The 121,896-nt window shown below is 41.9% G+C and overlaps 1 protein-coding gene across 6 annotated transcripts; it reads left to right on the top strand.

The window, feature by feature from the left end:
• The first annotated feature begins 3,219 nt into the window (after positions 1 to 3,219).
• On the top strand, positions 3,220 to 118,643 carry fam149a (family with sequence similarity 149 member A). Of its 6 annotated transcripts, none has more exons than XM_043689735.2 (16): positions 3,221 to 4,647; positions 67,999 to 68,112; positions 69,588 to 69,723; positions 73,416 to 73,558; positions 77,330 to 77,455; positions 77,817 to 77,996; positions 83,985 to 84,181; positions 85,787 to 85,944; positions 91,586 to 91,689; positions 99,538 to 99,765; positions 101,186 to 101,290; positions 102,802 to 102,895; positions 103,384 to 103,509; positions 106,969 to 107,047; positions 115,406 to 115,552; positions 116,667 to 118,643. In XM_043689735.2, the coding sequence occupies exons 1-16, from the start codon at positions 4,124 to 4,126 to the stop codon at positions 116,744 to 116,746; spliced, it is 2,541 nt and encodes an 846-aa protein (XP_043545670.2). In that variant the 5' UTR covers positions 3,221 to 4,123; the 3' UTR covers positions 116,747 to 118,643. The 6 variants fall into 6 exon arrangements, 5 of the variants coding, with proteins under 5 accessions (XP_087844715.1, XP_043545670.2, XP_043545681.2 ...); XM_043689746.2 differs by having other exon boundaries at positions 3,222 to 4,647; positions 68,002 to 68,112; XM_043689755.2 differs by lacking the exon at positions 3,221 to 4,647 and adding an exon at positions 53,324 to 53,809 and having other exon boundaries at positions 68,002 to 68,112.
• The last annotated feature ends 3,253 nt before the right edge of the window (positions 118,644 to 121,896 follow it).

Genomic DNA, 121,896 nt, shown 5'->3' with positions numbered 1-121,896 from the left:
AGCATCCAGGGAACAGGAGAATCGACGTTTCGGGCATAAGCCCTTCTTCAGGAATGACAGGAGAATCGACGTTTCGGGCATAAGCCCTTCTTCAGGAATGATTCCTGAAGAAGGGCTTATGCCCGAAACGTCGATTCTCCTGTTCACTGGAGGCTGCCTGACCTGCTGCGCTTTTCCAGCAACACATTTCCAGCAGTAGCAGTATTTTGTTGAGACTGAAAGAAGCAGTCTATATCACTCTGGAGCAAAGTAACTCAAGCCTGGGACAGTTGTTATTCTTTCCCACTATTTGTTAAATGCTGTTGCTTTTAACTAGTGACATGCAACAGAACAATTAGTTTGTTAATCGTGTGTCTTTGGCAAAGAACTGAGAATTTCCCAGGAAGGACTTGCAAAAACAGGAAGTCTTGGAAAAGGAATCACCTTATCTAAGCCTTGAACTGGAGCTAGTGAATTGTGCTTCCCCAGTTTTTTCCTCCACTAATAACACCAATGGTGTGTGTGTGGGTGGTTGTAGGAATTTTAATAGGGGTTTGAATTTTATCTAATAGAGTCATATGTTCCTAGTTCATAGATATTCACTTATGGTTAGAATTTACTTATTTGTAATAAATAACTGCTCTTGTTAAATATAGGAATGCACTCTCTCTTTCCTGTTAACCTGATTAGACAGGTAAATGGATTGTTCCTGTACTTTGATTAAATATTTGACTTTTGTGCCATCCATGGGATTAGTGGAATTTAAGAATCAGCACACTTTCCTAAATGGGTCATAACAACAAGAGCTACAGTGGTTCAAGGAGGCAGCTCACCAATACTTTCTCATTGACAATTATGGATAGAAACAAATACTGGCCCAACTACAATTCACATCTTTTGAACAATTTAAAAACAAGATTTACAATCATTTACCAAATGGACTTTTAGATTAAATAATCCAAGGGAACATGATAATTGTAGCATTCTTTTTTTTTAAAAAAATTAACGGATATAAACATTGCTGGTAGGGCCAGCACTTCTTAATTGTCCTTGAGTTGGTAATGCTGATTCACAAACAACCTGAGCTGTTACAAACTTTTCTTTAGGATTAGTTGTTACTCAGATTGATTAGGGTGAATTTTAAAACTCAAACACAGATGGCATGTGGTCAGGTAAAATGCCAAAAATATCAAAATAGGAAACACTTGCAGGTTTGGAGACTGGATAATGTACAAGTTGACAATTTAAATAGGAGGCTGGGAGCCTCTGATTTAATGTGTTTATCTACAGCTAGCCCAAGTTCAGAAGAAGTGTCACGGACTTGAAAGGTTAACTTTGTTTTCTCTTCACAGATGCTGCCAGACCTGCTGAATTTCTCCAGCAACTTCTACTACTAAAATATTTTTGGAACCCTATACCCAACATGACATCCAATTTGCTTATATAAATGGGACTACTTCCTGAGTCAGGCAATTGTCTTGGCTGCCGAGTAGAAGATGAGAAAAATGTTACAGGACTGGGGGCTGGTTGGTGTTTCTGTAATCCTATGTAATCCCTGCCAGTACATCCTCTTCCACTGATTCTGAAAAGTTTGCTATCAATCCAATCACATGGTCCTCAACAGAAGTAATTAATAATTTCATCAAAATTAGACACTTTTAATGTACTATTTATGATAGAGATTGACTCCAAGGTGCTAAGCTAAAAGCAGCATGATTCGCTTACAATCAAACTGCTAAATGAAGACTCCATAATTAAAGAAAGCAAATTATTCCAGTTGCTATTCATCCATCTCATCTTCCATTGTGCCTTTTCTTTGCAGGTGATAGTATCCCTGTCTGAAATGAAATACCCTGAAAGATGAGCAGTTTCTTTAGTTCAGTTCCCTCAGCTAAAGGTCACACTGTAAACCTCCACTGTGTTCTATTTCAAGCCCAGTTATCACAGTGAAGCTGTTGCTAGACGATAAAAGTGTAAAATTGTTAATTACCGCATTTATTTTTTTATTACATGAAATGAGTGAATGTTTGTTATGGTTATTCATTTGAGAAATAGTGAGGTTATATCTCCCAATTGTCAAATCACATTCTAAGGGAAAGGGAATAATTTAATATTGGATTGAGGACAGAATGGTTGGGGACAGGAGGGGCTGGCAAACAACCCTCCACAGCATGGTTTCTGTTTCACAGAATTCTACTGACTCTTCCTGCCGACAAGGTTCCCCATGGGAGACTGAGTGGCAAGGTTAGATCTCATAGAATACAGGGAGAACTAGCCATTTGGATACAGAACTGGCTCAAAGGTAGAAGACAGAGGGTGGTGGTGGATGGTTGTTTTTCAGACTGGAGGCCTGTGACCAGTGGAGTGCCACAAGGATCGGTGCTGGGTCCTCTACTTTTTGTCATTTACATAAATGATTTGGATGCGAGCATAAGAGGTACAGTTAGTAAGTTTGCAGATGACACCAAACTTGGAGGTGTAGTGGACAGCAAAGAGGGTTACCTCAGATTACAACAGGATCTGGACCAGATGGGCCAATGGGCTGAGAAGTGGCAGATGGAGTTTAATTCAGATGCAAGGTGTTGCATTTTAGGAAAGCAAATCTTAGCAGGACTTATACACTTAATGGTAAGGTCCTAGGGAGTGTTGCTGAACAAAGAGACCTTGGAGTGCAGGTTCATAGCTCCTTGAAAGTGGAGTCGCAGGTAGATAGGATAGTGAAGAAGGCGTTTGGGATGCTTTCCTTTATTGGTCAGAGTATTGAGTACAGAAGTTGGGAGGTCATGTACAGGACATTGGTTAGGCCACTGTTGGAATATTGCATGCAATTCTGGTCTTCTTCCTATCAGAAAGATGTTGTGAAACTTGAAAGGGTTCAGAAAAGATTTACAAGGATGTTGCCAGGGTTGGAGGATTTGAGCTATAGAGAGAGGCTGAACAGGCTGGGACTGTTTTCTCTGGAGCATTGGAGGCTGAGGGGTGACCTTATAGAGGTTTACAAAATCATGAGGGGCATGGATAGGATAAATAGGCAAAGTCGTTTCCCTGGGGTCGGGGAGTCCAGAACTAGAGGGCATAGGTTTAGGGTATGAGGGGAAAGATAGAGAAGAGACCCAAGGGGCAACTTTTTCACACAGAGAGTGGTACGTGTATGGAATGAGCTGCCAGAGGAAGTGGTGGAGGCTGGTACAATTGCAACATTTAAGAGGCATTTGGATGGGTATATGAATAGGAAGGGCTTGGAGGGATATGGGCCAGATGCTGGCAGGTGGAACTAGATTGGGTTGGGTTATCTGGTCAGCATGGACAGGTTGGACCGAAGGGTCTGTTTCCATGTTGTACATCTCTATGACCTCACAGGTGTAATCCACGTTAATGCAACCCAGGGCCCATTCCAACTGCCCGATTGTAGCTCTTCAGCGGCTCCACCCCTTCCCTGAACTCAACCCACTGGAGAGGCCACAATCCAGCAAGCTGCACAGCGTGATGTTCATCGGGCTTCTGCCTGGTGAGCAGATGAGTGGCTCTGCCTTGTGAGTACAGATTCCAAGAGAGGATTTAAAAGGTCAGTGCAATGAGAAGTCAACACTGGAACATGCATTCAATGCCTATATCAAATCTTCATAGTTTGAGAATGGAGAAATCTGTTTCCTTACATGTTAAATAAGAACCACCCTTCAGTCATTGGTAATGGACCAACCAGCAGTAAGGGTTTTGTTTTGCGTAGCAACCTGTGCTGCTGCTGTCACCTGACAAGTCTGCTGGCCAGCCAACTCTTGTTTTTGATAGCAATCTTTTGTTCTTGTCCTCCGAAGAGAATTATTACTATACAAGCAGCCGAGCAAGCTGCGGAGTTGCAGTTATTTCTTCGTCAGCAATATAACAGCAGACCAATAGGCAAGCTGACAAACAAGACTCTGGTTTCTTCAATCACACAGCGTGTCGTATCGGCAACGGCGGCAGTTCATGGGAGAGAAATGGATAGCCTGGGAGAATATCTGCAAGACCGAGTTCTAAAGAAAACTTATTTTCTTCTTAATGGGGAAGTCAGATCGTGTCAAATTTCTTAACTGCCTGTAGTTACTGTTGCTTGGAGTCCTGCGGCTGAAGAAGCTGGTGTGCTTTAATTGACTTTAACAAAAAAATGAAGCTTGCAGTGCTGGATCTGGGAACCATATTTGCAAACATTTTCAAGACTTCCGCCTCTCCTGTTGTCCCGCCAGCGGGTTCCTCCAACAGTGGACCATCAGTATCTTCAGCTAAAGCAACGCCTCTCACTTCTTCCTTGTTCAATGTCTCCGGGAAAGCCTCTGGACTTTCTGCAAGTGGCTCTGCTCCAGGCAGCCCTGCCACCGTCAAAAACAGCAGCACCTCTCTCCCAGCCTCGGCCACTGTGCCCAAGTCCGCCGGGCTGAGTACAGGGAGTGCAAATCAGATAGCAGCCCGGCCACTTCCGACCTCCAACCTGGCCGCTTTAAATGCAGTAAAACCCGTGCCAGCTCAGACCGGATCAAACAACAGCATCATTTCTGGCTCGGGAAGGTCCTCGGCATCCGTTGAGGATAGCGTTACGTGGAAACTGTCGAACAAGCAACATCCCATCACATTGCCCAACATCGGCGAGGAGGGGCTCACAGATACTGATTCAATAGAAAGTAGCAATGGAAAGTAAGGAGATTGCATTCTGATGGGGGAAGGGAGATTTTTTTTTTGTTAACTTTTCATTTTTAAAACGTAGATTTACTTTGACGAAGCCTGCTTTGCAGACGCTCCAAATTTCATGACCTATTCCCACTTGTTTCCCCACATCCAATGATCCCTTAAGCTCCATGACGCCGCCTTGGAGTCGTTTAGCTTTGATAGCTGTCTGTGGTAGTTGACGCCACAAGCTCACCCAACTCTGAGTGAAGAAATTTCTCCTCCTCTCAATCCTTTATAGTTTACCACGGAACCTTCAACCGGAGCTCATGGTTCTGGACTCCTTCCGGACCTTTCCTCCGTCGACCCTGTCCAGTCCTGACAGAATTTCACAGGTTTCTGTGAGATCCCCAAAGTTTTTAATGCCTCGCATTGGGCACGGTACTCCAGCGAGGCTAGATTTTTTTTTAACTGAAGGTTCACCATCACCACCTTGATTTTATATTCTCCCTTTTTTTAAAAAAAGAGAATCCCATGTGCCTCACTAACTACATCCTTAATCTGTCCTGTAACCATTAATGCTTTGTACGTGTACAAATCGAGGTGTTTCTCCCTCTGCACCCCCTTTAGGATTTATTTCACAGATAAGAGAAACCAGTGGATGTGGTGCATTTTGATTTTATCAAAATTTTTGTTAAGGACTCGCATAAGAGGGTGGCGTATATTGGGGGAAATATACTGCCATGGGTTATGAATTGGTTGACAAACCAGAAACACAGTAGGAATATTTTTTTCCTAATGGCGTAAAGAATACTGGGTGACTGGAGAAATTTTGGTTAAGAAGATGAAGGAGGCATATGTCAGGTATAATCAGGAGAAATCAAGTGAATCCTTAGAATATAAACGCAGTGGGAGTATACTTAATAGGGAAGTCAGGAGGGCAAAAAGGAGACATGAGACAGCTTTGGCAAATAGAATTAAGGAGAATCCAAAGGGTTTTTGCAAATACATTAAAACAAAAGGGTAACTAAGGAGAGAACAGTGCCTCTCAAAGATCAGCAAGGCACGCAGCCAGTGTGTGAGGCTGCAGGAGATGGGGAGATACTAAATGAGTATTTTCCTTCCATCTTGACATGGAGAATGACATGGAAGATATAGAATGTGGAAAAATAGATGGTGACATCTTGAACAATGTCCATATTACAGAGGAGGAGTTGCTGGATGTCTTGAAATGCAAAATCCCCATGAGCTGATCAGGTATACCCTAGAGCTCTGTGGGAAGCTAGGGAACTGATGGGCTCCTTGTTGAGATATTTGTATCATTTGATAGTCACAGGTGAGGTGCTGGAAGACTGGAGGTTGGCTAATGTGGTGCCACTATTTAAGAAAGGGGATAAGGAAAAGCCAGGGAGCTATAGACCATTGAGCCTGGTGTCAGTGGTGGGCAAGTTGTTGTAGGGAATCCTGAGGGACAGGATGTATATGTATTTGGAAAGGCAAGGGCTGATTAGGGATCGTCAACATGGTTTTGTGTGTGGGAAATCATGCCTCATGAACTTGAGTGAGGTTTTTGAAGAAAAAGCAAAGAGGATTGATGAAGACAGCAATGGACGTGCTCTATATGAACTTCAGTAAGGCATTTGACAAGGTTCCTTGGGGAGACTGGTTAGCAAGATTAGATCTCATGGAATACAGGGAGAAGTAGCCACTTGGATACAGAACTGACTCAAAGGTGGAAGACAGAGGGAGTTGGTGGAGGGTTGCTTTTCAGACTGGAGGCCTGTGACCAGTGATGTGCCACAAGGATCGGTGCTGGGTCATTTATATAAATGACTTGGATGTGAGCATAAGAAGTATAGTTAGCAAGTTTGCAGATGAAACCAAAATTAGAGGTGTAGTGGACGGTGAAGAGGGTTACCTCTGAGTACAATGGGATTTTAACCAGATGGGCTAAAGGGCTGAGGAATGGCAAAATGGAATTTAATTTAGATAAATGCAAGGTGTTGTATTTTGGAAAAGTAAATCAAAGCAGGCCTTAATGGGAAGGTCCAAGGGAGTGTTGCTGAACAGCGAGACCTAGGCATGTTGCACGTTCATAATTCCTTGAAAGTAGAGTCACCGGTATTTGGATAGCGAAGAAGGCATTTGGAATGCTTTCCTTTATTGGTCAGAGCATTAAGTGTAGGAGTTGGGAGGTCATGTTGTGGCTGTACAGGACATTGGTTAGGCCACTGTTGGAATATTGCATGCAATTCTGGTCTCCTTCCTATTGGAAAGATGTTGTGAAACTTGAAAGGGTTCAGAAAAGATTTACAAGGATATTGCCAGGGTTGGAGGATTTGAGCAATAGGGAGAGGTTGAATAGGTTAGGGCTGTTTTCCCTGGAGCATCGGAGGCTGAGAGGTGACCTTTATGGAGGTTTATAAAATCCTGAGGGGCATGGATAGGATAAATAGACAAAGTTTGTTTCCCTGGGTTGGAGCAGTCCAGAACTAGAGGATGTAGGTTCAGAGTGAGAGGGGAAAGATATAAAAAGGACCTAAGGAGCAACTTTTTCATGCAGAATGTGGTGCATGTATGGAATAAGCTGCCAGAGGAAGTGGTGGAGGGTAGTACAATTACAGCGTTTAAATAGCATCTGGCTGGGTATATGAATGAGGGGTCGAGAGATATGGGCCAAGTGTTAGCAAATGGGACTAAATTAGGTTAGGATATTTAATTAGCATGGACGAGTTGGACTGAAGGGACTGTTTCCGTGCTGTACATCTCTGCATGACCCTTTGACTAGTGGTGTAATGTAGGGAGTCAGTGCTGGTCCTCAGCTATCCATGATATATATAAACTCAGCCTGAGGAAACCAAATACAATATTTCCAAGTTTGTTCATGACCCTAGACTAAGTGGGATTGTGATGATGATGATGCAAGGAGGCTTCAGGACAACCTAGGCATGTTGCATGTGAGAACACATCGCAGATGCAGTATAATGTGGATAACTGTGAAGTTTTACACTTTGGTGTGAAACACTGAAAGAAGAATATTATTTAAATGTTGATACGTTGGGAAGTGTGGATATACAGAGGGATCTGTATATTCTTGTAGACCAGTTAGGAAGGCAAGTGGCATATTGGGCTTCAGTGCAAAAGGATTTTAGTTCTGAAGCAGGGATGTCTTACTAGTTATACAGGCCCTTGGGAAGATCACACCTGGAGTGTTGTGTGCAGTTTTGATTTCCCTGGCAAAGGGTGGATGCACTGGCCATAGAGGGAGCGCAGTGGATGTTCACTCAGATGATACGGGGCTTGGCAAGGCTGTCATATGAGGAGAGATTGGTTTAACTGGGCCTGTGTTCAGTAGGGTTAAAAGGATTAAAGGGGTTTTTGATTAGAATATATAACATTCTAACAGGTCTGGACAGACTAGATGCAGGGAAGATGCCTTCCCTGGCTGGGGAATCTGAAGGTAGGGGTCATAGTCTTACGATAACATGGCCAATCCAGCTAACCTGCACATCTTTGGAGTGCTGGGAGGAAACTGCAGCACCCAGAGGAAACTCACTTGGACACAGGGAGACTGTGCAAACTCCACAGCCAGTTGCTCAGGGCTGGAATCAGACCAGGGTCCCTGGTGCTGTGAGGCAGTAATGCTAACCACTGTGTCGCCTCAAAACCTTTTTCTTGATCTTTGCTGATTGTGTGGCCTGGTTGTTTCCTATACTTTATCAATAACGCCCTGCATTTCTGACCATGCCCTCTTGCTTTTTTGTCTTCCCATCAATTATCCTGTTTCTGTACATCAATGATTCTTCAGCATTTCCCCGTTTGCTTTTTACTAACAGCACTTCAAACTGAAAAACTTAAAAAACTGAAACTGACTCACCCCTTCACAGTGCTTCTAAGTTATTTTTTGTGTTCTGTAGTTTTTGGGATTGTGCTGTACACCAAATCTAGATCTAGGGGAGGTAATGGCCCAGTGGTATTATCGCTGGACTGTTAATTCAGAGATGCAAGTAATGGTTTGGGGACTTGGATTCAAATCCTGCCAAGACATATGGTGGAATTTGAATCTACTAAACATCTGGAAATAAGAGTCTCATGATGACTGTGAATCCATTCTCAATTATTGGAAAAAAAACCCTTCTGATTCACTAATATCCTTTTAGGGAAGGAAACTGCTGTCCTTGGCTGGTCTGACCTACATGCGACTCCAGACCCAGGTTGCTGTCAACAGCTCTCGGCAATTAGGGTTGGGTAATAAATGCTGACTTAGACAATAACGCCCTCACCCTGTGAATGGATTTAAAAAAAGAGATTATTAATACAGTGGTGCCTCGATTACCTGAACGAGATGGGCGGGCACTATTTCATTCGGATAATTGAATATTGGGATAATCGATTTTACCTTAAAGAAGGGAATCTAACGCTATGATCTACCGGAGAATTTGTTTAAATCTATAATTTTAATGAGTCTGCTATTTAAACAAACGTAATTTGCAGAATGCAAAGATTAAACTGAGAAGGACTTACCATCACATAAATACGGTGTCTGAAATCTCAGCATTAAACAAGGTCCCGGACAGCTTCTACAATTGCAAGAGCGTTTGTCAGTTTCCGGGAGCTCACTGTCGCGATAGAAAGACAGAAGCATTGCCTCATGCCTTTATGTTCTCAGCCATTTTTTTCATGAACAGCTGAGTAAAGTGATGGGAATACCCTGTACTATTGTTAAGTTATTTTTCCCTGAGGTTCTTTACACACTTGATGCAACTACAGCACACCAACTTCTGTGAACAAGCAAAATTTTATTAAGCACAATACACTACAAGCTTCGGAGAAACCTTGAACACTCTTCGCCATGGTTGCGAAGCGTGTCCAGGGAAGCTGTCTCTGAACAAAGGAAACAGTCTTTCCTTTATAAAAAATCTTTACATCACAGTCAGTAATACTCACAAGACAACCCCCAGTCACACTCTCACAGTCACATGCCACTCAACATAATGCAGTGACCACATCATCTCCAAAATCAATGTAATGCAAATCATCTTTTAATGGCCAGATCCGCCGTGAATTGTATTTTTTAACTACAGGGAGTAGTCAAATTCCGACTGTAATGTTCTTATTGATTTCTGAATAGGGAATGCAAATGTAAATAGGCTTTTGAATGGTGAGGAAATGGCCATGTAAATGGATCTGAATAATAAGAGATGATGTAATTTCTTACAATCTATTTGTAAGTCAGAGGCATCCCACCCTAGCCTTGGGACATCCAATTTCCTGCAGGTCAGCAGAGCAAGTTAACTCTTTAATATCACACTGTAAAACACATACTTTTGCAAAGGGCTGTGTAACTAACCCTTAGCTAAAAAAAATCCAGTCGCTGTTGCTTGAGTTTCTTTGTTTTTGCCAGCATTTTCACATGTTCTTCGGTACAGGTAAATTGAATATACTTACCTTTTTGATGTAACAATTTTTCAGGACTTTGAAATCTTCTTTGGATAATTTGAAATTTGGTTAATCGAGGTTCCTCTGTACACTTTTTTTTTAAAAAAAGCAATGGCCTAATACCTGAGGAGCCACACTATATTCTTTCACAATGTGAAAAATTATTCATGACTATACTCTGTTTCAATAGTTACAATTTTCCTAGTCTTAAGTTGGAGTAAGTTTTTGTTCATCTACTATTAGATGTTGGGCAGGCAGTTTGGTAATTTTAGATTCAGTGGACAGGTTGAGGAAGGTGCTTGAATGGAAAGTTAGGTGTTACTAGTTTACAGTGAAACCTGACTTTGTGTTTCCAGATGTTTTGCAGTATGTGGATGAAAAGTACAGAGAATGTCCATCATTGGGGTACAAAGAATTGATTTACGTCATAAATGAGCCATGGACAGATGATCCCCTGCAGAAGCAAATAAATGTCAGTGGTGTGAACTTAGGTGAGGGTGGTGATGAATTTTGCTCATTGTGCTGCTGCTCCCATCACCTTTTAAGAAACTCCAAGTATCCTCTGACCCTTATGATAGCAAAGGAGAAATAGAAATGGGATTAGGAGAACCTTTTTCTGTCTTATCTGATGTTTGTGGTACTCTGAGCAGTCACTGAATTTATGGTATATTGATCCATATTATAATGGGCTACCTCTGGGATCATCAGAGGTGAGGGTGTCGAAGCAGGAAGAGAAACTATTGCAGGTCGTTCTCTGGTTATGACGAGATGGAAAAGAATGGAACAGAGTGAGAGTGGTCTCACTTGACTGACTGGTAATGGAGAAGTACCTGAGGAGATTGTGTAGAAAATAGGAGTTGGCATAGGTTAACCATCTCAAGCTGGAGACAAACTGAGCAGGATGTGGAGGAATAGTTTATCTTTGTTACAGTCAAACATAATGTCACTTCTGTCTTTGATAAAGGCTGCTTCAGTATTGTGGGAGGGGCACAAAACTGACAGAAGATTCAAGTAGGAAGTTCTGGGAATACAGGGCGCAGCTTTGGAAGGTTCACATTCCATGACTTTGGATATTTTGTGATTCAGATGAATATTTCTGCTCCCATTTTTATGGGATGAATGGACATAAGGTATGTCATGAATGTTAGTATATATAAATAACAGGCAGATAACAGATAAGAGGATGTTCCTTGTCAACCAATACTTAAACTAAAAGCAAAAAACACTGGAAATACTCAAGATCTCAGGTGATATCAGTGGCGAGAAACAATTAGCATTTCAGGTCTATGGCACATCATGTTTTTGAAAGCAAAAATATTATGCACGGTGGCAAATGGACTAATTGCTTCCAGTGAGATTGCTTCACAATTTTGCTGATGTTACTTCTGCTGTCTTGTGAATTTTGCTTTCATATGATCAAGTAAGAATGATCAAGTCTTTAAATCTACCTCCTTCTGACGAAAGCTGGAATCACCTCCTGTTGATGGGCCCTAATGCACATGAATTCAGTGACAGCCAATTACAACTGAAGAGGCAAGGGCCCAGGCCAGTAATATAGTGGGGATAGACAAAGTCAGTAGTTCTGCTGTTATCTGGAATTGAATAGCAATTGGACAGCCATGTACATCCTGTACATGATCTACAGTTTGCAGATGGCTAGTGTATAATTCCCCCTGTTCAGATTTGCAAACCATTCCTGATCTCTTTAGATCTGCACACAAAATATAACCTCTCCTTGAATGTTGTCAAACTGGAGTTCATGTCAACCCACATCTAAGGCAGAATTTTACAGCCCCTGTTGGAGGAAGGATTTGTAGGCAGGTCCCCATCAACTTTCCTGGGTGTATTTTCTGCATCTTTCCTGCCTGCCTCGACCTGTCTGAAAATTTAAGAGGGAGTCAAGATCCAGTCTTGGGTGTCTAACAGTTGAGTCCCTTAATTGGTCAAATGCAGGCAATAATAGGTCGCTACTCACCGAGCCTCAATTTTAAAGCTGGTGAGAAAAGATCAGGCTGGGGATGATGGGGTGTTAGCGCAGAGGAAAAAAAAATCTCCAGAAAGGATAAAACCGAGGGGTTGAAGTCTTTAAGTTGATGGGATAAATATAGAAAAGATGGTGAGACAGTATATGAGGCCATAAACATGAGATATTCATTAGTACATCTAATGGTAAATTCAGGAGAAATTTCCTTATGTAGTGGTTGGAATGGAAATTGCCATCATAAGGAGTAGTTGAGGTAGTTAGAATAGATGTATTCAAGGGAAAGCTGGAAGCATGAGGGAGAAAGGAATAGTGGGAGCATTGAATAAGGGTGCTAGGAGCATCAGGGATTAGTTGCATGACATGGACTTGTTGGTTGAGTGGTCTTTGCTGTATTCTAAATACTGTCTAATATAGCCTAAGTAGAAATAAGCTCCCCATTGATGGACTTCTTGATGAAGGTATATAGAGCATCCATACTTATGCTTTAGTTGGTAGTCTATTGCAGAGTGTGATAAATATTTCCCAATATCCACATTAATTCCCCACATGTATTCAGAATGACATTTCCAAGTTCTCCCATTGTCTTGCTGCATGTCATTCCCTTGGAAACTCTAATTCGTTATGAAAGATGATTAGTGCTCAAAAGTATACTGCAGCCAAATGCTTATATTTTTGATCCAGTGTGCAATGGGCTGTGGCACAGTTTTGTTCCCTTTGAGTTAAATGCAGTCTGCTTGATGTCATTTCCTATCACAAAAGTGAAAATGATTACATGATAATTTCTATCTCATGATCTACTCAATATGAAACTAATAGGAAACAGAAGCTGATATGATTGCATTAGAAGTCTGTACAATACAGTAAGTGCTTAGTTATCATTGCCAACTGTTCATTGCTATGCTGTAGCTGACTGGGATGCAAGCTTGGGCTTTCCCGTCTTTGTAATGTACTCCATAAACTTCCCAGTTATTAACATTCCTCCCAATTTTCAGCACTTGAAAATCCTTGATTTTAATTATCCTACCATTGATGGCTATGCCTTTGTTTGGCTAGGCCCTACACTCTGGAATTCTGTGAAATCTCTCTGCCTCTCTTCCCTCTTTCCTCCTTCGAGATGTTCCTTAAAAACCATATCTTTGACCTATCAGCCACAGAATGTCCTTATCTGTCTGTGTCAAAAGTTGTTTGTATTGCTCCAGTGAAGGACATTGAAACCTTGTACGATGTTAAATGTTTTATAGTAAAACCATTCTTCCACTTTAAAGTGCCATATATATAAGGTATATGGCGGTCATATGTGAATAGAACACTCAAGTGACAGACTGTGACAATCCACTAAAATATATGTCAATCAGAAAAGCCATGCATTGACTAATTTTCTCATTCCATGACTCTGCAGAGCTCATTTTGCAAAAAATAAAATCTCCTTGACAAAAATAATGATTAGAATTAGTGGTGGTGCTTATGCTGTATATTTTTGGTGATGTTTTAAATACAAATGTTTATGCAAGTTATAATTAAAGTATTGCAAGAGGAAAATGGCATCTAAATTGAGAAAAGCTTCTAAAGTACAGGAGACCTTAGACAATTTAGGTGCTGCCATTTGGAAAGAAATTAATTAAAATGGCAAACCAAGCCAATCTTTATATCGTATAACATTTCTTCTCTGAAATGAAATATATAACGCTCTGCTATTCAAAGACTTGAAAACTTGAGCTCAAGGTTAAGACTGAAGTTTTCAATATTTAATTGTCTCAGTCCAATTTAAGCTCAGAGTGCAAGTAACTAATTAAAAAAATGTTAATTCAAGAACAGCTGGGTGTAGGTTTTCATTCCTTCGTCTCGACTTCAATATTTGTTGGCTTTTATTCTATTCTGTCTATTGTGCTTTTTGGAGCACTGATATGTTGTGTGGTCCTTCTACTGTTGAAATAAACGGTATGCTTCAAGTTGTAAAATTAAATGTGACAAATTTCCCTTGGTGATTGCAAGGTGAAAGAACACCTTGGATTATTTTGTGAATATTTATCAGTTAGTTGAAATAGGAGATACTTCGTACGTAACTGAAGCATGACTTTTTTTTCTCTCAGAATTTTAGCCATTGATGTCATTGCTGCAGTTTAAGATATCTTTACTGTTTTAGTGCAGTATTAGTACTGATAAAAGATCACTGTCTGGCTTCCATGAGGAAACTCAGCCACTAGGAGCACTTGTTTAAAAAAAAAGTGGGCTTGTTGCATACAATTTTTCAATCATTTATTTAAATACGTCAAAATCAAACCCATCTGGCCCCTGAATTTACAATATGCCACTTTGAAGCGAGGGACCTGTATCATGGTGTCAGTGTACAAAGGTGGTCTTGTGCTTTGAATGCCCAATTGGAAAGCTTTATCTAAATGTAACACCACCTCCACAAGGGCAATTGGGAATGGGCAGTAAAGGCTGGCCTAACGAGTGACATCCATATCCTGTGAATTAATAATGGGGTGAGGATCGTGTCCATGACTGAACTTATCTACTTTTCCCCTTGTTTAAATTGATGGTTTGGTGGATGGGTTCCATTTTGGGCATGCAGTTGTTCACTTAATTTGTTTCCTCTGATGCAAGCAAGTGATGATATGCTTAGGGGTTGATGGCACAACTTTATTTCCGTGTCCAATGTCATCTGTGTGTTGAGAACAATATCAAAAAAATAAGGTGAAGGATGACTATGCTGGGGCATGGGACGTTCTTTGATAGATTAGCATAAAACTCAGATATGGATAAAGTTCACACCACTTTGCCCTCTAATAGCCCTCAGCTCAAACCTAAAATCAGGGTAACAGTGTCAACACTCAGTCACTGCCATTTAGAAATGATATGTTGTCATAAACATTATTGATGTCAATGTTTATGTTTTTTAAAAAAATTATTTCATGGGACATGGCATCACTGGCTAGGTCAGCATTTGTTGCCCATCCCTAGTGGGCCTTGAGAATGGTAGTGAGCTGCCGCCTGTGCTGTAGGTTGACTCACAATGCTCTTAGGGAATTCTTGAATTTTGACCCAGCAACATTGAAGGAACAGTGATCTATTTCCAAGTCAGGATTTACTGTAAGAAAGATGATACATCTGATGTATGGCAATTAAATCAAAACACTACACAGAACATAGTGACTTGGTCAGAAGCACCATCTTCCCGTGACTATTCCCAAGTCATGCTGTGAGTACTGTTGCTTCAATCAATGTGTAATGTCCATCAAAATTCAAAATGCTAAGACTACCATTTCTTATAGATATTTTTCATCAACTGGTTCTCATGTGTCATGGTACACCTCTGAAGTAATTGGGACTTGAACCTAGGCCTTCTGGCCCAGTAGCAGGGACGCTACCACTGTCAAAAAAGCCTCCAAATTAGTGTGCAGTTTTTGTTTTTAAGAGGAAAAGGGATGAGTGCAACAGATAGTGAGGGTGCCAGAACAAGCATTAAAGGGTGTGCTAATGAGACTAGAGGAGAGGTATATATGTCTATAAGATATTAACAACAAGTGTTAATTGAAGAAAATAGGTCAGTTTTGCTGAGAGCAAATACATGCAAACAAAACATGGGGGTAACTGGTGATGGATGTAATCATAGGGAGGACAGTGTTCAAGCTCTGAAGATGTTGAACTTAATAGAGTCCTGAGGGGTGCAATATGCCTACGTGGACAATGAGATGATATTCCTTAAGCTTGCATTGGACTTCACTGGACCATTGCAGCAGGCCTAGGGTGGAAATTTTAGCATGAGAGTCAGATGGTTTATTGAAATTGAAAGCAAATGGAAGGTTTGGGTCATTCTTATGAACAGGCACCTGTAGCTGTGTTAGAGGGGATCCATGAACTCACTTCCTTCTGTTTTTTTCTCTCGACCATCCCCCCCCCCCTGCTGCCCAACCCAAAAATAAACAGAAAAGCTCTCTCCCAGGGTCACTTAAAATTGTATTGTTTTAGCTACCGTCTGGCAGCCTTTAGCCATCTGTTTGACCATCGTGCATCCATGACCGCTGATGTTCTCAAGTACCTCCAAGCCACTTTTTAATATCTTTGACAGAAGGAAAGCCTTTATTTTCTCTCTCTTGCATGCAATCAGAATTTTTACAGGAGAGAAGGAGGCCATTTGAGCCATCGGGACTGTACCAACTCCTGAAAGAGCTAATCCTACTCTCCGGCCCTATCTCTGTAGCCCTCTAACTTCTTCTTGTGAAATTGATATCTTTTGAAGCCTCCATATGGAATCCATCTCCACTACTCTCATAGAGAGCACATTCAGGATGCTCACAACTTTGAGTAAAGAAATTTCTCTTTAGCTCACTTCTAGCTCTCTTGCTGTCAATCTTGAAATTGTGACCCTTAGTTATTGACATATTAACTAGTGGAAATAGAATATCCTTCCTTACCCTTTCATCTTGGTTTCCCCAGCGCCTACCTCTCTTTTATCAGTGTAAATGACGCAAGTTTCACCATATCTAGTGCTGAGATTTTCTTCTCCTTTTTGCTCTGAGTTTGAATTAAACGTTTTCTGAGATTCACTCTTGGGACCCTTGACTCCATTTCCAATAATTTTCTGACCTGATTCATTTGACTCCTATGCGAGAAGTCATTGTAACTGGTTCTTTCCAGGTACAGGTGGCTCTTTTTACAAACCCAATAGTACCACTCAATTCTTAATTTAAAAAAAAAATGCATCCTTCACCATTCTTGCAAACTATCTCTAATTTAATTTTGCATTTTCCAACTTTATGCCTCTCTTGCAGCTCCATGTTTGAACCTCATCAATCGTGTTCATGTGTTGGTCGTAGTTCTCTTCATTAGTTTTAGGTTAAGTATTTTGGATTGTATCTGTTAAATAAAAAAGCTGTTTGTGCAAAATATTTTTAATTTGGGTAACTTCTATCTACCTGTACCTCCACACACATCATCTATTGCATCCTCTGCACCCGATGTGGCCTCCTCTGTATTGGGGAGACAGGCCGCCTACTTGCGGAGCGTTTCAGAGAACACCTCTGGGACACCCGGACCAACCAACCCAACCACCCCGTGGCTCAACACTTCAACTCCCCCTCCCACTCCACCAAGGATATGCAGGTCTTTGAACTCCTCCATCGCCAGACCACAACAACACAATGGTTGGAGGAAGAGCGCCTCATCTTCCACCTAGGAACCCTCCAACCACAAGGGATGAACTCGGATTTTACCAGTTTCCTCATTTCCCCTCCCCCCCACCTTGTCTCAGTCAAATCCATCGAACTCAGCACCGCCTTCCTAACCTGCAATCTTCTTCCTGGCCTCTCCGCCCCCACCCCAGTCTGACCTCTTTCCACCTATCGCATTTCCGACGCCCCTCCCCCAAGTCCCTCCTCCCTACCTTTTATCTTAGCCTGCTGGACAAACTTTCCTCATTCCTGAAGAAGGGCTTATGCCCGAAACGTCGATTCTCCTGTTCCCTGGATGCTGCCTGACCTGCTGCGCTTTTCCAGCAACACATTTTCAGCTCTAACTTCTATCTATAAATGCATGAGTTTGTGGGAAAAAAAGAAATTGCACTAACAAATAATTTTGTTCATATTTGTTCACTATGGTATGGTTGCGTATACTTTCCATACCTGTATCAAATGTGCAATTAGTTGTCTCTTTGGAATCAGAACTTGTTGTAATAATAATTGAGCACATTGCCCTTTCACACTTTAATTAGTTAATGAATAGAAACTTGGATTCTGAGATGCAAATGATGCTATTCTTCAATTCTGCCATTAGGTGGCTCAGGATTCAATACTATCTTTAATTCAGTGGTGCTGAATCCTTATATGGGCATCTAAAGTTAATTATTAGATGTAACAATATTGTTACAATGTACACGAGTGAAAAAAACTGATTTATAATTCATAAAATATAAGTATTTATGTATTCACTGTGCTGGAGATATCTTTATCTGATAACCATATGATCTAATCCAAAATTAAATGTTTACATAATGCTTTGAGATGCATTGCAATATCTAAAACAGTAGATGTGGAGGAGCCAGTGTTGAACTGGGCTGGACAAAGTTTAAAAATCCAAGGAGCAGGAGAATCGCCGTTTCGGGCATAAGCCCTTCTCCTGCTCCTTGGATGCTGCCTGACCTGCTGCGCTTTTCCAGCAACACATTTTTCAGCTCTGATCTCCAGCATCTGCAGTCCTCACTTTCTCAAAGTTTAAAAATCCCAAATCACCAGGTTATAGTCATAGAGTCATAGGGATGTACAGCAGGGAAACAGACCTTTGGTCCAACCTGTCCATGCCGACCAGATATTCCAACCCAATCTAGTCCCAGCTGCCAGCACCCGGCCTATAGCCCTCCAAACCCTTCCTATTTATATACCCATGCCCTCAAGCTATCCCCACTACCCTGGGGAAAAGACCTTGGCTGTTCACCCTATCCATGCCACTCATGATTTTATAAACCTCTAAAAGGTTGCCCATCAGCCTCTGATGCTCCGGGGAAAACAGCCCCAGCCTATTCAGCTTCTCCCTATAGCGAAAAACCCTCCAACCTTGGCAACATCCTTGTAAATCTTTCCTGAATACTTTCAAGTTTCACAACATCCTTTCTATAACAGGGAGACCAGAAATGCTCGCAGTTTCTAAAAGTGGCCTAAGCAACATCCTGTATAGTCGCAACATGACCTCCCAACTCATATACTCCGTGCACCGACCAATAAAGGCAAGCACGCCAAACACCACATTCACTATCCTATCTACCTGTGACCCCACTTTCAAGGAGCTATGAACCTGCACTCCAAGGTCTGATTAGTTGGCAACATTCCCAAGACCTTGCCGTTAAGTGTATAAGTCGTACCCTGATTTGCCTTTCCAAAATGCAACACCTCTCATTTTATCTCAGTTAAACTCCATCTGCCTCTCCTCAGCCTATCTGATCAACATCCAGTTATACTTCGGGAATCTTTACCATATACAAGGTTTCTGAAATGTACCTTAGTATCTAACAGAAGTGATTAATAATTATGACAAATGTTTACACTCTTTTTAATATTGGTGCTCATAAGTAACTGAACCAATGCACTTAACATATTTTAAAAATTTTAGAATTGCAATGGACAAACTTTGCTCAATAGATTAAATGGGCTGAATGAATTTATGAAAGCTAAGTTTTATATAACTCTTTAATTCCAAGAAGTTGTCAAGTAAAATTTACAGGTATTTATCAATTTCTTTGTTAAAATCTGGAGAGCTGTTTAATTTGCAGCAGATTCTGAGGTTAGATTTTCAATTTTTCGTCTGGGGCTTGTTTATAGATTTGCTGTAGAAACCAAATTGTTTTCCAATTGAATTCATTAAGTGACTATAAATGGGTGGTTGATTTCCCCCATGCTGGAATTATATGTGGACGTGAAGCTGAAAATCTACCATTGAAGTGAAAGGAAAGTCATTGTTGCTTGCTACATCGTCTTATGTTAATTGTCTTTGCATCAGGAGCAATAAATAATGTTAATATCCCACTGAAACCAATTCAAAGAGTTAATGTGAAGTTATCAAACATTTGTGCTGGATCAATATTTCAGCTGACATTAAAAAGGGACGATTTTCAGCAGTATGTTCGGGTGCCAAAGAATCTGAGGTACAAGATGAGGTCTTCTCCAAACCCCAAGAGATTCTGTTGGTAAAAGAGTTAAAGCATGTGCTAGGAGTAGTCATCAAGAGGAGAAAGTGAGGACTACAGATGCTGGAGATCAGAGTCAAAACATATGGAGCTGGAAAAGCAGGTCAGGCAGCATCCTACGAGGAGGAGCGTCGACGTTTCGGGCATAAGCTCTTCATCAGGAATATTCCCGATTTATACCTGAAACGTTGTAGTCATCTAGAGACTTGTTGAAGGATTGATAGTCACTAGAAACCCTGCCATAGTTCATTCAGGAAAAGTTACAATTATTTCTTAGTATATCTAGTCTAGGAATCCAGGTTCAAGTCCCACCTGCCACAGACATGACAATAATGTGTTTGAATTGGTTGTTTAAAATTATCTAGGGTAATTTGGTGGCTAGTACTTATCCAAACACCACCTCACATCAACCAAGTATATGCAAGTAAACAGCTCATTAATGTCAATTTCAAGAGTTAGTTAATGGAATACTCATCATAAAGCAGTGTGAGTCCATATAGGGAAGACCTGGAACGTAGTTTGTGCTGTGGCTTAGTGGCAAATAACATTCGGGCCGAGCAAAGACCATCTTCAACAAGTAAGAATGTAATCATCCCACCTTGACATTCCCAGTGCAGGAACCCACACCACCAACATCCTCGGGCAGTGGTCTCCAGGTAGTTCAGGATGGGATCACGTCATGAATTTAAGTGCAACCCTGGATCTGTGACTAAGAAAATATAGAAGACAGTTTCTTTTTCATGTTAAGCAAGTAGAGAACTCAGTGTATATTAATTTTGACCTCTACTCACCAAGTCTGTGAGACTTGTGACTGCATATTGTCTGTGGGTGCCTTGAAGACCGGGTTATAATTTGAAACTGAGAGTCAGACTGGTTCTGTGAGGTGGGTGTGATATTTGAACTTCATCTTCATTTGATATGTGGAGTCAAAGGTAAGCTTTTACTTTAGAAGTATGGAATGATAGGAATGAGCATTTTTCTGTTTAAGTCCCCAGAAATCACTGTCCCTTGATCTGACTTGCAGCTCAAATCATTTTGCATAGTAATTATTTCAAGATCAACTCCAACAGTTTGTAAATCAATATGATAGAATTTAGTAGTGAAAAAACCAATGTCTACTTGAAAGAATGGATTTGAGACAAACACAACCGTTTGTTCCATCACACCTCATTCCTGAAATCGCCTGTTGAATTCCTTTGCTAACTTCCTCGGATGCACAGAGGTTTTATGAGTGGAACCATTTTTCTTTATCTCTTGATTCTTCTTTCCTGCCCCACCTAGTGTTTTCCTAAGACTCCGTGTTGCTGTGTTATCTTTTAATTTGGAGGGCCATAGCCCCAGTTTGCATTTAAATACATTCTCAGTCCTGATCATATGTGCTAAGTCTCTGTCCTCTCCTTGCAGTTCACTTTTGTTTTGACATTCTGTCGATAAGGAAACTAAAGTTGAGTAACCATGTATTCACTGACTACTCAGTGATAACTTGATTTAATAAAAATGATTTCAGGCATTAAATCCAAAACTTTTGCGAGACCTTTCCTTAATTTAATCACATCTCATTAGCATGGAGGATTAGTTTGCTATAAACAGCATCGAGTAAGATCTTAAACTGTGCTGAAGGGTTTTGCTCAAAATCAGGTTTACAACCTTAACAACTGCTTTCATTATGCAAGAGACTGCAACTTTACTCAGTAATGCCAGCTGGTGGGTTACCAAGTGGTAATTGACAAAAGAAGGGAAACCAAGATCATTTCTGCAAATTGCAACAAGGCCGGAGTTGTACCAAGCATGGCTGGTGTACTATCAGTTGTGATGAAAATCATTTTCTCGATTGGAATCTTTTTGTCAAGCACATAACTTTTGAAATTGCTGTAGATATGCCTACACTTGTTCTATCTTTAACGGTGAGAAGATCCTCTTTAATTGTTATGGTCTTTTAAAAAACATTCTTAAATTTACTAAAACACTCAACTAAGTCTCTGTCTATCATGTCAGTAGATTCATTGACCTGCAGTGAGAAGCATTCGCAGTCCTTGAGGACCTGCTGTAGTTGCTGAAAGTCTTCTTCAGACAAAGATGCCACTCATCTCATTCTTGTGGAAGTCCCAAGTGACATGCTCTGGATTAGGTTGTAAACTTGCTCACTGAGCTGGTAGATTTGCTCTCAGACTTTTTGTCACCATGCTACGTAACATCATCAGTAAGCCTCGGGTGAAGCACTGGTGTTCTGTCCCGCTTGCTATTTCTGTGTCTTATTCTGTTGTGGTGGGTGATATCACTTCCGGTTCTTTTTCTGGGAGGTTGTATAGATGTTTCTCCTCAGCTTCTCGTAGATCCTGAATGCTGCAGTGTGTCTTGGCTCATTTAAATAATGTCCTGTTGCAGCTCAGTTTGAGAGTGTTGGGGTAGTTGCTCCTGTAGTTGAGTACCTGGTCTGTGTGCATCGCTTTCCTGTAGATGCATGAATTTTATATACAGAGGTTAGAACGAACAGCCCTTCCCATGATCCAGCCCAAGCTTTGGGTCCACTATGTGGATAATACTTGTCATCATGAAACGGAACATTTAGAAGAAGCCCACAAACATATAAACAACATCCTTACCGGTATAAAGTTCACCAAAGAGGAAGAGAACAAAAACAGACTCCCCTTCCTAGACGTCACAGTATAATGGAAAGCCAATGGAGAGCTACAGACCAGCATCAACAGGAAAGCCACGCACACTGACCAGATACTCAACTACAGGAGCAACCATCCCAACACGCACAACGGAGCTGCATCAGGACATTATTTAAAATAAGCCACAACACACTGCAGCATCCAGGATCTATGAAAAGCAAGGAAAAAACACCTTTACAAACTATTCAGGAACAACAGATAACCAATAACCGCAGTCTGCCAATTCCTACACAACAGACCTAAGCAAGAAGACATAACGCACCCAGTGAGACTAGCCACCCTGCCATACATCAAAGACATCGCAGAGATGACAACCAGACTACTCCAGCCCCTAGGCATCATGGCAGCCTACAAACCTACCACCATACTGCAACAGCTCCTGATGAATTTAAAAAGGACCCCACACCAATAACCAGAAGAACAAAATGTCATATATAAAATACCGTGCAAGGACTGCAACAAACGTTACATTGGACAGACTGGCAGGAAACTAGCCACCAGGATACATGAGCACCAATTAGCCACTAAAAGACATGACTGACTATCACGAGTATCCATCAACACAGACGAAGAGGGACACCAGTTCGACTGGGACAGGCTAAACAAAGAGACACATGGGAATTCCGAGAGGTCTGGCATTCAAACCGGAACTACATTAACAAACGTTTTGATTTGGACCCCATTTACCAACCTCTTAGAAAAAGAACCAGAAATGATATCACCCACCACAACAGAATAGTACAGAGAAATGGCAAACGGACAGAACACCAATCTTTACAGGAGGCTCATTGATGATGTTACCCAGCATGGTGACAAAACGTCTGAGAACAAATCTACCAGCTCAGCGCACAAACTTGCAACCTGATCCACAAGTTTAGCTACAAATCTTCTCTGAAATCGTATGCTCTGGATTATTATTGTTGTTTCTTCTTTGTTCTTAAAGTCTTTTGAATTAGGTGTCAACGGCCAGTCATTGCTTCTTTAATTACTTCACCATCTGTGACTTATTTCTTGTGTTTTGCCCGAAGGCAATAAATGTGGACTGATCCTTCAGTGTGGGCCTTAACATTTGCAATTGGCTTAGAAAAACGAGGTTTCAAAAAAAAAACCATCAGCTTGTCAGCTTCCATTGCTCAAAGCATACTGTTCAAAGAAAAACTGTTCTTGAACTTACAGTAGATCATTGGGTGGCATTGTTCCAAATTCCCTGTTACTCAGTGATTTACTCTGGTGACACAGGACTCTGCTCATTTACAGGTATGAACAAAAATTCATTTTCTCCATTCTACTTGGAAACTGTACAGTTTTTATTCCTTTTTAGATGATCCAGGTTCACAGCTTTATTATTACTTCACCTCAGTTCATAACATCACATTATCACTGGCCATGTTGCGGAAAGGCCTTTGGGACATCCAGAGAATTGCTGGCTCCTTTCAAGGTGGTAAAACAATGACTGCAGATGCTGGAAACCAGATTCTGGATTAGTGATGCTGGAAGAGCACAGCAGTTCAGGCAGCATCCAAGGAGCAGCAAAATCAACATTTCGGGCAAAAGCCCTTCATCAGGAATAAAGGCAGAGAGCCCGAAGTGGGGAGAGATAAGCTAGAGGAGGGTGGGGGTGGGGAGAAAGTAGCATAGAGTACAATAGGTGAGTGGGGGAGGGGATGAAGGTGATAGGTCAGGGAGGAGGGTTGAGTGGATAGGTGGAAAAGAAGATAGGCAGGTAGGACAAGTCATGGGGACAATGCTGAGCTGGAAGTTTGGAACTAGGGTGAGGTGGGGGAAGGGGAAATGAGGAAACTGTTGAAGTCCACATTGAAGCCCTGGGGTTGAAGTGTTCCAAGGCGGAAGATGAGGCATTCTTCCTCCAAGCGTCTGGTGGTGAGGGAGCAGCGGTGAAGGAGGCCCAGACCTCCATGTCTTCGGCAGAGTGGGAGGGGGAGTTGAAATGTTGGGCCACAGGGCGGTGTGGTTGATTGGTGGGGGTGTCCCGGAGATGTTCCCTAAAGTGCTCTGTTAGGAGGCGTCCAGTCTCCCCAATGTAGAGGAGACTGCATCGGGAGCAACGGATGCAATAAATGATATTAGTGGATGTGCAGGTAAAACTTTGGATGTGGAAGGATCCTTTAGGGCCTTGGATGGAGGTGAGGGAGGAGGTGTGGGCGCAGGTTTTGTAGTTCCTGCGGTGTCAGGGGAAGGTGCCAGGATGGGAGGGTGGGTTGTAGGGGGGCATGGACCTGACCAGGTAGTCACGGAGAGAACGGTCTTTGCGGAAGGTGGAAAGGGGTGGGGAGGGAAATATGTCCCTGGTGGTGGGGTCTTTTTGGAGGTGGCGGAAATGTCGGCAGATGATTTGGTTTATGCGAAGGTTGGTAGGGTGGAAGGTGAGCACCAGGGGTGTTCTGTCCTTGTTACGGTTGGAGGGGTGGGGTCTGAGGGCGGAGGTGCAGGATGTGGATGAGATGCGTTGGAGGACATCTTTAACCACTGGGAAGGGAAATTGCAGTCTCTAAAGAAGGAGGCCATCTGGTGTGTTCTGTGGTGGAACTGGTCCTCCTGGGAGCAGATCCGGCGGAGACAGAGGAATTGGGAATACGGGATGGTATTTTTGCAAGAGGTAGCTGTGGGAGTCGGTGGGTTTGTAGAAAATGTCAGTGTCAAGTCGGTCATCATTAATGGAGATGGAGAGGTCCAGGAATGGTAGGGAGGTGTCAGAGATGGTCCAGGTAAATTTAAGATCTGGGTGGAATGTGTTGGTGAAGTTGATGAATTGCTGAATCTCCTCGCGGGAGCATGAGGTGGCGCCAGTGCAGTCATCAATGTAGCGGAGGAAGAGGTGGGGAGTGGTGCCGGTGTAATTACGGAAGATCAACTGTTCTATGTAGCCAACAAAGAGACAGGCATAGTTGGGGCCCATATGTGTGCCCATAGCTACCCCTTTGGTCTGGAGGAAGTGGGAGGATTCGAAGGACAAATTGTTAAGGGTGAGGACCAGTTCGGCCAAACGAATGAGAGTGTCGGTGGAAGGGTACTGTTGGGGACGTCGGGAAAAGGAAAAAAATGGAGGGCTTGGAGGCCCTGGTCATTTCAAGGCCTATCACCCTCACCTTATCACCCTCACCTTAACCTCCTTCCACCTATCGCATTTCCAATGCCCCTCCCCCAAGTCCCTCCTCCCTACCTTTTATCTTAGCCTGCTGGACACACTTTCCTCATTCCTGAAGAAGGGCTCATGCCCGAACGTCGATTCTCCTGCTCCTTTGATGCTGCCTGACCTGCTGCGCTTTTCCAGCAACACACTTTCAGCTCCGATCTGCAGCATCTGCAGTCCTCACTTTCTTCTTTCAAGGGGAGGCATGGGAGGTCACTTGAGTCATCTCGGTTTGTTTCTAGGGTCCCTGGTCACCTTATGTTGTTCAGGTATTGGATGTGAGGGCCGTATTGCCCATAATTTTTATTTATCCTGTGTTAATTTACTAGATAAGCAGCTGAAGAAAAATAACTGCAGGTCTTCAGAGAACAGGCAGAGAAGTAGAAATAGCTGACCTGCTCTTGCAGAGACACTGAGCATGGGCTGAGTAGCTTTCTACATTCCTTATATTGTAATATACTGGCTTTACATGAGTTCCTGTAACAAGCTGACAGAACCTGTAGGAGCACGCTATCTTCTCTAACCATCCAGCTTTCCGAAGTAGAAGCCATGCAGTAGCGTGTGTGCAGTGGGAGACTCTGTAGTCAACTCGTTCGTTATTTACATGTTGCAGACCATTATCCTGGGGATTATCGTTGACCAGAAACTGAATTGTACCAGCCATGTGATTGTTGTGGCTATGAGAGGAGGTCAGATGCTGGGAATTTTGTGCCAAGTAAGTCACTCACTCACTGTCGCCCAAAAGCCTGTACACCATCTAAAAAGCATAAGGTAGGAATGTGATGCAGTACTCTACAGTTGTCTGAGTTATTTGGGAATCTTGGCAACATTCACAATAGAGAAGCCTTCTTGAGTGGCACTATTTCTGTCACCTTAATCATTCACACCCTCCACCAACAGTTCATGCTGGCATTTGTGTTTCCAGCTAAACAAGGCACTATTACAACTTGTCAAAGCTGCTTTTGACAGCACCTTCCAAACCAATGGCTTTCATCACGGAGAAAAAACAAGGGGAGCAGCTGCATGGAAACTGCCACCTGCAAGCTCCTTTCAGTTCACACACCATTCTGACTTGGAACAACATCACTGCTCCTTCACTGTCATTGTAATAGGATCTCCATACTCCATATTGCTGCTAGGAAGGGAGCCCTATCACCTTTTACATAGACTGCAGCAGCTCAAGAAGCAATGTAAAGCCAACTTCTCAAAGCTGAGGATGGGCAGCTTATGCTTGCCTTCAACTATGCAACTTGTTCTTCCTTGAGTTAATGGCACTAGAGACTGGCAAATTAATGTTAGACAAATTTGTATTGTGTTAGGAAGAAGACAGAATTCTAAACAGAACAGGTTTTTAAACTTTATGAATTATGACTGTAAGACATTTCAAGCCGCTTGAAGGCACTAAGGTTGTGATCAATCCATAAGCCACTATTAGAGTACTGTGTACTGTTTTGGATTTTCCATTATGGAAAAAAACAGTGGAATAGATGCAATATAGATTAAAATCTTCGAGGAGAAAGTGAGGTCTGCAGATGCTGGAGATCAGAGCTGAAAATGTGTTGCTGGAAAAGTGCAGCAGGTCAGGCAGCATCCAAGGAACAGGAGAATCGATGTTTCGGGCATAAGTCCTTCTTCAGGAATGAGGAAAGTGTGTCCAGCAGGCTAAGATAAAAGGTAGGGAGGAGGGACTTGGGGGAGGGGCGTTGGAAATGCGATAGGTGGAAGGAGGTCAAGGTGAGGGTGATAGGCCAGAGTGGGGTGGGGGCGGAGAGGCCAGGAAGAAGATTGCAGGTTAGGAAGGCGGTGCTGAGTTCGAGGGATTTGACTGAGACAAGGTGGGGGGAGGGCAAATGAGGAAACTGGAGTAATCTGAGTTCATCCCTTGTGGTTGGAGGGTTCCTAGGCGGAAGATGAGGCGCTTTTCCTCCAACCATCGTGTTGCTATGGTCTGGCGATGGAGGAGTCCAAGGACCTGCATGTCCTTGGTGGAGTGGGAGGGGGAGTTGAAGTGTTGAGCCACGGGGCGGTTGGGTTGGTTGGTCCGGGTGTCCCAGAGGTGTTCTCTGAAACTTTCCGCAAGTAGGCGGCCTGTCTCCCCAATATAGAGGTGGTCACATCGGGTGCAGCGGATGCAATAAATGATGTGTGTGGAGGTGCAGGTGAATTTGTGGCAGATATTGAAGGATCCCTTGGGGCCTTGGAGGGAAGTGAGGGGGGAGGTGTGGGCGCAAGTTTTGCATTTCTTGCAATTGCAGGGGAAGGTGCCGGGAGTGGAGGTTGGGTTGGTGGGGGGTGTGGACATGATGAGGGAGTTGCAGAGGGAGTGGTCTTTCCGGAACGCTGATAGGGGAGGGGAGGGAAATATATCCTTGGTGGTGGGGTCTGTTTGGAGGTGGCGGAAATGACAAAGGATGATACGATGTATCTGGAGGTTGGTGGGGTGGTAGGTGAGGACCAGTGGGGTTCTGTCCTGGTGGCGATTGTAGGGGCGGGATTCAAGGGCGGAGGAGCGGGAAGTGGAGGAGATGTGGTGGAGGGCATCGTTGATCACGTCTGAGGGGAAATTGCGGTCTTTGAAGAAGGAGGCCATCTGGGTTGTTCGGTGTTGGAATTGATCCTCCTGGGAGCAGATGCGGCGGAAGCAAAGGAATTGGGAATATGGGATGGCGTTTTTACAGGGGGCAGGGTGGGAGGAGGTGTAATCTAGGTAGCTGTGGGAGTCAGTCGGTTTATAGTAAATGTCCGTGTTGATTCGGTCGCCCGAGATAGAAATGGAGAGGTCTAGGAAGGGGAGGGAGGAGTCTGAGATGGTCCAGGTAAATTTGAGGTCGGGGTGGAAGGTGTTAGTAAAGTGGATGAACTGTTCAACCTCCTCGTGGGAGCACGAGGTAGCGCCGATACAGTCATCGATGTAGCGGAGGAAAAGGTGGGGTGTGGTGCCAGTGTAGCTGCATAAGATGGACTGTTCCACATATCCGACGAAGAGGCAGGTATAGCTGGGGCCCATGTGGGTGCACATGGCTACTCCTTTGGTTTGGAGGAAGTGGGAGGATTGGAAAGAGAAGTTATTCAGGGTGAGGACCAATTCAGTCAGTGGAAGGAGGGTGTCAGTGGAAGGGTACTGGTTGGTTCGGCGGGAAAGGAAGAAGTGGAGGGCTTTGAGTCCTTCGTGATGGGGGATGGAGGTGTATGGGGACTGGATGTCCATGGTGAAGATAAGGCCGGGGAAGCGAAAATCATGGAGGAGGTGGAGGGCGTGGGTGGTGTCCCGAACGTAGGTGGGGAGTTCTTGGACTAAGCGGGACAGGACAGTGTCGAGGTATGCAGAGATGAGTTCGGTGGGGCAGGAGCAGGCTGAGACAATGGGTTCGCCGGGGCAGTCAGGTTTGTGGATTTTGGGCACGAGGTAGAAACGGGCAGTGTGGGGTTGTGGGACTATGAGGTTGGAGGTGGTGGATGGGAGATCCCCTGAGGTGATAAGGTTATGGATGGTCTGGGAGATGATGGTTTGGTGGTGGGAGGTGGGGTCATGGTGAAGGGGGCAGTAGGAGGAGGTGTCTGCGAGCTGACGTTTAGCCTCAGCAATGTAAAGATTGGTGTGCCAAACTACCACCGCGCCTCCCTTGTCTGCCGGTTTGATAGTGAGGTTGGGGTTGGAGTGGAGGGCTGCACCTTGCGAGGGTGAGAGATTGGAGTGGGTAAGAGGGGTGGACAGGTTGAGGCGCTTAATGTCGTGGTGGCAGTTGGCTATGAAGAGATCGAGGGCGGGTAAGAGGCCAGCACGGGGTGTCCAGGTGGATGGGGTGTGTTGGAGGCAGGAGAAGGGGTCATCAGAGGGTGGGCGAGAATTCTGGTTGAAGAAGTGGGCGTGGAGGTGAAGGTGGCAGAAGAATTGTTCGATGTCTCACCGTGTGTTGAACTCGTTAATCCGGGAACGTAGGGAGATGAAGGTGAGGCCTCTGCTGAGGACTGATCTTTCATCCTCAGAGAGGGGGAGGTCTGGAGGATCTGCAGTCCTCACTTTCTCCTGGGGTCAGGGAGTCCAGAACTAGAAGATATAGGTTTAGGGTGAGAGGGAGGTACATGTATGGAATGAGCTGCCAGAGGAAGTGGTGGAGGCTGGTACAATTGCAACATTTAAGAGGCATTTGGATGTGTATATGAATAGGAAGAGTTTGGAGGGATATGGGCCGGATGCTGGCAGGTGGAACTAGATTGGGTTGGGATATCTGATCGGCATGGATGGGTTGGACCGAATGGTCAGTTTCCATGCTGTACATCTCTATGACTCTATGAGATGTGATTACTTCAGCAAGTGAATTATTTTCTGTTGGCTTTCAGCCTTGCTATATTGGGGATTTCACTGATCGTATGTACAGCCACAGTCCTTTTGTTTCAGCAGGGAAAACCTGTTGGAAGGTCAGAGAAGACAATATCAAATGGAGTAGGGACTAAAATGCTGTCCTGTTTCATCCCATTCATCCAAAGAAACCCAAACATATAAATAGAAAGCAGGAGTTTTCAGCAATGCTTCGCCTGAGGCCCACTGAAGATATTACCTAGTAGGGTGACAAAACATCTGGAAATGAATCTTTCAGCTCTGCAAGCAAATCTACATCCATCATTAAGCACAGGCAGAGAGAAAGATCTGTCTCAATTGGGTATAACTTGGGTAATGCTCTACCCAAAGGGTCATTTGTTTTTTCCCTGTCAGTGAGTACTTCCATCTTCTAAGGAATTCAAAAGGACATCTTTGATAGTGGGGATGTCCGAATGTCCCTTTGATACCATCATATGTTGTGCAAAGATTCTGAATTTCAATTTCTATTTCCTTGTATGAATTGTTTTACTGCTTTGTTGGCCCGGTAACTTACTGTCTTCAACATAAATGCCTTGGCTTGAGTAAGATTGTCACGTGCCCTAGGATTAGGCGATGGATGCTCAGCCAGGTGAGTTGCATTCTTAACCTCAATGACAGGACTTATATTTCAAAATGGACCTTGAGTTAATCTTTATTCTTGATCCTTCCTTTGACAAATGTACATTGCAGTTTTATAAATGGTTGACCTCTGACACTTTTCATGCTATATCCCTGTTACTGCAGAATTGAAAAATATTTTTATAATACTTTTGACAGATGTGGAGGTGGTGCAAAGACAATAGTTGGTATAAAGACATAGTGTAAAAGACAAAGCAATGGTTAATGGTGGTGAAAGAGATATTAAATGAATCTTAATTAAAGTGTGGAAGAGAATGTGGTATCTCTACTGAGAAAAGAGTAAATGAGACACAAACAACACTTTGAGACTTACTTCAAGGCTGTAAAGTGAATCAGCACAAAACGAGGTGTTCCATCAGCTATGATGTCGAGGTTCCAATGTAGGTCAATGTCAGAGGTCACATGACACCAGTTTATCGTCCAACAGGTTTAGTTGAAATCAAAGCTTTCACAGTGCTGCTCCTTCAAGGTTGCATTGTGCTTTCTTTTTGAAGCATTGCAGTAGAGGCAGGACAGAAATGGGAGCAATGTTGTTTATTATAATGGCAATCAACTGGAAGGTCAGGGATATCTCTAGGGACAGAACGGAAAACCTGTCGATGAACCATAACACAACCTTGCTTTCTGCTTAGGCACTTCGTGATTGGGGGTGGCATGGTGGCTTAGTGGTTAGCACTGCTGCCTCACAGCGCCAGGGACCCGAATTCAATTCCCACCTTGGGCGACTGTCTGTGTGGAGTTTGCACATACTCCCAGTGTCTGTGTGAGTTTCCTCCGGGTGCTCTGGTTTCCTCCCACAGTCTAAAGGTGTGCAGGTCAGGTGAATTGGTCATGCTAAATTGCCCACAGTGTTAGGTGCATTAGTCAGGGGTAAATATAGGGTAGGGGAATGGGTCTGGGTGCATTACTCTTCAGAAGGTGAGTGTGGACTTGTTGGGCCGAAGGGCCTGTTTCCATGCTGTAGGGAATCTAATCTTCAGAACTTGGCTACATGATGTCTGTTCTACATTGTTCTTACATTCACTGTACCCTCACCCTCCCAACAGCCTTGCCTTGTTTGTTCTTTAGAGGTTTTATCTTTAAGACCCTGCATATCGAAATCTGATTGCTTTGAAGTGATGTTAAGCAGTTTCAACATAAGACCTAACTAAAATTTGATTATGCTGAAAATAATGTAAATTGATCATGAATAAGTTTGTTAATTTGTTTATTAACCTTGATTTACTGGCAGTATCAGTTAGAGAATTAATGCATTCCATCATCAGAGGAATCATTTTAACTAATGCAGGATGATCCATCTTCATTCAGGATCCTTCCTTCATACAGAAGACCTAACTGTCTGGTTTGAGCAGAGTTGGTGTAAAGAGCAACAAAGACAGACAGCTCATGCGCTCCTCTTTAACCTTTTAGCGTTTTAGTAGTTGAGCTGTTCCATCATAAATTAATGCTCATCTTTTGGTTGACCGGGAAAAATAAAGTGTCGTCTCGCCATTTTAAGTGGTTTCTTTTGCAAACCTGAAAGTATTATGATGAATCTTAAGATTTTAGTTTCTATTTGTAAAAGTAAATATTGACCTATTATTAGAGATCTTGCGGACATTATATAATTTCAATTCCACACTTTAAATTTACAGCAATACTGCTAGTAAATAACCTCCAACAAGCAGGACTTTTGCCATAATTAGTGGTTGTGGGTGCCTGTCACAGCTATTCTTTTATTTCTTCCATGAAATCTTTGGTTTATCCAAGATTTTCCCTTGCCACTTTTTACATTGACAAAGTATATTTTGTGTTATGGTTAGCTTGCTTTGCTTTTTACATAAGGTTTCACAACATAAGAGCCAGTTAATGTTTATACGTGATTGTATTTGCTTGGCTGTATTAATGAAGCTGATAAACTGCTGTTCAACAACCAAATAAGGAAAATTTAAAAACATTTTTCTGCATCTTAAGGTTAGTGGCACACAATAAGTTATCTTTAATAGGTGTCATCAGCCCTGACTACCTGGCTGAAGTGATCAATTCGTCATGTGTGACCCTAGATAGTTATAAAGTGACTTAACATTGGGAGTATCACAATTTGACCGAATACTGCTTCACTTGACATTCCCACATGCTGTCTTTCCTGGATAGCAACCAATGGCCGAAATCCAGGTTATTTCGTCCCATCCCAAGATGGTGGAACTCAGTTTGTAGCACTATTGTCCTGGCTAAAATCAAGGGACTCACTACAGTTTAGAGCTCAACTTTAGAATCTTTATAGTCAGGTTTTGTACTTGGATGCTGCCTGACCTGCTGTGCTTTTCCAGCAACACATGTTCCACACTGTGCAATACACCTACCTAATGAGGTGTTTGGGAAACCTACAGCAAAGCTCCTGCTATGCCCAGATCAACTGTGTGCTGTCAAGGATCCATTCCAGTTGTTCTGTCCTGCAGGCCTTTTGGATAATGGGATTGGATTCTGTCCATAGTAGACAATCACTACAGTGCATTATATAAGACAATCTATTAATGTATAATTTAAAAGATGCAAAGTCTAGATTTAAAGGACTGGGACTTTGAACTCTTTATCAGTTGCATAATTAGAATGTTTTTTGGAGGTTTTTGGTTCAGAGGTCACTTGATCAATGAAAGTAATTCAAAATCTACATCGTTTTAAAATTTAAAACATTCTCATAGCATTTACATAAAAACAATGATTTTCCTAATTTAAAATTTCAGACAAAGCAAGTGCAAAGAAAACCATCAAGTTGCAGGTCGATAGGATAGTGAAGAAGGTGTTTGTTTGGTATGCTTTCCTTTCTTGATCAGAGTATTGAATACAGGAATTGGGAGGTCATTTTGGGACTGTACAGGACATTAGTTAGGCCACTTTTGGAATATGGTGTGCAGTTCTTGTCTCCTTCCTATTGGAACGATATTGTGAAACTTGTAAAAGATTTACAAGGATGTTGCCAGGGTTGGAGGTTTGAGCTATAGGGAGAGGCTGAATAGCCTGGGGCTGTTTTCCCTGGAGCATCGGAGGCTGAGGGGTGACCTTATAGAGGCTTATTATATGAGGAGCATGGATGGGATAAATAGACAAGGTTTTTTCCCCTGGGGTGGGGCAGTCCAGAACTAGAGGGCATAGGTTTAGGGTGAGAGGGGAAAGATATAAAAGGAAACTTAAGGAACAACTTTTTCACGCAGATGGTGGTATGTGTATTGCATGAGCTGCGAGAGGAAGTGTTGGAGGCTGGTACAATTACAGCATTTAAAAGGCATCTGGATGGGTATTTGAATAAGCAGGGTTTAGAGGGATGTGGACCAAGTGCTGGCAAATGAGACTAGATTAGGTTAGGATAACTTTTAGGCATGGACGAGTTGGACCGAAGGGTCTGTTTCCGTGCTGTAGATATCTATGACTCTAAAGTGCACAAATTCCAAGCTTGCTTTCAGTCTATTTATAACTCCACTACAATCCAATGCTGCATCCATTCGAAGCAGGAACCTAGCTAATGGCTGGTTTGCAGAACTGACTGATTCTGGAGACTATCAATTGTTGAGGCATGTTCTTTCAAAAGAGTGTGACCCAAGAAAAGAAAAGTTGAAATTTGAACTCTTTGGGTTTCCTGAACCAAGTCCATCATTTCCATGATTGTTGCTAGAATGTTTATACAGACGAAGAGGTTCTCCAACCTACTGAAAGTGATGCCAACAATGTGAATCTGAAAGTCCCATCCCTGAACACAGTTCTCATTATTTTTGACTGTGGAATGGTTTCAAGTTTTGAAGAGTGTGGTGCTGGAAAAGTACTGCTGGTCAGGAGCATCTGAGGAGCAGCAGAATTGACATTTCGAGCATAAGGTCTTCATCAGGAATGAGGGAGTGGCCCAAGGGGGCTGAGAGATAAATAGCGGGTGGGGGCGGTGTCGGGGGGAAGCTAGCTGAGGATGTGATGGGTCGATTAACTCCCCCCACCTTATCCCAGATCCAACCTTCCAACTTGGCACTGCTTTCTTGATCAGTCCATCTTCCTTCCCACCTATTCGCTCCACTCTCCTCTCTTATCTATCACCATCTCCCCCAACTGCTTCTACCCATCACATCCTCAGCAACCTTCCCCTATCCCCTCACCTCACCACTCCCCCCAATTTATCTCTCAGCCCCCTTGGGCCACCCCCTCATTCCTGATGAAAAGCTTATGCTCGAAACGTCGATTCTCCTGTTCCTTGGATGCTGCCTGACTGGCTGTGCTTTTCCAGCACAACACTCTTCAACTCTGATATCAGCATCAGCAGTCCTCACTTTCTCCCTGGTTTCAATTTTACACATCCTTGGTTCACAGTAGTAGCAGCACATGTTCAAGTACAGCTGCCTTCAGACTGATCTGACTTTCTGCTGGTAGATGTTCTAAACTAGACCTATGCACTTCAGACGTGATGGGAGAAGGTCAAAACTTCTCAGAGCACTTTGAAGAGGTAGGCACCCTTTTTAGAGAAGAATTACAATCTAATTATACTTGAATCTGATCAGTTCGCATAAGGGCATAGAAATTTGAAATTCATAGGATCTGGCTTGTTTAATTCAGATTTGAATTTCTTCACTTTTTTTGCCAAATGTTCTGAGTTCTTCAATACAAAGCAGTGAAAACTCAGGCAGCGGAATCACTTTATGCCGACATTATCAGATCAGGGTATTTTTAGGGAGGTGCTGTTCTATACCATGGCATTCAATTTACAATGGAGATTTTCTATAATTTCCATTGGGCATTTATTCACCAAAAGTCTGAATGCGAGCCACTTGCCTGGAGCACTGGGTTCACGTGTCCCTTGGTTTGAACAGCATTATGGGTGAGGTTCTCATTTAATTTTACAACTAAGAATCAGTAAAGCTGTGTAGTTAGTGCCCTTGGCTGGTCAATAATTTTTTTTTTAAACTACCAAATATCTAAAACTGTCAAATGCCTGCAATTGTCTGATTGCATTAGTGAGTAGGTTTTGTCAGAAGATCAGACATGGTTCCTGTAAATTTAGTCTCCGCTTGAGCCAGAGGTAATATAATATGGACAATAAAGTGAATATTTTGTCAGTGTTTAATTATATACATGTGTTTATACTGAAAGGACAGTGTTTTTGTTTTTCCGTAGTTTTGGTTGTCAATTGAAATAGTGAACAAATCAATTTTTTAAAATAAATGATTGTTGAGGGATTCAGTTTTTTTTTTGAAAGCAAATAACTTGATACTTATGAGTAGCGTGATCAGCCATGATACTGAATGGTGAAGGAGTTTCAGGGCTGAATGGATGCTCCTCGATTTTAATATTTCATTCCAAGTGGTGTTGACATAACTGCTGATTCTAGCAGTATTGGATGGATTGCAGGTGAATTGGAGCCAACAGCTGGGTACAAATAGAGATTCAGATAACAACAATTAGCTGATTGATCTGTGGACTAATGACCAGCTATTGATGATGACCAGGGTCTTCTGCCTGTCAGCAGCTATGAGATTGATGGCTAAGCAGCTGAGCAACTTTGAGCTGTCAACAAGATAGAGGTTATCAGAGAGTCATTGAGATGTACAGCATGGAAACAGACCCTTCAGTCCAACCCGTCCATGCTGACCAGATATCCCAACCCAATCTAGTCCCACCTGCCAGCATCTGGCCCATATCCCTCCAAACCCTTCCTATTCATATACCCATCCAAATGCCTCTTAAATGTTGCAATTTGTACCAGCCTCCACCACATCCTCTGGCATCTCATTCCATACACATACCACACTCTGCGTGAAAAAGTTGCCCATTAGGTCTCTTTTATATCTTTCCCCTCTCACCCTAAACCTATGCCCCCTAGTTCTGGACTCCCAAACCCCAGGGAAAAGACTTTGTCTATTTATCCTATCCATGCCCCTCATAATTTTGTAAACCTCTATAAAGGTCACCCCTCAGCCTACGACGCTCGATGGAAAACAACCCCAGTCTGTTCAGCCTCTCCCAGTAGCTCAGATCCTCCAACCCTGGCAACATCCTTGTAAATCTTTTCTGAACCCTTTCAAGTTTCACAACATCTTTCCGATAGGAAGGAGACCAGAATTGCATGCAATATTCCAACAGTGGCCTAACCAATGTCCTGTAAAGCCGTAACATGACCTCCCAACTCCTGTACTCAATACTCTGACCAATAAAGGAAAGCATACCAAATGCCTTCTTCACTATCCTATCTACCCGCGAGTCCACTTTCAAGGAGCTATGAACCTGCACTCCAAGGTCTCTTTGTTCAGCAAAACTCCCTAGGACCTTACCATGAAGTGTACAAGTCCTGCTAAGATTTGCTTTCCCAAAATGCAGCACCTCACATTTATCTGAATTAAACTCCATCTGCCACATCTCAGCCCATTGGCCCATATGGTCCAGATCCTGTTGTAATCTGAGGTAACCCTCTTGGCTGTCCACTACACCTCCAATTTTGGTGTCATCTGCAAATTTACTAACTGTATCTCTTATGCTCGCATCCAAATCATGTATGTAAATGACAAAAAGTAGATGACCCAGCACTGATCCTTGTGGCACTCCACTGGTCTCAGGCCTCCAGTCTGAAAAACAACCCTCCACCACCACCCTCTGTCTTTTACCTTTGAGCCAGTTCTGTATCCAAATGGCTAGTTCTCCCTTTATTCCATGAGATCTAACCTGGGTAATCAGTCTCCCATGGGGAACCTTGTCGAATGCCTAACTGAAGTCCATATAGATCACATCTACTGCTCTGCCCTCATCAATCTTCTTTGTTTCTTCTTCAAAAAACTCAATCAAGTTTGTGAGACATGATTTCCCACGCACAAAGCCATGTTGACTATCGCGAATCAGTCCTTGCCTTTGCAAATACATGTACATCCTGTCCTTCAGGATTCCATCCAACAACTTGCCCACCACTGAGGTCAGATTCACCGGTCTATAGTTCCCTGGCTTGTCTTTACTGCCCTTCTTAAACAGTGGCACCACATTTGCCAACCTCAGTCTTTCGGCACCTCACCTGTGACTATCGATGATACAAATAGCTCAGCAAAAGGCCCAGCAATCACTTCTCTAGCTTCCCACAGAGTTCTCGTGTACACCTGATCAGGTCCTGGGGATTTATCCACTTTAACTGTTTCAAGACATCCAGCACTTCTCCCTCTGTAATCTGGACATTTTGCAAGATGTCACCATCTATTTCCCTACAGTCTATATCTTCCATATCCTTTTCTACAGTAAATACTCCAAAAGTTCAGGAGATGTCTCTGAAGAAAACCAGTTTTTTTCCTTCTGTTGCTGTAAGATGTGATTTTATTAATGAAGAAATCAGAAGCCTTTAGAAGTTTGAACCTTGCAAAGCAGTGGAATTATCTGGGAAAGAAGATCAACAAAGCAGCATTCTGATCAACTCAAGAATCCTCTCAGCAGATCCTGTGAACAAGTGCTTTGAACCACACTCTCAGTTTTTCTCTTCACCTATTAACACTGATTTCTTTCTTTCTGTCCTGTTTGTAAATGTGTGTAAGGTGTGTATAAGGGGGTTAAATTCTTTATTATAGCCGAGAATGTGGTATTGGAAAAACACAGCAGGTCAGGCATTATCCGAAGAGGCAAAAGCCCTTAGCGTCAACTCTCCTGCTCTTGGGCTGCTGCCTGACTTGCCATGCTTTTCCAACACCACACTCATGACTCTAATCTCCAGCATCTGCAGTCTTCACTTTCACCGAGTTAAATTCTTTACTAGCAGAGTTGTATGCTGATGGTCCATAATTGCTTACCTGTAGCTAATATCTGTGTTTGTAATAAATTGTCATTCTGGTTAAGTACAGAAATCTGATCTGTGCTTTCTGTCAATCTAGGTCTAAGAGACTTTTAAACACTCTTGAACTTTTGCACTGACTCTGGGAATGGTGGGGCTTGATTTCCACCATGCTATCTCTGGGAGGAGTAACAAAGATAAGCAGTAAATTGGATTGATCAAAAATAATAGCTTTTAAAATTACCATGAGCCTCTCTGTTCAGATTAATTTGAATGGCTGACTGGGCAGAAAACTAAAAAAATACTTTGAATGTTCTACATGAATGGTTGAAAAATGGAAGCACACTATTTGCCTTCTATTAACATGGAATGTGGAAGTACTACTCTATTCCTGTGGCAGAGTCCATAATTCTAATGTTATGCTGTGTTGAAGAATAATGCTAGAGCTTCAGAATTATGCACAACCAAGTTTAATTATGTGCAATAACAATGATGATAGACAGATTTCTAATTAGTAATGGGTTGAAGGGCGATGGAGAATGGGCAGCAAAATAGAGTTGAGGCCGAGATGAGATGAGGCACGCTCGTATTACATCGCAGAGCCAAGGGGCTGAATTGCCTGCTCCTGCTCCAATTCCTAATTTTGTTTTGGTTTTATAAGTATTTTTATTGCACATCTATTGAACACTTACTGTACTAGAATGGAGTTACTAACAACACTTGATAAAATCTGTTACAAAATTCTAAGCTAGTTTAAATCAAATAGTGTACAGAGGACAACTATTTTTCCATTACGCAATACAGATGGAAACAACAGAGAAGCTGAAAGAGGTTTTAATGTTTGTTTTCAGAATTAAAGATCAATTATTTGTAGTCCTCAAGCCAAATAAAGAATTCAAACATAAATATCGATTGTTACATAGTTGTGTACTTTTTGTATAAACGTAAATATTTTACATAAATTAGCAACAATGCCACCTACATGTTAAGAAGCCCTGTCATGTGTATTGTTCATAGTTAGTGGTGATACAATAAGTTGCAGATAAAATGATGTGAGATTAGCTGAAGTAGTGTATGCTGATCACCCAACTGACATTAGTCATTATTGTTTTACACTTGTGGAGAGATACATTAAATTGGTCAGTATCTGTAAATATACTGGTCAGCTAAAGTTTCAGGAGTAAGCTCATTATCTCAGCTGGACAAAATGATTTTAAAAAGGGTGGAGAGTGAGGAAAGCACTCCGCTCCTGAGTTATACAGTGAGTAGAATGGCTCCATGCAGAGAAAAAGAAAAGGTGGAGCCCACTGATGGTGAACCTTACTTGACTCGGTTTTATACAGGGCTAAAAACCAAGGTGTAATCCGAACTGCTGCCCATGAGGGAACCCGGACAGATCCTGCGTCCATTTCAGAAATTTGATTTTTTTTTTATTTTTATTTTTGTGATTTTATTCTGCTCTGTATTCCCAGTGTACTGGATCAGGGTTTAACAACATAAGAACTAGGAGCAGTAGACAATTCAGCCCCTTGACCTTACTCCACACCTTAAAATGATCATGGCTGATCTCACCTCAACCTCAACACCATGTTGCTGGTTGCTGCACACAACCCTTTAATCCAATAATAAGTAATAATCTGTCTACTTCCTCCTCAAGTTTATTCAGTGTCCTGGCTTTGACTGTGCTCTGGGGGAATTAATTCCACAGATCCAAGAGAACTAATTTCTCCTTTATTTTAAACCTCCTTACCCTTAGTCTTAAACCATGACTACTACTTCCAGATTACCCCACAACTGGGGGGATAAAACACTTCCCTAATTTTATACTCTATTTCATCAGGAATAAATTCTAAAATTCCATTTGCCCTCCTTATTACCTACTGTACTAGTATACTGATACTGTACCTGCATGTGGAAATGCTACCTGCACTGAAGCACTTTGAAAGTTTTCTCCACTTAGATAACAAATTACCTTTTGTATTCTTCTGATCAAAGTAAGACCATTAGACAAGAGCAGACTGGTCCTTCATGTTTCAAAGTTTGCAGATGATACATAGATGGAGGTACGGGTAGTGTTGAGGAAGCAGGGAGGCTGATGAAGGACTTGGACAGGCTAGAAGAGTGGCCAAAAAAGTGGGAGATGGAAAACAATGCAGGAAAGTGTGAGGTTATGCACTTTGGTAGGAAGAATAGAGGCATTGACTAATTTCTAAATGGGGAAAAGCTTCAGAAATCTGAACCACAAAAGGACTTTGAATTCCTAGATCAGGATCTACTGAGGGTAGCACAGGTTCAGTTGGCAGTTAGGAAAGCAAATGCAATGTTCGTGTTCATTTTGAGAGGGCTAGAATACAAGAGCAGAAATGTACTGCCGAGGCTATGTACGGCTCTGGTCAGCCTGCATTTGGCATATTGTGAGCAGTTTTGGACCGTGTGTAAGAATGTGTTGGCCATGGAGGGAGTTCAGAAGAGCTTTACAAGAATGATCCTGGGATGAAGGCTTACCAAATGAGAATGCTCCTCTGTACTCGATCGGGTTTAGAAGGATGAGGGGGAGATCTGATTGAAACCTGCAGAATACTGGGAGTCCTAAATAGAGTGGATTATGGAGAAGATGTTTCCACAATTAGGAGAGACTTGGACCCCAGGCGACAGGCTCACCGGGAAGGGATGAGCTTTTAGAATAGAGATGAGAAATTTCTTTAGCCAGAGAGTGGTTGATCTGAGGAACTCGTTGCCACAGAAGGCCAATCCATTGAGTGTATTAAAGGCAGTGATAGGTTCTTAAATAATAAGGGGAACAAGGGTTACAGGAAGAAGATAGGAAATTGGAGTTGAGAAACGTATCAGCCGTGATCGAATGGTGGAGCAGATTTGATGGGTCACTTGGCCTAATTCTGCTCCTATATCTTACGGTCTTGTATTCCTATGGATGCATGCACCTATAGGACTTAAGAGACAGAAGGGATTGCAGGCACTGGTTAGTTGTGCTATTCCGTGCCTTGTTAATGTGACCATTGCAGTGGGATATCGAGCGTAATTTATGCAAGTATTGGAATATAGATGTCTCTGCATGCCCACATGAGCAGTCCTGCTTTTCTCCTGCCAGGACAAGAGTCCTTTTGTCAGAAAAGGCTGAAGGCATGAGCATCCGGCATCCAATCACTTGTACTATGACTTGGAGCCCTGTTATGGGCTGTTTTCTGTCACTACCTCATGGGGATGAATGAGTAAGGCACAATGGAGGGCACAACTGTTAAGGTTGGTGCACATGGAGGGGAAGCTTTTCTTCACTTCTGAGATGTGAGCATTGCTGGCACAGCCAACATTTATTGTCCATCCCTAGTTGGCCTTGAGAAGGTGGTGGTGAGCTACCTTCTTGAACTGCTGCATGTCATAAGAGAGGTAGATCCAGGACTTTGACCCAGTGATAGTGAAGGGAATGGCGATACATTCCTGTGTCAGGATAATGAGTGACTTGAAGGAATCTTGGGTGTGTTCCCATATGTCTGCTGCCCTTGTCCTTCTAGATGCAAGTGATTGTGGTTTTGGAATATGCTTGCTGAGTGTCTAGAATCAAGGAAAACCCTAAAGCTTTCCATAGGTATGTCAGGAATGAAAGCATTCTGGATTAGAGTGGTGCTGGCAGCATCCGAGGAGCAGGAAAATCAACATTTCAGGCAAAAGCCCTTCATCAGGAATAGAGGCAGGGTGCCTGCAATGTGGAGAGATAGATGAGAGGAGGGTGGGGGTGGGGAGAAAGTAGCATAGGATACAATAGGTTAAAGGGGGTGGGGATGGAGGTGATAGGTCAGAGAGGAGGGTAGGGGAGGATAGCAAAGAGTACAATGGGTGAATGGGGGTGGGGATGAAGTTGATAGGTCAGAGAGCAGGGTGGAGTGGTAGGTGGAAAGGAAGATAGGTAGTAGGGCAAGTCATGGGGACAGTGCTGAGCTGGAAGATTGGAACTGGGGTGAAGTGGGGAAAGGGGAAATGAAACTGGTGAAGTCCACATTGATGCCCTGGGGTTGAAGTGTTCCGAGGCAGAAGATGAGGCGTTCTTCCTCCAGGCATCGGGTGGTGAGGGAGCGGCGGCGAAGAAGGCCCAGGACCTCCATGTCCTCGGCTGAGTGGGAGGGGGAGTTGAAATGTTGGGCCACAGGGCGGTGTGGTTGATTGGTGCGGGTGTCCCAGAGATGTTCGCTAAAGCGCTCCGCTACGAGGCATCCAGTCTCCCCAGTGAAAGAATGACTAGAGTAAGAGTAGGGCCAGTCAAGGAGAATAGTGGGAAGTTGTGCATGGAGTTCAAAGAAATAGAGGCGCTAAATGAATATTTTTCATCAGTATTCACACAGGAAAAAGACAATGTTTTCAAGGAGAATACTGATATATAGGCTACAGGCTAGAAGGGATTAAGATGATCAGAGGATTAGATTGGGTGGACAGTGAGAACATTTTTTCCTCGGATGGTGATGGCTAGCACGAGGGGAGATACCTTTAAATTGAGAGGTGATAGATATGGGACAGGTGTCAGAGATAAGTTCTTCACTCGGAGAGGGTTAGGGGTGTGGAACGGTCTGCCTGTAACAGTAGTAGACTCGCCAATTTTTAAGGACATTTAACTGGTCATTGGATAAACATATGAATGATAATGGAATAGTGTAGGATAAATGGGCTTCAGATTGGTTTCACAGGTCGGTGTAACATCAAGGGCCGAACGGTGTGTCCTGCTCTGTTATGTTCTATGTCGTTCAGTGCATCTCGTAACTATTATGCACTGCTGCTACTGAGCATCAGTGATAGAGTCATTGAGACGTACAGCATGAAAACAGAACCTTTGGCCCAACCTGTCCATGCCGACCAGATATCCTAACCCAATCTAGTCCCACCTGCCAGCACCCGGCCCATATCCCTCAAAACCCTTCCTATTCATATACCCATCCAAATGCCTCTTAAATGTTGCAATTGTACCAGTCTCCACCACATCCTTTGGCAGCTCATTCCATACACGTACAACCCTCTACGTGAAAAAGTTGCCTCTTGGGTCTCTTTTATATCTTTCCCCCTCACCCTAAACTTATGCCCTCTAGTTCTGGACTGCCTGACCCCAAGGAAAAGACTTTGTCTATTTATCCTATCCATACCCCTCATAATTTTGTAAACCTCTATAAAGGTCACCCTTTGGGGAAAACAACCAGGTCACCCTCCAGGGAAAACAACCCCAGCCTGTTCAGCGTCTCCCTGTAGCTCAGATCCTCAAACCCTGGCAACATCCTTGTAAATCTTTTCTGAACCCTTTCAAGTTTCACAACATCTTTCCAATAGGAAGGAGACCAGAATTGCATGCAATATTCCAACAGTGGCCTAACCAATGTCCTGTACATGACCTCCCAACTCCTGTACTCAATACTCTGACCAATAAAAGAAAGCATACCAAACGCCTTCTTCACTATCCTATCTACCTGCGAGTCCACTTTCAAGGAGCTATGAACCTGCACTCCAAGGTCTCTTTGTTCAGCAACACTCTGTAGAACCTCACCATTAAGTGTCTTAGTCCTGCTAAGATTTGCTTTCCCAAAATGCAGCACCTCTCATTTATCTGAATTAAACTCCATCTGCCACTTCTCAGCCCATTGGCCCATCTGGTCCAGATCCTGTTGTAATCTGAGGTAACCCTCTTGGCTGTCCACTACACCTCCAATTTTGGTGTCATCTGCAAACTCACTAACTTGTGATGGTGTTCCAGGGGAGTGATGAGGCAGCACAGAGGTCATGCAGGGTTAGTGGTATGGGAGGATGGGGGGGAGGAATGAGAGTGGTTGAGGTAAGGTGTTTGATACAACAGAAGAGCCGTCAGAACATGAGCCTTGGTGTGAGCTGGGTGCAGTGGCACAAGAAAGGGAGGGGGAGTGTGGAAAATTTCAAGGAATGCTGGTCCCTAAAGAGTTAAATCTTGCTCCTAGTCTGTTCTTGCTCCCTGTGAAACACCGGTTTTGCATATACAAAGAAATTCTTGCGCAAGCGAAACTGCCTTTTGTCTAATAGCAGACGTACTGGTGCCACCCGAGTTGTGTACCATGAAAGGTCCCTAGGGTAGGAACCACCTGCTATTGGACAACTCAGGGAAGGAGATTTGATTGGCCTTTATCATGCTCTGCCCATTGGCTTCGAGCCCGTTAACGTGTGTTGATGATTGATGAATAGCTGTGCAAATTAAGGAATGCTGAAAGCACAAGAGCATTTGATTGGATGTATCACTGTACAACTGCTCGATTGTTTCAGGGGAATAGCTAGTATCAGGGGTCGAGCTGTTCCCCTTGTGTACAAGTTAATTAAAGTATGTATGCTGCATGTATGTGGAGTCTGAGTGTTTAGCCTTATTGGCGACATCAGTAGTAGAGAGCAGAGTATTGCGTTTACCCTGGTGGAAGCAGGGAAGGTCATTTGAGTGTCTCTCTGAACTGCTGCCTAGTTCTCCTACCCCTGGAGATGGCACTGACTTTGGTGGTGATCTCTGACCCAGCTGGTACAATATGGTGGTGTGGCCTCCTCTGCTGGTCCACTGGGCAGAGGACTCCTCTTCAGCACCTTGTCCACAAAGACCTCCAGGTCCCTCTCAGAGAAGAGTATGATGGCAACCTCTGTTTCTCGATCATCTCTCCTTGCTCCTTCCACAGCCAAGGAGCACTGATTCCAGATGGCACCATCCTGCAGATGGGCAGGGTGGGGCTTTGGAAGGTGACATGGCTGCAAGGGATGCTGGTCTTGGACATCTCTGCCATGCGGCGAGTTGGCTGGGAACATTAGGTAGTGGGATTGGGCAGAGATTTAACTTGATTTTCCCATAAGAGCACAGGCTGTGATAAGTCGGGTAAAATGTAGCAAGAAAACGCATTTGACCTTATGCCACAGAATGTGGCACGTCTCAGAATTATCCAAGCAGCTGCAAGATTGACCCTGTGGTTTAGTTTCATTTCATTTTATTCTATATGGTCCAGAGAAAGCTGGAGGTTTTGTTTTTAATGAATGCATCTGAATGGGGTTTTGTATTTTTTAAGTGGAAGTGAACATTGCTGTGAGAGCTTCTGTGCTTTCAGTATTCCTTAATTTGTGCAGATATTCACCAATCACCAACGCGTTTTAGAGGGCTGTAGGCCAATGGGGAGGGCATGACAAAGGCCAATCAAATCCCTTCCTTGAGTTGTCCAATTGCAGGTGGCTCCTGCCCTAGAGACTTTTCGTGGCGCACAACTGGGGTGGCACCAATATGTCTACTATTAGACAAAAGGCAGTTTCGCTTGCGCAAGAATTTCTTGGACAAGTGTCATGAAAGTTGCTGGAAAACAAACATTGTTTCTTCTTAAAAGCAAAATCATTCAACCAGCATCACAACTCATAGAAGTTGTGAAAGTTCATCAACAACTTAAAAGTGAGGTATCAGTCTTTTGATACTAAAACGTGAAAGTCCTAAATGTTGGAGGCAAAAATGCAAAATTGAGTTAATGGTTCAAGTTATTATTGTCAGAGTTTGCTAAAGCGAGGAACACTGTAAACAGTGAAGATAATAACAGACTGCAGGAGGTTCTGCACAGCCTTCCAGACTCGATTCGAGACAGAGAGGTCTGCAGCACCAAGGAAGACATGTTGGTCTCTCGAGTTGGCACTGGGCTATGTACAGTTAGAAATAGTTGAATTGGACAGATTTTGAAAATGTGGCTGTTCATACTTGAGAATGGTGTAATTTATTTTCAGTGGATTTGAATGCATTTCATTTTTCTTCCCTTGTACGCACTTCACTGTAAACCTCACAAGTAGATCGTTACCATAGTAATTTAAAAAAAATATTCTTTTGTGGGGTATGGGTGTCACTGGCATTTATTGCCCATCCCTAGTTGCCCTTGAGAAGGAGGTGATAAGCTGTCTTCTTGAACTGCTGCAGTCCACCTGCTGTGGGTTGACCCACAATGCCCTGAGGGAGAGAATTCCAGGATTTTGACCCAGCGACAGTGAAGCAACAGTGAAATGTTTCCATGTCAGGATGATGAGTGGCTTGAAAGGAGACTTGAAGGTGGTAGTGTTCCCATTATAACTGCTGCCCTTGTCCTTCTAGGTGGAAGTGTTCATGGATTTAGAAGATGCTGTCTCAGATTTTAGTGAATTTTGGCAGTGCATTTTGTAGATAGTACATTGCTGCTTTTGAGTGTCGATGATGAAGGGAGTGGATGTAGTGGTAACCAAGCGGCTGCTTTATGCTGTATGGTGTCAATCTTCTTGAATGTTGTTGAGCTGCACCCAATGCAGGCAAGTGGGGGGAGTATTACATCACACTCTTGACTGTGCCTTGTAGAGTCAGGAAGTGAGTTGCTCACCACGGTATTCCTAGCCTCTGACCTGCTTTTGCAGCCACTGTGTTTATGTGGCAAGTCCAGTTGAGTTTCTGGTCAATTATAACTTGCAGGATGTTGATAATGGAGGTTGGGGATGTTCAGTGATGGTAACATCACTGAATGTCAAGGGGCAGTTATTAAATTGTCTCTTCTTGATGCTGGTCATAGCCTGGCATTTGTGTAGTAAGAATGTTACTTTCTACTTCTCAGTCCAGGCTTGGATATTCTCTAGATCTTGTTGAATTTGAACATGGACTATTTTCAATATCTGAGGAGTTGTGAATGGTCCTGAACATTGTGCAATCATCAGCGAACTTCCCCACATCTGACCTTATGGTGGAGAGAAGGGCATTGATAAAGCAGCTGAAGATGGTGACCCCAGGATAGTACCCTGAGGAACTCCTACAGAGAAGTCCTGAAACTGAGAGGACAGACCTCCAACAACTGCATCCATCTTCCTATGTGTCAGGTAAGACTCCAACCACTGGAGAGTTTGCCCCTGATACCCACTGATTCCAGGTTTGCTTGAGCGCCTTGATGCCACAATTGGTCAAATGTGGCCTGGATATCAAGGGCTGTCATTCCCCTCTGGAATTCAGCTGTTTTGTCCGTGTTTGAACCAAGGCTGTATTGAGGTCAAGTGTTGAATGGTCCTGGCAGAACCCAAACTGGGCGTCGCTGTGCAGGTGCTGCTTGATAGCACTGTTGATGACACCTTCCATCACTTTACTGATGATCAAGGGTAGACTGATAGGGCAGTAATTGGCCAGGTTTGGCTTGGGGAGCAGCAGGTTCCGGAGCACAGGACTTCAAGACTATTGCCGGAATTGCAGTATCCATTATCTCCAACCATTTCTTAATATCACGGAGAGTGAATCAAATTGGCTGAAGGCTGGTATCTGTAATGCTGGGGGGGCCACTGGAGGAGGCCGAGATATATTATCCACTCGACACTTCTGGCTGAAGATTACTGCGAAAGCTTCAGCCTTGTAGAGTCATGGAGATTCCTACATTACAGAGGCAGGCCCTTTGGCCCAAACTGGTCCAAGCCAACCAAATTTCCATTAATGCTAACCCGATTTCCCTGCACTGGGCCTCTATCCTTCCAAACCTTCCCTATCCGTGTATTTTTTTCAAATGCCTTTTAAATGTTGTGAATGTACCCATCTCAACCACTTCTATTGGCAGCTCATTCCACATGTATACCTCCCTCTGTGTAAAAAAAAAAGTTGCCCCTCAGGTTCCCTCTTATTTTTTTCCACTGTAACCTTCGACTGATGCTGTCTCGTCCACAATTCCCCAACACTGGGAAAAAGACTGAGTGGATTCACCCTACTCATGTCTCTCATGTTCTTATGCACTTCTGTAAAATCCCTCCTCAGTCTCCTATGCTCTAAAGAAAAAAGTCCTATCTTGTCCAGGCCCTTGAGTTCTGGCAACATCCTTGTAAATTTCTTCTGCACTCCTTCCAGTATAATGACATCCTTGCAATAGCAAGGTGACCAAAATTGAACACCATACTCCAAGTGTGACCTCAATAACATCCTGTACAACTCCAACCTAACTTCCCAATTTCTATACTCAGTGCCCTGACTGATGAAGGTCAGTGTGCCAAAAGCCATCTTTACTGCCCTGTCTAGCTGTGACTCCACTTTCAGAAAACTGTTCACCTGAACTCCAAGGTCCCTCTGTTCCACTACACTCCTTAAGGCCCTGTCATTCACCATGAAACTCCTGCCTTGATTTGACTTTCCAAAATGCAACAACTCACACTTATCTTTAATAAACTCCATTTGCCATTTCTCGGCCCACTTCCCCAGCTGATCAAAGTCCTGCTGCAATTTCTGATAAACTTCCTCACTGTCTATGATACCACCTATTTTGGTGTCATCTGCAAACTTACTAATCATGCCTTGTACATTCTCATTCAAATCATTTGATATAGATAACAAACAGCAATGGGCCCAGCAACGATTCCGAGGCACTCCATTAGCCATAGGCTTCCAGTCTGACGAGCATCCTTCCACTATTACCCTCTGTTTCCTAACATCAAGCCAATTTTGTATCCAATTTGTTAGCTCCACCTAGATGCTATGTGATCTAACCATCCAGAGCAGCCTACCATGTGGAACCTAGTCAAAGGCTTAACTGAAATCCCTATAGACTACCTTGACCATCCTGCCCTCATCAAACTTCCTGGCCACTTCATCAACGAACACTAACAAATCAGTGAGGCATGAGCGCCCATGTACAAAGCCATGCTGATGATTCGAAATGAAACCCTGTGTTTCGAAATGCATGTTTGTCTTATCCCTCAGAATCTTCTAAAGTAACTTACCCAACACAGGCTTACTGGTCTATAGTTTCCAGGTTTTTCTTTGCAGCTCTCCTTGAATAACATTCACTATCCACTAGTCTTCCAGGACCTTACCTGTGGCTAACGATGATGCAAAAATATCAGCCAGGGCCCCCGCAATTTCTTCTCTAGCCCCTTGCAGTGTCCCTGGATATATCTGGTCATTACAAGGAGATTTTTCTACTTTCATACATTCTAATACATCCAACACCACCTCTACAGTCCCTATGATATTGCTGCTAACTTCTCCAAGTTCCCAAGTCGAGAAATATTCATTGAGGACCTGCCCATCTCCTGTGTTCCAACACATATATGTCCATTTTTGGTCCTTGAGGGATTCTATTCTCTCTTTATTCTTTTTCCTTTAATATATTTAAAGAACATCTTTGGATTCACTCTAATCCAAAGCTGTCTCGTGACCCCTTTTCACCCTCCTGATTTGCTTCTTCAGTAAACTCCTCTATTCCCTCTATACATCCAGGGATTTTCTTGATCCCAGCTGCCTCTATCTGAGGCATGCCTCCTTTTTACTGGTCAAAGCCTCAATATCTCTTATCATCCAGGGTTCCCTATTCCTGCCAACTTTGCTCTTCACTCGCACAGGAACATGAACTCTACCTATCTCCCTTTTAAAGGCCTTCTGCTTGCCAGAGGTCCCTTTGCCTGCAAACAAATTACTCCAATCAATCCCTGCAAGCGCCTGTCTTATTCTTTCAAAATTCCATGAAAGACGATTGATGAGGGGAGAGGGGTAGATGTGATCTATATGGACTTCAGTAAGGCATTTGACAAGGTTCCCCATGGGAGACTGGTCAGCAAGGTTGGATCTCATGGAATACAGGGAGAACTAGCCATGTAGATACAGAACTGGCTCAAAGGTAGTAGACAGGTGGTGGTGGTGGAGGGTTGTTTCAGACTGGAGGCCTGTGACCAGTGGAGTGCCACAAGGATCAGTGCTGGGCCCATTACTTTCTGTCAATTATACAAATGATTTGGATGTGAACATAGGAGGTATAATTAGTAAGTTTGCAGATGACACCAAAATTGGAGGTGTAGTGGACAATGACGAAGGTTCCCTCAGATTACAACAGGATCTTGCTCAGATGGGCCAATGGGCTGTGGAGTGGCAGATGGAGTTTAATTTAGATAAATGTGAGGTGCTGCATTTTCAGAATCCAAATCTTAGCAGGACTTATACACTTAATGGTAAAGTCCTAGGCAGTGTTGCTGAACAAAGAGAGCTTGGAGTGCAGGTTCATAGCTCCTTGAAAGTGGAGTCGCAGGTAGATAGGATAGTGAAGAAGGTATTTGGTACGCTTTCCTTTACCGGTAGGGGATAGAGTAGAGGAGTTGGGAGATCATGTTGCGGCTGTACAGGACATTATTTAGACCACTGTTGGAATATTGTATGCAATTCTGGTCTCCTTCCCATCGGATAGATGTTGTGAAACTTGAAAGGGTTCAGAAAAGATTTACAAGGATGTTGCTGGGTTTGGAGGATTTGAGCTATGGGGAGAGATTGAACAGGCTGGGGCTGTTTTTCCTGGTGTGTCTGAGGCTGAGGGGTGACCTTTATAAAGGTTTACAAAATTATGAGGGGTATGGATAGGATAAATAGGCAAAGTCTTTTCCCTGGGGTTGGGGAGTCCAGAACTAGAGGACATAAATTTAGAGTGAGAGGGGAAAGATATAAAAGAGACCTAAGGGACAACCTTTTCACACAGAGAGTGGTACGTGTATGGAATGAGCTGCCAGAGGAAGTGGTGGAGGCTAGCATAATTGTAACATTTAAGAGGCATCTGGATGGGTATATGAATAGGAAGGTTTGGAGGGATATGGGCCGTGTGCTGGCAGGTGAGACTAGATTGGGTTGGGCTACCTGGACGGGTTGAACCGAAGGGTCTGTTTCCATGTATACATCTCTATGACTATGACTCTAAAGTTCGCCTTGCCCCAATTTAGAACATGAAACTGGGGACCAGTTTTGTCCCTCTCCATAACTATTTTCAAGTTAATAAAACTATGGTTACCGGTCCTAAAGTGCTCCCTCACTGTCACCTCCATCACCTGTCCAGCCCTATTTCCCAAGAGTAAGTCGATATTTGCCCCTTCCTGAGTGGGATCCTCTATATACTGCTTGAGGAAACTTGCCTGAATGCACTTAACAAATTCCACCCTAACTAAGCCCTTAATGCTCTGGCAGTCCCAGTGTATGTTACGAAAATTAAAATCCCCTACTATGACAAAACTATTGCTGCTCTAAGCCTCCACAATCTCCCTGCATATTTGTTCCTTTAATTCCCATTGATTATTTGGGGACCTGTAGTACAACACTATAACATCACTATCCCCTTCTATTTTCTTAGCTCCACCCACAAAGCTTCACGGGATGATTCTTCAGTTATTTCATCTCTGATTACTGCTGTGATTGTCGCTTTAATCAAAAATGCAGCTCCCCTCCTTTCCACCACCTCTGTTGTGCCTAAAACACCTGTATCCTGGTACATGAAGCTGCCAGTCCTGTCCCTCCCTTAGCCATCTTTTGCACTGATGAGCTGAGCTCCTCCATCATTAAGGATCGGAATATTTGTGGAGCCACATTCTCCCAGTGATTTGTTTAATTGTACACCACCATTCACGACTGGCATAGCTGGAGTACGGAGATCAGATCTGATTTGTTGGTTATGGAATCGCTTGCTGGTGATGCTGTTTGTTATGCAAGTAGTCTTGTTGGAACTTCACCTCATTTTCAGATGTGCCTGGTGCTACTCCTGCATGCCCTCCTGCACTCTCCATTGAATTAGGATTGGTCCCCTGGCTTGATGGTAATGGTTGAGTGGGGGATATGTCAAGTCATGAGGTTACAGATTGTGCTGGAGTACAATTCAGCTGCTGTTGAAAGTCCACGGCACCTCATGGATGCCCAGTACTGAGTTGCTAGATCTGTTCAAAGTCTGTTCCAATTTGTACTGTGGTAGTGTCACCCAACCTGATGGAATTTAATCTCCATGTGATGGTGGGAATTCGTTTCCACATGGACTGTGCAGTTGTCGCTGTTACTGGTACTGTGATGGACAGATGCATCAGCAGCCTGGAGATGATAAGGATGAGGTTAAGTATGTCTTTCCCTCTTGTTGGTTCCCTCACCAGCTGCTGCAGACCCAGTCTAGTAGCTGTATACTTTAGGACCTGACCAGCTTAATCAGTAGAAATGCTGCTAAACCACTCTTAGTGGTGGACATTGAAATCTCCCACCCAGAGTACACTTTGTGCCCTTGCCGTCCTCAGTGCTGCTTCCAATTGTTGTTCAACGTGAAATTAAATGTGACGTTTATAAGTGATTGATTCAGCTGAAAAAAGTTGGTTTTCCTTGGAATTGTTTATCTCATTGAACTGTGCCATGTTACTGAGAAGGTTAGGAGCCACTGCAATAGATTCTTGATGAACAAGGGAGTCAAAGGTTATTGGGGTTAAGTGGGAATGTGTAATTGATGCCACAATCAGATCAGCCATATAATAGAATGGCGGGGCAGGACCGAGGAACTAAATGGCTTACTCCTGTCCTTAATCCATTTGTTCATATACCTGTATATAATAACTAGAAATGCCACCAACAGCATGGGTTCAATTCCTGCACTGGCTGAGGTTCCCATGAATGACTCCCCTACGTGATCTCTCTTCTTGCCTGTGTCATATTGACCTTCAGTTTAAACCACCATCAGACATCTTTCTAATGAGAGAGCAGTCTTATGACCAGGTAGGACCATGGCAACTTTACCTTTACTAGAAATTAATTGTCAATTCATGAAGAATTTCATCTTGGCACTTAGTGGAGGTTAATTTGCTGATTGGTAACTGAATTCATATATAGGATTTATGAATGTCTGATTTGCATTCAAAGCACAGGTGAAGAAATAGGTGATCAAGGTTGCAGTGTAAATTAGACAATCTGCAAAAATAATTCAACTTTTACTGTCCTTTTTCTGGTAAAGGTCATTTTTCTAATTTAAATTAGTGATAGTTTTTTGCTGCAATACTAATGGTACTTTGTGACTCTGCACTAACAGTTTATTGATGACCATTTCCATGCAGTTCACATTAGCTGTTGTTGCAGTTTGCTGGTTTGCCTGAGGCTGGTGGGAGGAGAATGTCTCTCAGTGAAAATAAAAAAAACTCCAACCTATATTGATGTAATTGTGAGTCACAGTGCAGCTGTCACTTAGTGCAGAGCATTCTGCTCCATTCAGTACCAACAGGACAAGTAGCAGGAAACAAACCCAACTCTTTTACTGACACATGTGAAGCATGGTTTTATCTCTGATAACAATGTCCATGTGCTCAGGAATGTGGCTGTAGCGTGTCCTGGACAGTGGATGAAGAAATGCAATACTTGGATGATTCAGAAAAGCTGCCGTTGCTGTCATGGATATTTGACCTTTTGCAAATTAAGTGAATCCTATGGAAAACTTTATCAACATTTTGTATTTTATTTCTGAAAATTTCAAGATTGCCAGGTGGATAAATGCTGCCTCAAGTTGGATACACCAGGAATATTTGCCCCTTTGCTTTTCTTTTGTGCTATGTGATCGGAATCAAGAAATATTCCTTTGATCTGAAGGGGCTGTGATTTAATGCTTGACTGATGTATGGTGCCAGCGCTGTGCTATCTCCCAGTTTTGCCTGTCTTTCCAATAACCTCCAGCAACTGTGTAAAGGCAACAATAAGGAGGATCAGCTGAACAGAAACCTAGGCCTGATTGTAATAGGGTGAGTAAAGGATAGATCCACTGATTAAATTTAATGATCTTTTGTTCTGCCTAATCAACATTATGCATCTCCCAAAATAGGTCTGCATTACAATTTCAGTATCTAAAAATTCATACAATATTAATCTTTATTAAATACAGACGTACTGGCTAGAGTTATATAATTGGGGAGCAATTTTGTCAGATTCTTTGTCCAAAAGATATATCAGAAACAGAGTTATTTTTAAATGCATATTGTGTGAATAGTTAGGATTCACATGCCTGTGCTCCCAGACATTAAATTACTGGTGTCTTCTCTATTCTTCTTTGTTGCTTTTGGAATGCTGCTGTTGTTGATTTCATTATTTGAGTTAAAAAGAAAGGAACCTTTTTTTAGGCATACCATATGTATTGATATATTCATTGTTTATTGATTCCAATCAGATTTATTTCTTTGCAATTTAATTAATTTTTATGTTGAAGCAGTCACAATTTGTTTTAATTAAGGCTGAAATGTAGTGGTTTTTTTTTACTATAGTGATATAATGTTCATAATGTTCACAATTTAGATGCCATCATACAGGAGTCTCAAAGATCATATGCAAAATGTGCAAAATTGGCATTGAATTGAAAATCTGTTTTGCAGGATTTGAATTTAGGCATTGCCCTAAGCACTCTTCTTAAATATCAAATAGTTGGATTTATAATTAAGTTCAACATTTTTACAGGCGAAAGTGAGAACTGTAGATGCTGGAGAATAGAGTCGAGAGTGTGGTGCTGGAAAAGCACAGCAGGTCAGGCAGCATCTGAGGAGCAGGAGAATTGATGTCTCCAGCTCCTTGGATGCTGCCTGGCCTGCTGCGCTTTTCCAGCACCCCACTTAAACATTTTTCTATCTGATTATCTGTTTGAACAAAAATTGAAAGGTAAAACTGATGCAGTGGATCAGTTGACTGTCAGAGAAACTGCTTCTTATTTCTGCTGACTTCAATATGAATTAAAATGGCCCACGTTGTGAGGTCAGCAACTGATCAGGATCACTAGGTTTACAACCAAACAGTAAGGTGAAAACCTATCCTGTGATTTTTTTTTTGTTTGAAAGTATGCATGGATTTTATGATCACCAGCAAGGAATGATGCTTGATATTTACTGGAAAGAAAGTTCCCCACGAGGTTGCAGGCTTAGATTTTCATTATAAAAGTGGAATAATGCTTGACAACGGGTGGGGAGCTCATGATACGCTATTAGTCTGTGCTTGCTCCTTATTATGTGGGTGGGACAAAAACTGTGCTTCTGCTAATTTAGTTGAGAGTAATGGGTATTGCAGCTCTAAGCAATCAGTAAGTGTCTGAATATGTCAACAAGCCAGTGTAATACTACTTAAAGCCAGCCTGCACCTGTTCCACCTTCGGGTAACTGTGGAGTTTGCACGCTCTCCCCAAGTCTGCTTAGGTCTCCTCTGGGTGCTTATTCCCACAGCCCAAAGGAGTGCAGATTATGTGGATTGACCATACCAAGTAGCCCAGGGGTGTGCAGGCTAGGTGGATTAGCCATAGGAGATGCAGGGTGTGTGTGATGCTGTTTAGAAGGATGGTGTGGACTCAATGGGCCAAATGGCCTGATTCCACACGAGAGGGATTCTGTGATACTGTAGGGCTTCTATTAAAGCATAAGCATGTATTACAGGAAGAGTGACAATGGTGCTTCAAGGTTCCTACTGAAGCATTAGGAGCCTTTGGACAGAGAATGGATAACAGTGAGGCCCTATTCCCAAAGGGAGCAATAAAGCCATCGGGGCAGTTAGTGACATGATAGTTTTAGCATGTAGGCATTATGGTAACGTAAAGTAAGCAGGAGGTCTATGTTCATGATAATGATGCAACTCTAACATTAACAATCACATAGAAGAGAGGAATGGAAGAACTCTGCTAGAGAGCTGCAATTAACATTCTGAAAGTTAGAATGTTAAATAAAGAGTTTGCAGGTTTTGCTGACAGTAGTTTCCCTGAGTTAAGATACAGAATGTGATACATTAGACTCTGATTAGGAATAGTCTAACTAGAACAGCCTCTCTAGTGTAGTACAGCCATCCAGTGCCCAGACCCGATGGTAGGTAGAATCCGTGAGGGTAGAACAATGCAGTCTTTGAAGCAGTACAGTCCATCAAGACAGCTATGTCAACACAAAATCAGACAATACCAATAGGGTGGCTCAGTGATTAGACTCAGTGCACCAAGAGGTCAAGAACTGAGAGTGATTAAGATTACTGAAGGTATCTATGTTTGCTGCATACTTACAAAGCCACTACTGTTCAATTCTCTACCTCATTTCACTCACCTGTCAACAATCAACTTTAAGGACTCAGATGAGTACTTTAATGAGGTGATGTATGGAGAAAGACTGATGGATATGTACAATAAAGTGGTCATTTGGTCATAGAGCTTGGATATTTCTGAAAATAACAATTTAGTTAAAGCTTTTACTCTTGCATTCATCAGGATTTGCAAAAAATGCCGAAGTAACGGGAAAAGAACATTCTCTAGTATAAAGTGCCCAGATTACCCTAGAAGGGTAAGGTACCTCAGAGGTTTGAGAAACAGGTAAAGCAAGCTGCTCAACTGCTACTATGCAGTAGCAATGCAAGTCCTGTTTTGCCACTAACAGGATGCAGCCAAAAAGTTGTCTGGCTTGCACACAAATGAATAACGTGCTACAGATATCCCCTGCTTTTTGAACTTTCGCTTTATGGCAGTTCGCTTTTACGAAAGACCAACATTTAATACCTGTTTTCACTATTCGAAAGAGGATTTTTGTTTTTATGAAAAAGTGTGTGCAGCAAGCGTGGTGGCGCCAAGCGCATTTCCCGGAAGCATTAATAGAGGACCCTCATTCCCCTCTCTCCTTCACCTTAGTCTCGTGTACCTCCCACCAGCCCAACCTCCTCCAACTCAGCCTAACATACCATCACCATCACTGCCATCACTCAGCCTTGCAGTGCGCTTGCTATCTTCCCGATTCTGGTGAGTGAAACTATACTATACATACATTATTTCTACTTTATCATATCATTCCTACTTTTATGATACATGAGTGTTATTTTAGGTTTTGGGTGTTATTTGGTATGATTTGGTAGGTTATTTCTTGGGTGGGAATGCTCAAAAATGTTTCCCATATAAACTAATGGTAATTGCATCTTCACTTTACGTCATTTCGGCTTACGAAAGGTTTCTTAGGAATGATCTACTTTCGGAAAGCAGGGGACACCTGTATATGAATTCTGGTGCTGGAGTAATGTTAGATAAGCAAATGTCCCAAAGATAGGCAGATCATATGAAACAGCATATCCTTTCACTTGACAGCAATAAGCTCAACCAGTTTACACTTGCAAAGGTCACAGCATTAGATATTAATCTAAGATTGCGAAATATTTGCTAAATAATTTTGTGTGTGCAAAGATTTACTCTGGCAACCGATTTAGGATTGTCGGTTAGGCTTGCCGTGTGGCTCACTTGTGTGTACTGGAAGCTGTACATATATTCTTTACAGTCAGAAAGAACATATATGTATATCTCCTCAAGAAAGGTGACAATCATTCTCTGGTTAATTTTCAGGGCAGAGGCTTGACTATTGAAAACCAACATGTCTGGATGAAGATTAAAAAAATGTTTGGTGTTCAATGTCTGTCACCAACAACTGGTACATTTTATCCATGGTAACACTTCTACCAAGGTGTGCACCAATCAGCAATCTTCTCATATGTTTCAGTGTTGTTTTTCATTTTCATCTTTACATCTTGAGTTGTCCTGATGAATGCAATATGAAAAGGTTCAAAGTAATATGTCTTTCTTCAGCAGTATTTAAGTACAATAAAATGTTTGTTGTATTGGCATTGTATGTCAAGGAATGTGGAGGAATTTGGCATCCGCTTGTCACTGTGTGCTTTGCAAAGTCTTTAAGAGCGCATTCTTTCTAGCGTGGCTAATTCTATGACAGCACTTACAGACTGGACTGTGCTGCAGCAACTGAGAGCTGATGTCTCAGTTTCTATTGAAGCACAGACAAAGATAACCAAATGTCTGAGTGCTGTAGTGGAAAGTCAATTATCATCAGAACTCAGCAGGGTGCAAGCTCAGGAATAGGCATTTTTATTTCTGATAATGTGTAATGTTAATGCTGTCATTGAAAAGAATTGGCTTGTGGGAATATTGCCAGAACGTGATAGTACTTCATATGCAATTTGGTAGTGCAATACTTGGTCTGATGTGAAATAGTGTTTTAAACTTAACAATTCCAAAGAAGTGGGAAGTGGAAGGTAGGATTGTAGATGAACAGTGACATATGTTTGGGGAAATCTTTCATAAATCCTAGTAAAGATATGTTTCATTGAAAACGAAAAGCTCTAACAGAAAGAAGAACCGCTATGGCTAACTGAGGATATCAAATTGTGGGGAGAAACAGGTGGAAAATGCCACAAAGGTTAATTGTTTGCCAGTTGATTAGTAACATTTTAGAAACAGCAAAGAGTGATTTGAACAAAGAGGATTGTCCTTTGTGGAAGTAAAGCGGTGATGATGGACATCCAAACTGAAAGGAGAATGAAATGGCTGCTTTACTCCTTGTTGCCCTCCTCGGCCTCAGTTCCACCTGATTGAACATGGTTTACGTTTTTAATCCACCTTTACAGATAGGCGTGGGTCACTTGCTTAAGTTCATGCTAAGTCGGTGATTTCTACTTGACTCCATCCATAAAAACTGCAACAGTGCATCCAATGGAAGAGCAAGGTATATCTGGCAGGAACTTTATTTCCACATTTTATGGTTCGTGCCTTAGTGTCACAACTTGCTGAATTTACCTAATAATTAGTGAGCATTGACAGTTTTGGCATTATTATTGCTGAGCATTCCAGACCAGTGTTAATTGGTGCCGATTAACTTGGACCAGTTAGTATCAGTCTTCAACCGATGTTTATATAACCTTACCACTCCACAGGCTGTCTGGCAAACAACTGAGTTAGGTTCAATGGCTAAAGTTCGCCACTGCAAAACAGCCATTAATCCATACCTTACACTGATTAGCTGGGGGAGTGTCAGTGGAGCCTTTAGTATCTGCAGGATGGTGTTCTATGTTTTGGTCTTTATTGTTTGGCATATAGCATGTTTATGTCAGTTTGAGAGAGGTTTGACTTTTTAAAAACAAATTATTATTTCATGGGATGTAGGCATCGCTGGGCTAGCGTTTGTAGCCTGTCTCTAATTGCCCTGGAGAAGGAGGTGGTGGTGAGCTGCCTTGAATCACTACAGTACAGGAGCATCCAGGATTTTGACCTAACGACACCGAAGGAAAGGCGATAAAGTTCCCATTCAGGATGTTGAGTGATTTGGAGAGGAACTTGCAGCTGGTACTGTTCCTATTATCTGTTGCCATTGTTCTACTCAATGGAAGTAGTCATTGTTTTGGGGACTACATCCTAAGCTAAAAAAGCATGAAGTCAAAAGTTAAGATTAAATTTAAATTTAATTCTTTGTCACGGCCTTTAAATCCCTTCACAAACTTGCACCATCTGATTGCGGCAATTTCCTCCAGTTTGTGTCCAATAGTTTAGGGAGGTTTTAAACTAATGTGGCGGGGGCTGGGAACCAGAAGAGAAGACAAGTAGACAGCGAGGTGAAAACTAGAGACGGTAAGAATCAGTAAGATAACATTATCAAGGGGAAGAGTAGGCAGACAGTGGATGAACGCAAAAGAAGTGGTGGCCTGAAGTGCATCTACTTTAATGCAAGGAGTATAGTGTGTAAGACAGATGAACTTAGGGCTTGGATTGGTGCCTGGGACTATGACATTATTGCAATCACAGAGACTTGGTTAAAGGAAGGGCATGATTGGCAACTAAATGTTCCAGGATATAGATGCTTCAGACAGGACGGGGAGGGATGTAAAAGCAGGGGGTGGAGTTGCATTGCTGATCAGGGATGATACCACGGCTATGCTAAAGGAGGACACAAGGGAGGGCTTAGGTAGTGAGGCATTATGGGTGGAGCTGAGAAATAAGAAGGGTGCAGTTACATTTTTGGGGCTGTATTACAGGCCTCTCAACAGTGAGCGTGAGATAGAAGAACAAATAGGTAAAGATATTATGGAAAGATGTAGAGGCAATAGAGTAGTGGTGATGGGAGATTTTAATTTTCCCAACATTGACTGGGATACACTTAGCGTCAGATGTCTGGATGGGGTAGAATTTATAAGAAGCGTCCAGGAGAGTTTTCTAGAGCAGTATGTCAATAGTCTGATGAGGGAAGGGGCCATGTTGGACCTGGTATTGGGAAATGAGCCAGGCCAGGTGGTAGAAGTTGCAGTGGGGGATTTCTTTGGAAACAGTGACCACAATTCTAAGTTTTCGAATACTTGTAGACAAAGATGAGAGTGGTCCTAAGGGAAGAGTACTAAACTAGACCAAGGGCAATTATATCAAAATTAGACAAGAGCTGGGAAATGTGGATTGGACACAACTATTTGAGGGGAAGTCCAAATTTGATATGTGGGAGGCTTTCAAAGATAGTGCTGGATAGGCATGCCCCGCTGAAGGCAAAGGATAGGAAAGGCAAGATTCGTCAACCGTGGATGACAGGAGAAATTGTACGACTAGCCAAGAGGAAAAGGGAAGCATACATAAGGTCTAGGCAGCTAAGAACAGGACAGGCCCTGGAGGAATATCAGAAGAGTAGGACCTGTCTTAAACGAGGAATCAAGTGAACTAAAAAGGATCATGAAACAGCTTTAGCGAGCAGAATTAAGGAGAATCCCAAAGCATTTTACTCTTATATAAGAAGAAAGCGGGTAACGAGAGAAAGGATTGGTCCACTAAAGGATAAGGAAGGAAGGCTTTGTATTGTACCTGAGGGAATGGGTGAGATCCTGAATGATTACTTTGCATCAGTGTTCACTGAGGAGAGTAGAGATAGAAGTTTGATTAGTCTGGATCACATTGACATAAGTAGGGAAGATGTGTTGGGTAGGCTAGAAGTTATTAAGGTGGACAAATCCCCAGGGCCAGATGGGATCTATCCCAGGTTGCTGAGGGAGACGAGAGAGGAAATATCTGTCAGGGTCCCAGCTATCTTTGTAGCATACTTAAACATGGGTGAGGTGCCGGAGGACTGGAAGGTTGGTCATGTTGTACCCCTGTACAAGAAGGGTAGTAGGGATATTCCGGGTAACTACAGACCAATGAGCCTGACATCAGCGGTGGGAAAGTTGCGAGAGAAGGTACTGAGAGATAGGATCTATTTATATTTAGAAAAGAATGAGTTTATCAGTGACAGGCAGCATGGCTTTGTGCGGGGGGGATCGTGCCTTACCAGCTTAAGGGTTCTTTTGAGGAAGTGATAGATGAAGGAAGGGCTGTTGATGTCATATACATGGACTTTAGTAAGGTTCTTAATAAGGTTCCCCATGGTAAACTAATGGAGAAAGTGAAGCCACATGGTGTGCAGGGTGTTCTAGCCAGGTGGATAAAGAACTGGTTGAGCAACAGGAGACGGAGAGTAGTAGTTTCTCGAAATGGAGAAAAGTGACCAGTGGTGTTCCACAAGGACCAGTGCTGGGGCCATTGTTGTTTCTGATATACATAAATCCTCTGGAAGAGGTCACTGTTGCTATGATCACCAAGTTTGCAGATGACATGAAGATTGGTGGAGTAGAATAAAGCATAAGGGACTGTCAAAGAATACAGGAGAATATAGACAGATTGGAGAGTTGGGTGGAAAAGTGGCAGATGAATTTCAATACAGACAAATGTGAGGTGATGCATTTTGGTAAGTCTAATTCTAGAGCGAATTATACAATGAACAGAAGAGCCTTTGGAAAAGTTGATGAGCAGAGAGATCTGGGAGTGCTGGTCCATTGTACCCTGAAGGTTGCTGCACAGGTGGATAGAGTGGTCAAGAATGCATATATAGTATGCTTGCCTTCATCGAATGGGGTATTGAGTATAAGAGCTGGCAGGTCATGTTAAAAATGTACAAGACATTGGTTTGGACGCATTTAGAATACTGTGGACAGTTCAGGTTGCCACATTACCAAAAGAATGTGGACGCTTTGGAGAGGGTACAGAGAAGATTTACAAGGATGTTGCCTTGGTGTGGAAGGTGCTAGTTATGAAGAGTGGTTGAGTAGGTTAGGTTTTTTTTTCATTAGAAAAAAGGAGATTGAGGGGGGACCTGATTGAGGTCTACAAAATCTTGAAGGGTATAGACAGGGTAGATAGAGAGGTTTTTTTTCCCAGGGTGAAGGATTCAATAATGAGAGGTCACGCTTTCAAGGTGAGAGGTGAAAAGTTTAAGGGGAATATATGCGGCAAGTACTTCACACAGAAGGTGGTGGGTGTCTGGAATGCGTTGCCAGCAGAGGTGGTAGAGGCAGGCACGGTAAATACATTCAAGATGCGTCTGGACAGATGCATGAGTAGGTGGGGAACAGAGGGATACAGGTGCTTAGGAATTGGGCGACAGGTTTAGACAGAACATTTGGATCGGCTCAGGCTTAGAGAGCCAAAGGGCCTGTTCCTGCACTGTAAATTTTCTTTGTTCTTTGTAAGCCATTAGCCAACAATCTGTCTCGCATGCTCTCTCTCATTTCAGGTGCTCGTAACCTTTTGGTATGAATAGCAGCAGGTTATTCTGTTGTAGAAAAACTTACACTAAAATTGATCGTTTCCTCACCCAATGTTCTCCCAATTCCTTCGACTCCGCCGCATCTGCTCCCAGGAGGACCAGTTCCAAAAACGTACAACCCAGATGGCCTCCTTCTACAAGGACCGCAATTTCCCCCCCCGACGTGGTCGACGATGCCCTCCACCGCATCTCTTCCACTTCCCGCTCCTCCGCCCTTGAGCCCCGCGCCTCCAACCGCCACCAGGACAGAACCCCACTGGTCCTCACCTACCACCCCACCAATCTCCATGTACAGCGCATCATCCGCCGTCATTTCCGCCACCTCCAAACGGACCCCACCACCAAGGATATATTTCCCTCCCCTCCCCTATCAGCATTCCGTAAAGACCACTCCCTCCGTGACTCCCTCGTCAGATCCACACCCCCCACCAACCCAACCTCCACTCCCGGCACCTTCCCCTGCAACCGCAGGAGGTGCAAGACTTGCGCCCACACCTCCCCCCTCACCTCCCTCCAAGGCCCCAAAGGAAACTTCCATATCCGCCACAGATTCACCTGCACCTCCACACACATCATCTATTGCATCCACTGCACCCGATGTGGCCTCCTCTATATTGGGGAGACAGGCCGGCTACTTGCGGAGCGTTTCAGAGAACACCTCTGGGACACCCGAACCAACCAACCCAACCACCCTGTGGCTCAACATTTCAATTCCCCCTTCCACTCCACCAAGGATATGCAGGTCTTTGGACTCCTCCATCGCCAGACCACAACAAAACGACGGTTGGAGGAAGAGCGCCTCATCTTCCGCCTAGGAACCCTCCAACCACAGGGGATGAACTCGGATTTCACCAGTTTCCTCATTTCCCCTCCCCCCACCTTGTCTCAGTCAAATCCATTGAATTCAGCACCGCCTTCCTAACCTGCAATCTTCTTCCCGACCTCTCCGCCCCCACCCCAGTCTGACCTATCACCCTCACCTTGACCTCTTTCCACCTATCACATTTCCGACGCCCCTCCCCCAAGTCCCTCCTCCCTACCTTTTATCTTAGCCTGCTGGACAAACTTTCCTCATTCCTGAAGAAGGGCTTATGCCCGAAACGTCGATTCTCCTGTTCCCTGGATGCTGCCTGACCTGCTGCGCTTTTCCAGCAACACATTTTCAGCTTTGGATTACTAGTCTATGCCACTACCTCTCTTGAATATAAGATAAGATGATATTATACCCAAAAATATCAAAATAATTATTTTCAGTTTCAGTTTTCATTTATGTATAATATAATCATTCCCCAATATTCTATTGTGATATTAAATTCATTTTAGTTTCCGGCAATAGCTGGGTTAAAGATTAAACAAGTGCCACATCACTAAGCACAAACTGATGGATTGTACAAACAAAGCCCATAGTTAACACTGAAGTGTTTTATTCAATACGGCAAAGCACAGCCTAGTTTTGGAAGGCATGGTGTGAAATGAGTTTCTGACCTGAAGTAACATTGTCTTCACATTGCAAATATGTAACCAGGGAAACACACCTTTAAAACATGTAAAATAACTCCTGAAGTTATGTTAATCAGTAACATAATTTTAATCAAAACCATGATTGTCAGAGCCATGGCATAATTTATGATATTTAAAGAGGTGATTTAAATGCAAGGTGTTATTGTTCAGTTGCTACTTAAAACAAAAATATGCATTTTTATAGCACCTTTTCACATCCCAGAAACACCACATAGATTTGTGATGGGCACATTTACTGGAGAATACTTGTGTGTTTTGAGAGTCAAACATTTTATTACTCAAAATACATGATGTAAACTATTTTTCTTGCTAATATTGTTTCAAAAGACAATTGGATGATGGTTGAGGTGGGGCAGTGTGTTGGAGATGCAATGTCCTGCACCCTGAAGTAGTGGCTCTGAGTTAATGTTTCTGCTCTGAATGCAAACCTACTTGTGATTATTTTGTTAAATTCGAGGGGTTTAATAACAACAGAACCACCAAGAACATTGGGAAATGTGGAATTTTGATGACTTGCCATTCTAGACATGGTTGCAGTAAACTGAAATGAAGCTGTGGAGTAGGTTTTCACTTGCCAATTAAGTGGATTGTCAGTGGCATTATCAACTGGATTCTGCTGATTTTAACAGAAAGGAAAATTGTGCTGTTTCTATAAATATCCGTTCTGTTAGGAGGTGAAAAATACTCTATATTTCTATAAAATTAACTTACACAAGCATTAATAAGCATTCTATAGATAACGAAGTCTATATTAATTTCCTGATTTTTCTGTATGTGGTGTCATTGTATTACAGGATAGTTTTGTTCTAGCAATTTTCCATTGAATGTCAAATTTGTTCAGCTTTGGATTCAGGCTTAGGATGTTGTGCCTCCTTTAACCCACGTACAGAATTGAAAGTAAATTTTAGCCCTTTACCAACTAAGTTAATGTGTGACTGTATTGAAGAAAACCTATCAATTGCCACTCAGTTGTTTTCAACAAACATTGGTATGCACAATCAATTTGAACTTGAAAAAGCAGAGATTGTAGGAACCATCGAAAAATATGCTGCATTGTTGAAAAATATGAAAAACATGTAAGGAGATATGTCTGTTCTTATCTACATGGCTCATCTTGAACAGAGGATTGTTTTTTTCACTTCCTTGGTAGAGACCTCAGGTGACATCAGTTAAAAGAATACATTAGGAATATGCCTTTTTCTCTCCTGTTTGCCTTCGACTGATTGCAAGTTAGCCTGTGTTATTATTTTCTCAGTATACATCAAGCCTAATTAAAAACTCCTAACATATTAAAACATTTTAGCGATCTTCATAATTGGTTATCTGTTAGGCATTTCTGACAATGTTCCTGGAAAAGGCAAAAAAACATTGGTGTTTATCGGTCAACAAAATACTGTACGATCTTTCAACATAGTGTAGTCCAATAGACAACTCTGTGTATTTGTGTTGAGTCAATCCCTCACCAGCTGACTGGATCAGACTGGTACTAATGATAATGTGCTTTCATTGTAATTAGAAATAACCCACTTGAAATATCAAGTCATGTTGTCACCTAATAAGAATAAACCAGCTGTGACCATTTCTTTATGAAGTACTATGTGCTTTTCTAGGACTCTAGTGGTGAAGCTTTATTGTCTCACCTCTGAGCCAGAATACCTGGGTTCAAGTCCCGGAGGTGTTTTGTAACATCTCTGAACAGGTTGATTAAAGTATTCAATATGTTTTTATTTGTCACAGCTCAACGTTATGGTAGATCGCCAGCTTTAAAAATTTAGAGGTGGTGATTCGGTTGCAGTTGAGTGACGGATGCATCCGTGGTATTGCAATAGAAAGGCCTGAGGTGCCTATGATTTTGGACCCACTGGATAAGAGCGGCCAGCCAGTGAGGAGGAATCGTGCTATGATTCTTGTGGGTTCAGTTAGATTTAAGTTTTTACAGGATACATCTAGGGAGATATTCCACTGAGAACCTAAACTATCCTGGATAGAATAATGAATGCAAAATATATCAGGAGAAATTTAGTAACAGTTTCAACAAAACACAGCATACCGAATGATGAAATGTACTAGAATAGATGATATAAAATGTGAAATTGATGGTTGGGGCTGGGGCTGAGGGCCAATCGTTCATCTCTTCCCTCAAGGGGAGACGATGACATTGTGGCCTAGTAATCCACAGACTTCCAATGATGCCACATTCTGTAGAGGAGCCTTTTTTAAAAAAAAATCTCCCAATTTCACAACTGGGGATTCCCAGCTACTGTGGTCGATAGGGCCCTGAATCAATCGGTAGGATGTCAGGATCAAACATTCCCCTCCCCTTCCCTGTCAGCCTTCTGAGGGGCTAGTCCCTCTAGGACATCTTGGTCCACTCCTCCTCCATTCCCAACATCTCCCCACACACCCATGCACTGGCTGAAGGTGTAATACCTGCCCATTTACTTTCTTCCCCCTCACTATCCAAGGTCTCAGACACACTTTCCAAGTGAAGCAGTGATTTATCTGCACTTCAGTTAGTGTAGTCTACTGCATTCGCTGCCCACAGTGTGGTCTCTTCTATATTGGGGAGATAAACCACATAGTGGGTAACTGCTTTGAAGAACACCTACATTCTGGCCACAAAAATGACCCAGAGCTTCCTGTTGCCTACCACTGGCTCCCACAGCAACATTTCTGTCTTTGGCCTGCTGCAGTGCTCCAGTAAGCCTGGAAGAACAACATGTCATTTCCACATGGGGACCTCGCAGCCTCCAGGACTCAACATCAAGTTCAATAAGTTTAAAGTCTAATTCCATCCTTCCATGTTTTTTACCCACCCATACCCGGTCTTGTTATGATATGGGTTATTTTTAGTACAGCTCATCCATTCTCCTATTCCGAGCTCTTATTACCACTTATTCAGCTTTGTTTCTGCCCAGGCCTGCTATCCATAATCTGCTTGTTACGTACCCCTTTCATATCTTTCTCTCTCTCTTTCTCTCTCCCCCTCCCTCCATTTCCACCTACCTGCTCACCTGTCCCCATCCCTCCATCTCACCCCACTATTCCCCTAACTTTGTCTTCAGCATAAATCCCACTTTTTCCTAGCTGCTAACCGCTCTGATGAAGAGTCATCAACTGAAAAGTTAATTCTGCTTTCTTCCCACAGGTGCTGCCAGATCTACTGAGTTTCACCAGCAACTCCTGTTTTCATTTTAGAAAAATCTGCAGTTCTTTAATTATAGTTCTCCAGAGACCTGTGTAATGTTCTGACCGTGTCTACAGGCCAGCATTCTTTGTGGTGCATCTGCGGGGGATGCCTCATTCTGCCAGGAGACCTTGCTGAGGGCTGGCTGGCCAGGGATTGGGGATGTGCCTGGTTTAGCTCTCTCACCAGTCCGCTCTGAGAGCTAGTTTAAAATTCATCCTCAAAAGGGCCTCTAGATAAACTCCATCTCTGCTACTGTCAGCTAGATACTGTTGATATACTTGTGGCAAAGATATGCCTGTTTTTGACAGTGTTGAGAAGTGAGACCTTACAGTTTAGGAAGTCTGTCCTCCTCTTTAATGGCATTGGCAGGGGCTCATTGATTTAATTCTTTGCTCCATTTCCCCAACAATAGCTCTCTCTCTCTCTTTCCCTCTCTTCTCCCCCACCCCCCCAGTCTCTATAATGCAGTTAAGTACAGGTCCTGGTACATCTGAAACTGTCCCAACAACCTTTCAACAGCACTCTGCTGAAACAGCCACACAGTAGCAGGACGGATTTATTTTCTGCAGTTATCAAGTAGCTTCAGTGTCACTGGGTCAACATACTGAAACTCCCTTCCTGACAGCACTGTGGGTGGTCCAGACACCTCCTGACCCCCAAGTGACTGCAGCGGTTCAAGGGGCATCTGACCAGCACCACCTTCTTGGCAATTAGGTATGGGCAATAAATGGTGGCCTCACCAGGGTTGCCCACACCCCAGGAGAGAATTTTTTTTAAAATGTCAAGAGGTAGATGATGTTACTTTCATTACTTGCTCTTTAATTTTCAGCAGAAAGGGAATATCAAAAGGAGTTGACTGTCATCACTTTCCTGAGAAAACCAGTGATTCGCTTCCAACTAATTTCACTGAACATGTTCAAGGAGCAATTCAGAGTTACAACAGGTAAGATGTTTCCATGCGTTGTTGAAATAATGATTAGGGAGAAACTGTAATGCTATGAATAATGAATGTCAATGAGAATTAGTTTCATTATGAGCTGTGACCAGGTGTATTTGTTGGTGTATTTGCACTGAGTAGACGCATAAAAAAAAACACAGTAATTTTTAAGTAATAAGTCAAAGCCGATGGCCAGGAGGGAGGAGGAGGGGCATTTGGGTGGAGTAACTGCTTCTGATTTCCATATCAGGATGTCTCTCTCCAATCTGGTGGAGGTGGGAAGGGTCTGATCTGGGGCATTCTGCTCACTGGTGGTGGGATGCCATAGAGTAGTTATGAGCCATTAAAAAGCAAATATACCAGACACGACCAGTATTTCAGTATTTCATTTGAGACTTGCATGCAGCACCCATGGCTCTCCGAATACTGTCCAGTTTAAAAACCCACAGTCTGCCCTTGTCTTCACATCCGCATCTGCCCGTCACAAACAACCCATTCTCGACAGTCCCCATCCTGTGCCATTCTCTAGGCTCCAGCTTTGATCCCTTGTGAAGGATCATTCCCAAAAGCCACTGTTTCTGGTGGGACTGCAAGTCCCAATTCATGGGGGCAAAATCTCCAGTCTCGGTGCTTGGGGAAGTGGGGAAATGTCATCATGTGGGAGACCTGATACTGGCCAGAAAAGTACCTATTTCTGTCCAGGAGTTTGGTATCATTTAGAAGCGAAATGCTGATTTGACCACTCAGTTAAATAGAATCTTCCAAGACACAAATGAATGCCTGAAAATACATATTGGCTCAGTGGGAGCACTCTAGTTATTAAGGTCATGTACTTAAATCTCGATACAGAAACTTCACAGAATCTATGCTAAAATGCCTGAGGATTGAGTGATCCACTGTCAACGTCTCACTGTTACTTTTCAGGTGAGACTTTGAACTGCAGCACCATCTTGTCAGAAAAAAGCATGTAGCACTATTTGAAGAAGAGCAGGGAAAGTATCTTGATGCTAACACCAAAAGAAGATGCCGTGCTAATTTCATTGCTGCTTGTGGGGCCTTGCTGAGTACAAGATCTATGCTACAACTGTAGCTATACTTCACAAGAACTTCACTTGCTGTGGGACACCAGAAGTTGGGAAAAATCACTATATAATTGAAAGATATTTGAGAAAATACAGGCAATGCAGGTGTCATGAGTGTGGTGCTGGAAAAGCACTGCAGGTCAGGCAGCAAACGAGGAGGAGGAGAATTGACGTTTCAGGGCATAAGCCCTTCATCAGGAAGAGTCGGTTCTCCTGCTCCTCAGATGCTGCCTGACCTGCTGTGCTTTTCCAGCACCACACTCTTGACTTTGACCTCCAGCATCTGCAGTCCTCACTTTCTCCTAGGGAATGCAGGTGTTATACTTTAAAATTCTAATATTACAATGGTTGAGTGAATTCCTATCATATGATGCAAAGTAACATTTCGTTTCCTTTCAGTAATGTGTCCATCGTATCTGAATCAGTAAGTGGGCAGACCTCACCAGCAGACCTTCATCATTCTTGGTCTGCAATCCAGAGTTATACAACAGGCCTGTCCACAGAGCGGAGTTCAGTTTACTCCTGGAGAGATGATGTAAGTATTGCAGGTTGACTGGAATTGTCAGAATATTGGATAGGAAGAAAAGATACTGGGAATTTTCCGCAGTGCATAAGCGGTTAGAGAGAGGTGACAAGAATACTGGGAGTTAAACATTAGGTTACAAAGATGCCTCGAATTAAAAAGAAGATGACAGGCATGCTGGGAGTTATAGACAGGTAAATAAGGATGGTGTGAGTGTCTGACAGGGTGTAAAGGATATTTGCTACCATGCACAGTACTGGAAATGTTGCGTTATGACTCACAATTAGTATATAGTATGACTTGGAGAGACATATTCATGATACATCACCATATGATGCCATGTGAGCTGACGGTATGAAGGTCTCAGACTCTATCTTACTGGGCCTATATGAAGTGTACTATGCTGATGAAAATGTGCGAATCTTTGTAACCGAATAGTTTAATATTAGCCCAGGCAGTGTAGGGCCTGTACCTGTAATATACTTGTATTTCTGAAACTGTAATAAATGTCTGCTGAATCTTTTAATGCCTCATTGTGCATATCTAGTTCTTCCGGTAAGGTAACATAAGCAAAAGCCAAATACCCTGCTAGTGGCAAAGCCTACACCATAGGGACCGATATCGAGTAGAAACTGATAATCTAACATTTGCTTGCATGCAGAAGTGGAGTATTTTCCAATTTCATCTTGAATGATTTGAGCATTTTAGTTAACTCTATCTACCCTATAACAGAGATTTAACTGGCAGGGTAAAAATACCTTGTCATTTGCCACAATCTGTTACGGGAATTTCAGTGTCAGTTGTGTAACATCCTGTTACCTTATGCAATATAAATAGAATTAGAAAGAAAAACTTTATGTCAATGACAAAGAATTAGCTCAGTGTGTGAGCCTCATTTAGATGTTACCTGGGCAAGCAACGGCCAAGTGGTGTTATTGCTGGACTGTGAATCCAGAGACTTCGGTAACAGTCTTGGGACCTGGGTTTGAATCCTGCCTTGGCAAATGGTGAATACAATTTTAAAAAAAAAGTCTGGAATTAAGAGTCTAATAGTGACCATGAATCTATTCCTCATGTTGGAAAAATGCATCTGGTTCACTAATGCCCTTTAGCGAAGGAAACTAGCTGGCCTGGTCCACATGTGACTCCACACCCATAGCAATGTTGATTCTTAACTGCTGTCTGGGCAACCAGAGATGGACAATGAATGCTTGTCTACCCAGCAACACACTCATCCACCTACCATGGACTGTGTCTCAGATTATTTAATTATTGGCACTTTTGGAATACTGCGTTCAATTCTGGTCTCCCTGCTACAGGAAGGATGATGTGAAATGTGAAGGGGGTGCAGAAAAGGTTTACAAGGATGTTGCCAGGGTTAGAGGGTTTGAGCTGTAGGGAGAGGCTGAATAGGCTGGGGCTGTTTTCCCTGGAGCTGAGGGGTGACCTTATAGATGCTTATAAAATCATTGATAGGTACATGGATAGGATAAATGGAAAGGTATTTTCCCTGGGGTGGGAGATTCCAGATTCCAGTGGTTAGCACTGCTGCCTCACAGCGCCAGAGACCCGGGTTCAATTCCTGCCTCAGGTTACTCTCTGTGTGGAGTTTGCACATTCTCTCCGTGTCTGCATGGGTTTCCTCCGGGTGCTCCGGTTTCCTCCCACAATCCAAAAATGTGTAGGTTAGCTGAATTGGCCATGCTAAATTGCCCATAGTGTTAGGTGAATGGGTCCGGGTGGGTTGTGCTTCGGCAGGTCGGAGTGGACTTGTTGGGCCGAAGGGCCTGTTTCCACACTGTAAGTAATCTAATCTATGAAACTAGAGGGCACAGGTTTAGGGTGAGAGGGGAAAGATATAAAAGGGACCTAAGGGACAACATTTTCCATGCAGAGGGTGGTGCATGTATGGAATGAGCCACCACAGGAAGTTGTGGAGGTTAGTACAATTATAACAGTTAAGAGGCATCTGGATGGGTATATGAATAGAAAGAAAGGATTTAGAGGAATACGGGCCAAGTGCTGGCAAATGGCACTAGATTAGGTTAGGATATCTGGATGGCATGGACAAGTTGGACTGAAGGGTCTGTTTCTGTGCTGAACATCTCTATGATTCCACTGTAACAATGTTACTTTCTGGAGCTAATATATCTAAGTTGTGTTGGAATCCTAGTTTTTTCACATTTGCCTATAGTCCAAGGACATGGACTTCTACCCCATAGTAGTACAAAAACATCCAAATCTATCAAAATGTAGCAAAGTTTACACTCTGATTTGGATTTTGCATCTTGCAAATGTCAGTCTTGTCATGTAAACTTGTGTAAATGTTGGTCATAGAGTCGTAGAGATGTATAGCACGGAAATAGACCCTTTGGTCCAATTTGTCCATGCTGACGAGAAATCCTAAATAAATCTAGTCCTATTTGATAGCATTTGGTTCATATCCCTCCAAATCCTTCCTATTCATATACCCATCAGATGCCTTTTAAACGTTGCAATTGTACTAGCCTCCTCCACCTCCTCTGGCAGTTCATTCCATACATGCACCACCCTCTGCGTGAAAAAGTTGCCTCTTGGGTCTGTTTTAAATCGTGACCCTCTTGCCCTAAACCTTTTGCTTTCTAGTTTTGGACTACACCACCCTAGGGAAATGACATTGACTATTCACCCTATCCATGTCCCTCTTGATTTGATAAACTTCTATAATTTCACTCCTCAGTCTCTGATGCTCCAGAGAAAATAGCCCAAGCTTGTTCAGCCTCTCCTGAAGACTCGAACCCTCCAACCCTGGCAACATCTTGGTAAATCTTTTCTGTACCCCTTTCACATTTAATAACATCATTTCTATAGCAAGTAGACTGAATTAAATACAGTATTCCAAAAGTGGTCTAACCCATGTCCTGTACAGCTACAACATGACCTCCATCTCCTGTACTCAATGTACTGACCAATAAAGTTAAAAATCACACATTACCGGGTTATTGCTCAACAGGTTTATTTGGAACTACAAGCTTTCAGAACGCTATCCCTTTGTCAGGCAGTTAGTATTAGCTACTTGATGAAGGAGCAGTGCTCCAAAAGCTTGTACTTCCAAATAAATGAGTTGGACAATAACCTGGTGGTGTATGATTTTTAACTTTGTCCAACCAAGTCCAACATCGACACCTCCACAACCTGACCAATAAAGGCAAGTGTACCAAATGCCACCTTCACTACCCTGTCTACCTGTGTCAACACTTTTGAGGACTTATGAACCTGCAGAGGTTCCTTCGCTTAGCAACACTCCCCAAAACTTTATCATTAAGTGTAGAAGTCCTGTTCTGATTAATTCTAGCAAAATGTAGCACCTCACATTTATCTAGATTAACCTCCATCTGACACTCCTTGGCCCATTTTCCTATCTGGTCAAGATCCCGTTGTCCTCTGAGGTAACCTTCTTCGCTGTCCACTCTGTCGCCAATTTTGATGTCATCTGAAAATTTACCAACCATACATCTTATATTCACATCCAAATCATTTCTATACTTTTCCTACCTGATGTTGTATTCTCATGGATGAGGACAAATTAAATTCAGGTTTGTCTTGATTGAATCAGTCCAAGTAAATTCACTTGACGCCAGTTAATAACTCAATCAAAGATAGTACAAGTTACTTTCTTAAGAGACATTACTAGCAAGCAATGACTCATTGTGCTTGGGTTTCAGGAATTTGACAAGGCAAACACACGAACAGTGCACCAGTTGTTCTGGGAAATCGATGAGATGCTGTTTGAGGGAAAGGTGAGCAGTCGTACTGAAAGCATTCAAACAGAGTGTCGGGAATGGACGGAACGTTCACCCCAGCTCAGGTCAGTAATTCAGAAATATAAATATGTCACTTATCTCTAGAATACAATCAACAGCATTGTCAACTGAAACAATACATCAAAAATATCCATTTATGCAGGGAAGAGGAGGGGAAAAGTTAACAGAAGGTACAACTTAGCCATTCAGCAGAAACCAGGTGGTTGGGTAGTTAACATGCCTGATCAGCTAATAAACTGTTTTGAGTTGATCCTAATTACAAAGACACCAATCTGAATCTGACAGGACCCTCCAAATAAGCAGGTTGGAGATCATGGCTATCATTAGGACCCAATGTAAATTTTAACAGTGCCTGAACAGCGCTGGCTTTCCTGCCAGGTTGAAGTTGCTCAGAAATGAGTCACATTGTGGGAACATAGTCCAGATGGAAAACCAGTAAGAATCTAATCACTTTTGGAAATGAAAATATAGGATGTACTAGAGCTCCATTTTGAAATATGTAGACGAGTCAGACCAGAAGATGTCATTTGCAAGTCTTACGGCTGTCTCCCTCTGGGAAGTTAATTTACTGTTCTTTGTGGGGGCCAAAGTGGATCATAACTGTCTCAGAAATGTTTATGTCTCCCTTTTCATCACTCCCTGCAAGCCCATTGGTGGGAAGGGAGGCCTAAACACTTTTGTGATAGTTCTGATCCACATTGGCATGACAAGAATGGTAAAATAACTATGGTGGGATGGTACTTATTAGGTTATTCTACTATTCATAAAAAGCTGGAAACCAGTTGTTCTGTGAATATATATCTTGGAGTCCTTCATTCATTGTTGCATTGCAACCATGTGCCAAATAACAATTTGTCTTTCCACAACTACATGGTGAGGTGGAAGAAAGCGGCCCTCTTATGGTGCAGTGATAGTGTCCCTGGATTGGGAGGCTGAAGTCCCATCTGCTCCAGGGCTGTGTAATAATCTCTCTGAACAGGTTTGATGGAAAAATAGGTTAAAAAATAGAAAAGAAGTAGGCTCGATGAAGCTTTGAGTCTAAAGTCTGATCATTTGTCATTTATGGAATCTAGAAGAGGCAACAGGTAGTCTATTTTCTGCAACCCAGCTATTGACTCTGAGCAGTTATTTTGGGGCCCTTCATGTAAACTTCTCATATTTTCACTCCTATTGAGAATTAAAATCTACATTTTAACAGGGCAAAAAAGCAATCTAACATAAAAGCAGAATGTGCTGGGAATATCAAGCAGCTCATTCGATATATTTGGAGAGAACAGAATTAACTTTAGAGGAATAACTCTTTTTATCAGAACAAAACGATCATTTAAATGCACTAAGAAAGAAGAGGATAACAAGGGGTAAAGTTTTGCAGAATGATCTGTAACATGTTTAGAAGTGACATGACACGTAGAAGTTCTGGATTGCATTACCTGAAAGGGCAGTGGTAGCAGATTCAATAATAGCTTTCAATAGGGAAATTGAAGGGTCAAGTATGCTGGGTTGTATGGAGAGTGAATAGAACTAAACTCTTTCAAAGAACTGACAGAGAGCTGATGGGCTGAATGTTCACCATTTGTGTTGTATCATGCTTCGATTCTTTGACCAAGAAGATGATTGCACCAAAGAACAAAAAGAAATATAAGAAAGAAGGGATTTGTGAATAGTTAAGACACAGGGGTGAATTGGGTCTGAAGCTGCAACAGGAGAAATCATGGAAATGGAAATAAACAAAATGAGCAAACATTGAGGGTTCCTGTAGGTGATGCAGTAACCAATTGCTGAGAATAGTCCTTATCTCTGACGAATCACCAGTCACACTTCATTGATCCAAACTGCCTCAGTTGATATGTGTATCCAATCTTTTTTTATCAGCACCTGGAGTAATTTGTTTACTCAAGAAGAATATGAAATTGGATATCACCAAAGATGACAATTCCTCTGCCAATGTTATGTTCTGACAAATAGTTTTTGGGAACCTGCACTATAGACCCATATATTGTTGTGACTCTCTTTGTGAACCTCCCACCTTATGCCTCTATATTCTTGGTCTCATCTGAAACTCTACTCTACTCTAACTTGTGCCAAATCTCTTTCACCAATCACCTTGCAAGTCGATTTGCAGTTACCTTTGCAGTTACTTTCATTGATCTCGCGAAGGGGTTTGACTCAGTCGGTCATACATAACTCAAGAAAGCTCTGCAGTGAGTCGGTCCACCAAAGAATTTCATATAAATTATTGAGGACTTATGTGTAGATGACACAATCGTAATGGAAACCAGATGGTTTAAAACCAGTCCAATTGAGATAGAACAAGGAATAAAACAAGGGATTTTTTTATACTGCATTAGATCAGTTATGGTGCATTCTTGAGGAAGCTAGTTTACGAGGGCCATGATGGTAAATAACATAAGAATCAACTGCTTTGCTTTTGCTTTCATGGATGATATCACCTTTTTGAGTGACTCGCACTCTGGAATGGAAAGAAATCTTAAAATAGTCCAATCATATTGAGACAATACCAGTCTGGTAATAAATATCTCAAAAACCAAAGGTTTCCATTTACTTGTAAAAGGAAAACCTTTTTATACAATCATGGAAAACACTGGATATTGAGCGGTGACATCGAGTGCATTCCACAGGAGAAAGAGAAAGATGCCTAATGGCCTGTGGGCAGATGTTGTGGATGGGGGTTGGCTATAGAGGCTTAAGAACTGGGTTTCCAATTTAGAAGCCTCTGCTCTGAAACTAATACAGAAGATCGAATTGTATCATCCTCTGGTTAATTTGATTCTTATTGTCTAGGTGTAGAAAGTCTGTAAATACACCTATCTTGCAAAAGAATTTATGGAACTGATTAAAGGATCCAAGACTGCATGTTTTGTTTTTGTCATGATAAATGGTTCGAGCCTTGGAGTACAGCAATATAAAACTTTCACATAAGATTTATCAAGACTCACCAACTCCCTGACACTTGAACTCATAGAAATCTTTTGTGACAGGTTTTAGCAAACTGACCTTTGGTTGTAAATGTCAAACACCTACCCAGTGGTGCCAGGGTGTGGTGTTTTGTTTGAGGTCTTACTGACTTTGGCACCTGCACAGTGGGTTTTAATTGGTGGTGGGTATTATGTTATTAAAAAAAAGCATTAATCCTGTAATACTATATTGTTAATAATTGTGATTAACTTTTATCTTACTGTTTAATAGAAGTGTGTGTATTTAATGGTGCTAGGTTTTGCAGTGTTAGGCACATCAAATGATGTACAGTCCTCATTACCCAACCATACAGCTCTCAATTTTATATCCGAAATGCGGTGACTATCCTTTAATGTGGATTTCCGTTTGTTTTAGTCCTTCTTGGTATGATGTTTAGCTGTAGCCCTCAGTTAACATTAGTGGTTCACTACCAGAGGTTTAGAAAATATCAGTGAGACTACATTAACACTCAGAAAAGACACTCGTGTGAGTGTTTCAAAATGAACTCTATAAGCTTTGCGACATCTCCACTCCCCCACCCCCACCCCCCTTTCCACTCTTGAGATGCTCCTTAAAACCCAACTCTCTGCCTAAACTTTTGGTCGAGCTCCTTAGGCTCACTGTCAGAATGTTTGGTAATGTCCCTGTGGAAAGCAACTTGGGAAATTATACTACATCAAATGCACAATGCAACTGTAAGTTGTGCTTTTCTTCCTGTTTCTATATTTTGATTTTGTGCATTTGTTTGATCCTAATTAAGCCAGAAAACTTGTTTGGTGAATAATAATAGAGCTAACTAGGTGTTTTGATTTCAGTCATGCCTTTTGTACATGATGCAGGATTTTGGGAACTCAGCTCTTGATGCCGAAAGATGAAGGTTTTCAACATTTCCAGAGCAGAGAAAGCAACTCCATAACAACTCGGACATTATCTAGTTTCTGTGATAGCACTGGCAATATGAAGGAGTAAGTTCATACAGATTAAACGGGCATGTGGACATTCTGAAAGAATTTTCTACTGTCAACTGATCTCTGGTATAATTTTTGTACAACAATGATCCTGGTCAATTACATTTATTAAATTAATTACTGTATCAAATTACTGTTCTCCATTTTCTATAATTAAAAGTTTAGGAAATCATATTAAATAACATTTTGTAAACAAACAATCATTTATTATATCTTGTTCTTTTTTCAGTTACATGTAAGAAATGCTACTGTTGGCCATTGCACCTTAACTGCAATGCTTAGAACCCTAAAAATGTCATATTAAATAAATGCCTTTTATTAGGATATATGTGCCATAAAGATATATTTCTTCTCTCAGGCTGAGCCTGTCAGGCCTACGTCTGCTTCCTGTACAATCTCCTTATCACAGTGGCTTGGAATCAAACTCCACTTTGAGTTCCCTCGATTCAGACTCCTCCGTTTTCTCATTCCTAGAGGAAGAGATCTTTGATGTGGATGGAAAGATTGAAGAGTATTTTGCATATGACAGTAAAGAATGGTAAGTGAAGATTATGATTTTACTAAAAACCAAAAGCCTTGCGGATGCTGTAAATTAGAATCGATAACAGAGGTTGCTGGAAAAGCTCAGCAGGTGTGGCAGCATCTGTGAAGGTAAAGCAAAGTTAACGTTTCGGGTCTGGTCACCCTTCCTCAGTTCTGATGTTAACTCTGATTTCACTGTTGCTGCCAGACCTGCTGAGCTTTTCCAGCAACTCCTGTTATTGATGATGATTACAGCCTTGGTTATTGTCTTGCCAGGTGATACTGGAGAACTGCAAACACAGTACCTTCGATCCAAGAAAGTTGTAAGGATGAACCCTTCAATTAGCGATCAGCTAATTTAACTTTGGTAATGGGGAAACATCCAGAAACAATAGTTCTGGATAGAATTAATAGAGATAGCCAGTATTGGTTTTTTGAGGGAAATTAGTGTTTACCTAAATTGGCAGAGTTCCTGAATAGGAACAAAGAGGGTTGATGAGGGTAATACGATGATGTGACGTACGTGGATTTCCCACCGATGTTTGATACAGCTTTGCACGCAAACTTGTGAAGAAATTTATAACTCATGGAAAAAAGTTCGAATTATAACTTGAGCCGATAATTCAGAAAGTGGGCATCAAAACAAGCAGTGTATCATCCATGATCTTAGCTGTATGAGCCTGAGGATGTTTTGACTTCTGGGCCTTGCCCAGAACTCTTCATTCAGTGCTGACTGAAAATGAAGTGGTATTTAACCTGTTTGAGGCAGTGTAATGTTAATCAGCATGAGACCACTGGCAGGGACCAGAAGCATTTGAGTAAAAGATTTGGATGGGATGTAAAAAGCATCTCGTGATGAATAAGGTGGGCCGGAATGCTGAAACTTTCTTTACAGGCTGGCAGGTCAGCTCCTACTCTTCTGACTAAGGGCAAAAAAAGGATTTATTTTTAGTTTGATCTGGTGGGAAAATCACAACAACCTCCCCATTCTGGCCACTGCTTAAAATAACAGACTGTTCTCAATTATCACATTGGAATCAAATTTGATGAGTTAAAGAGACACCCCATAGATTTTTGGTGCATGTCTCTCTCATCTGCTTAGAGGTCCCTGTTAAATCTGAGAGAAATATCACAGCAAAGATAAATTCAGAACGTACAAGTTCCAGATGAGCTAAGTTTTAAATTTTAAACTAACTTTCCTTAATATCTACTGAGTTTCAAATTAAATGAATGCTGTCAGTGTAACTTTATTGGCTTGAGGTTGATGATATCTGAAATGTGCACCAATTTTTCACTTGGTTATTTTCTTTAAGTTCAACAAAATTAAATATTTGAAACTATTTCAAAAGAAACTAATTGTTTCAGTTCTTTCTACATTATCATTCCTTGAAGCAAGCAGTCCCTGACCATTCAATTATATAATAATCGTTTCTTTTCTTCAAATGGAACAACAAACAAAGTGTACTCGTTGAGCATGTACAGAATGCATCATGTGTCGTTTATTACTCCAATTTGGTTCGATAACGTCAGCTTGTGGAATTTCCCTTTGCTGCAATTTTATTGCTACTTCATAATGTTGTGTATTCTCTAATTTTTTTTTGAGATTAGATTACTTTCAGTGTGGAAACAGGCCCTTCGGCCCAACAAGTCCACACTGACCCGCCGAAGCGCAACCCACCCAGACCTGTTCCCCTACATTTACCCCTTCACCTAACACTATGGGCAATTTAGCATGACCAACTCATCTAACCTGCACATTTTTGGACTGTGGGAGGAAACCGGGGCACCCGGAGGAAACCCACGCAGACACGGGGAGAATGTGTAAAATCCACACAGTCAGTTGCCTGAGGCGGGAAATGAACCCGGGTCTCTGGCGCTGTGAGGCAGCAGTGCTAACTACTGTGCCACCATTTCCTATCTTTTTTTTCCCTGTTCATGCCTAGTTTTAGTTTCATATATTTAATGATGGCTACTCGTAAAGTAAATATCCAATCCAAAATACGTTCTTACGGAAAAGTAGGCTTACAGGAAGAATGGTTCTTTGAACATTTATCACAGACTCAAAACACTAATTCCATTTCTCTCTCCACAGATGCCAGCCTTGCTAAACTTCTCCAGCACTTTTTGTTTGAAAAAACTCCACAGAGGCTGATATCCCGTCACCAAGTCACCCTTTGTCTATACGTGCACAGTACATGGACTCTGACCAGCCAGCTCAGAGCCAGTCCTTTGAATGAGGAGAATCCCTGAGATTCCTGTTTGTTGGCACGGTGGCTCAGTGGTTAGCACTGCTGCTTCACAGCACCAGGGTCCCAGGTTCGATTCCAGTCTCTGGTGACTGTGTGGAGTTTGCACATTCTCCCCATGTCTGTGTGGGTTTCCTCCGGGTGCTCCGGTTTCCTCCCACAGTCCAAGGATGTGCAAGTCAGGTGAATTGGCCATGCTAAATTGCCTATAGTGCTAGGTGCATTAGTCGGAGGGAAATGGGTCTGGGTGGGTTACTCTTCGGAGGGTCGGTGTGGACTGGTTGGGCCGAAGGGCCTGTTTCCACACTGTAGGGAAACTAATCTAATGTATCTATCAGCCAGGGTTCCCTGACTGGGGCTGTTAATGTGGGCCAATCAGGGAGCTCATACTCAATGAGATTCACATGGCCAACCTCGTTCCAATCACAACACTGTTTTTGTTTCAGATTCCAGCCTCCATAGTATTTTGCTTTTATTTGTGAAATGTTCGTACTGTGTTCAAAGGGATCTGGATACACTTGTATCCAAATTTCAGCAAGTTACCCGTAGGTATAGCCAACTCTTCAATGGTCTGAGCAAGAACTGACATTAATTATTGGATTAAAATCACAGGCAGCAGGGAAAGATAGTAGAAGACTTGTCTCTGATTTTAAAAATGTAATAAGGTAAGAATTAGAGAAGGCTATTTGGCTGCTCAAGCCTGTTTAACTATTCAATAATTGTTGATCTTCCACCTTAGCTGCCCCTACCCCGACACTCCTCACATCATTTCATTCTTCAGGTCGATAGATTTTCAAATAATCTTTAATATATTCAAAAATTGACCATCTATTGTTCTCTCTGGTAGACAAATCTAAAGATTCAGATCCTCTGAATGAAGACATATTTTTCATCTCAGTACTAAATGGCTGAGTATTAATTTTGTGACTTATGCCAGGGTACATCTCCTCACAACATCAACAATGTCAAGCATCTTAAAATAATAATATACTTAAATTAGTTCATCTTTATTTCCTGGAATTCAGTAAAATTATTGAAAAGCCTGCATAATGTCTTCCCATAGGAAACTCCCTCATTCCAAGAATAGATTGAGTGAACCTTGGTCATAATGCCTTCAGGGCATGTATATCTTTCCTTGTGAAAGAAGACCAGTATTATACTCAGTAGTCTGTCTGAAGCCCTGCACAATTCCTGGGAGACTTATTTACTTCTCTCACTCGAATGTGCCATTTGTTGGTTATGCCTGCAGGTTAACTTTCTGAAATTTGGATAAAAGTGTTGCCAGATCTGTCTGACCACAGTACAACATTTCACAAATAGAAGCAAAATACCAAGGAAGCTGGAAATCTGAAAAAAAAAACAAAGTGCTGGAGAAATTGAACAAGTCTGGCAGCATCTGTGGGAGAGAGAAATGGAATGAATATTCTGAATCTGATATGAATGTTCTGAAGAATTATTTTTCCTATTAAGCCTATCTTTCCTTAAGGACGTAATTTGAATTGAGGCATTTAGTTTGAGGGGGGCCATCGTGAACCATATGAAACTAAAACTGGGCATTTTAAAAAATTCATTCAGAGAATGTGAACTTTCCTGCCGAGGTCAGTATTAATTGCCCGTCCCTAACTCCTCGGGGAGATGGTGGTGAGCTGAATCAGTGCACTCTTTTTGGTGCAGGTAAATCACAGTGATGTTAGGAAGAGGGTCTCAAGATTTCAGTCTGGCACCAATGAAGGAATGGTATTATAGTTTCAAGTCAGGATGGCATGTGGCTTTGAGGGGAACTTGCAGGTGGTAGTGTACCATGTATCTTCTGCTCTTGTGCTTCTGGATAAAAGTGTTTGTGGATTGAATTTCTGGAGTGCAACTTGTAGATGGTACACACACTTACTGAGCGTCGGGGTGGAGGGAGTGAATATTTGTGACTGTGTTGTCAATCGAGTTTCTTGAGTGTTGTTGTGGCTACACCCATTCAGGGGCATGTGGCGAGTATTCCATCACACTCCTGACTTTTGCCTTGTAGATGGTGGATGGGCTCTGGGGAGTCTGGATGTGAGTTGCTGCAAGATATCAAGCCTCTAATCTGCTCTTGTAGCCACAGTATTTAAATTGCAAGCCCAGTCCTATTTCTGGTCACTGATAACCGCCAGGATGTTAATAAGGAATTCAGCAACGGTAATGTTTTGAATGTTGAGGAGTGATGGTTAGATTCTGCCTTACTGGTCATCACCGAGTACTTTTGTGATGTGAATGTTGCTTGCCAGTTGCCAGCCCAAATCCAGTTACAGTCCAGGTCTCACTACATTTGGATATGAATTGCCTCAGCATCAGCAGAGTCACAAATGTTGTTAAGTGTTGTGAACGTTCCACTGCTGATGTTATGATTAAAGGAAGTTCATTGATGAAGCAGTTGAAGATGTCTGTGCCTAGGACACAGGAATTCCTGCAGAGATGGTCTAGAGCTGAGATAACTGACCTCCAGCAATCACAGCCATCTTCTTATGTGGCAGGTATGACTCCAACCAGTGAGAATTTTCTTCCTCATGTCCATTGACTCCAGGTTTGTTAGAGCTTGATGGCACTTTTGACTAAATGTGGCCTTGATGTTGAGGATGGTTCTTCTTTCCTCACCTCTTGAATTTCTGTTCTTTTATCCATATTTGCGTAAAAGTTGTAATGAGGTCAGGAACTGAGTGGCTTTCACTGAGAGAGTCTCAATGAACAGTTTATTGCTAGGCAAGTGATGATGAAGGGCTTTTGCTCGAAACGTCGATTTTACTGCTCCTCGGATGCTGCCTGACTGCTGTGCTTTTCCAGCATACTCTAATCTAGACCCAAGTGATGCTTGTTGATGACACTTTCACTTTACTGATAATGAAGAGCAGACAGGGGATGGGTCTATAAATGTCCATGGTGGAATCGTTCTCCTTTTTTTACACAGGACATACCTGGGCAATTTTCCACATTGTTAAGTAGATGCTATTATTGTATTGGACAAGCTTGGCTAAGAGGCATGATAAGTTTGAAACACATGTCTACAGTACTATTGCTTGAATATTGCAGTGTTCGGTGCTTTGATTTCACATGAAGTGAATCAAATTGATTGAAGACTGATATCTGTATGATGCTGGGGAACACTAGAGAAGGCCCAGATGGATCATCCACTTGTGTTAATCTTTTCTATCCAACCTATTCAGAGATGTCATGACAACTTCAGGAGCAGGTGGGACTTTGAAGCTGGGTTTTCTGACTCAGATCTAGGGACACTACCATTGCACCACGTGGATGCTTTCCACTTGTAAGTTACCCAGTTACTTAACACAAAAGGTATTAGTTCTTAAATTTCATGTAGTTATCCCTGGTTGGAAGGAAAGGCATTGGAATTCAAAGCATGATTCCTTCTTCAACCTTTCCCATTTCCTCCAACCATACAGATAAAATCTTAATGTTTTAAAGAATTATTCTTTTCACAGAGATTAAAAAGGCTCATTTGCTACATGGCTAAGATTAGAATGGTGCTGGAAAAGCACAGCAGGTCAGGCTTTTGCCCAAAACGTTGATTTTCCTGCTCCTCAGATGCTGCCTAACCAGCTGTGTTTTTCCAGCAACACTGTAATCTTGGCTCTGATCTCCAGCATCTGCAGTCCTCACTTTCACCTCATTTGCTACATAGACTGTACACAAAGCCCAGTGATACAGTCATATTATTAACTGTCTTCCTTTGGAGGGAGTTACCTGGAACTTATTTTGTTTAATTACAGTTTTAGTGATGATGAGAGTTTGGAACAAAAGAATGTTCAACTTGTTCGAAGGAGAAATAAACGGGGCATTCCGCCCATTTCTCCCAATGCCTGTATTAAAGATGCTGCCTCAGCAGAGATATTCGATGACATCTGGCGGGGTGTGATTGAAACGTTGGAAGAGCTAATCAGGAAACAATGGGAAAACACCCTTTCAGGTACTGGAGATCAATGATTTGAACTGTTACTTCATTCAAGCAGTTTACTGTTTTGTTTTGCAAATGCACCATGCAAATTTATTTAAATCTTAAATGCTTTCAGGAATACAATTCAGAACTGTACTTGCAGTCATGTGTGATCTCCAGTGGCACACTTTGTGGTCCTGTTCAATGCTAATATCTCCAATATGAATTTTTCTCTGTTGCACTCACCTTTTCATACAATCGACTATTCAAATTAGCCAATCACAAATTATAGCATTTCATTCTATTCATACTGTTTTAAAAAAAAAGTTACAAAGGTGTTGCATTGCAAATAGATTTAGCTACATTAGAGAGCCAAGATTCATAAAGACAAGTATCACAAGCATTAATCACTGTTCAACTCGAGAACACTTCACGCTAGACCAAAGTACATGGATCTGTGGTTAGGGAGGCTTCATTTGCTGATGACGGTTTTGCTTGGCAGGGAGGGATCAGGGAATGCAGCATAGCAACTCCATCTCAGGATCTGCATTAAAAAGCCAAATTATTTTGCAACTTGCCCTGCGCTCTAAGCCTAATTACCTTTCTGGCAACAATCCACAGATTTTGTGGTCGACCACCAGGTGTGTTTTCAGCAGGAAGTGCACATAGACTATGATAGATAACTAGCCCATTGCCATCGCACCCAATCCTGTACCATTCTCCATAAAATGGTAGGTGGGAAGGTGCAGAAAATGGCAAGCCATCAGCCACTTACAAAAACATAATGAACAAGAAATTGAGTTCATTCGCAATAAAATGGTTGGCATGGGTATCTGGGTATGAATAAGTTTTTTTTAACCAAACTGGTTAAATGCTAGAAGGTGGGCATAGGTTACGTACTTTGCTGGCTTCCCTCTGTGCATTGGAAGCACCCTATCCCAAATGTTTCCCAGCTTATGTCACCTCCCATTGGCCCACCAAAAAGCAAATACCAACCCCGCCTCATGCACCTGCTTAAAAATCCAGTCTATTCCTGGATCTGGACACTTGGGCTCTGGTCACTCGGGCTTGATTCCAGTAGCTCCTATGACTGAGGTTTGGTTTTGCTGAGACAGCTAGATTGGCCAGTAACTCTTATGAGGGCTTCCCCCTACTAAATGGCAAAAATCACAGTCTCTCACGTTGAGTTAAGGTTGTGTGCAGCACGTTTTTACTGTGGGCCAGTATTGTTTGATGTGGATTAGCTGATGTCTGACACTGGCAGGAAACAATAGCACGTAGCAATTTTTAAGTTTGATTGACAGAGTATCTGTGATATTAGAAACACTTCTTAATGATTACTGATCAATTTTGTTTGACTCTCATTGATGCTTTGAGAATGGAAACTGATGTTGACACTCTGATTTAAGACTTCTTGTTATAAACCATTCAAAAACTCCCTGCAAAATCTGCACTTTGTGTTGTATCTTTTTATTCCTTTGGTTTGTATAAACCCTTGATCTAAATATCCCTTTATAAATACAGATTAAATCTTTGCACTGTCTGACACAGTTTAATATTTGTGAAGGTGAAGCTGCTTCCTCCATTCCCAAACTGGGTAACTGTTATGTTTCCTTTTACTTCCTATGTTGGTCACAGACAGAGATAAGCAGACGGTGAATATGCAGAGTGCAATAACGAGCAAACTCCCTCGAATCAGTGATTCTCGAATCGTCGTAACAAGCTGTGGTATTCCACCTTCCCGAGGCTCTGAGACACGTGTCTTGGCAGTAGGAACATCTTTGATCCACTCTCAGGTACGTTCCAGTCTCTAATTATTTATAGGTGTAGCTGGGATCACAAAATCATCAAAAAACAGTCTTTGAAATCACATGATGAATGCAAATCGCAAACGATACATATTGCTCACATAAAAGCAAAATACCACAGTTGCTGGAAATTTGAAATAAAAGATTCCGATAAAAGATCTGAAACAAAAGGAGAAAAAATGTTCTGAAGATGAGTCTTATTGGATTTGAAATGTTAACTCTCTGATTCCGCAAATGCTGCCAGACTTGCTGAATTCCTCCAGCAGGCCCATTTTTAAAATTTCTATTATAATACATACGGCTATTTGGCCATGATTGCTGTGACAAGACGTATAAAATAAGGTCAAACGATGCTTAATAGCTTAAATAAACCTATCAAAAACTGTTCTTGATTTTGTTGCTACTTTTATTAACCTATTGTATAGCTGATCGAGGATTCTGGTCGAAACAGGGCAGTGTGTATGGAGGAGCTGGTCTCTGTCATTTCAGGTGTTACATCTAGTTTCTGCGTCCTTTACCTAGCAAAGAGAGAATTAATCAGAGTTTGTAATCCTGTGGGAAAGTGAATCTCTCTGGCTGTCAGCAAATACAAGATTAAGCTCAGACACAATGCTGGTGGGTAAGATGTAATGCCTTCCTTGTGGTGAGGTTGTGGTGGGGTTGTGTTTAATCAGCAGACCTTCCCAAAAGGAGACTATTTGGGGCTCGTTGGCTCTCCAGCTGGTGGGGAAATAACCCTCTTGCTTCCCCCTGCTGTGTCTAAAACAGTTTACTGACGCTCACTCTGTGAACAATCACACTCTGCCAAATAATGTTGGTACAGCTGGGACCCATGAAATGTGGATAGATCAACAATTTCAGGAAATCCTCAATTTGCCCACTTCAAGATGGATCCAGTGGTATGTCAAAATGAAATTGACTGCAATATGTAACATCAGTTTACAGATTGTACCTAAACCAGAAATAAACACAGTGGGGAAAGGATAAGATTGATTTTGAACAAAATAGTGTGTGCATTATCTCGGGCTCCATTCCACCACAACCATTTCTGCAGAGGCACAATGGTGGTGGGTGTGAGAGGAGGAAGCAGGAGTTGACCAAACTTGTCAACAACCTTTTAAGTCCAGTCAAAGGAAGGTCTTATGCTTTCCAACAGCTGAAGGTGGGTTAATGCTTCTGATAGACACACAGAGGTGCTTCCTGCCTGCCTGAATACTGCAGCAACTGCTGCTCCACTGAGAAGAGTTCTCTCTCCCCCCACCCCCCCACACCCCCCAACACCAGCAACAGTGGTGACCTGGCACCAAAGGCTATTTTTAAATTACGTTTTTGAAAAGGTGAAGCAAGAATGACTCCACCTTGAAGTGCGATCTCCCCCACTGCTGCTTTCAAGTTTAGGCTTCTGGTTCTCCAGCTGTGTGAGTCAATGTATTGTCCATTAATTAACCACAATTATGGAAAATCAAATTGAATAGCTGCTTCTTATGCTGAACCCCCACCATGTTCTCTGACCTCCATTTGAACCTGATGGTTGGACAGAAAATGTTCCCTGCAGTTTCACACTAAATTACCAAATACAAGAAAATACTCTGTTTAGTGTACAAATGCTTTTGTATTCTAGCTTACAATTATTACTTGTCAAGTTCCTCACTGAAAAGGGCCATGTTATAAGGTTGAATAATTCAACTGGTCAAAATGAAAATGAATTCAGGTTTTATTCTTCTCAAACATATGTTTCAAAAGTGATTCCCTTTTGAGAATGTGCAGATTGATTCTGCACTGGTGAAGAAATGCCCAAAGCTATGTTTATTTCCCCAGCTCAGTCTGAAAGCCCAGAATATCATTCCAATCTTTCGACTTTGGTTTTCTGGTCAGCTTGCCAAGTGACGTGATTTAAAATCTATCCTGTACTTTGAACCAAACATTGATAAAATCCCCAGAAGTAAATTGTTTCAATTTGCCTGTTTTGAAGTAGACGCTCCCCTCAGCTTCTCCTGTTTAACAATATTTTAACTTTGCCCTTTAAATATTTAAGTACGGCATCAGATCCAAAATTGAATTAGTTAGAATTTCTATTTGAGAACTTGTCATCATGTAACTGGAGACATCATTGTGAAATGCAATGCCGTGAACATCTGATTCACTGCAAAAAATCTTGAAATCGCAGTGGGAGGAATTAGCAGAGGGACTTGTTTATGTAACAGGTATCTGCATTTTTAATGGAAATCTTCACCCTTTTAAAATGGCCAGATCTACACCTGTATCAAAATAGTGGGTGTAGGCTTGTCCTATGAACCATTGGGCCTTTGTCCATTGATTTCAACAACAACACTTGGGGACAACAATGAAGTACCATCAAAAAATAACTGAGCATGTAAAATCACAAGTGTAACAAAAGAATTCCTACGGTATTAAGTGGGACCATTGAGTACTTTCACATATTAGAGTGTTTAGAAAGAAGTGCAGCCCTTGAATTAGGAGAAGTGGGAGAAAGAAACAAACATTGCAGAAATTAGCATTTTCAAGCATCTGTCAGTAAATGTCTTTTCCTATAATTGGAGAGACATGAACTGCAACCAGGAGCACAAGTGAAAGGGATGAGGAACATAATTACTGGAGTGTTTGAATATTCAGAAACAAACAAGCAGGTAGACAGCAACTGTAAATATTTCAGGAAAGACAGAAATAGTGAAATCTGAAACTAAATATTTAAATCAAAGAGAGGGGGATAAGCTTGCGGAGCAGCCATTGTTTGTCTCAGTGGTTAGCACTGCTGCCACATAATGTCAAAGACCTGTGTTTGATTTCAGCCTCGGGTGACTGTGCACACTCCACACCCACACATTCTCCTGTGTCTATGTGGGTTTATTCTGAGTGTACCAGTTTCCTCCCACAGTCCAAAGATGTGCAGGTTAGGTGGATCAGCCAAGCTAAATTGTCCTATATTGTCAGGCGATGTGCAGGTTAGGTGGGTTAGCCATGGGAAATGTGGGATTATGGGGATATGGTCTGGGTATGGGTGAGATGCTCTTTGGAGGATACGTATGGACTTGGTAGGCTAAATGGCCTCTTTCCACACTGGGCTGGTGGGATTGAGTGTTTGGAGAAATACAGTTATACTGGTGGGCTTGCTGTAGTCATGTTACCGCTGTCTCTGCTGTAAATACCTTTGTGCACAGTCTGGACAGCCGTGAGGGTATATCAGTTAAAGTAGCCAGTTTTGGGCGTGTGGTTTTAATAAGGCCAGGAGGAAATCTAGAAAGATGGAGTGGGGACATGGGAGAAAATGGGCTGATAGTGGATGACTCTTTATTTGGAGAAGGTGGGAGCTTCAAAAACCTTAAACATTTCCCAGATTGTTTTCAATGTGGAGCCTCCATCAATTCCTCTGCACCCAGTATAAGACTTTCTTTACGTATTTAGGTGTGCCTGATAACCTGCCTCAGATGGGCTAACTGTTCACCACCTGACCATTTCATCAGGCAGATCTTAAATGTTGAAGGGCCGGGGCTTCCATGATATGGCTGGTATGCTCCCCTAGCAGTTTGGAAAGCCATTCAGGCATATTTAGGTGAACATCTAAAACTAACAGTTTAAATTGATTCCAATAATTCCTGTTCAAAATAATTTCCAAAATATTGTAATTCTTTGAGGAAAGATGGGACTAAGTAGTTTTTTAATATGACAATGGTTTTGCAAATGGATCGAAACAATAATTTCTATACTGAGAATCTGAATAAACTGCACACATAAGAGGTACGGATGGATGATAAAGATTAATCTCTTTCGCCAAATGGCTGTCATGGACAGGAAAATGGCTGACTGTCAGAAGGTAGTGACTGGGGATAAAGGCATCTTTTTCAGGATGGCAGCTAGTGACTAGTGAATGTCCACAGGAGTCCCTCTTGGGATTCATGTTCTACATTAACAAACTGGATGAAGGAACTGAGGGCATTGTTCCTAAGTTTGTAGATGACACAAAGATAGGTAGGGGGACAGGTAATGTTGAAGAAGTGGGGAGGCTGCAGAAGTACTTGGACAAGCTCGGAGATTGTATTCCATCTGCCACTTCTTTTCCCAATGTGGAACAGTGTGAGGTTATGTACTTTGGCAGGGAAAAATAGAGGTGTAGACTATTTTGTTAATGGGGAAAGGCTTTGGAAATCTGAAGCACAAAGGGACTTGAGAGTCCTAGTTCAGGATTCTCTTCAGGCTGAATGTTCAAAAAAAAAAGGAAGACAAAAGCATTGTTAGTGTTCAATTTGAGAAGACTAGAATACAAGAGCAGGGATGTATTGCTGAGGCTGTGTAAGGCTCTGGTCAGGCTGCATTTGGAATATTGAGTTTTTGAGCCCTGTGTCTAAGGAAAAATGTACTGGCATTGGAGGGGACACAGAGGACATTTACAAGAATGATCCTGGGGATGAAGGGCTTGTCAAATGAAGAGCGGTTGAGAATTCTGGTTCGTACTTGGTGGAGATTAGAAGGATGAGGGATGATGTAATTGAAACTTACAAGAATACCCAGATGCCTCAATTGAGTGAATGTGGAGAAGGTGCTTCCATTAGTAGGAGAGACTAGGACTAAAAGCACAGCCTCAGGGTTCAGGGATGACCCTTTAGGGAGGAATTTCTTCAGCCAAAAGCTGGTGAATCTGTGGAAAGCTGTGGAGGTCAAGTCATTGTGTATATCTAAGCCAGAGGTAGATTCTTGATTAGTAAGGGGATCAAGGGTCACAGGGAGAACAGGAGAATGGGGTTGAGGAACATATCAGCCATGATCGAACAGTGAAGCAGATTCGATGGGCTGAATGACCTAATTCTCTATCTATGGTTTATGGTTAAATCCGTCCTGTGGTCCAGTGGTTGGTGACCAGTGTTCAATTTACTAAGGAAATAATATGCAGTGAGTTTCTTTAAAATCCTTCCTTGGTGAGTAGTCAGAAGCTGCATTTGAAGTTATGTCTGTTGTATCCCACAAATTTTCTATTGACAAACCAGAATTGTATTCTGAATTTAAAAAACAAAATAATATTGAAGCCAATAAACAGAAAGACACTCAGAACATGCTGGAGACACTCAAAGGAAAGAGTCTGTGCAGAAAATAAGGTGTCGCTAACATTGCGGATCAATGACTTCTCTCAAAACCCATTTTTGTGGAGGGTGAGGCCAAAAAGAGACCCTGTTATGGCTCAAAGAGAAGGGAAGGGGTGAGGGTTCAAATGCAGAATATCAGAAGGACATGATGAAGCCTGTTTGTCATGGCTGGAGGCAGAGAGAAGGAAGAACATTAAGCAAGTCTGGTGTAGACGTTGGCATCACCAGAACAGGTGTGATGAAGGGAGTGGCATTCTTACAGGAAGCAGTGCGGGAAGATTTTCTTAGTATGTGACAATGTAAACTTAATAAAGATTTCTTAGAACTCTTGCAGCTTTTGTTAAATTGAAACATCTTTGTTCACCTTTCTTTGTTAGAGCTTGAGCCTGTATTGCCTTTTTTTTGCAGAATTGGCTGGAATACATATTTTTCTGTTGTTACTTATGTTCTCCTATCCACTGCTATAATTTCTAGCATTTCAAATATTGAATTGACTGGTCACATTATATGCATTCTTCTGTCGAACCTTGTAGGCTTACCGTATGACAAATAGTTATCGTAATGATTTAAATGGTGTGATGACGATTCAAGCCAAACCACTACAGCAGAGACATGCAGGATTACCTGACAAAACACAGTGAGTATCGCAGAAAGAAGTTACAAACAGAAATTTGCTTCTTGTCTGAAAATTATTTCAAGTAAGCATTGACAAGGAATTTGAGATGTTTAAAAGGTGAACTGTCAGCATTCACCAACATCAGCAGAGTCCATAAGGGGGATCCAGAGAATGTAGCATATTTGGATAAAGTCTCCCACAGGAGGTTAGTAAACAAAATCAGAGTGCTGTGAATTGGAGTAATGCACTACTATTGATTGAGAATTCGTTAACAGATGGAATACAGAGATTAGGAATAAACAGGTCATTCTTGTGATTAACCTTTTAGTCATTCTCTGCCTTTCTTTATATTCTGACCAACCATTTGACCTGCCACTCATCTTTGTGCAGTTATAAACTTTTTTCTGAAGTTTGATTCTTCCCCAAACTATTTCAGCTAATCATGGATAGTGAGTGTGAGTGTCACCTTTAAGAATTTTTCTTTATAGTAGTCAAAGTTAAAAATCACACAGCACGTTATAGCCCAGCAGGTTTATTTGGAAGCACTAGCTTTCAGAGCACTGCTCCTTCATCAGGTGGTTGTGGAGTATAAGATCATAAGACACAGAATTTAGAGCAAAAGATTACAGTGTCATATAGTGATATATTGAACAAACTGGATTTTTGAGCCTTTCGTTTTTTAGAATGGGTTGCAGGTTTCGGTTCATTACTATGTAATTCCCAGAACTACTTTTAAGTCACATTCTCGAGAGAACTGAAGGTTTAATAACAAAGGTGACATCTCAGCTCAGACAATGCATTAAAGGTGTGAGGTCAGTGCCTGTCTGTATCCCAATCTTGAGTCAGACTGGTTCTATTTCCAAAGTGGAATTTACAAAATATTACATGTATTAACTGTCTGCAGATTGTGCACTTTTTGAGCAAAATAGAATGTATCTGCAAATATAATTCTGAAATACAAATTCACCCCATAGACTTGTATGTGTCTGTGCATGCTGGACAGTGTGAGAGTGTGCATGAGAGAGCCTGTATTTGCCTGCGTGCACACTTGGTAGCGTGTGACTGTGTATAAGCCTGTGAGAGGGTGTGTGCGTAAGTGTGAATGTGGGGAGGTGTGGGGGTGTATGAGTGTGCATGAGACAGAGTCTGCGAGAGAATATAAGAGACTCTATGTGCGTGTGTGTGTAGTATATAGTGCAGTGGGGTCACCTGTAGTGCGACATGAACCCACGATCCAGGTTGATGCCGGTCTCATGGGTACTGAACTTGGCTATCAGCTACTCAGCTACTTTGCATTGTTGCCTATCCCAAAGTCCGCCTTGGAGGACGGTCACCCGAAGATCCGAGGCCGAATATCTCTGACCGCTGAAGTGTTCCCCAACTGGGAGGGAACACTCCTGTCTGTTGATTATTGCATGGTGTCCATTCATCCATTTTCGTAGCGTTTCCTTGGTCTTACCAATGTACCATGCCTCAGGGCATCTTTACCTGTCGCGTATGAGATAGACAACATTGGCAGAGTCACACAAGTATCTGCTGTGTACATGGTGGGTGATCTCCCACTGGTAATGGTGATATCCGTGTTGTCATTCTGACACATCTTGCAGTGGTTGACTTGACAGGATTGTACAGTGCTGTTGTCAATGTTGTCCTGAAAGCTGGGCAGTTTGCTGCAAACAATTGTCTGTTTAAGGTTTGGCAGTTGTTTAATGGCGAAAAGTGAGTCGTAGGGAAGGTATTGGCGAGATGCTCATCCTCATTGATAATATGTTGCAGGCTTCGAAGAACATAGCACAGTTTTGCTGCATAGGACCCTCCAACCAACACTATACACTAGATTTATTGATGATATTTTCTTCCTCTGGACCCATGGTGAGAAGTCACTGAAACAACTACATAGTGATACCAACGAGTTTCATCCCACCATCAGACTTACCATGGACTACACTTTAGTATGTGTCTCATTCTTGGACACATGCATCTCCATCAAGGATGGGCACGTCAGTACCTCATTCTAACACAAACCCATAGATAACCTCAAAGTTAAAAATCACACAACACCAGGTTATAGTCCAACAGGTTTAATTGGAAGCACACTAGCTTTCGGAGCGATGCTCCTTCATCAGGTGATTGTGGAGGGCTCGATCGTAACACAGAATCTATAGCAAAAATTTGCAGTGTGATGTAACTGAAATTATACATTGAAAAATTGATTATCTGTTAAGCCTTTCATCTGTTAGAATACAGTGATAGTTTCACTTCTTTCATGTGTAAATCACAAAACCCTTTTTTTAAAAGTTGCATTCTTGGGTTAGCTGTTAACAATGGTGATAGCTAGACAATATGTTGCAGGTGTTGGCCCCCTGTGTTCTCTGTCTATGACCTGATGTTTAGATTGATTCTAATCTAAAAAGAGAGATAACAGAGTTTTACATAAATTCATGCAGTTTTTGAGCTCAGAGTTCTATATGAATATATGCAGTTTTTGAGCAAAGTGCAATGTAACTCTGCAAGTACAAATTCACCACATAAAATATATGTGTGCATGTGGGTCTTTGTCTGTCTGTGTGTGTGTGTCTGTCTGGGGTGGGGGTTGTGAGTGTGAGAAAGTGTGTGTGTGTGTGTGTGTGTGTGCGCGCGCGCGTGTAGTGAGTGCAGAGTGTCTTAAGTCTGTGAGGGGGTGCATGTGTGAGTGTAGAAGTGTGTGTGTGTCTATAAGGGTGTGTGTGGGTGCCTGTGTGCGCGTCCGTGTATCTGTGTCCGTGTGTGTGTGTATAGGAATATCTGTGTGTGTGTGTGTAGTGCAATGGTGATCACCTGTAATGTGTAATGAACCCAAGGTCCCGGTTGAGGCCCTCCCTATGGGTACCGAACTTAGCTATCAGCCTCTGCTCGGCCACTTTCCACTTTCGGGCATAAGCCCTGAAGAAGGGCTTATGCCCGAAACGTCGATTCTCCTGTTCCCTGGATGCTGCCTGACCTGCTGCGCTTTTCCAGCAACACATTTTCAGCACTTTCCTCTGCTGCCTGTCCCGAAGTCCACCTTGGAGGATGGTCACCCGAAGGTCCGAGGCTGAATGTCCTGGACCACTGATGTGTTCCCCAACTGGGAGGGAACCCTCCTGTCTGTTGATTGTTGTGTGGTGCCCATTCATCCGTTGTCGTAGCCTTTGCTCAGTTTCCCCAATGTACCATGCCTCCGGGTCATAGACATCAGGTCATAGACAGAGAACACAGGGGGCTAACACCTTCAACATATTGTCTAGCTATCACCATTGTTAACAGCTAACCCAAGAATGCAATTATAAAAAAAAGGGTTTTGTGATTTACACATGAAAGAAGTGAAACTATCACTGTATTCTAACAGATGAAAGGCTTAACAAACAATCAATTTTTCAATGTATAATTTCAGTTACATCACACTGCAAATTTTTGCTATAAATTCTGTGTTACGATCGAGCCCTCCACAATCACCTGATGAAGGAGCGTCGCTCCGAAAGCTAGTGTGCTTCCAATTAAACCTGTTGGACTAGAACCTGGTGTTGTGTGATTTTTAACTTTGTACACCCCAGTCCAACACCGGCATCTCCAAATCATAGATAACCTCACTATGCTACACTTCTCTGGCTTCCACCCTAAATATATTAAAACAGCCACCGTTACAGACAAGCCCTATGTATATACAGGATCTCTTCAGATGAAAAGGAACGTGACGGGTACTGAAGGTGCTCAAGGATGCCTTCATAAGAACAGGGTACGATGCTCAACTCATCGATCGCCAGTTCTGATGTCTATGACCCGGAGGCATGGTACATTGGGGAAACTGAGCAAAGGCTACGACAATGGATGAATGGGCACCACACAACAATCAACAGACAGGAGGGTTCCCTCCCAGTTGGGGAACACATCAGTGGTCCAGGACATTCAGCCTCGGACCTTCGGGTGACCATCCTCCAAGGTGGACTTCGGGACAGGCAGCAGAGGAAAGTGCTGAAAATGTGTTGCTGGAAAAGCGCAGCAGGTCAGGCAGCATCCAGGGAACAGGAGAATCGACGTTTCGGGCATAAGCCCTTCTTCAGGGCTTATGCCCGAAAGTGGAAAGTGGCCGAGCAGAGGCTGATAGCTAAGTTCGGTACCCATAGGGAGGGCCTCAACCGGGACCTTGGGTTCATTACACATTACAGGTGATCACCATTGCACTACACACACACACACAGCGAGGAACCGTAGTGACCTCCTCAGGAGACAGACACCAGTTGCAACCAAATAGGGTATCCTTTGTTGTCCAGTGAGGACTCCCCAGGAGCTGAGAAACTGCACCATGTTCTTCGCAGGCAGCAACACATTCATCCTGAGGATGAGCATCTCACCGAAACCTTTTATACACCTCCACTTCTTGCCTTTAAACAACCACCAAACCTCAAACAGACCATTGTTTTCAGCAAACTGCCCACGCTTCAAAAACCATTGACTACAACACCTTACAACCTTGTCAGGGCAACCACTGCAAGATGTGTTTGTGTGAACACGGATACCACCATTACATGTGGAGACATCGTCCACCATGGATGCAGCAGGTACTCATGTGATTTGACAAATGTTGTCTATCTGATACACCGCGCGAGGATGCCCTGAGGCATGGTACATTTAGTGAGACCAAGGAGATGCTGCGAAATTGGATGAATGGACCCTGCACAACAATCAACAGACAGCGATGTTCCCTCCCAGTCGGGGAACACTTCAACAGTCCAGGACATTCGGCCTCGGATGACCATTCTCCAAGGCGGACTCTGGGATACGCAACAGTGCACAGTGGTTGAGCAAAGGCTGACAGCCAAGTTCAGTACTCATAAGGATGGCCTTAATCAGGATCTTGGGTTCATGTCACATTACAAATAGCCCAATTACATTATATGCTCTCTCTTTTGCACACGCACATGCACGTGCATAAGCACACGCACACACACACTCTTACATACTCTCTCAAACTCACACAGACCCTCTCTCATACACTCTCTCTCTCTCTCAAACACACACACACACACATATGCACTCACACACTCTGCCACGTGCAAACCCTCTCACAGGCTCATACTCCACACTCACGCACGTAATTTACCAAACCTTCATGCATGCAAAGACACTCTCTCATGCACACTCACGCTCACGCTCATGCTCTCGCTCTCGCTCTCTGTCTCTCTCTCTGTGTCTGTCTCTCGCTCGCTCTGCTCTCTTTGTCTCTCTCTTTGTGTCTCTCTCTCTGTCTGTCTCTCGCTCTCGCTCTCTGTGTCTGTCTCTGTGTCTGTCTGTTTCTCTCTTTCTCTCTGTCATGCACCCACAGACACATACAAATCTAGGGGTGAATATGTATTTGCAGAATTATATTTGCAGATACATTCTATTTTGCTTAAGGTGCAAAATCTGCAGGCAGTCAATGCATGGAATTTATAAAGAATTACACTTTGGAAATAGAATCAGTCTGACTCAAGGTTGGGATACATTCAGCCTCTAACCTTACACTTCTAATATATTGTCTGAGCTGAGAGATGTACAGCACAGAAACAGACCCTTCAGTCCAACTTGTCTTTGCCGACCAGATATCCCAACCCAATCTAGTCCTACTTGCCAGCACCCGGCCCATATCCCTCCAAACCCTTGCTATTCATATACCCATCCAGATGCCTTTTAAATGTCGCAATTGTATCAGCCTCCACCACTTCCTCTGGCAGCTCATTCCATACACGTACCACCCTCTGTGTGAAAAAGTTGCCTCTTAGGTCTCTTTTATATCTTTCCCCTCTCACCCTGAACCAATGGCCTCTAGTTCTGGACTCCCCCACTCCAGGAAAGCGACTTTGTCTATTTATCCTATCCATGCCCATCATGATTTTGAAAACCTCTATAAGGTCACCCCTCAGCCTCCGATGCTCCAGGGAAAACAGCCCTAGCCTATTCAACCTCTCCCTATAGCTCAAATCCTCAAACCCTGGCAACATCCTTGTAAATCTTTTCTGAACCCTTTCAAATTTCACAACATCTTTCCAATAGGAAGACCAGAATTGTATGCAATATTCCAACAGTGGCCTAATCAATGTGCTGTACAGCCGCAACATGACCTCCCAACTCCTGTACTCAATGCTCTGACCAATAAAGGAAAGCATACCAAACGCCTTCTTCACTATCCTATCTACCTGCGACTCCACTTTCAAGAAGCTATGAACGTGCACTCCAAGGTCTCTTTGTTCAGCAACGCTTCCTAGGACCTTACCATTAAGTGTATAAGTCCTGCGTGTTATCTATTTTTATAAAACCTTAAGTTCTCGAGAGAAGGTGACATAAAAAAAATTCTGGTGTTTACATATTAATGAACCGAAACCTGCAACCCATTCTAAAAGGTGAAAGACTTAACAATCCAGGTTTGTTCAATGTATCACTGTATGACACTAATCTTTTGCTCTAAATTCTGTATCTTATGATCTTATACTCCACAACCACCTGATGAAGGAGCAGTGTTCAGAAAGCTAGTGCTTCCAAAAAAGCCTGTTGGACTATAATCTGGTGTGGTGTGATGTTTAACTTTATCTACCCCAGTCCAATACTGGCTCCTCCACATCCTTTTATCCTAAGAATTTATTTCTGAGCATTCTTAAAAATCCTATTTAAAAACCTGTCATTGTCTTGATTGGTATATAACCGAGCATAATGTGCCAGTTCACATCAGATAGCTCAGGTTTCTTATTAACATAATTGCCCTTGTTTTGGGCTCACCTCTTAACTAACCTCAGTTTAGTTTCTGACAAAGCCACTCAGCTCCTGACCTCATTACAACTTTGATTAAAATATGGACAAAAGATCTGAAACTTCAAAGATTAGAACATGTGGTGCTGGAAAAGCACAGCAGGTCAGACAGCATCCAAGGAGCAGGAGGATCAATGTTTCCAGCATGAAGGTTGTGGGCAAGAGGACTGAGAGATAAATGGGAGGAGGTTGGGGTTGGGACCTATCGCATTCTTAGCCACCTTTCCTGCCTCCCCACTCCCATTTATCTCATAGCCCCCCGCCCCCCCCAGCCCAAAAGCCTCATTCCTGACGAAGGGCTTATGCCTGAAACGTTGAATCTCCTGCTCCTCGGATGCTGCCTGACCGGCTGTGCTTTTCCAGCATCACGCTATTTTTAAAAAGTAGCAAGTAAGATTTGTGCAACAAATGCCAGGCAATGACTATCTTCAACTCCAGAAAATCTAACTATTTATTTAACTATTAATCTAACCACAGTTTATTTTTGACTCTGATCTCCATTATCTGCAGTCCTCACTTTCTCCCACACAAAGATGGGTGCCACTGAACTCAGGCGGTTGTTGCTGCAATGTTTGTAGCCTCAGTTTGTGTAGGAAACAATGAGAGGAATTCTGAGGCTTTTTCAGAAGAAGAGATAGATGAGTGTTTCGGTTATCCTGCTGGACACAAAGGGTTTTGTCATAAAGGCTGAGGATGAGCTGGGTTGCTTCTGTCTCTCAGCAGCTGTACTCCATCTGAACTGCATAGAAAATTCAAAACAAAAATTGGACTCCTGATAGGTGTTCTTCCTAAATCTTTTCAATTTCAGCAGACGTTAGGGGAAATGAAGTTAATTTTTTTCCCTAAAATTGGGAATCATGAGGTGATATGGGGGAGAGGGCCAGGGAATGGTGGAGAATGCATTCTTGAGGAAAGAATCCATTAAACTTTGGACGGAGTGGGCCTGAGATGCTCCGTGGTACTTCATTAATTTGGATTTTCTTTCATTCTGGATTCACAGGTTCTGGGGGAACTTTCAATACATATACTGGATGTGATTTATAATGTTCTATTTCTTCCACCCATCTAAAGGTGTGAGCAGGATGAAAAGCAGTTCAGTGCAGGCTCCAGTATTTTGTCCACAATACGTAATCGCCTGGGACGGAGTACAGATTACAGTGTTCTGTCAGCATCCCGTATCATGCAGGCATCTTCACGAAAGACAGGTTCACAACGTAAGCTGCCATCCCTCGGTTCAGAGCTGTTAAAGACAAAGGCTGCAAACGTCTACAGTGATGAGATTCTTCGAGGAACTAAACTGTAAGGGGCTTTTTAAAAAAAAATTAAGTGTTAATTCAGGTTTGCAAAGTAACTTGTGTAGTTGCAGACAGAATGGCTAGAAGTGAATTGAAAATCATGATTTGAAGGCAGTGAATAAAAACAGTGAATCCTGAGCAATTTAAACTTAAAATTGTTGACTAAAATGTTGGTAAGAATGCTTCAATCTGATTGGCTGATCAGTCTACTTCCATCCTGCTCTGTTGCTGGATGCCATAGATCTTGTCCTGATAGTACAAAATTTGACCTGACGTCTGCCTAAGCTCTACTGCCTGCAAAATCTCTGTGGGAAGATTTTTTTCGATGCCAACACTGAGTTCCCTTTGGCACCAGCCACAAAAATTCATTTTCACTGTGCAATGTCAGTCAGGTCAGAGCTTGAGTGACACCTTTTTGCATTTATAAAAATATTGAAGTGGGGCAATGAATGCACATGATTTGTTTCTATAAGTAATTAAAAAATTGAAGCAATGTTTTTTGTCATTGACTCTATTTTTGTTAAAAACAGTGAATTCATCAAGCAATACCCTAACATTTTTGACAAAAACAGAAATTGCTGGAAAAACAATTCAGAGGCAAGGTCACTCGACCAGAAACGTTAACTCTGATTTCTCTCTATAAGTGCTGCCAGACCTGCTGAGCTTTTCCAGCTATTTCTATTTTAGTCTCTGATTTACAACATCTATAGTTCTTTTGGATTTTACAAATTTTGATCATATTTCATTTTTGCACCTGTCCTGATGTTTCCCCATAATGGTAAATTTGGCATGGAAGATGCAAGAGTCAAGGGGTGAGGTGTCATGGGCTGACATGGACAGTGCATGGGAAGAGTTTGATAAAGAATGAATTTTGGATATTTTGCACATTCAGTTTAATTCAAAGCATTACACTTTATTGAAGGTTATTGGTATAAACTAACTATGGGATCACAGAAATGGCTAAAATCGCTACCAGAAAGAAAAGCTTCATTTAAACACTCTCGCAAAATGCACTTGTATTTCCACAACCGAAATCCTTTTGAGAATCCGAATCAAGTTGCTACCAGTAGAATTGAAAAATCTGTTGAAGAAGGAAAGTTTCTCAAGCAGTCATAACATCACTGCTCTTAATAAATATATTTGGGTAGAGATAAAAACACTGCAGATGCTGGAATCCAAGGTAGACAAGCAGGAGGCTGGAAGAACACAGCAAGCCAGGCAGCATCAGGAGGTGGAGAAGTCAACACTTTGGGTGTAACCTGTAGTCCTGAAGAAGGGTTCCAACCAAAATGTTGACTTCTCCACCACCAGATGCTGCCTGGCTTGCTGTGTTCTTCCAGCCTCCTGTTTGTCTACCTCAATAAATATATATCGTTAGAAATCAATTGCATTTGACAAAGTATTTTTTCTTGTTTATCCAATAGTGCAAACTCTTCTGCAACTTACAAGAGTAGTCAATATGTTGAAAGTAATGCTAAAACCTACAGTGGAGCAAGACAGCAATTATATCAACACTTCACATTTAAGAGGTAAGCTTAACTGTTAGGCAAATTGCACCAGCACTGTGTCCTGATGTGAGAACAGACTGGTATAAGTTATTACTTAAAGTATCATGTGAAGTAGAAGGAAAATTATCTAGAAGAGTCCTGTATAAATTGCACTATATTCTCAGTTTTCCATACAAAATTTTTTTTCGATTCCTTGATTTTTTTTTAAAATAAACACTCTCATAAGCAGCCAATGAAAAGAAGGACCACAGCAACAGTGCTGCATATACCAGAGAACTACCTCATGCCACCTGTATCTTGGTGACTAGAGTGCTGTGTACAGGATAAAGTCTGATCACCGCACTGGACACCTCCACAGGTGAGCCTGAGACACACACTTGACTGGTTTGTCTATATAGCTGATAGGGCTCATTAAAAACATGTTGAGATTAAATAAAGCCCTAGTGAGGCTAATTAAAGAAGGCCAATTTGGATTTTCCAGTTACCGTCCAGGCTCTTGAGACAAAGTGATGGTGTCTTACCCTGGGTCAGAAAATCCAGGTTCAAATCCCACCTTTCCTGGAGATTGATTAAAAAATAATTAAACGGCTTCACTCTAAACCTTTTACTCCAGAGCTAAAATCCTGCAAATGGTTGGCACTGGTTCAGAGTGATCACCACTTAAATGATCTCAAATATACACTGCACAAGGATCCTTAGTACATTGCAAACCCATGACAATGGCCGTCGAGAAGGACAAGGGAATAAGATGTGCCCGCAAGTTCCCCTCCAAGCCACTCACCATCCTGACTTGGAAATGTATCACCATTCCTTTACCGTCTCGAGGCCAAAGTCTTGGAATTCCCTCTCTTACAGACGTGTGTGTCTACTCACAGCACACAGACTGCAGTGTTTCAGGAAGGTGGCTTACACGACCTTCTCCAGGGCAACAAGGGATACTCAATCGATGCTTGACCAGCCAGTGACACCCACAGCCCATGAGTGAACAAAAATACCCACTAAGATTTAAAAAAAAATGTTTGGCTGCTAAATCTATGTTCATTAGTGTTGTCTTTGTCCATTTGAACAAATATTATACATCAGTGACTGTCAGTAAAAACGGCGGTGCCAATTACAGCTGAGAATGGAACAAATTGGTGCAGTATAAACATCCTCTGTTTGTACTTGAACAGTTGGAAATATTTTTAAATAATGAAGCCCAGATAGTTTGGTTCATAGGCATTCTATGATAGAAGTAAATTGTTCAAGCTTTGCTTATCATTTAGACCATTAATTGAAAGCCTCTGCATATTACTTTACATTTCATCAAGTACAATTCCATATGTGACATAAAATCGGACATTAATATTCCAACATTACATCATTAATCGATTATTGGAAATGATGTTTGTTTTGGTTGACAATTTTTCTATGGTGCAGTTTGTGATTATTCATTAATTCAAGTCTTAAACAATGCCCTAAGAACATCCGGTTGAGAGCAGTCGTATTATTTTTTATTATGCTAAAGAGGCTTTTAATTCTCATCTATTCAGGCACATTGGCACTGCTCGTAATAACCAATTACCACCTATTCATACAGAAACAACAGAAGCACAATTTCCCTCATTTGGATCAAGATATCAACTGGTAAGATGGATGGAGACCTTAATAGATTCATGCTTTGAGAGTTAAATCTGTATTTGTTACCTGAATTTATATGTGTTGGTGCTGTTAGAATTTTGAAGCCAAATTCTTGGGAGCATATAATTAACTGCAACAACCTTAGGCAGAATTCCCACTTCTGGTCACCATCCATGATCTCTTACATTTAATCTTTATATTAATGTGGCCACATATTCAGCATTCATCAGCACTTTGTCTAAGTATACACATGGACAATGACCAATCAATATGTGCTTGTATTAATGAAAAAGAAAGAGAAATTTGAAAAAAGAAACTCGCAGGATTTTTATGCAATTCATATCTAAATGCCTGTGGGAAAAGTTGATTAACGTTGTCCATTTTCACAATAAATTTCCCAAACGTTCCATAGGGGCACATCTTCTACTTACAAACATTAGATTATCATTAGTAATCATTCAGTTTAAAAATGATACAAAAACTGTCTTTCGCAGAGAGGAAGATTCTCACATAGCAGAGTGTCAAGTGCCATTGGGGAAGGAACAGGTCGACAGACTCTCAGGGAGCGACCAATCACAATCGACACTTCTTCACGGCCGAATACAACACATACATTTCGGGTAAGACCTTTGATTTATTTTCATTAAATTCCTGAATATAAAGTTACTACACATGAAAATATTAGTAATGTTGGGGAGATGAATGCATGTTTTCTTATCGTGTTCTGCAGAAGCTTAAATAGTTCTTGTTACATCATTGCTTTTTGTATTAACTATCTGCTAAATGCTGAATCTATTGTTAATCAAGTTATAGGAAGGCACTTAGAAAATATTAATGGAACCAGCAGATCTGACAAACCTTGGGTAATGACCAGATGATCAGTTTTTAACAGGAGGAGAAGAATTGCGAGGATTCTAAAGAGAAGTCCTCTGCTCCTCCTCAGAATGGTGCCGGTGTGGGGTTGGGTGGAATTTTATGGATCTCTCAAGAGTGGGCAGTGTGACATGTTATGAACCATGCCAGACCCCTCAAAATAATTTAAGAAGGTAGCCTAGACCTTAACCATTTTTTCTTATTTTAAAGATAGGATGTGAAGTGGGTGTTCCTGGTGTGATACAACTGGTCAAATCATAGAACATAGAACATTACAGCGCAGTACAGACCCTTCGGCCCTCGATGTTGCGCTGCCCTGTCATACTAATCTGAAGCCCATCCCACCTATACTATTCCATTTATGTCCATATGCATGTCCAATGACGACTTAAATGCACTTAAACTTGGCGAATCTAGTACCGTTGCAGGCAAAGCATTCCATACCCTTATTACTCTTACCACGTGGACTTAAGCAAAACAGAATTTATTTAAACACCGTTGAACCACAAACAAAATAAAGCGAAATTTAGAATAACTTAACTATTGAAAAACTTAACCGACCCTGTACAACAACTTAACTAATTTACTGTTCCAATATATTAACATCCCATAAACACCCCCCTCGGTGAAAAGGTAAATTCAAACACAGCTTCTTACATGCAGGAGGAAACAACGTCCAGAGAGATTTCAGAGAAAGTCAGTTAGGAATCATTTACTGAAGCTTGCAACCCATCTGGACTCCAACGTCTTGTAACTGCTACAGCTTAAATAAAACTAGGAAAACCTGAACTGGGAGAACTGGCCACCCTCTCCTTCCATTGCTGAATTGTTTTTAAAAAAAAAATTCCAGCTCTCTAGACTCTTCATTATCTCTGCCTCTACAACCTCTCTTCAAAAAAAAACCCAGGATAAAATAATCTTTTTGAAGTTACAGCATTGTCACAGACATGAGAGGTGATTTCCTGATGGCAGATTGAGATAGCATGGTAAAATGACAAAAACTATAAAGGCCTGTGATGTGCAATGTATTTGCATGTTACAATTACTCATTTATATGAAACAGTTTATAATAAAGTCCATCCCGGCCAGAAAAATGTTAGTGGTGCATGAGAATGTTGTAACACCTGATTCATTCAAAGGTAGTGTGCACCTGTCTGCTTTGTGCAGGTGTGTGTAAGACCATTAGAGGAGACACAGAGCAATTTTGTAAATTGGATCCAAAATTGACTTAGTGTCTCAAAGCAAATGATAATAGTTGAAGGTTGTTTTCAATGGGATACCATATGATTTGATGCTGGGTTCTTTGCTGTTTGTAATGTACATGAATGATCCGGATATGAAAGTAGGAGGTATTGTCAGTAAGTTTGCAGATGACATGAAAATTAGAATCAAATAGAATCCTGATAGTGCAAGTAGAGGCCTTTTGGCCCTTTAGGTCTGCACCCACCCTCTGAAGAGTGTCCCATCCTTTCCCCAAAACCCTGCATTTGCTATGGCTAATCCACCTAGCCTGCGCAACCCTGGACACTGTGGTCAATTTAGCATGGCCAATCAACCTAACCACATCTTTGGACTGATAGGAACCCAGAACACCCAGAGGAAACCCATGCAGATAGGGGGATAATGTGCAAGTTCCATCCAGACAGTCACCTGAGGCTGGAATCAAATCTAGGTCCCTGACGTTGTGTGGCAGCAGCATTAACCACTGAACCACTGTGCTGCCCATTTTGGTGGGGTGATCAATAGTGCTGGCGCTGTGATACAGCAGTGCTAACCACTGTGCCACCCCAAAATGGCTGGGTGGTAAATAGCAAGGAGGAAAACTTTGGACTACAGGATGATATAAGCATTATGCTCATTTACACAGAACAATTGCAAATAGATTTACTTTTGAAAAGTGTAAAGTGATGCATTTTGGGAGAATTAACAAGGTAAATGTGTACACAATGAATGGTCAGTTCCTCGGAAATATAGACGATCAGAGGGACCTTGTGCGTATCCTCAAATACTTGAAGGCAGCAGGTCATGTTATTCAGGTGGTTAAGAGGGCATATAGGAATCTTATCTTTATTTATTGAGGCATTGCAAGGGCAGGGAGATCATGATGGAACTGCATTTAACTGAACACTTGAAGTGTCATTAAATATAAAGCTACATGTCAAGTACCAGAAATGGGATTAGAATAGATAGATGCTTGATCACTGATGCTGACATGAGGGGCTGAGGGCAGAAACAGTATATTCAGGTAAGACGCAAAGCTCGCACTCTTCTGTGCCTCAGAAATATACCTTAAATCTATTTTGGTACAATTCTATTGCACAAGAGTAAATTGTTCTAGTTTCTGCTGTAGTCTCATTCTAGTTTCCGCTGTAGTCTCATTCTAGTTTCCTTGAGTAAAAATGTTAGTCTGGTTCCTTCAAGTGCATAAGTTTCTAACTGTTTAAAATTTCAGTTAGTACAGGATATTCACTGACATTAAAGAGAAGAATTTGAGTCTGGATGCATTCAATTTCAGATTTCACAGTAAAAGGTCATGTACCAACTAGTCAAACCGATTGTTCACGGTAATAAAGAAAGATCAATTTGCCGAACTTTCCGTATTTTTTAGTTAACAGTGATGAGAATGTGTTGCAGAAAATAATGGACAATCAGTGTATGACGTGAAAGATACATTTTTACTTTTTGAAGAAGAAAAGGACTGTTCTGGTCTATTGGCCAACATTCATTCATCAAACAACACCACAACAAAACACAATGATCTGGTGATTTATCTCTAAGTCCTCACTGTGCACAAGTTCTGTTGTTTTTCTTGATAAAAGCTGGATGACTACACTTTAGAAGTACTTTATTACCTGGGAGAGGATTGGGGATGTCATGTGGTTGCGAATGATGCTATAAATATTTTTTACACTGATACTAACATGATATTGTTCTTCCCATTAAAGAGGGACTAATTAATGCAATAGTTCAGTCTACCCTAAATTGCTACCTTTAAAATAGTTCCAAGTAGCATCATAGATCTGTGAATATTTTGTTGATAGCACGATTTTACATGGCTCCAGTCAACAATTACTGTTTAAAGTCTGTGAAAAAAAACTTCATGAAAAGATAGGAATAGCCCCATGGTCCATAATTGTATTTAGTAACTTCTGCATTGGCATGGAATGACTTTAATGCAATGACATGCAAAATATGTTACATTTCAGTCCGATACACCATTCAAACGGTCTTTCACACCAATGGACTATAACAGTCATGCTCGAACACGGAGGGCTTCCTTCACAGGTAAGCAAGCAGCACTCTGCTTCGCATATTCTACCAGAAACTCGGGAGGATTTCTCTGAGCTTGAGAGCATTCTCACTGCAAACCTTTGGAATAAAATATCTTCTGGTTGCTAACTAATAACCCCAGCTAGAAAATGCACCAGTGAACTTTGGATTTGACAAAATGAATCTCCATTATAATGGTCACCACTGTTTAATATCATTCCAATATTTAGTTTTGAGGCTTGGAAATGAAGAGTGGGCACTTGGTTGTGGTCTTTTGGTACTCATTGAACAGAATTCAGTGAGAAGGGGAGGAAATATGCCTTTGTATTAATAATGTGCAGATACCAAACATTTTGGTTGTTTCAAAATTGGTTCTTAGTAGAGTGAGTAGGGTCTTTCTTAAAAAAAAAAATCAGCATCCTAAGTAAATGGAAAAGTCACCGATGTGGAACTGAAAGTGTCTCCGGAGATGGCTTAGCTGTCTTCAGCTGCTTCATCAATGACCTTCCCTCCATCATAAGGCCAGAAGCAGGGATATTCACTAATGATTGCACAACGTTCAGCACCATTCATGACTCCTCCGAATCTGAAGCTGTGTTCAAATGCAACAAAATCTGGACAGTGTCCAGGCTTGGGCTGACAAGTGGCAAACAACATTCATGTTGCACAATGCCAGGCAATGACCATCTCCAATAAGAGAGAATCTAACCACTGCCTCTTGACATTCATTGGTGTCACCATTATGAATCTCCCACTATCAACATTTCAGGGGAGGGGGTAACCATCGATCAGAAACTCAACTAGACTCACCATATAAACACAGTGGCTACAACAGCAGGTTAGACATGAGGAATACTGTGATGAGTAACTCACTTCCTGACTTCCTATAGTCCATCCACCATCTAAAATGCATAAGTCAAGAATGTGATGGAATACTCCCCACTTGCCTGGATGAGTGCAGCTCCAACGGTACCCAAGAAGCCTGAACAAAAGAACTGTTTGATTAGCACTGTGTGCACAAAGCAGTGTATACCAGGTACTAGATGCACTGAAGAAATTTAGCAAGCCTCCTTAAACAGCACCTTTCAAATCCTGCCCACCACCATCTAGTGCATACAGGCAGCAGATGCTTGTGAACACCACCACCTGCAAGTTCCCCTCCAAGCCACTCACCATCCTGACTTAGAAATATATCACTGTTCCTTCAGTATCACTGGATAAAAAAAATTGAGACTCCCTTCCTAACAGCACTCTGTTTATCTACACTACCCCAACCCAAGTGAACTGCAAGCAGTTCAAGAAGGCAGGTCATCACTGCCTGCTCAGGTAGTTAGGGATGGGCAATATAGGAAAATAGATTAATGAACAGAAAATTACAGCTAATAGATGCTGAGATATTCTTTTTGGGCCAGCAGCCAGGCTTTATAAGAGTGATGTCTAACAGGCCAAAACAGGACATTTGATAAGTACCACAAGTTGATTTTGTTTATGGAATTAGATAACTTTGGTGCATTTAAAATGTATTATCTGCAGGTTTAACTTTCCAGCTCGAGAGTTATATAGCTATTCTACTTGAAAAAGTATTAACGTCATAGGAAAGGCTTTTATTTAATCTGATGAATAAAAGATTAATTTTCCAATTATTTTAGAAAATAAAATGGAAGATGAATAGCATTTAGCTTCTGCAATTTCCATTTGATTGGAACCTGTAAAAAAAAATCATTGGAAGGAGACTATGCTAATAGAATCTCTCTGTAACAGTGATGCTTTCATATATCTCAAGCACCTAAAGTAAAATTCAACAAACATAGTGAATATTTCATTTATCGAGCTGCAGAGTGTGCAAAGCTTAAAAAATCAAAACCTCAAGGATTGGTCCTGCTGTATTGAGATCCTATTAGCATGCTCACAATATCTTGTTATTTTGAGACAGGGATGATGTATAAACATCCAAAATATCTAACTGTGACAGATTCAGGCAAGTTCAGCTGGTAGTTGCTGTCTTCTCACTGTTGACGGACCAATTTTGATTTCCATTGGGAGTCCTAGCTGGCCATCCTCTGATGGATCGTGGATTCTTATGAAGGACTTTCCAGTTCATCAGTCCACAGGTTTAATAAGAAGATGTACATAGATGGAAATATAATGATGTTCAAAGTTTGGGAGAAGATTTGTAGCTTGGGTGCTTGTTGTTGTGGTTCTGTTCGCCGAGCTGGGAATTTGTGTTGCAGATGTTTCGCTGCACAAAACACTACATAGGACAAACAAGAAGACAGCTAACGATCCGCATCCAAGAACACCAACTAGCCACGAAACGACATGACCAGCTATCCTTAGTAGCCATACACTCAGATGACAAGCAATTTGAGTTCGACTGGGACAACACTACTATTATAGGACAAGCCAAACAGAGAACAGCCAGGGAATTCCTAGAGGCATGGCACTCATCCACAGATTCAATCAATAAGCATATCGACCTGGACCCAATATACCGGCCACTGCAGCGGACAGCTGGAACGGACAACCGGAAGTGGCAGATACAAATCACTGTAAATGCCGGAGGAAACATCACAAAAGCACTTCACAGGAGGCTCCCAAGCACTGAGGATGTCACCTAGACAGGGGACGAAACGTCTGCAACACAAATTCCCAGCTCGGCGAACAGAACCACAACATATAATGATGTGTATTTTGAAGATATGAATGTACTTAGAATTTAAAAGGAATCAATTTGTAGGGGACATGTCAGTTGTAAGGTCATTAATTGAGACATGTTTTAAAATTAGTTCCTTCAATATTAATGCAGTTTATTCTTCACATCTATCTATTTTCTTCATATTAAGAGTAATAAAATTAAGACAGTACCATTTATATGAAAGGATTAATTAGAATAGGAGAAATACAAGATAATTTTTTTGGACACTGCTATTCTGTGAAACTGCATTCCCTCTGGTCTCTGTGTACCTTGGTGAACTAGGTATTGGCCATAGGAAAGAGACAAATTCACTGAAATACTACTTGGTGCAGAAAAATATAAACATATAAAAAAACCTGAAAGACTGGGGCTCTTCATGAGAAGAGAGATTCTGGGCAGTTTCTGGAGGTGTTTGAAATTATGAAATGATGGGGCAATCAATAGAAAGATATTGCTTTCAGTGAGTGAAGGATGTAGAATCAGGGTGAGGTGATGGTATAGAGTAATGTCACCAGAATACTAATGCAGAGCCCCAGGAGAATGCTGTGGGGAATTAAATAAGTTCAAATTCCACAATGACAGATGGTGAAATTTAAATTTGATAAAATCTGGAATTAAAATCATGTCAGTTAAAGTCTGTCTAATGCCCTTTAGGGGAAAAAAATTGTCATCTTTTCCTGGTCTGGCCTTCATGTGACTCGACTCTCAAAAATATGGTTGCACTTAAGTATCTTCTGAAATGATCTAACAAGCCATTCATTTGCTACAAAGCCTAAATAAAGAGATGACGGACCCCCTGACATTGAACTATATACAACAGCAAACAGTCCTGTCAGCCTGCAAAGTCTTCCTTACCATTATCTGGAGGCTTCTGCCAACTTTGATAGAGAGAGCTGTCCCACAAAATAATCAAGCAACAGCTACAGTTGTACTCCTACTTTACAACTATGTCCCTGACACCACCATCACTATCTCTGAGTATGTCCTGCCCCATCGGAGTTGGCAGCATACTAAAGGAGTTGCCCTGGGATTCCTTAATACTGATGCCGGAGACAATGAAGTGGTTATATGTGAGCATGGAAATCTCCTGCTGATTGCCCCTTACTGATGAATCAGTACTCTTCCATTTTGAACAGCACTTGGAGGAATCACTGAGGGAGACAAGGGCACAAAATACACTCTGGATACATCTTATGCCCAGACTGAAACACCCATCACCATGAATATTTTGGTAGCCCCATTGCTGGCTGAGTCTGAAAGTACATAGACTGGGTTTGCTGCAAGCTATGAAGGAATCAACAAGTTGGAAAAATGTACTTGCCCTCATCACCAGTCTTCCTATTGCAAATTACAGTATTGATAGAAGTGATAACTAAGTCCTTGTGAAGACAAAGAAACATTGAGGGTAAGTTTTATTGTGTGGCATAATCACCCTGCTAAATGGGACAAAATTGGAGCAGATGTAGCATAACAACTCAACTGGTTATTCACATGGAGCTGTGGGCTATCAGCAACAGCAAAAGTTTCACTGCACAATAATCTACACCTCATGCCCAGCAGTTCTCCCACACTACCATTACAATCAAGCTAAGGGATTGACTGTGACCAATGAAGAGTAGAGGAGAGCATGGCAGGGGCAGCACCAGACGTATTTAAAAATGCGGTGAAGCAAAAATACAGTATGCAGCATGTGGTAGACAGAGCTACATTCTTGTACTTGCTGCCCTCAATGTTTCCTCCGTATGTTGGTGGGAAAGGACATACCCAGCGATGGTGGTGTCTGGGACATTGTTTGCAAACATAGGTATTCTCACAGGATTATGCCATGTCAACCTGTTGCTTAACTTATCTATGACATAGCTCTCCCAATTTTGTATTAAGTCCCCAGATGTTGGTAAGGATAAGTTTGCAGTATTGACAATACTTGTGCTACTGTCGTCGTCAGTTGACAATTGGTTGGTACCAGATAATTTGTCTGGTTTCACTCCTTTCATTAGACTTTGGAGTGGTTAGATACAACTGAGTGGCTAGACTGGAGATGACCACTGGAATTGGAGTCACATGTAGACAGATTCTCCTTTCCAAAAGAACATTTATAAACCAGATTTTTTAAAAAATGTTAAATGAAAATCAACAATGATTTTATGGTTTCCATTAGATTAGCTTTCAATTACAACTTTATGAATTAGACAATTGACAATAGACAATAGGTGCAGGAGTAGGCCATTCTGCCCTTTGAGCCTGCACCACCATTCAATATGATCATGGCTGATCATCCTTAATCAGTATCCTGTTCCTGCCTTATCTCCATAACCCTTGATTCCACTATCCAACTCTTTCTTAAATGAATCCAGAGACTGGGCCTTCACTGCCCTCTGGGGCAGAGCATTCCACACAGCCACCACTCTCTGGGTGAAGAAGTTTCTTCTCATCTCTGTCCTAAATGGTCTACCCCGTATTTTTAAACTGTGTCCTCTGGTTCGGCACTCACCCATCAGCGGAAACATGTTTCCTGCCTCCAGAGTGTCCAATCCTTTAATAATCTTATATGTCTCAATCAGATCCCCTCTCAGTCTTCTAAACTCAAGGGTATACAAGGCCAGTCGCTCCAGTCTTTCAGCGTAAGGTAGTCCCGCCATACCAGGAATTGACCTCGTGAACCTACGCTGCACTCCCTCAATAGCCAGAATGTCTTTCCTCAAATTTGGAGACCAGAACTGCACACAATACTCCAGGTGTGGTCTCACAGGGCCCTGTACAGCTGCAGAAGAACCTCTTTGCTTCTGTACTCAATCCCTCTTGTTATGAAGGCCAGCATGCTATTAGCCTTCTTCACTACCTGCTGTACCTGCATGCTTATCTTCATTGACTGGTGTACAAAAACACCCAGATCTCTTTGTACTGCTTCTTTACCTAAATTGATTCCATTTAGGTAGTAATCTGCCTTCCTGTTCTTGCCACCAAAGTGGATAATCATACATTTATCCACATTAAACTGCATCTGCCATGCATCTGACCACTCACCTAACTTGTCCAGGTCACCCTGTAATCTCCTAACATCCTCCTCACATTTCACCCTGCCACCTAGCTTAGTGTCATCAGCAAATTTGCTAATGTTATTACTAATACCATCTTCTATATCATTATATTGTAAAAAGCTGCGGTCCCAGCACTGATCCCTGCGGTACCCCACTGGTCACTGCCTGCCAATCCGAAATGGAGCCGTTTATCACTACTCTTTATTTCCTGTCAGCCAACCAACTTTCAATCCAAGTTAGTACTTTGCCCCCAATACCATGCACCCTGATTTTGCTCATTAACCCCCTATGTGGGACTTTATCAAAAGCTTTCTGAAAGTCCAGGTACACTACATCTACTGGATCTCCCTCGTCCATCTTCAGAGTTACATCCTCAAAAAATTCCAGAAGATTAGTCAAGCATGATTTCCCCTTCATAAATCCATGCTGACTCTGACCTATCCTGTTACTACTATCCAGATGTGTTGTAATTTCATCCTTTATAATAGACTCCAGCATTTTCCCCACCACTGAGGTCAAACTAACTGGTCTATAATTTCCTGTTTCTCTCTCCCACTTTCTTAAACAGTGGTACAACATTAGCCACCCTCCAATCTGCAGGAACTGATCCCGAATCTATCGAACTCTGGAAAATAATCACCAACGCATCCACAATTTCTCGAGCCACCTCCTTCAGTACCCTGGGATGTAGACCATCAGGCCCTGGGGACTTATCAACCTTCAGACCTAACAGTTTCTCCAACACCAATTCCTGGCAAATATAAATTCCCTTCAGTTCAGGTCCTTCAGCCACTGTTACCTCAGGGAGATTGCTTGTGTCTTCCCCAGTGAACACCGATCTGAAGTACCAATTCAATTCTTCTGCCATTTCTTTGTTCCCTGTAATATATTCCCCTGTTGCTGTCTTCAAGTGCTCAATTTTAGTCTTAACCATTTTTTTGCCTTTCACATACCTAAGAAAGCTTTTACTATCCTCCTTTATATTTTTGGCCAGTTTACCTTCATACCTCATTTTTTCTCTGTGTATTTCCTTCTTAGTAATCCTCTGTTCTTTAAAAACTTCCCATTCCTCCGTTTTCCCACTTATCTTTACTATGTTATACTTTTTCTCTTTTAATTTTATATGTTTCTTAACTTCCCTCGTCAGCCATGGCCACCCCTGCCTCCTCTTAGGATCTTTCTTCCTTTTTGGAATGAACTGATCCTGCAACTTCTGCATTATACACAGAAATATCTGCCATTGTTCCTCCACGGTCATCCCTGCTAAGGTATTGCACCATTGAACTTTGGCCAGCTCCTCCCTCATAGCTCCATAGTTCCCTTTACTCAACTTAAATATTGTCACTTCCGATTGTACCCTTTCCCTCTCAAATTGCAGATTGAAGCTTATTGTATTATGGTCACTACTTCCCAATGGCTCTTTCACTTTGAGGTCCCTGATCAATTCTGGTTCATTGCACAATACCAGATCCAGAATTGCCTTCTCCCTGGTCGGCTTCAGCACCAGCTGTTCTAAGAATCCATCTCGGAGGCACTCCACAAAGTCTCTTTCTTGAGGTCCAATACCATCCTGATTCTCCCAGTCTACCTGCATGTTGAAATCCCCCATAACAACTGTAGTAACATCTTTGCGACAGGCCAATTTCAGCTCCTGATTTAACTTACATCAGACTACTGTTTGGGGGCCTGTAGATAACTCTCAAGAAGGTCTATTTACCCTTAGAATTTCTCAGCTCTATCCACACTGACTCTACATCCCCTGATTCTAGGTCCTCCCGCGCAAGGGACCGAACATCCCTTACCAACAAGGCCACCCCACCCCCTCCGCCCGTCAGTCTGTCCTTAAGATAGCACTTGTAGCCTTGAATATTCATTTCCCAGGCCCTGTCCACTTGAAGCCACGTCTCAGTTATCCCCACAATATCGTATCTGCCAATTTCCAAAAGAGCCTCAAGCTCATCCATCTTATTTCTAATGCTTCGTGCATTCATATATAGTATTTTTAATTTGTTACTGCCCTCACCCTTCCCATCAACTCCTATTTCACTCACCCTTACAGCATGATCCCTTTCTGAGTTTTCTGCTTCATTGATACAGTTGTCTTTCTTGACTTCCTTTGTTCTAACTTTCCCTTCAATTTCCTTCTTAAACATCCAGTTTGTCCCCTCCCCCCCCGCTACTTAGTTTAAACGCAGCTGTGTTGCCGTAGCAAACCTGCCTGCCAGAATGCTGGTCCCCAACCTATTAAGGTGCAAACCGTCTCTCTTGTATAATTTATGCTTACCACAAAACATATAGATTTCAGCATTCAAATCCATGCCCACCAGAGAATTGGCCCGAGTCTCTGGATTACTTGTCCAGTGACAATACCACTATGTCATCATGTCTGCTTTGCTCAAATATTAAGCGTGAACAGAACTGGGATTGACAAATGGGAGATTTGGAATTAGAGCAGGGGAGGTCACAACAGCCAGAATCTTATTGAATGGAGAGCAGGTGCAAAGGATTACATGACCTAGTCCTGTTCTTATTTCTTATGCCCTTATGTAACAACAAATATGAATGGATTAAAACATTTTTTTTTACCAAAGGAAGCTAATACCATTTAATGTTACCGATACTTTAGAATTTTCTTTACAGATCATGCTGGAATTGGTGTGACTGGCGTCAGCCTCGGAATTTCTGCCTCCAGCTCTAATTATCCCACAGATTTTGCACATCACCATCATCACCTGTTAAACCAGCCACCCATTGAAGGCGATGAGGACGAGTATCGAATAACATGGGGTACGGACATTTTTATTGTTCGTGTAAAGAGGAAAAAGCTGCAAACTGGGATATTTGGGCTATTTTGTTGCAGTCTAGTGGGATACTGGCTTGTTTAATGAAAAAGCTAGTTTGATCAGGAGAAACTAGAACATGTGGTAATCCTTCAGGGTCTGTCTGGGCCTAACCAACTACAAGTGAGCATGTATTTTTGTAATATGCCTGAGAAGTAAACTCATGTGGGCAGCTTTTGAGGTGGGTCGGGGGTTGGGCCTTCCTCAATCAAAGATATGACTGGATGTAGTGCAGAAGGGAGCCTGCTAAAAGCCACTCCCCTTTCCTTGCTTCTGAACTTGTGACTTCTGCACCCAGAAATGTACCTCCTCCGCATCACAAAAGACTTGCTCTATGCCTTGATTCTCTGTCACTCTAGGTGTCCTGAAGGCAACCACAGTCTCATCTATGATACTGAAGTGTGCAAGAACCTTTGCTTCTGAGTAGTTGACAGATCTAAAACAAATGGTAGCATAGTGGCTCAATGCTTAACATTGCTGTCTTTCAGCGCAAGGGACCTCGGTTTGATTCCATCCTTGGGTGATTCTGTGTGGAGTTTGCAAATTCTCCCCATGGCTGTATGGGTTTCCTCTGGGTGCTCCAGGTTTCTCCTATAGTCCAATAATGTGCAGGCTAGGTGGATTAGCCATGGGAAATGTAGGGTTACATGGATAGGGTAGGGACTTGGGTATGGTTGAGATGCTCTTCAGAGAGTTGGTATGGACTTGATGAGTCAAATGGCCTGCTTCCACACTGTGTAGGGATTTTATGATTCTAAAAACAAACAAAAAACCTCTTCAGTTCTGAACAAGTTAACTCTGCCTTCTCTCCACAGATGAGTTTCTCCAGCTATTTCTGTTTTGTTTGTGGTCTAAACTATGTCTGATTGACCAAGGAGTCAATGCACCTTGCTTGGAAAAGGCAGCACAGGTCTCTAGGCGACTGAGAAGACTCCCCCCACTGCCTCAATTGTATTGCTCTTTACCACTCTCATCGATATTTCAATCTAAATTAGCAAAAAAAGGCTACTTTTTTTTCTTAAACTAAGCTGTTTTTATTTGGTTGTCTGTGTCCGTTCTAGGTCCACAAGCACATTTTCAGTCCAAACCTTTTAATCGTCTTCCTACAAGTTCCAGAAAACGATCCCAAGTGGTTTCATAGGTAAAGTCAGTTGAAGCACTGGAGAGTGGAAAGCTCGAGAATTAATGAAGATGGTTTGCTTACATCAGGTCACAAACAGGACTAGCTTCATTAGAAGAAAACATATGAAGTGTTGAAAGGCTCACCATGAAGCACTTAATTTTGTGCAGTGACTGACGGTGTACAGTGTTGTTAGCTGTCTTCCTATTAATTAATACCTATTAAACAAACTATACAAAAATTGTACCAATTTTATAGGTACATACAAGACTATTTGTCAAGGTAGCTTGCAGTGGAAAGCAACATTTTCTTGTATTGTAACTACCAACCTGACACTTGTATTCTATTGTTCTTAATTGTTCATTACTCCAACATGCTACTTATACCTCAATAACCTACTGACAGGCAGCTACTGCAAGTACATGTTTTGCTAATTAAGAAGCTAGACAGCTTTAACAAGTCCAGTCTGTATTGTTGAGAGAGTGTTTGTTGAATTCACTGTGAGCAAGATAAAGTGAAATATTCAGTTTGCAAGTATGCCATGGAAATGCAATTATTTCTTTCTAGGTATGTGTGCTTCTTTGTAGATTGTCAGTATTTGTAAGACAAATATCTGTGGCATATTCTTGTCATCTCTTTCCACATTCATAAAGGTGTGACAAACTTTTGTTTTATTTTCCTATTTGTTATTTATAATGCAAAGTTGCATGTAGCAATCATGTTGCACATACCAGTTCAAATACAATATGCTGTATTCAAGTAATCTATGCAGTGACCAGAAAAGAGCTTGGAACCACTAGATGCCAGAAATGTTCCCTCTAACGTATTCAGGTATTATATCATGCATTTAATATTCCAAACCTAATTCACTATGTCAAATCTTGCTGCTGTGGGCATCTTCTGATATGTTGTTAGAAATTTTTTGCACCATTTAATTTACACCGTAACTTTCTGGACATGTGAGCTGATAACTTTCTGGTGAGGGTAATGATGCACTGGATCTAAATGAATGGCAAGGCTGAAAGTATAATCCCTTTACCAATGAGATTCCGAGATTGAAAGCTAAGAAAGAGAAAGGAGAAAGTTAATATCGTCTAATCAGATACAGAAAGATTGCATTGAGAGAGAGGAAATAAAAGACGGAAAGGATAAGTATGATTTTTATCTTTCATCTAACATTGCTGGCAGTAATGAGGCTGAACAATATATATTGGTTCTTTTCGGAGTTGGATAGATTAATCGACATTGCATTAACAATATAGTAAATGCATAACTTAAAATGTACTGATCCTGTTGAGTAGGAATCCTTGTTCTGTGTTGAGTTTATGTACAAAGCCAGAAAGTTCTTAACCATAATCAGGGAAGCTAAGGACAAGATACCATTTATGCAAACCAATAGCTGGATAGCACGTTTTGAAAAAAATTCAGGAAAATCATAATTCTCGCTATATCTCTTTGTTTCTTGAACTTGCTGGCTGATTTGTACATCAATAACAGCATGCATTATGAACACATTGTTCTTTTAACAGAAAGATTTGGTCCATTATTTAGTAAAGTATGTGTTTTTACATATGTAAAGGTATTTTTTGATTGTATTTTAATGCGTGAATTTGCCAAATCTTTTATATGTTGCTCGGAAGTGTGTGTATTAAATACTATTTGTGAAATAGGTGGATTAATACTTAATGTATATGATTTTTTTTCTGCATGCCATTTTAATTGAGGTATTTACTTCTAAATAAATGGATTCATGCCTGTCTAAAAAGAGGAATCTCATACACACAAATTCAGTGTTCGCCTATTTTCACAGTAGATTCCAAACTAAAAAAAAGTTTTATTTATAAATTCAGATACTTTTGGTATTTCTAGCACTTTATCTTTAATTTTATTTTGTAAATAAACAACTTATCATGATGCAACACAAACTATCTTTGCCTTATTTTCTTCTCTTTTGAAAAGTAGGTATACTTACAAAATAATATTTATCCATTTATCAAAGCAAACCTATTTAATTTGGATAAGGTGACTTGTTGCTTCAAAATTTGAGAGTTATATTTCTCCTTCGAAAAAAAGCTTAGTAAGTAATCTAAACTCCATTACAATGCAATGTGGAGGAATTGCTGTGTTGTTTGAAATGCCCCTCTAATGAGACATTAAACCTTTTCTCTATTTCAATGAATGTTAGATGTTAAAAATCTCATGATACCATTCAGTGAAAATCCGAATCTTCTAATACCCTGGTCCCGCTCAAAATTATTTTGCTTCAGCAATCCAGCCAACAGCTATTTGTTAAGTGTTTTTTTTAGAAAACAATGACAAGAACATCCTTTTTTATAGTTTATTTGCAAGATCCCTTACAGTTTGGCGGACTATCTCCTTTACAGACCATGTTTAGTTACAACAAAAATGTCAAGCGTGGCATCTCAAAATAGGGCAAAATATTATTCCCAATTGTTATTTCACTACATCATATTCTACAATTTGTGGAAAATGACCTTAATCATTATTCTAGATGATACCACCAAATTATGTGATGATATATCCAGGGAGCAGTCACTTTGTTATTACTTAAAGTAAATAAAGTTTGAGATCCTGAGTATCTATTAGGGGAATAAAGCCACAGTTTTAAATTTAAAAAACATTTCCTATACAAGGTTAGAAAACTGAATCACACATACACATGCATTCAGAATTATCCTGAGGTAGAAGTGAGTAAACATGCAAATTGTGGTTGAACAAGAAATAACAGATGTGGATTAAAATAAATACCACAGTTTTCTCAGTAACCCACCCAGACGTTAGTGATAGTGTGTCACCAAATTTTACTAAAATGTTATTCCTTCACAAGATACTTTCAAAGATCTGGCACTGAAACTCTCTCAAACACTCTGCCAGTGCTAATTCAATCTCTTACATTCTGCATTCCCCTGGATTCCTGAGAATGCACCATCTACCAACGGGTACTATTCCAGCTCTTGCACAGACAGTGGGCTTCACTAAGATGACACTGCCCGGGGTTTGAGCTCTGATTTTCGAAGTTGACACCATGCAGATAATGCTTGCGGGCTTCCTACACACACAGACACACATACTCTTAAACATGTGCCAAATTAATGTAGGCTAATATAATTTACAATTAGTGTTAGTATCATAGTGAAATCTGAAGTTAAGATTTTGTAGTTGTAAGATTTGAGCAGGTTTATTCTGATGGGTTCCATTGGTGGTGCCGTCCAATTAAGAACAGCTTAAACTGGATCCTTAAGAACTGAGTGAGAGAGGCGGTTTGTTTCGGTGCATATAAATTCAACTCCAGAATTCAGTTAAGCCTTGGACTGATTTTAATTTGTTGGGTAAGAAAGTAAGAAATCTTTAATATTTCTGAACCTGATTTACATCAATATTGAGTTCAACAATTTTTAGGCAATTTCTGTTTTGGCAATTGGTAAATAGAATTGGTGAGTATTTCTAGACGAAGTTAAAAGGTTTGTGTCCTTGTCTCTAGTTCTTTTTCCCTTTTCTTACAAATTGCCTGGTAGGTACAAGGTTGATATTGAGGTGGATAAAAAATAGTGTTAAGAGTGGTGGTATCGAAGTGATTGATTAATAACTTAAAAGAAAAACAATAGAGATTACAGATTGGCAATGTTCTTGCTGTAGCTTGTGGGAGCAGTTGGATGCCGAGGTTAACCACAGTGCAGCAAGTGACAGAGGTAATGATTCACTTTTTAGTAAAGCTAGAGTTAGATGTCCCCTTGAATTCAGTGGATATAATATGGGGCATATGATTCCACAAAATAAGGAGAGGCTTGAGTTTAGAATGTACAGCTTCAATTAAAAATGTCAATACTCTTAAAGAGAGTCCAGGTGAGAACACGCAACTACTCTCTAACAATATTGAATCAAGGGAATCACTATTTGAGATTCTGTAAATTCCACAAGTAGTACTGTATTTTTTAATATCTTTTTAAAAGAAGATTAACCACCATTAACATTTATATTTTAATGAGTTGAGAAATTTGACAGCATTCTTGTCTGAGCATAACTGGCATAAGATCACCTGACTGTCCCCTGCCCCAGACTCCATCTTTGATCATGATAAATTGTTTCATGTGCCATTCTATAAATTCATGCACATATTCTGAGAGTGGCATGTTAGATATTGAGGAGAACAGAAGGAAAAAGATAACAAGACAACTAATGAAATGCAAAAATAGTTTTGGGAGAGAAACATTGGGAGAGAACTGGAAGATGTAATATGATCATTGCCAAATGAGGGGTGTGCTAGATGAAATTACAAAGATAGTGAGAAGATTCAAGGTATTTCTGTCTGATGTTTTAATAAGGTGACTGGATTCCTTCTTATAGTGTGAAATGGCAGAATTGAAATAGCTAACATGATAAAACAATGTATTTTGGAATTCCTAGTTGTATCTACATAAATATTAATTAGATAATAATACTGTCTCTTAAATAGAGGGGCGATCGCTAGATTGGGGATTCAGTGACTGTGTTGGGGTGAGAGCAGGAGGAAAGATCGGGAATAAGAATTGGAGGATGGTCAATATTTGAGATTGAGGAGAGCTCGTGGTGATAGAAGGAAATTTGAGAATTAAGATAGGAATTGGGGGGCTGTCAAGGGTTAGAGGCCTGTTGAGCAATCAAAGTCTGGGATAGGGAAGAAAAACATGAGTGCAGCATACTTCGTGGTGAGTAGTGGGTGCAGGTTCAGAGGAAAAGGGGCACACAGATGGGAAATGGGGAGAGAGGCAGACTGGGGAAATAGAGACCAGAAATAAAGAGACATTGGGAATGGTTAGAGATTGGATGGTTGGGGGATGAATGTCTGGAGATTTGCACTTAAAATAAAGTGGGAAGTGACGGTGAGGGAGATTTGGAGAATGTAAGTCAAAGGACTGTGGATTGGATAGGGAAAGTGAGGAAGATTGAGGCTTGAGTGTGAGGGAAGAACAGGAAAGAACAATCAAATTATCATGTGGGGCCCAGTAGTTTCTGCAGGTGGCAAGAACATCAGTAGGCTGTTTAATGGGAATAGGCCATGAGAGGTGCAGCCTGTCAAAGGTCAAATGAATTGTTGAATTGTTAAATTGTTACAATGGATAACCAATAAAGCACTCACCCACCAGTGGAATGTATGTGGAGCAGGTAGACAG

This window comes from Chiloscyllium plagiosum, unplaced genomic scaffold (genome assembly GCF_037043375.1).
Source record: "Chiloscyllium plagiosum isolate Xiang-an unplaced genomic scaffold, Cpla_swu_hap1 HiC_scaffold_1, whole genome shotgun sequence".
Lineage (NCBI taxonomy): Eukaryota > Metazoa > Chordata > Chondrichthyes > Orectolobiformes > Hemiscylliidae > Chiloscyllium > Chiloscyllium plagiosum.
The sequence above is the reverse complement of the archived record's forward strand: the minus strand, read 5'-3'. Positions and strand labels throughout refer to the sequence as shown.

Coding starts and splice junctions, on each gene's coding strand:
- fam149a (XM_043689735.2), top strand. CDS start 4,124: ATGAAGCTTGCAGTGCTGGATCTGGGAACCATATTTGCAAACATTTTC. Junction 73,559..77,329: donor GAACGTTCACCCCAGCTCAG/GTCAGTAATTCA, acceptor TACATGATGCAG/GATTTTGGGAACTCAGCTCT. Junction 107,048..115,405: donor ACGGAGGGCTTCCTTCACAG/GTAAGCAAGCAG, acceptor TTTTCTTTACAG/ATCATGCTGGAATTGGTGTG.